The 144179-nt window shown below is 43.4% G+C and overlaps 2 protein-coding genes across 2 annotated transcripts; both read right to left on the reverse strand.

Annotated features, from left to right (window-relative positions):
* Positions 1 to 41466: 41466 nt before the first annotated feature.
* On the reverse strand, positions 41467 to 84420 carry si:ch211-113g11.6 (uncharacterized protein LOC559008 homolog). Its single transcript, XM_060920577.1, has 14 exons — positions 84339 to 84420; positions 79170 to 79309; positions 78876 to 78935; positions 78182 to 78277; positions 70400 to 70505; positions 70104 to 70211; positions 45586 to 45725; positions 44854 to 45029; positions 44554 to 44656; positions 44161 to 44359; positions 43875 to 43990; positions 43475 to 43647; positions 43308 to 43363; positions 41467 to 41813 (listed from the first exon to the last, which is right to left on the reverse strand). The coding sequence occupies exons 1-14, from the start codon at positions 84418 to 84420 to the stop codon at positions 41467 to 41469; spliced, it is 1902 nt and encodes a 633-aa protein (XP_060776560.1).
* Positions 84421 to 92186: 7766 nt separating this feature from the next.
* Positions 92187 to 94010, reverse strand: lingo4b (leucine rich repeat and Ig domain containing 4b). Its single transcript, XM_060920579.1, has one exon. It carries the CDS (start codon positions 94008 to 94010, stop codon positions 92187 to 92189), a length of 1824 nt encoding a protein of 607 aa, XP_060776562.1.
* Between the last annotated feature and the right edge of the window lie 50169 nt (positions 94011 to 144179).

Raw genomic sequence — 144179 nt, forward strand, 5'->3', positions numbered from 1 at the left:
TGTTTACAGACTGTTGTAAAGAGAAAAGGGGATGTCTCACAGTGGTAAACATGGCCTTGTCCCAACTTTTTTGAGATGTGTTGTTGTCATGAAATTTAAAATCACCTAATTTTTCTCTTTAAATGATACATTTTCTCAGTTTAAACATTTGATATGTCATCTATGTTCTATTCTGAATAAAATATGGAATTTTGAAACTTCCACATCATTGCATTCCGTTTTTCTTTACAATTTGTACTTTGTCCCAACTTTTTTGGAATCGGGGTTGTAATAGTCGGCAAGGTCACAAAGGATGCCAGGGTAACTTCTAAGCAACTGAAGGCCTTTCTCACATTGGCTAATGTTAATGTTCATGAGGAGTCCACCATCAGGAGGACACTGAACAACAATGGTCTGCATGGCAGGGTTGCAAGGAGAAAGCCACTGCTCTCCAAAAAGAACATTGCCGCTCATCTGCAGTTTGCTAAAGATCATGTGGACAAGCCAGAAGGCTATTGGAAAAATGTTTTGTGGACGGATGAGACCAAAATAGAACTTTTTGGTTTAAATGAGAAGCGTTATGTTTGGAGAAAGGAAAACACTGCATTCCAGCATAAGAACCTTATCCCATCTGTGACACATGGTGGTGGTAGTATCATAGTTTGGGCCTGTTTTGCTGCATCTGGGCCAGAACAGCTTGCCATCATTGATGGAACAATGAACTCTGAATTATACAAGCGATTTCTAAAAGAAAATGTCAGGACTTCTGTCCATGAACTGAATCTCAAGAGAAGGTGGGTCATGCAGCAAGACAGCAACTGTAAGCACACAACTTATTCTACCAAAGATTGGCTAAAGAAGAATAAAGTTAATGTTTTGGAATGTCATACATGTCAAGTTATACGGTTTCTCTGTATTTTGTACAGGAAAATGCAATTTTTTGTCTAATACGGCGTGCACTGATTTTCATACAGGAAAATTACGTTTTGTATCAGAGATTTTTTTCCGTTACTGCGAGAAAAATTTCTTAGCATCCACCATTTATTTTTTCAAACACGCATGCCCAATGAAATGGAACTATTTTCGATTTATGTGGTTTTATAGTTGCACGTGGTTTTTTCGGTCATTTAAGTATATCGGCTCGGACTGCCCAGACTTCTGTGATGGCTGCAGAAGTTATGTTCTGCCAATTTCTCATAGAGCACAACATCCCCCCGACTGTGGCAGACCATTTTTTGCAGCTAGCGAAAAAAAAAATGTTTCCCAATTCAAAGACTGCACAGGTAAGCATTTGTGGCTTTTTTTGTTTAGTTTTTTAAAGTTAAAAAAAAAGTTTTTACTTTTTGCATGTAGGAAAGCTTCCTCCATTATGATGATAATTTAGGGAGGCAATACTGGGAGTTGCCGTTTATACAATGGCAACTGTAGTTACCCAGCAATCCAGCCACTGGGGGTGCATAAACGTACTCTTGGTGCCGGTCCCAAGCCCGGATAAATTGGAGAGGGTTGCGTCAGGAAGGGCATCCGGCGTAAAACTGTGCCAAATCTAACATGCGGACTGAAAAGAGAAATATCATACTGGATCGGTCGGGGCCCGGGTTAACAACGACCGCCTCTGGTACTGTTGGTCAACAGGGTGCCGGTGGAAAGTGTGCTATTGTTGCACCAAAACAGAGAAGGAGAAAGAGAGGGGGGAGGCGTGTTAGGAGAGAGCATGAAAGATAGAAGGGAAGGAGCTTAGAATTGAGGGTAGGAACACTGAATGTGGGAACATTGACTGGCAGAGCGAGAGAGTTAGCAGGTATGATGGAAAGAAGGAAGTTGGACATTTTGTATGTGCAGGAGACGAGGTGGAAAAGAAGCAAGGCCAAGAACATTGGAGATGGATGCAAGTTGTTTTATTATGGAGTCAATGGAAAGAGAAATGGTGTTGGTATTGTTTTGAGGGGAGAGTTGGTCAACAGTGTGATTGATGTGAAGAGGGTGTCAGATAGAGTGATAGATATGAAGTTGGAGATTCAAGGAGTGGTAATCAATGTTGTGTGTGTGTGTATGCCCCACAGGTTGGATGTGAGAATGAAGAGAAAGAGTCTGTCTGGGAAAAGATGGATGAAGTGGTAGAAAGTATGCTGAGGGAGGAGCGCGTGCTGATAGGAGCAGATTTCAACGGACATGTTGGTGAGGGAAACAGAGGAGATGAGGACGTGATGGGCAGATATGGTGTAAGAAAGAGAAATGGGGAAGGGCAAATGGTGGTTGATTTTTCAAAGAGGGTGAATTTGGCAATAGTCAATACATACTTCGAGAAGAAAGAGCAACACAGGGTGATGTTTAAGAGTGGAGAAAGATCTACACAGGTGGACTACATACTCTGCAGAAGGGGTAACCTGAAGGAGATTGGAGACTGTAAAGTGATGGCAGGGGAGAGTGTAGCTAGACAGCATCAAGTGGTCATGTGCAGTATGAGCTTGAAAGTGAAAAAGAGAAAGCATGAAATAGTGGAGCCGAAGATTAAGTGGTGGAAACTAAAAGAGGTTGAACATCAGAAGGAGATTAGGGAAGAAATGAGATGAGCATTGAGTGGTCATGGAAGTCTGCCAGAAAATTGGGATACTACTCCTGTACAAGTAAGAGAGGCAGCAAGGAAGGTGCTAGGGTGGTCATTGGGAAGGAGGAAGGAAAACAAGGAGACATGGTGGTGGAACAAAGAAGTGCAGGAAATTATAAAAGAGAAGAGGCTAGCAAAGAAGAATTGGGATGATTAGAGAGATGAGGAAAGCAGGCGGTTATACAGAGAGACGAGACAGAAGGCAAAAAGAGTGGTAGCGAAGGTGAAAGGAGATGCATACCAGGAGTTGTACGAAAGACTGGAGACCAAAGAAGGAGAGAAAGACCTGTACAGACTAGCTAGGCAGAGAAACAGGGAAGTGAGGGATATACAGCAGGTAAGAGTGATGAAAGATGTAAATGGAAATGTGCTGACAAACAAAGAGAGTGTATTAAGAAGGTGGAAAGAGTACTTTGAGGATTTATTAAATGAGGAGAATCCAAGAGAGAAAAGGTCAGATTCATTGGAGACAGCAAATCAGGAAGCAGAGTTGGTTAGTAAGGATGAGGCGAGGGCAGCCATGAAAAGAATGAAGACTGGGAAAGCAGTCGGACCAGATGGTATCCCGATTGAAGCTTGGAAATGTTTGGATGAGACGGCTGTGGAGTTCCTAACGAGATTGTTTAATAAGATCCTAGAGAATGAGAAAATGCCAAATGAATGGAGAGTGTGCTAGTCCCAATATACAAGAATAAGGGAGATGTACAGAGCTGCAGTAATTACAGAGGAATAAAATTGATGAGCCACACCATGAAGCTATGGGAAAGGGTATTGGAGGCGAAATTGAGAAGAGAGGTAGCAATCTGTGAACAGCAGTATGGGTTCCTGCCAAGGAAGAGCATGTCGGATGCAATTTTTGCTTTAAGAATGTTAATGGAGAAGTACAGGGAGGGCCAGAGAAAGCTACATTGTGTGTTTGTAGACCTGGAGAAGGCATACGATAGAGTGCCGAGAGATGAGTTATGGTATTGTACGAGAAAGAGTGGAGTGAATGAGAAGTATATTAGAGTGGTGCAAGACATGTATGAGAACAGTGAAACAGCAGTGAGGTGTGCAGTTGGAACAACTGAATGGTTCAAGGCGAAGGTGGGACTCCATCAAGAATCTGCTTTGAGCCCATTTTTATTTGCCATAGTGATGGATAGCTTGATGGATGAAGTGAGGCAAGAGTCACCATGGAACATGATGTTTGTGGATGATATTGTGATATGTGGTGAAAGTAGAAAGGAGGTTGAGTTGGGCTTGGAGAGATGGAGGTATGCATTGGAATGAAGAGGAATGAAGGTGAGCAGTAGCAAAACAGAATACATTTGCATCAATGAGAATGAGGATGAGAGTGTAGTGAAGATGCAAGGAGTAGACGTAAAGAAAGTTGGTGAATTCAAGTACTTGGGGTCAACTGTGCAGGAAAATGGGGGCTGCGATAGTGAGGTGAGAAAGAGAGTGCAGGCAGGGTGGAGCAGTTGGAGAAGGATTTTGGGAGTCATTTGTGATAGGAAAGTCCCAGCAAAAGTGAACGGTAAGATGTATAAGACAGTAGTGAGACCAGCTGTGGTGTATGGATTGGAGACCGTACCCTTAATGAAAAGACAGGAGGCAAAGTTGGAGGTGGAGGAGTTGAGGATGTTAAGGTTTGCGATGGGAGTGACAAGGTTGGACAGGATAAGGAACGAGCACAGCAGAGGGACAGCACATGTGGAGAGCTTGGGAATTAAGCTAGGAGAGATGAGACTGAGATGGTATGGGCGCATCCTGAGAAGAGATGCAGAGCATGTTGGAAGGAGAATGTTGAGGATGGAGCTGCCAGGAAAATGAAAACGAGGAAGGCCAAAGAGGAGATACATGGATGTGGTGAGAGAGGACATGAAAGTGGCAGGTGTGGTAGAGAAGGATGCAGAAGACAGGGAGCAATGGAGACGAAAGATTTGTTGTGGTGACCCCTAATCGGGAGCAGCCAAAAGAAGAAGAACTGTAGTTACCCGGCAATTTCTGGTTTTGCTTCCCTAAACATTTTAATTGCTGATAGACATTATATGGGGTGGCACGGTGGTGTAGTGGTTAGCGCTGTCGCCTCACAGCAAGAAGGTCCGGGTTCGAGCCCCGTGGCCGGCGAGGGCCTTTCTGTGTGGAGTTTGCATGTTCTCCCCGTGTCCACGTGGGTTTCCTCCGGGTGCTCCGGTTTCCCCCACAGTCCAAAGACATGCAGGTTAGGTTAACTGGTGACTCTAAATTGACTGTTGGTGTGAATGTGAGTGTGAATGGTTGTCTGTGTCTATGTGTCAGCCCTGTGATGACCTGGCGACTTGTCCAGGGTGTACCCCGCCTCTCGCCCGTAGTCAGCTGGGATAGGCTCCAGCTTGCCTGCGACCCTGTAGAACAGGATAAAGCAGCTACAGATAATGAGATGAGATGAGACATTATATGTAGACACAGATGACCAACACCCGTTACTATCAGTCACCAGTAAACTGGAGGAATGGGCTAAAATTCCTCCAAGCCGGTGTGCAGGACTGATCAACGTTTAGCTGCAGTTATTGCTGCACAAGGGGGTCAGACCAGATACTGAAAGCAAAGGTTCACATACTTTTGCCACTCACAGATATGTAATATTGGATCATTTTCCTCAATAAATAAATGGCCAAGTATAATATTTTTATCTCATTTGTTTAACTGGGTTATCTTTGTCTACTTTTAGGATTTGTGTGAAAATCTGATGATGTTTTAGATCATATTTATGCAGAAATAAAAAAAAAATTTAAAGGGTTCACAAACTTTCAAGCACCACTGTACTTTTACATTATAGAGCATGTACTGTATAAAAAGTCTCCTGTTCATAACTTTTCATAATGATATTGAAGCTAAGTCTGAATGAATATGGAGCCAGTTTAGAGTAAATGCCAATATGACCAAATTCGTTGAGTGATTTCACCTATCATTAAGTCAGTTGTAGAAGCTTATGATTTAAATCCTTTTTCTTTTCCTTTTTTTTTGCTTCTAGGCTATAAAAAGCATCTCTCACTGACTATTATGCTCACAAGAATAATGCTGCCTTGCTACTGAGTCCTGTGTCCTTTCTTTACTACATTAGACATATAGTGCTTTTCCACTGAAGGGCATGGTCCATATCCCTGTGAATTTGTGTTTTCTATTACATAATGCTATTTGTGAAAGTAGGAAGAGTTCTATGGAGGTTACTGGGTGAGTAGTGATAGACACAAGTAGTAAAAAGAATGAAATAAAAAAAGATTATGTGAGGCACCTAGTATTCTAAGTTAACTTGTGTGTGGCAGAGTTGCATACCTCCCCTAACAGGCCGAACTATTTAGCACAAGACACAGTGATATTTTTTTTAGTAGCAGTGTGTCCACAAAATGCACATGTTCAATATTTTGTGAAGATACAAAGAAGCAAACTTTCATTCAGTGGGTCTGCACACCTAAAAATGCAGCCAAGTTTGTCAATATAGAGAAGTTTGAGTGCGAACATTATTCAACACAAGGAACATGTACACTCACTGACTACTTTATTATGAACACCTGTATACCTGCTCATTCATGCAATTATCTAATCACCCAATTGTATGGAAGCAGAGCAATGCATAAAATCATTCAAATCACAGGCCAGCAGCTTCAGGTAATGTATACAACAACCATTAGAATGGAGAGAACAAAATCTAATCGCAGTGATTTTGACTGTGGCATGATTGTTGGTGCCAGATGCTCAGGTGTGAGTATTTCTATAACTGCTGATCTCCTGAGATTTTTATGCACAGCAGTCTCTGGAGTTTACTCAGAATGGTGAAAGAAAGAAAGAAAGAAAGAAAGAAAGAAAGAAAGAAAGAAAGAAAGAAAACATTCACTGAAGTTCTGTGGATGGAAATACCTTGTTGACGAGAGAGCTCAATGGAGAATGGCCAGACTGGTTTGAGCTGACAGAAAGGCTACAGTAACTCAGATAACAACTCTGTGCAATTAGTGTGAGCTGAAAAGCATCACAGAATGCACAACACATTGAACTTTGAGGTGGATGGGCTACAACAGCAGAAGACCATGTTGAGTTCCACTTCTGTCAGCTAAGAACAGAAAGTTGAGGCTGCAGTGGGCACAGGCTCACCAAAACTGAACATTTGAAGACTGGAAAAAAGTAGCCTGGTCTGATGAATCTTGGTTTCTGCTGAGGCACACAGACATGAGTGCTCCATGTTGCAAAAGTTGTCTGAAACTGGTTTCATGACCATGACAGTGTTCTTCAGTGGCCTACTCAGTCATTGGATCTGAATCCAAAAGAACACCTTTGGGATGGGGTAGAACGGGAGATTCACAGAAAGAAAGTGCTTCTGAAAGATCTGCAGAAATTGCATGATGCAATCATGTCAACATGGACCAAAATCTCAAAGGAATGGTTCTAACACCTTGTGGAATCAATGCTACAAAGAATGGAGGCTGTTTTGAGACCAAAGGGAGTCACTACCCAGTATTAGTATAGTATTCAAAGTTCTCAGTGAATGTATGTATTCTTCTGTGGTTGAATCTCACAGGTACAAAGTATGGTGTACTGTTATATCTTATCCAGGGAGCAAACAATCTGAATCAGAATTTACTTGGATCTTGAGTAAGAAATGTAAAATATTATAGACTAAAAAATACGGTGGTGATTGCAAGTTTGTGAACCCTTTAGAATTTTCTATATTTCTACATAAATATGACCTAAGACATCATCAGATTTTCACACAGGTTCTAAAAGTAGATAAAGAGAACCCAGTTAAACAAATGAGACAAAAATATGATACTTGGTCATTTATTTATTGAAGAAAATGATCTAATATGACATACAGTGGCGCTTGAAAGTTTGTGAACCCTTTAGAATTGTCTATATTTCTACATAAATATGACCTAAAACATCATCAGATTTTCACACAAGTCCTAAAAGTAGATAAACAGAACCCAGTTAAACAAATGACACAAAAATATTATACTTGGTCATTTATTTATTGAGGAAAATGATCCAATATTACATATCTGTGAGTGCCAAAAGTATGTGAACCTCTAGGATTAGCAGTTAATTTGAAGGTGAAATTAGAGTCAGGTGTTTTCAATCAATGGGATGACAATCAGGTGTGAGTGGGCACCCTGTATTATTTAAAGAACAGGGCTCTATCAAAGTCTGATCTTCACAACACATATTTGTGGAAGTGTATCATGGCATAAACAAAGGAGATTTTTGAGGACCTCAGGAAAAGTGTTGTTGATGCTCATCAGGCTGGAAAAGGTTACAAAACCATCTCTAAAGAGTTTGGACTCCACCAATCCACAGTCAGACAGATTGTGTACAAATGGAGGAAAGTCAAGACCATTGTTACCCTCCCCAGGAGTGGTCAACCAACAAAGATCACTCCAAGAGCAAGGTGTATAATAGTCGGCTAGGTCACAAAGGACCCCAGGGTAACTTCTAAGCAACTGAAGGCCTCTCTCACATTGGCTAATGTTAATGTTCATGAGTCCACCATCAGGAGAACACTGAACAACAATGGTGTGCATGGCAGGGTTGCAAGAAGAAAGCCACTGCTCTCTAAAAAGAACATTGCTGCTCATCTGCAGTTTGCTAAAGATCATGTGGACAGCCAGAAGGCTATTGGAAAAATGTTTTGTGGACGGATGAGACCAAAATAGAACTTTTTGGTTTAAATGAGAAGCGTTATGTTTGGAGAAAGGAAAACACTGCATTCCAGCATAAGAATCTTATCCCATCTGTGAAACATGGTGGTGGTAGTATCATGGTTTGGGCCTGTTTTGCTGCATCTGGGCCAGGATGGCTTGCCATCATTGATGGAACAATGAATTCTGAATTATACCTGTGAATTCTAAAGGAAAATGTCAGGACTTCTGTCCATGAACTGACTCTCAAGAGAAGGTGAGTCATGCAGCAAGACAATGACCCTAAGTACACAAGTCGTTCTACCAAAGAATGGTTAAAGAAGAATAAAGTTAATGTTTTGGAATGGCCAAGTCAAAGTCCTGACATTAATCCAATCGAAATGTCGTGGAAGGACCTGAAGTGAGCAGGTCATGTGAGGAAACCCACCAACATCCCAGAGTTGAAGCTGTTCTACATGGAGGAATGGGCTAAAATTCCTCGAAGCTGGTGTGCAGGACTGATCAACAGTTACCGAAAACATTTAGTTGCAGTTATTGCTGCACAACCGGGTCACATCAGATACTGAACGCAAAGGTTCACATACTTTTGCCACTCACAAATATGTAATATTGGATCATTTCCCTCAATAAATAAATGACCAAGTATAATATTTTTATCTCATTTGTTTAACTGGGTTCTCTTTATCTACTTTTAGGACTTTTGTGAAAATCTGATGATGTTTTAGGTCATATTTATGCAGAAATATAGACAATTCTAAAGGGTTCACAAACTTTCAAACACCACTGTACATACAGAAGGCTCTCAAGCAGGGGTACATATGCCCATCCGCTTCACCAGCATCAGCAGGTCAGTATGTGAACCTTTGCTTTCAGTATCTGGTGTGATCCCCTTATGCAGCAATAACTGCAACTAAACATTTTCGGTAACTGTTGATCAGTCCTGCACACTGGTTTGGAGGAATTTTAGCCCATTCCTCCATAAAGAACAGTTTCAAGTCTGGGATGTTGGTGAGTTTCCTCACATGAACTGCTCACTTCAGGTCCTTCCACAACATTTCGATTGGATTAAGGTCAGGACTTTGAATTGGCCATTCCAAAACATTAACTTTCTTCTTCTTTAACCATTCTTTGGTAGAACGACTTGTGTGCTTAGGGTCGTTGTTTTGCTGCATGACCCACCTTCTCTTGAGAGTCAGTTCATGGACAGATGTCCTGACATTTTCCTTTAGAATTCACTGGTATAATTCAGAATTAATTGTTCCATCAATGATGGCAAGCCATCCTGGCCCAGATGCAGCAAAACAGGCCCAAACCATGATACTACCACCACCATGTTTCACAGATGGGATAAGATTCTTATGCTGGAATGCAGTGTTTTCCTTTCTCCAAACATAATGCTTCTCATTTAAACCAAAAAGTTCTATTTTGGTCTCATCCATCCACAAAACATTTTTCCAATAGCCTTCTGGCTTGTCCACATGATCTTTAGCAAACTGCAGATGAACAGCAATGTTCTTTTTGGAGAGCAGTAGCTTTCTCCTTGCAACCCTGCCATGCACACCATTGTTGTTCAGTGTTCTCCTGATGGTGGACTCATGAACATTAACATTAGCCAATGTGAGAGAGGCCTTCAGTTGCTTAGAATTTACCCTGGGGTCCTTTGTGACCTCGCCAACTATTACACTCCTTGCTCTTGGAGTGATCTTTGTTGGTTGACCACTCCTGGGGAGGGTAACAACGGTCTTGAATTTCCTCCATTTGTACACAGTCTGCCGCTACGTTTACATTAGACCATATCTGTCTCATTTTCTTCGCGGATGCACTGTCCGTTTACATTAAACCACCTGGAAACGCCGGGAAACGGGAATCTGCCAGCGTCCACATATTCAATCCAGATCGTGTCAGCTCCGGTGCTGTGTAAACATTCAGAATATGCGGATACGCTGTGCTGAGCTCTAGCTGGCGTCTCATTGGACAACGTCACTGTGACATCCAGCTTCCTGATTCGCTGGCGTTGGTCATGTGACGCGACTGCTGAAAAACAGCGCGGACTTCCGCCTTGTATCACCTTTCATTAAAGAGTATAAAAGTATGAAAATACTGCAAATACTGATGCAAATACTGCCCATTGTGTAGTTATGATTGTCTTTAGGCTTGCCATCCTTCCACTTGCAAGAGGTAAGTGATGTGCGCTGGGATCACACACACAGCGGCTCAGTCCCGAAAACACTGCTAGTGTGCCTCACTCGCGCGCTCTGTGAGCTGCGCAGGGCCGGAGTGCGCACCCTCCAGAGGGCATTCGCTGTTCAGGGCGGAGTGATTTGGAGCGCAGGATGCCTGCGGAGCCGAGCGTATCCGTGTATTGGTATTGTTGTGTGCACGCAAATCGTGTATTGGTGTTGCTGTGTGCACACTAATCATTTTCAGAACGTTAATCTGATGATCCGCTGATACGGTCTAATGTAAACATGGGCTTAGGGTCGTTGTTTTGCTGCATGACCCACCTTCTCTTGAGAGTCAGTTCATGGACAGATGTCCTGACATTTTCCTTTAGAATTCACTGGTATAATTCAGAATTAATTGTTCCATCAATGATGGCAAGCCATCCTGGCCCAGATGCAGCAAAACAGGCCCAAACCATGATACTACCACCACCATGTTTCACAGATGGGATAAGGTTCTTATGCTGGAATGCAGTGTTTTCCTTTCTCCGAACATAACGCTTCTCATTTAAACCAAAATGTTCTATTTTGGTCTCATCCATCCACAAAACATTTTTCCAATAGCCTCCTGGCTTGTCCACATGATCTTTAGCAAACTGCAGACGAACAGCAATGTTCTTTTTGGAGAGCAGTAGCTTTCTCTTTGCAACCCTGCCATGCACACCATTGTTGTTCAGTGTTCTCCTGATGGTGGACTCATGAACATTAACATTAGCCAATGTGAGAGAGGCCTTCAGTTGCTTAGAATTTACCCTGGGGTCCTTTGTGACCTTGTCGACTATTACACTCCTTGCTCTTGGAGTGATCTTTGTTGGTTGACCACTCCTGGGGAGGGTAACAATGGTCTTGAATTTCCTCCATTTGTACACAATCTGCCTGACTGTGGATTGGTGGAGTCCAAACTCTTTAGAGATGGTTTTGTAACCTTTTCCAGCCTGATGAGCATCAACAACGCTTTTTCTGAGGTCCTCAGAAATCTCCTTTGTTCGTGCCATGATACACTTCCACAAACATGTGTTGTGAAGATCAGACTTTGATAGAGCCTTTTTTTTTTTCAATAAAACAGGGTGCCCACTCACACCTGATTGTCATCCCATTGATTGAAAACACCTGACTCTAATTTCACCTTCAATTAACTGCTAATCCTAGAGGTTTCACATACTTTTGCCACTCACAGATATGCAATATTGGATCATTTTCCTCAATAAATAAATGACCTAGTATAATGTTTTTGTCTCATTTGTTTAACTGGCTTCTCTTTATCTACAGTACTTTTAGGACTTGTGTGAAAATCTGATGATGTTTTAGGTCATATTTATGCAGAAATGTAGAAAATTCTAAGGTGTTCATAAACTTTCAAGCACCACTGTATTACTCTGATTAATGAATAAAAAGGCAATGCATTGCTGGATAAAACTGTGCTACACCTAAAAATGCCTTTGAAAAGAGGAAGAAACTTTGGCAATCAGCCACGACTGGAAATTTTTGTGCCAGTAGAAAAGTGAATTTAGTTAGAGACATTAATCAAGATGAGTCAGTGACATTTGTGTTTGACCAGTCAATGCTCAGAACTATTTAAAGTATGGTTGACAAATTAATGGAAAAATTAGTTGCTCTTTAATGCTTTGGAGGGCATTTTTCATGTTTTGGTCCACTGTCTTCTTAAAGGGAAGGGCCACTGCAAATCAATCCAAAGCTGTTCTGACTGATCACATTTATCCTATGACAAAGCATTTTTACCCTGATGGGAGTGGTCTTGATGACGATATCCCCATCTACATGGCAGGAAAACAATGTAAATCATATCCTATGGCCTTCACAGTCATCTGATCTCAACCCAATTTAACACCTATGGGAGATTTTGGACCAGTGTGTGAGACAGTGCTCACAACCACCATCATCAAAACACCAATTGAGGGAATATCCTTCCCACAAATGTTGTTCATCCCTCCAGTGCTGTTCCAGAGACTTGTAGAATCAATGCCAAGGAACACTGAAGCTGTTCTGATGACTCATGGTATCCCCGCAACTTATTAAGACACTGTATTTTTTCTTTTTATCTTTAAATTGTCGTCTATCTGTATATATACTAACTTGGCTTGCATGGTATGTGGGCAAGAATAGTAAACAAATTCAACATGCATAATTAGATGTGGTACAGCTTGCTTGGCAGTGGAAAAATGACAACATGCAGGATCATAGTGAGTTTTCTCCACTGAGCAGTGCCGCACCATCCAGCGGAAAAGCACTAATAGCAAAGTTTCTCAAAATGCACTTCAATGTGGTATGTACTCAGCACAACAAACTTATTCACTGTCCATTAAGCTCAAGCTATCCACATCAGTGATATCCTCAGTGATCCTCAGAGCTTTTCTTTGAAAGATTTCAAGCCTTTCATAAAATCTGAAGTTTAATCTCTGATGCCTCATCTATCTTTTCCCCAGAATCTGCAGACTTATCATTCTCCTGGGCCAGCTCAATCACAGACACTGTTTTCATTATTGTGGAACGCCTGCGCAAGGAGGCTGAGAACTGCTGTGTGAGATTAGGTTTTCCCATGACACTCCTTAGCTGTGCCCAGAAGAAGGCTTGATGTTTGGGCTGTTCAGGCCACTGGGTTTTGTTGCTCAGCATCTTTTTTTATTTTACAGTACTTGCTGGGTAGAGAGTTTGGATCAGTGGGTTCCTTCACCACTAGGATGGCATCACTGAAGGATTTGCCCATGGCTCGCTGCTGGGCAAAGTAGAGATCATAGTTGTGCCACTCGCTGTTCACAAAGTGCAGTGACAGGACAAAGATTACCTTAACATAAACAGGAGGTTAGAATGTTTTGCAAAATGGTTAAAGTGCACTCATGCATGCCGACTTGGCAAGGATGAAGGTCTAACAACTTAGACAAACATGATATTGTGTGTCTATCTTACTTTGGATAACTTTCAACACAAGTAAGTAAATTTAGAATGCAAGATATACTAATTATTTGGACTTACTGTATTCCTTCCTCTGTGGACTTGAATTTCATTTTACATACAGTGTCTTGCAAAAGTATTCATCCCCCTTGGCGTTTGTTCTGTTCTGTTACATTACAAGATGGAATTAAAATGGATTTTTGGAGGATTAGCACTATTTGATTTACACAACATGCCTACCACTTTAAAGGTGCATTTTTTTTATTGTGACACAAACAATAATTAAGATGAAAAAACAGAAATCTGGAGCGTGCATAGGTATTCACCCCTTTTCGTATGAAACCAGTAAATAAGAACTGGTCCAACCAATTCACTTCATAAGTCACATAATTAGTTGATTAAGATCCACGTTTGTGCAAAGTCTCACATAATCTGTCACATGAACCCGTTCTGAAAGGATCCTGACTCTGCAACACTACTAAACAAGCAATAATGAAAACCAGGGAGCACTCCAAACATGTCAGAGACAAAGTTGTGGAGAAGTATGGATCAGGGTTGGGTTATAAAAAATATCCCAAACTTTGAATATCCCAGGGAGCACCATTAAATCCATTCTAGCAAAATGGAAGAATATGGCACCATTACAAACCTGACAAGAGAAGGCCGCCCACCAAAAGTCACAGACTGGGTAAGGAGGGCATTAATCAAAGATGCAACAAAGAAACCAAAGATAACACTGAAGGAGCTGCAAAGATCCACAGTGGAGATGGGAGTATCTGTCCATAGGACCACTTTAAGCCATATACTCCACAGAGTGGGGCTTTATGGAAGAGTGGCCAGAAAAAAAGCCATCGCTGAAGAAAACACATTTGGAGTTTGCCCAACAGCATGTGGCAGACTACCCAAACACATGGAAGAAGATTCTCTGGTCAAATGAGACTAAAATTGATCTTTTTGGCCATCATGGGAAATGCCATGTGTGGTGCAAACCCAACACCCTGAGAACACCATCCCTACAGTGAAGCATGGTGGTGGCAGCATCATGCTGTTGGGATATTTTTTATCTGCAAGGACAGAAGAGCTGGTCAGGATTGAAGGAAAGATGGATGGCACTAAATACAGGGCAGTCTGGAGGAAAACCTGTTTGAGTTGGCCAGAGGTTTGAGACTGGGATGAAGGTTCACGTTCCAGCAGGACAATGACCCTAAACATACTGCTAAAGCTACACTGGAGTGGTTTAAAGGGAAACATTTAAATGTCTTGGAATGGCTGAGTCAAAGCCCAGACCTCAATTCAATTGAGAATCTGTGGTATAACTTGAAGATTGCTGTACACCAATACAACCCATCTAACTTGAAGGAGTTGGAGCAGTTTTGTCTTAAGGAATGGGCAAAAATCCCAGCGGCTAGATGTGCTAAGCTAATAGAGATATACCCCAAGAGACTTGCAGCTGTAATAGCAGCAAAAGATGGACCTATGAAGTATTGACTAGTTTTGTGTGTGTGTGTGTGGGGGGGGGACCACCTATGCACACCCCGGATTTCTGTTTTTTTCCATCTTAATTATTGTTTGTGTCACAATAAAATAACAATTTTCACCTTTAAAATGGTAGGCATGCTGCGTAAATCAAATGGTGCTAACCCCCCAAATATCCATTTTAATTCCATCTTGTAATGTGACAACACAGGACAAACACAAAGGGGGATGAATACTTTTGCAAGACACTGTATACACACACACACACACATATATATATATATATATATATATATATATATATATATATATATATATATATACACAACCCCGATTCCAAAAAAGTTGGGACAAAGTACAAATTGTAAATAAAAAACGGAATGCAATAATTTACAAATCTCAAAAACTGGTATTGTATTCATAATAGAACATAGACAACATATCAAATGTCAAAAGTGAGACATTTTGAAATTTCATGCCAAATATTGGCTCATTTGAAATTTCATGACAGCAACACATCTGAAAAAAGTTGGGACAGGGGCAATAAGAGGCTGGAAAAGTTAAAGGTACAAAAAAGGAACAGCTGGAGGACCAAATTGCAACTCATTAGGTCAATTGGCAATAGGTCATTAACATGACTGGGTATAAAAAGAGCATCTTGGAGTGGCAGCGGCTCTCAGAAATAAAGATGTAAAGAGGATCACCAATCCCCCTAATTCTGCGCCGACAAATAATGGAGCAATATCAGAAAGAAGTTTGACAGTGTAAAATTGCAAAGAGTTTGAACATATCATCATCTACAGTGCATAATATCATCAAAAGATTCAGAGAATCTGGAAGAATCTTTGTGTGTAAGGGTCAAGGCCGGAAAACCATACTGGGTGCCTGTGATCTTCAGGCCCTTAGACGGCATTGCATCACATACAGGCATGCTTCTGTATTGGAAATCACAAAATGGGCTCAGGACTATTTCCAGAGAACATTATCTGTGAACACAATTCACCGTGACATCCGCCGTTGCCAGCTAAAACTCTATAGTTCAAAGAAGAAGCCGTATCTAAACATGATCCAGAAACGCAGACGTCTTCTCTGGGCCAAGGCTCATTTAAAATGGACTGTGGCAAAGTGGAAAACTGTTCTGTGGTCAGACGAATCAAAATTTGAAGTTCTTTATGGAAATCAGGGATGCCGTGTCATTCGGGCTAAAGAGGAGAAGGACGACCCATGTTGTTATCAGCGCTCAGTTCAGAAGCCTGCATCTCTGATGGTATAGGGTTGCATTAGTGCGTGTGGCATGGGCAGCTTACACATCTGGAAAGACACCATCAATGCTGAAAGGTATATCCAGGTTCTAGAGCAACATATGCTCCCATCCAGACAACGTCTCTTTCAGGGAAGACCTTACATTTTCCAACATGACAATGCCAAACCACATACTGCATCAATTACAGCATCATGGCTGCGTAGAAGAAGGGTCCGGGTACTGAACTGGCCAGCCTGCAGTCCAGATCTTTCACCCATAGAAAACATTTGGCACATCATAAAACGGAAGATACGACAAAAAATACCTAAGACAGTTGGGCAACTAGAATCCTACATTAGACAAGAATGGGTTAACATTCCTATCCCTAAACTTGAGCAACTTGTCTCCTCAGTCCCCAGACGTTTACAGACTGTTGTAAAGAGAAAAGGGGATGTCTCACAGTGGTAAACATGGCCTTGTCCCAACTTTTTTGAGATGTGTTGTCATGAAATTTAAAATCACCTAATTTTTCTCTAAAAATGAAACATTTTTTCAGTTTAAACATTTGATATGTCATCTATGTTCTGAATAAAATATGGAATTTTGAAACTTCCACATCATTGCATTCCATTTCTATTTACAATTTGTACTTCGTCCCAACTTTTTTGGAATCGGGGTTGTATATATATATATATATATATATATATATATATATATATATATATATATATATATATATATATATATATATGTGTGTGTGTGTGTGTGTAATAACACATTATGATAACACTGCTATCATTTATTAATCAAACAACACACTTTTCTCCAAGCATTAGCCTTTGAGAGATATATCTACAGTACCAGCCAAAAATTTGGACACCTTCTAATTCAGTGTTTTTTATTTTTATTAGCTAAAAAGACACTGGTTGTCTTAAAGTAATGATGGATGTCATTTCTCTTTATTTAGTTGAGCGGTTCTTGACATAATATGGATTGCTATAGTTGTGGAATAGCCTATTTACTCTGTTTTTATTATTTATTATTTACTGTTTGATCTCAAACACATTAAGAAGGCTGAAAATTCCACAAATTATCTTTTGACGAGGAACACCTGTTAATTGAAAAGCATTCCAGGTGACTGCCTCATGAAGCTGGTTAAGATAATGCCAACAGTGTGTAAAGCATCATCAAGGTAAATGGTGGCTACTTTGAAGCATTTAAAATATGAAACTTTTTAAAAAAACTTTGTTGTTTACCACATAATTCAATATATGTTCCATATGTTATTTCATAGTTTTGATGTCTTCAGTATTGCTCTACAATGTAGAAAATTGTCATGAATGAGTAGGGGTGTCCAAACTTATGACTGATACTGTATTTAATAAAGCAAAGGTGTGTAGGATGGAATGAACGGCCTTATTTCTAACACTGATTCTCTTTTATAACATTTTAGTGAATGCTATCTCTGAATGAACCTTTGAAAAAGAATATATTTGGTCAAAAGGAAAGTAGATTAAAAAAAAGGCAAGTACAAGCTTAGAGTATAATTTACTCTATTATCTGGTTACAAAATATTTTTCTGTCTAAATTAATACTAATTGTTTTTCTCTGACTCACACAGTCTAAGCATTTAAGCATGATAAAAAGACTTACCTGTGGGGAAAAAAAGGCATTGAGTGAATTAACAGAGCAGAAGAGAAGTTTAGGTCTGAGTTCTGTTAGGGTTTTGAACCTGGTTCGTTGGTGTGATGATCCAGCAAACCCCCACTAGGCCACCAGAGGAATGACTCAAATGCAGAGGCGTGAGGCGGAAGTAGAAAAAGTAACAAAAGGTTTATTTATACTATGTACACTATATACAATCCAGGGCAAAACAAAAAAACAAAAACAAAGAGTATAATTCAAAAAGAAAAAGGCAAAAATGCAAAAGCTCAGAAGATCCACAAAACACAGTACAAAGGAAACTGGAGATAAATATAACAGCACAAAGACTCCGTGACAAGAGGACTGAACTCAGGGGTATAAATACACAAACTAATTAAGGACACAGGTGAAGATAATTAGGACTAAACAGGCAATTAACAAAAACACAAAACACAGGAACAGTGGCGGCCTCTAGAGGCCAAAATAAACATGACACGAAAAGGAAATAACCGCGGCCTCTAGAGGCCAAAACAGTCCAAGTCCTAACAGGACCCCCCCCTCTAGGAGCGTCTCCTGACGTTCCCAGGGCGATCCGGATGGGCCGAATGGAAGTCCCGACACAGTTCTTTATCTAGGACATCCCGAGCAGGAACCCAGCAGCGCTCCTCAGGACCATAGCCCTCCCAGTCCACCAGATATTGCAACCCACCGCGGACCCGGCGGGAGTCAAGCAGGCGATGCACAGTGAACACAGTCTGCCCCTGGAAGATGCGGGGGGGTGGGGGGTTCCTAGGGGCAGGGGCACACATAGACGTCAGTACAGGCCACAACAGGGAAACATGGAAAGTGGGGTTGATCCTCAGAGTCCGGGGCAACTGGAGCCGGTAGGAGACAGGGTTCACCCTGCGCACCACCTTGAAGGGGCCAATGTAGCGAGGAGCAAGCTTGCTGTTCTCCACCCGCAGCGGAAGGTCCTTAGTGGACAGCCAAACCCGCTGCCCAGGGCGGAGAGTGTGTGCAGGTCTTCTGTGGCGGTTGGCCTGAGTCTGGTTGGTTCTGGAGGTCTGTATGAGGGTCTTCCTGACCTTGCTCCAGGTCTTGCGACACCGTCTCACATATTGGTTGACCGAGGGCACCCCCGCGTCCTCCTCCTGGTCCGGGAACAGAGGTGGCTGGAACCCGAATTGGCACTGGAATGGCGACAGCTTGGTGGCCGATGACTGCAGGGTGTTGTGGGCATACTCTGCCCATGGCAGCCAGGTGCTCCACGATGTCGGGTTATCCATAGCCAGGCCTCGCAGGGTGGTTTCCAGGTCCTGGTTGAGCCTCTCCGTCTGACCATTGGACTGTGGGTGAAACCCAGAGGAGAGGCTGGCAGTGGCTCCGATGACCTTGCAGAACCCGTGCCACACTCGGGAGGAGAACTGGGGCCCTCGGTCTGAGACGATGTCCTGTGGAAGACCAAAGACTCGGAAGACATGATTAAATATAAGTTTCGCTGTTTCAAGAGCAGAGGGGAGTTTGCACAGAGGTATGAAGCGGCAGGCCTTGGAGAATCTGTCAACAATGACCAAAATGACCATGTTACCTTGTGACTCAGGGAGACCCGTGATGAAGTCGACTGCCACGTGGGACCAGGGACGCCGGGGAATGGTCAGAGGATGCAGGAGACCCTGGGGACGCTGTCGTGGGTTCTTGGTTCTGGTGCAAACCTCACAGGACAGGACAAATGACCTTACTTCCTGCTCCATGTTAGGCCACCAGAAGTGTCTTTTCAGGAAGTCCAGGGTCCTCCGAGCTCCCGGGTGGGCGGTGAGAGGGGAAGAGTGACCCCACTGGAGAACCTTGGCCCGGGCTTGATGTGGGACGTACAAGAGGCCCGGTGGCCCCGTCCCAGGACCGGAGTCCTGGCGTTGGGCTCGTCGAACAGCCTCCTCAATACCCCAGCGGACAGGGGCCACAATCCGGGACACCGGGATAATAGGCCCGACTTCATTCTCCCTGTTAGTGGCAGAGAACAGCCTGGACAGTGCGTCAGGTTTGGTGTTCTTGGAGCCGGGACGGTACGAGAGGGTGAAGTCAAACCGACTGAAAAACAGGGCCCACCTAGCCTGTCGAGGGTTCAGTCTCTTGGCTTGCTGGAGGTACTCCAGGTTCTTGTGGTCAGTCCAAACCAGGAATGGATGTTGCGCTCCCTCCAGCCAGTGCCTCCACTCCTCAAGGGCCAGTTTGACTGCTAGCAGTTCTCGATCCCCCACATCGTACCGGGACTCTGCAGGACTCAGGCGGTGGGAGAAGTAAGCGCAGGGGTGCAGCTTTCCTTCCGAATGTTGAGAGAGTGCCGCGCTGACACCACTGTCCGAGGCGTCCACCTCCACGATGAATGGTTGGGAGGTGTCCGGGAGGACCAGAATGGGTGCCGTGCAGAAGCGGGCCTTGAGGTCTTTGAACGCCTTTTCTGCCTGAGGAGACCAGCCATAAGATCCACCTGTCCCTTTGGTGAGGTCTGACATGGGTGCTGCCACAGAACTGAAGTTCCTGATGAACTTGCGGTAGAAGTTAGCGAATCCTAAGAACCGCTGAACCTCCTTAACGGACTTGGGAGTAGGCCAGTCCCGGACGGCCAGGGTCTTGGCAGGGTCCATTTGGAGTTGGCCTGTCCGTACAATAAATCCCAGAAAGGAGACCTCGGGAACATGAAATTCGCATTTCTGGGCCTTGGCGAACAGATTGTTCTGCAGCAGCCTCTGGAGAACCTGGCGGACATGGTGGCGGTGCTCCTGCACGGTCTTGGAAAAGATAAGGATGTCATCGAGGTAGACAAAGATGTACAGGTTAATCATGTCCCTTAAGACGTTGTTGATTAGGGCCTGAAAAACAGCTGGTGCGTTGGTGAGTCCGAAGGGCATCACCTGGTATTCGTAGTGCCCAGACGGGGTGTTAAAGGCAGTCTTCCACTCATCTCCCTGTCGGATACGGATGAGGTGGTATGCGTTCCGTAGGTCCAACTTAGTGAAGACGGTGGCGCCTTGGAGCAGGTCGAAAGCAGTGGACATCAGCGGAAGGGGATATCGGTTGCGCACAGTGATCTTGTTCAGGCCCCTGTAGTCAATACATGGTCGAAGCCCCCCATCCTTCTTGCCGACAAAGAAGAAGCCGGCACCAGCAGGTGAGGTGGAGGGTCGAATGAACCCAGAGACCAGGGCGTCTTTGAGGTATTCCTCCATAGCCTTGCGTTCTGGCTGAGAGAGGGAAAACAGTCTGCCACGAGGAGGGGTAGTCCCAGGGAGCAAGTCGATGGCACAGTCGTAGGCCCGGTGCGGAGGAAGAACGGCGGCCCTGCTCTTGCTGAATACCTCCTTGAGATCCCAGTACTCTGTGGGAACTTGAGATAACTCGGTGAGATCAGGGGGCTCGGCAGGAGACACAGGAGAGCTAGAGAGCAGACAAGAGGCATGGCATGCAGGGCCCCATTCCACAACCTGGCTTGTTACCCAGTCTATGCGAGGGTTGTGGCGAGTAAGCCAAGGAAGGCCTAGAATAACTGGGAACTCAGGTGAAGGAATCAGGTGCAGGGATATTTCTTCCTTGTGACCTTGAGACTGGAGGAAGACTGGAGAAGTAACTTGAGTGACTCTTCCATCACCTAACGCTTGGCCATCGAGGGCAGACACAGACAGAGGGACTTCAAGAGGTGCAGTAGGTATATTGATGCTTTGGGCGAAGTGAATATCCATAAAGTTCCCAGCCGCCCCTGAGTCTATCAAAGCTTGACAAGAGTGGACAGACTCACCCCAGGAGATGGAGACCGGGATGTAGATTCCTTGGCCAGGGAGTCCGGGAGAGAGGGTAGGCCCCGTCACAACCCTCCCTCGGCTGGACGGGGCGGTCCTTTTCCCAAGAGTTCGGGACATGATGCTCGGAAGTGACCAGGCTTGCCACAGTAGATGCAGCACTTGTCCCTCCTTCTGCGCTCCCTCTCAGATGCGGAGAGGCGAGTACGACCCACTTGCATGGGTTCTGGACAGTCACTGAAGGAGGTAGACGGTCTCCAGGTAGAGGTAGGGAGGCTGGGGGGGCTCAAGGCTTGGTGGCGTTCTCTCATCCTGTTGTCCAGACGAATAGCATGTGAGATGAGGGTTTCGAGGTCACTTGGGCATCCAATAGAGGCCAGACCGTCCTTGATGGGGTCAGACAGACCATGGTGGAAGGCTGACACCAGGGCAGTCTCGTTCCATCCACTTACTGCTGCGAGTGTTCGGAACGAGATGGCGTAATCTGCGACGCTTCCTCCTTGCCGGATGGACATGAGCTTTCGGGCTGCATCAGTACTGATGTCTGCCTGATCGAAGACCCGAAGCATCTCTTCAGAAAACAGCTGGAAATCAAAGCACTCAGGTCCCTGTCTTTGCCAGATAGCAGTAGCCCAGGCTCGCGCCTTACCAGCTAATAAGGTGATCACAAAGGCAATCTTGCGGCGATCCGTAGTGTAGGTGGTAGGCTGAAGCTCAAAGGTGAGTTGACACTGGGTAAGGAACTCTCGGCACTCACTATGCTTGCCGTCATACCTCTGTGGTGCAGGAAGGCTGGGTTCGCGAGGTGAAGAAGGCAGCATGGCAGGAGGCACTGGAGCAGGAGCTGGATCAGGAGCAGGAACTGGATCAGGAGCAGGAGATGCAGGCAGAGATGTCAGCTGTGCCAGGGTTTTCCCAATTTGCTGAAGCAGTTCCTCGTGGCGAGCAAGGGCCTCACGTTGGCTGGTGAGCGTACGTCCATGAGCGTCCATGGTCGCTCCGAAGCGTGTCAAAGCTGCCATAATTCCCTGAAGGTTGGCCGGGTAGACAGTTGAAGCAGCCTCTGCTGAGTCGGTCATGACGGAGTCTTTCTGTTAGGGTTTTGCTGGGATTCGAACCTGGTTCGTTGGTGTGATGATCCAGCAAACCCCCACTAGGCCACCAGGGGGATGACTCAAATGCAGAGGCGTGAGGCGGAAGTAGAAAAAGTAACAAAAGGTTTATTTATACTATGTACACTATATACAATCCAGGGCAAAACAAAAAAACAAAAACAAAGAGTATAATTCAAAAAGAAAAAGGCAAAAATGCAAAAGCTCAGAAGATCCACAAAACACAGTACAAAGGAAACTGGAGATAAACATAACAGCACAAAGACTCCGTGACAAGAGGACTGAACTCAGGGGTATAAATACACAAACTAATTAAGGACACAGGTGAAGATAATTAGGACTAAACAGGCAATTAACAAAAACACAAAACACAGGAACAGTGGCGGCCTCTAGAGGCCAAAATAAACATGACACGAAAAGGAAATAACAGCGGCCTCTAGAGGCCAAAACAGTCCAAGTCCTAACAAGTTCAGAGTGTATAGGTTGCAAAATAAACTATCATTCAATTCATTAAAACAGATCTGTATATAATACACACTCAGATTACTTTAGCTACTCGTCATATTCACTTATAAACATCCATACCAATGTATCCTCCTCCTTTTTTAGTGTAACATGCAAGGCACTCAAGAGTAGTGTTTCACACATCACACATCACATTATCTCTAGCCGCTTTATCCTTCTACAGGGTCGCAGGCAAGCTGGAGCCTATCCCAGCTGACTACGGGCGAAAGGCGGGGTACACCCTGGACAAGTCGCCAGGTCATCACAGGGCTGACACATAGACACAGACAACCATTCACACTCACATTCACACCTACGGTCAATTTAGAGTCACCAGTTAACCTAACCTGCATGTCTTTGGACTGTGGGGGAAACCGGAGCACCCGGAGGAAACCCACGTGGACACGGGGAGAACATGCAAACTCCGCACAGAAAGGCCCTTGCCGGCCCCGGGGCTCAAACCCAGGACCTTCTTGCTGTGAGGCGACAGCGCTAACCACTACACCACCGTGCCGCGTAGTGTTTCACTATTTCATAAATTATCCAAACTCTGTGGAATGGCAAAATTCTACTGAGGTATACTGACATAAATGTGTAACAGTGACTCTCAGATAAACAACACACGGAAAGCCCCAGATATATGATGTTTATAAATGGTCCATGTAATGATGCAGAAAACATATACTATTCTCTTTCCTAATCATAATCATTGTTTGATTGTTCTAATCTTTCCTCATGCTATGAGATAAACTTTACTGTTGACCTGCATTCTGAATAAAAACTTTCTGAATCATGAACAAGACACTTACTTGTACTTGCTCCTGAATTAGTCAAAGGGATGATGGAGATTTTTGCATTATTTATCCTTTTGTGAAATATATTTGTTGAAGCATTCACCGAAAAGACTTGATAGACTCTGAGAGACTGTTTCAGCTGAGCAGCTCAAATCAGCATGAAAAGACACATTCCTAGCAGCCTCAGATTTCTCTGATTTTCGAGAATTATTGTGGAATGTCAGTGTGTTGAAGAATGTTACATCTGCGACAACGATTACTAGTCAAGAACTGTGGTCCTTTACAGCATGCGTGGCGCAGTGTTTGTGCCCAGGATGTAATCCCTCCTGTCATGTCTTCGTGCCAATGGCTGAGATGTGGATGTGGTCATCAAGGTGCTACTGGTACAGTAAATATATAATCATCAACTGCAAAACAGACCTGTCTTGAAAAAGATATTTATATTTGATGACAGCCACTCTCAAGAAGTAGTCTAGTGTATACACTAAAACATTTAGAGTCATTGAACATTAAACCTGTAAAGCAGACATGGGCAGCTAGCAACCACTTTATTATTATTATTATTATTATTATTATTATTATTATTATTCAGTGCAGTTACCAATGTCATATAATGCAAAACTGAATGACTTTTCAAATAACTATCAGTAATAGCAATTACTTATTAGTTCCAAGATATAAGCCTTATTATAATCTACTGTCAATGTGTGTTTAATATACACTCTTCACTTTATTTAGCAACAAACATACAGTAGCACATCATTTGGCCCAGTGTAATCATGGTGATATCTATGAATATCAGGTTCACTCAATGGTTTTCCTGGACTTTGGCCAATATGTGCAGCATTTTCTCCACAGGTGACCAAACACATACCCAGTCATTTTTAGATGATTCATATTTCTCCTACCTCAGTGAAATTTGATGCAAGCCATGTCAGCATGAAAGCTTCAATATTTTGTACACTTGCAACTCAGTGTGTGAGAAGAAATATCTTTGTCTAGATATACGGTATATTGTTTTGAATGAAACAATATACAAGCAGAGAGGACAACAGCATTATCTTTCTAGTCAGTTTAGACATGAGCTTTTTTCCACTTCACTTTGTATAATTTGTTCCTCCACTCTCTGAGTAGATACAGACTGTCTAGATTTAACATACATTAAACTTATATGAACCCTTTCTATTCAGTGTCTTCCTTTTTGGAGACCTATAACTAAACAAACAATTATTGCACAGTGGTTTCTTTACTGTAGGTGTATCCTTTAAATCTTGAATCTTTGAGTCAGTGAATACAGAAAGCTATTTTATAGAATGTCCCAGTATAGAAAATGTTCTTGGGAACTATACATTTGTCCCACTTTGCAACTTAAATGCATGCAGATCTATCCAAATTGTGTGGCATACCACACTCACAACCGCCGTAAGTGTTTTGGACACACACGGGTTGCAGGGTTTGGTAGTTTGCAGCCGTGCTGCAGGGTCGCGGTGAACCAGGGGGAAAGTTTGGGGGAGGAGTACGGGCAAAGTACTTGTCACGTACAGGTTGCACGCCTGACTTCCTCGAGGCATGGGAAAAATTGCGCCGTTAGCCCATGGAAAGCGTATGTCTGACACACGTGATCAGTGCGTGTTCAGTGAGTGTGGAGTGCATGTGACTTGCATTTTACCAGGTTCCTGCGCTAGGAGTATAGGCTGCACTTGTGAAGCATGTGTGGTGCATGTGATTAGCACGTGACAATCACTCATGACTTGCGTGTGACGCAAGCCAGGAGTGGGTATAAAACCAGCGTGTCTGCAGCATTCTGCATCTGTCTTTCGGCTGAAGAACAATATTGCTTTGTGCTGCTCCTCAGATTCTAGCATCTGCCAATGGAGCACTTGCATGTGACGTCACAGCCGATCCAGATTGTGACAGACGCCATCTTGTCGGTCAAACGCCATATTCCGCCTTCTACTTTTACTTCTACCTTTTCTTCTGGAAAACCCTACTATATACAATTCTACTACAATGGCTGCGGCTACAAGCTCTCCCTACCTGTGCACGTTTATGTTTTTTGTGTGTATTTTTGCGTGTTGTTCGTCTGTACCGGACTTCAATATCCACTACAACCGTATGGACTTACTGAACATTGGTTTCCAGCAGAAAATGACGGTTTGTAGCGATTTCCATCGCATGCACAACATTCCGGACGAGAAAAAAAAAAAACATTCCGGACGAGATAGTGAGACCAGCGGGGTCTCCGTGGATTGTCATTGGAAGCAAAGCGAAGGAGGCGGTGCCGGGAGCAAAAGCGAGGCTGCAGAGCCGGCCTGTTGACTAAACTCAGAAAACAGCCACTCAAATCTCCACTGCCAAGCCTCTACCTCTCCAACGCCAGGTAAACAAGACGGACGATTTGGAATTACCTTATTCTATTCTATAATCGGCTGGTCAGTGCTATACTCAATACTTAAGTGACTTACCCATCCAATGAGGATTCTTGTTTACAAGATGCCACATCTGAGTCACTGACAAATCCTGAATTTCTGTAAAGATAACTGTCCAGAGATTTATAAGCACGCAGTGCTTCACCACTGAACAGCGAGGGAAAGTTAACGAGGTAATTATACACGTCCGGGTATTCCGCTGGCAGTTCAAAATCCGGTCGTGAAAACTCCGTCCGGTAAGCCATAAGGGTCACAAATCTGTAGATCGTTTATTTTAGACATATATCTAGTTATCTGGGGCGGCACGGTGGTGTAGTGGTTAGCGCTGTCGCCTCACAGCAAGAAGGTCCTGGGTTCGAGCCCCGGGGCCGGCGAGGGCCTTTCTGTGCGGAGTTTGCATGTTCTCCCCGTATCCGCGTGGGTTTCCTCCGGGTGCTCTGGTTTCCCCCACAGTCCAAAGACATGCAGGTTAGGTTAACTGGTGACTCTAAATTGACCATAGGTGTGAATGTGAGTGTGAATGGTTGTCTGTGTCTATGTGTCAGCCCTGTGATGACCTGGCGACTTGTGCAGGGTGTACCCCGCCTTTCGCCCATAGTCAGCTGGGATAGGCTCCAGCTTGCCTGCGACCCTGTAGAAGGATAAAGCGGCTAGAGATAATGAGATGAGATCTAGTTATCTGTCCATTAGAAAAATGAGCCGTGTAGTCCGTCGGTTGAAATTGATCCATTCTGTACACGAGTGCAGCAGTATTCAGCGGTGTTTTTGACCGACAAGATGGTGGTTGTGTACTTTCCGGTCACGTGACTGCAAGATCTCTCTCAAGGTCCAACTTCCTCAGTCGTTGTGGCAGTATGGCGATAGCCATCTTCTTCCCTTCTACAATGCTACACATTACATGATCAGTTCCTTGGTTCCTCCCCAAAATATATATCCAGAGTCTTGCCCCTCGTGCCATGTGTGGGTCGCGTGCGCTGTGTGCATGCCACACATAGGGACAGAAAGTGAGATGTACTTCTGTTTTGGGGGCCACACAAATAGCAAGTGTGGAGTACTTGTGTAGTACTTCTGAGGCAAGTCACTTGTACAATGACCGTGCGTCACTTGTGCGTCTTACTGTCATTGCAAAGCCCCTACTAGCCATGCTGCTGACTTGGTTCAGGTGTACAAAAGGAGTCCGGGTCCTGTATGTAGTGTATGCATTCTTGATTTTTCGCAAGACCCGTAGAATTTGCATGTGCAGAACCAAAAGTCTCCATGGCCAGTCTGTGACCTTCTATAGTGCTGAACACACACGTGTCGCACAAGTCTCAAGCATGGTTTTGCCAAATTTTTTACTGTAGACCACCTGTAGTAACATGTATGGCGGGTTGTGAGTGAGCCTTTAATCCAAGACAGCAGCTGGATTTCTAGTCACTTCATCACTGTACAGCAAATGAAGCTTTGCAACATGTAGTACTTACCTCAGTGGACTTTAAATTGTAAGTTTTGTGTGGCAATATTTAACATCGTCAGTTGTTTATTATTATTATTATTATCTCATTTCTCATCTCATTATCTCTAGCCGCTTTATCCTGTTCTACAGGGTCGCAGGCAAGCTGGAGCCTATCCCAGCTGACAACGGGCGAAAGGCGGGGTACACCCTGGACAAGTTGCCAGGTCATCACAGGGCTGACACATAGACACAGACAACCATTCACACTCACATTCACACCTACGGTCAATTTAGAGTCACCAGTTAACCTAACCTGCATGTCTTTGGACTGTGGGGGAAACCGGAGCACCCGGAGGAAACCCACGCGGACACGGGGAGAACATGCAAACTCCACACAGAAAGGCCCTCGCTGGCCATGGGGCTCGAACCCGGACCTTCTTGCTGTGAGGCGACAGCGCTAACCACTACACCACCGTGCCGCCCCTTATTATTATTATTATTGCAACCTCAATTAGAGTACTTTTATTGCATATTGTTAAAGTTACACAATCACTGGAGGAGCAAAAAGTGTCATGGTGTATAATAAATGTTGTTGTTCCAAGAGATAAAATTATTTAAAACAACAATTTGCAAATGTATTGTTGTACAATATTTTCATCAAGAAAGATTAATGATAGCAGATAACTACTGATGAAATGGTGAGTAGGAATGTTGTGAACAGTGATGGGAATAACGGCGTTAGAAATAACGGCGTTACTAACGGCGTTACTTTTTTTTAGTAACGAGTAATCTAACTAATTACTTTTTACATCGTTATAACGCCGTTCCCGTTACTTACAATAAAATACTATGCGTTACTTTATTAAAGCTGTTCTCATCTGGCACGCTGCTCGTTCAGCCTTTCTTTACTCTGCTTTCGTGTGGGGCGGGGAGACACGAGACAACGGCACAGTAAGCCAATCAGAGTAGATTTGGACAACATACGTAGGTAGGCCACGCCTACTGCACTACTGCGCACGCTTTCAATCGGAAGAGCCAGCGATGGCGAGCGGTCAGCCCAGCACTGCGCTTTCACACTGGAAATACAGCCAGTACTTTTCATTACTTGAAATAAAAGGCAAGAGTGTTTACGTGCAATGCACACTATGTCGAGGAACAAAGCGTTTGTCCTCGTCAGTGGCCAGTAATTAGTAATATAATTTTAATAACTACAAAAATATATTACATTTGATAGATGTCTTATCTCACATTGTCCCACAAACATATTAATATAGTGTAGATAACGTTACTAATTGGTTCTGTTAAGTGTCCATTTCAGTCATTAAACACATTTAACATTCACTTTTATTATGATTACACTAATTGAAATTGATTTTTTTTGAGGGGGAACAAAATGTAACGGAATAATTACTTTCCCTGGTAATTAGTTACTTTTATGACAAAGTAACTCCGTTACTAACTCAGTTACTTTTTGGGAAAAGTAACTAGTAACTATAACTAATTACTTTTTGAAAGTAACGTGCCCAACACTGGTTGTGAATAATAGTAACAATTAGAATGTTACACTTTTACAAAATTAAGAAAAGCACCATTAAATGATGTTTTCTATTCCTGTATTGTCTGACATACAGTACCAATCAAAAGTTTGGACAAACCTACTCAGTCATAGGTTTTTCTGTATTTTGACTATTTTCTGCATTGTAGAACAATACTGAAGACATCAAAACTATGAAATAACATATGGAATTATGTGGCGAATAAAAAAAAGTGTTAAAAACATCCATCCGTTATCGGTAACCACTTATCCTGTGCAGCATCATGGGCAAGCTGGAGCCTATCCCTGCTGACTATGGGTGAGAGGCGTGGTACATCCTGGACAAGTCGCCAGGTCATCGCAGGGCTGACACACTCACATTCACACCTATGGTCGATTTAGAGCCACCAATTAGCCTAACCTGCATTTGTTTGGACTGTGGGGGAAACCCAAGCATCCGGAGGAAACCCACGCAGATATGAGGAGAACATGCAAACTCCACACTGAAAAGCCCTGGTTAGCCACTGGGCTTGAACCCAGAACTTTCTTGCTGTGAAACGACAGTGCCAACCACTACACCACCATGCCACTGTGTTAAAATAAAATTTGTTTAATATTTTAGATTCTTCAAAGCAGCCATCATTTACCTTGATGACAGCTTTGAGACCATCAAACAGTAAATAGTTAATAATAAAAATATAGTAAATATCCCTATTCCACAACTGTAGTAATCCATATTATGTCAAGAACCACTCAACTAAGTAAAGAGAAACAACAGTCCATTATTACGTTAAGACAAGAAGTGTCTTTTAATTAACAAAAATAAAGAAAAAACATTGAATTAGAAGGTGTGTCCAAACTTTTGACTGGTACTGTATGTTGAGTGAAAAAAATATAGGTCAACCACTTTCTTGGTTGATTAACAAAGAGTCCAAACAGTCCAAGTGCATGAGAAAATGCAACAAAATGAGGATTTTTTCCCCCTAGTAGTACATGTACTTGTAGTTTTCCCCCTATTTATGATTCTTGAAGTTTTGTGTACTGGAGTAATCTGACATTATTTAATTTGAAGTGTTGAATTACGTGCTATAAACAGACATTTATTAACTAAAATTGATATATTAAGTCACAATTAAGCCATGAGCAACAATTCCACATCCAAACAGTTTGTCAGAGACAGACAGACAGACAGACAGACAGACAGAAAGATGTATGCACGCATGAATGCATGCACAATTCAGCTGTTTATTTAAGAACACAGTGTAGCGCGTATCGAGTGTGGGTGGAGCACAAAGGACGGCAGGACAACGCTTGGAGGCAGATAAGGCGATTTATTTTCACAACTTTTCAGTCTAAGTAATCTCATTCATACACACACACACTCGTCTGGACCCGGGTTGCGCTCCCTCTCCTCTCTCTCTGCCTCCTTAAATAGGGAGCGGTTACTGGGAAAACACACACAAACACAGGTTAATTACAGTCAGGTGTAGCGATTCTGCCACTCACCTTCCCCGGCTCCACCCTCCTGTCACAGACTGGCGCTTGACCACGCCCCCGCTGCCACATACCCCCATCGCCCGACTCAGGCCGGGCGCCCGTCCGGCCCGCAGCCGACTCCCCCCCCCCCCCCCCTTGATGGGAGAGGAAGTCCGCCACGACCATCTGCGCCCCCGGCCTGTGGACCACCTTGAAGTTGAAGGGTTGGAGTGCCAGATACCAACGGGTGATCCGCACGTTGGCATCCTTCATGCGGTGGAGCCACTGGAGGGGCGCGTGGTCCGAACAGAGGGTGAAAGAGCGCCCCAGCAGGTAGTAACGGAGGGCAAGGACCGCCCACTTGATCGCCAGGCACTCCTTCTCAATTGTGCTGTAGCGCCCCTCACGCACTGACAGCTTCCGGCTGATGTATAGGACTGGGCGGTCCTCCCCCTCCACCTGCTGGGACAAAACGGCCCCCAGCCCTGTGTCCAACGCATCGGTCTGCAACAAAAAAGGGAGAGAGAAGTCAGGGGAGTGTAAAAGTGGCCCCCCACACAGTGCAGCCTTTACCTCAGAGAAAGCCCGCTGGCACTGCTCCGTCCACTGGACCGGATCTGGCACCCCCTTTTTAGTGAGGTCAGTCAGCGGGCTGGTGACGTCCGAATAATTAGGTATAAACCTACGATAGTAGCCAGCCAGCCCCAGGAACTGTCTCACCCCCTTTTTGGTCTTGGGCCTTGGGCAGGCCGCAATCGCTGCTGTCTTATTAATTTGGGGACGCACCTGCCCGTTGCCCAAGTGAAAGCCCAGATACTGTACTTCCACCTGCCCAATCGCACACTTCTTCGGGTTGGCAGTGAGTCCCGCCCGCCTCAGCGACCTAAGGATGGCCCTCAGGTGTTGTAGGTGCCGCTGCCAATCATTACTATAAATGATGATATCATCTAGGTAAGCAGCCGCATAGGTGGCGTGGGGCCGGAGGACCCGGTCCATCAGCCATTGAAACGTAGCGGGCGCCCCAAACAGCCCAGACGGAAGTGTGACGAACTGGTGTAAGCCGAACAGTGTGGAAAAGGCCGTTTTTTCCTGGGATAATGGAGTCAAGGGGATCTGCCAATATCCCTTCGTCAAATCCAGTGTCGAGTAAAAGCGAGCCGTGCCTAGTCGATCGAGCAGCTCATCAATACGAGGCATTGGGTACGCGTCGAATTTAGACACCGCGTTGACTTTTCTATAGTCCACACAGAACCGGACCGAGCCGTCGGCCTTGGGAACCAAGACCACTGGGCTGCTCCAGTCACTGTGGGACTCCTCGACGATGCCCATTTCGAGCATGGCCTGAAGTTCTTCCCGAACCACCTTTTTTTTGTGTTCGGGTAATCTATAAGGACGGCTCCGCACTACCACCCCCGGGGGCGTCTCTATGTGGTGTTCTATGAGGTTAGTGCGACCGGGCAGGGGCGAGAACACATCCGAAAACTCAGCCTGCAACTGGGCGACCTCCGTGAGTTGGGTCGGGGAGAGGTGGTCTCCATAGGGGACCGGAGAGGTACGTGATGCCAATGACCCTTTTTGGACCTCCGGCCCCAGCTCCGCCTTCTCCGGAACTACCGACACCAACGCCACAGGGACCTCCTCGTTCCAGAGTTTCAGCAGATTGAGGTGGTAGATCTGTAGTGCCCCCTCCCTGTCCGTTCGCCTAACCTCATAGTCGACGTCCCCGACTCGCCGTGTGACCTCAAAGGGTCCTTGCCACTTGGCGATTAATTTGGAGCTCGACATGGGCAACAGGACGAGTACCTTATCTCCCGGAGTGAACTCTCTAAGGCGCGTGCCCTTGTTGTACAGGCGGGCTTGCCGTTCCTGGGCCTGCCACAAATTCTCCTGAGTTAGGTGGGTGAACGTGTGGAGTTTTGCGCGCAGATCCATAACGTACTGAATTTCGTTTTTGCTCTGTGAAGGTCTCTCCTCCCAATTTTCCCGCAGTACATCTAAGATGCCGTGTGGCTTACGCCCATATAATAATTCAAACGGGGAGAACCCCGTGGAGGCTTGGGGGACCTCTCGCACTGCAAACAACAAGGGTTCGAGCCACTTATCCCAGTTACGTGCGTCCTCACTTACGAATTTTTTGATAATATTCTTGAGGGTGCGATTGAACCGTTCAACTAAACCGTCCGTCTGTGGGTGATAAACGCTGGTGCGGATCGGCTTAATACCCAGTAGCCCATACAGTTCGCTCAGTGTTCGTGACATAAACGAGGTGCCTTGGTCAGTCAGAATCTCTTTCGGGATTCCAACCCGGGAGATGACGTGGAAGAGGGCCTCTGCAATACTGCGTGCTGAGATATTGCGAAGAGGCACCGCTTCCGGGTATCGCGTTGCATAGTCCACCAGAACCAATATAAAGCGGTACCCTCGTGTTGACCGATCTAATGGCCCGACGAGATCCATCCCAATTCTTTCGAACGGGGTCTCAATTAATGGTAGGGGGCGCAAGGGCGCTTTTGGAATGGCCGCTGGATTTACTAACTGGCATTCGCGGCACGCCGTACACCACTTATGGACGTCGCCGCGAATCCCCGGCCAATAGAATCGGGCCATTATCCGGGCGAGTGTCTTATCCTGCCCGAGGTGTCCAGCCATGGGATTAAAGTGAGCCGCCTGAAATACCAATTCCCGGCGGCTCTTTGGAATTAACAATTGGGTGACTCGCTCTTTCGTCTGAGTGTCCTGCGTCACTCGGTATAACCTATCCTTCAAAATGGAAAAATAGGGGAAGGATGGGGTGGCGTTCGGCTGGAGCGTCTGACCATTGATTACTCTCACTTGGTCAAACGCGTGTCGCAGAGTCTTGTCTCACGATTGTTCCAGTGGGAAATCCGCGAGGGATTCCCCAATAGAAAGAGGAGGGGCCGGTGGCTCCTCACTCTGTCGCGGAGATGACGTAGACGGCTCTGCGACCACAGCTCCAGCCAAAGCGACACCGGGACCTTCCCCTGTTAACCGGCAGGACCCACTCTTTACTAGGCGTGCCATTAAACCCCGAAATCCCGGCCAATCAGTCCCCAAGATCAAAGAGTGGGTAAGGCGAGGATTAACCGCCACCTTCACTATCGATTTTTCCCCTCTGAAATGTATGTGGACCGACACCAACGGGTAGCTGTGAATATCCCCGTGCACACACAACACCTTCACCCCTTGTGCTCCCCCCAATGCCTCGTCTTGCACCAGGCTTTGGCGGATCGAGGTCTGATTGCAACCTGAATCCACCAACGCCTGATATGTAGCCCCTTGTACACTTACCGGTATGCGATACGCTCCGGCCCGATCGAGGGCAGCCTCTGGCATGTCGGGGATCCGCACCACCGCCCCCACTTCCATCGCTGCACACTGTTGCTGCAGGTGGCCCGGTTCCCCGCAGCGCCAGCAAACCGGCCCGGGCCTTCCCTCTGCAGCTGTGTTCTGGGGCTCACTCACCTGAGGGGGGGGAGAGACAGACACAGAAGGGAGAAACGGGAGGGCACCATGGGTGCAGCGGGCCGGCTGGGGTGGAGCCAGGCCCCGCCTCCGCAGTGGGGGAATGGGGCGAGGACGGGACACGGGAGGAGGGGGGGGAGAAAGAAAGAGAGAAGAGGAGAGAGAAGATGATGTCGTCCGCTGTCCTGCCGCCGGAACAGCCGCCAGATGATCCTCCGCCAGTCCCACGGCCTGATCCAGCGACGCCGGGCGGTGGCACTGGACCCACTCCGCGGTTCCAGCCGGTAAGCGGGCGATGAACTGTTCCAGCGCCACCTGGTCGATGATTCCCTCGGTGTCGCGATCTTCGGCCCTCAGCCACTGCCAGCAGGCGTCCCGGAGCTGCTGGCCGAACGCGAATGGGCTGCCGACTTCCTCCATCCGCAGCGCGCGGAAGCGCTGGTGCTGCTGCTCCGGCGTGCGCCCCACGCGCTGGAGGACAGCCCGGCAAAGGTCGGTGTAGGCCAGCCTGTGGTCGGCGGGGAGCTGTAGTGCGGCCAGCTGTGCCTCTCCCGTCAGGAGGGGGAGGAGGCGTGCCGCGCGCTGCTCCATCGGCCACCCCGAGGCTTCGGCGACCTGCTCGAACAATGTGATGAAAGCCTCGGGGTCGTCCTGCGGGCCCATCTTGGTCAAGGTGAGGGGAGACGGGCCCGCGGCCGGGGCGCTGGTGGACCCCGCCGACGCGAGGAGATGCCGGAACGCCTCGCGATCTTCCTGCTGGGCCAGCACCAGGGCTTCGAAGCGGCGCTCCTGCTCCTTTCGGAGCTTGACAAGTGCCTGGTGCTGGCTCTGCTGAGCCATGGCGAGGGCGTGGACCAAGTCTGCGAACGGGGAGGATTCCATGGGGCTGCTGTGTTGGTGCTCCACCTTAATCCCGGGTTTCGGCACCACTGTAGCGCGTATCGAGTGTGGGTGGAGCACAAAGGACGGCAGGACAACGCTTGGAGGCAGATAAGGCGATTTATTTTCACAACTTTTCAGTCTAAGTAATCTCATGCATACACACACACACTCGTCTGGACCCGGGTTGCGCTCCCTCTCCTCTCTCTCTGCCTCCTTAAATAGGGAGCGGTTACTGGGAAAACACACACAAACACAGGTTAATTACAGTCAGGTGTAGCGATTCTGCCACTCACCTTCCCCGGCTCCACCCTCCTGTCACAGACCGGCGCTTGACCACGCCCCCGCTGCCACACACAGTAAACACAGTAAACACAGTAAAAGAAATGGTGTTATGTGTAGCTTGACTGACTACTGTAACACTACTGTGAACCTTGAGTATAATTCAGGCTCTCATTTGTTACAGAAGACTTTTCCATCCGTTCTTGTATCCAGTCGTTTAAGGTTGCATGCTTAGCTTCAGACCTACATTAGTTTCTGTGTCAGGCCCTGGCTAACCACTATCTCTGTTTCTGTCTTTTTCCGATCCTGTCTCTGAATGTCTTCCCAACTGTGGACCTAAACTCCATCAGTGTTCTTCTTCTTTGGAATACACTGGGGGGAAAAATCTTAGACAATAAAATATCTTGAATATAGACAAAAGGTATCTGATATGAATATATTATTATAAATAAACCTAAAATCAGGCATACTCTTTACATTTTTCTCATTTCAAGATTTAAATTATTCTACTGGCAGATAATCTTGCTTATTTCAAGTGTTTATTTCAAGAAGAAAGCAAAATTTAAAGGAATGTCCAATAGACCCCTTCGCATGTTTGTAAACAAACCGACCGTTGCCAGGATGCGTGCGCAGCCTGGACTCAGAAACAATGGTGCTGCCCATAGACCGGCATTATGAGCTGTCAGATTATGCCAAACAATTGTCGTTACAAGATCGAGAATGCTACATAAATAAGTTAACTCTAACAAGTGGACACCGCCTACCGGATCCGTATTTAATTAAAGAGTGGACGGACGATGTTAGTAAGTTCCCTGGTATACAATGGCCAGATATATACTCGTACCTTATTGACAAGACTTCAGTGTACACCCACGAAAAACTTCGTGCCTACAAGTCTTTAGACACATATGATTATGTTATGTGCGGGCATGTACAACTTGATTAACAATGGGACATTCATATTAATTTTGTTTTAATCAAATTATGCCAGTGATGTGATGGCAATGTGGCTTTAGCTACAACAGTAAATACCAACACTAAACAGCAATTTGCAGGAGGTAATGGCATGAAAGGAATGATAGTGTAAAGAGTGCAGCTAAGAGAAATCAGAGCTGCGTAAAAAGCGAGAGGCAGAGAGCAGAAATGAAGCTGAACGGGGCGGGAGCTAGGTTAGAGCAGTCAACGTAAGTTGGCATTTAGAGTGAGGGCACACAATTTTACCTTTCCATCCTTGCTTTAAAATTGTGATTTTCGGCATACACAAATAATGATGGCACAAAATCTGGACTGCTTGAGTCAAGCGAGACCTCTCCTACAAACAAAATTGCATGCAAAGCTAAGTTAACATGCTAACAATATTCATTACATTGTGTAACTATGACCCAGCTAATCAGACAAACGTTACCAAAATATTTTGCTACATCAATAAACGAAGACTAGAAAGAATAAAAAAAGAAAGATTTAATAAATAGCCTGATCTTACCTGTGATGAAGTGGGCGCTGCAAACCCGCGCATTTTTGATGGTGCTTTCATCCCAGTCTACACGTTTGATGGCTTGTAGCCATAGACGTCGGCGATTTTTTTTGGAATGGGTGAGATCCTGCTGGAATTCTGAACATTTTAACCCCATCACTGCTACGATTCTGACACCCGACAACACAACAACTAGGCATTTCTGAGTCTTTTTTGGGTCCAGGCTGCGCGCGCAATTTCCGCTTACGTATGAATGACGTTTACTGCGAAGGGGTCTATAGAATAGGACCATTTAAAACTTTAAAGTAGTGAAAATGTTTGTTAATAAATATTTGTAATAATCTTATAATTTCTTAATGAGAAATATTGGATAAATATACCTTACTGGAGATTTTTTTTCACTTACTAAATGTTTGCTGTGTAAGACCATGACACCTGTTGTTCTAAATGGTGTCTGTGCTGCTCTTTTTTTTTTTTTTTTTTTTCATGAGTCACCAGCAACCTGTTAGAGAAGTCCTGGCACAGATAATTCCCACTTCCTGTTACAGCTGTACCTTATCTCACTGATCATTTTTCATACCTGTTGCATGTGATTCTCTCACTGACCTGTATATACCCATCTAGCATTTGTTTAGCATTTAGTGAAGTTGTGCATTCATATTTATAAAGTTGTGCATTCTGTTAGGCAGTCAGAGGGAAGCTATTTACATATTTAAATTTAAAGGCACACCCCCAAAATCAGTCTTTTTATCCTGTAGGGTTATCATACCATACTAAAACAGCATGAGAAAAAAAGAACCAAAGTGGGGTTTTTTTCACTTAAAAAAACATTGTAAAGTTTACAAAAGCATCTCAGGGTATAATGTAAAATAATTGAAAAGTATATGGCATGTGCCCTTTAAGGGGTCTCCTAGAGGGACAACTAACCAATGTTTTTAGAATTAACATTTCAGTAAAGATACCTGAAAAGCTAATCCATTTCAGTACCTCAATGGAAGCTACAACTGTGTTTTGGAAGAATGGTGTTTCATGTTTTCCTGCATCACAAACCTGTAGAATCTATACCATGACACATAGAAACTGTTCTGGTGGATGGTGGTGGACCAGCTCCTTATGAAAATACTTTATGATGGTTTTGCTTTTAATCTGTCATCTGTATTTACATATAAATAGAATCTCTAAAATGATTTAAAATGATCATATGACTCATCCCTATAATGACATGTTAAACCGAAATTCTAGAAAAGATATAAAATTCAAATGGACAAATTAAGAAAAAGCTTCTAAAGCAGGGGTCACCAAACTTTTTTCTCTGGGGGCCACATTGTCGTTCCTGACTGTGATGGGGGGCTGGGGTCGGGTCAGCTATATAACATAGAATTGTATGACCCAGACAAATATGACCACCAGCAGGCCTCATTGTGTAGTAGAGATTACTAGCCTGGCACAGCCATCCACACTACTATATCCCCACTACTATATCCCCACTACTATATCCCCACTACTATATCCACACTACTATATCCACACTACTATATCAACACTTGATTCCTGGCACATATTTGTTTATCTTTACTAGTGGTTTGCAAAAGTAGTAATCGAGTCTTCACACTTTGTTTTAATTTGAAATACCACAGATATTCCATTTATTTATTTTCTAATAAAAATAACATCAAAGCTGTCAAGGTAAGAAACATCTTCCTAGTTGAGGTGATTGACACTGGCAAAGGTGAGTGGAAAATTATAAATTGTAGGTAGGCCTGTTGATATTATGAATAATATTAATAATAATTGTGTGCAGCACTTATTAAAGGTCAAATAAATAGGCCTATAAAATAAATAAATTTAAAAAACAGTGAAATTATAATAATATGAGCAATAGATCAATAGATCACAGCAGTTGTGCTGTGTCCTGCACGTCATTGCTCTCATCCATGGCCAAAGCAAAAAACTCAAATTCTGACGCTTTCTCATTCAGCTGGTCATACACGTTGTCCCCCAGATCTTCGGTTCGCCTGGTCATAGTAGGTGCGGAGAGACTCACCGCGCTGAGCGCATCCTTCTTGTCGGGACACACCTCCTCGGCCACAGCAAGCATGCATACTTTAACAAAGTCCCCATCAGTAAACGGCTTTCCATGGGTAGCTAGTAGGTGAGCTACCTTATAGCTAGCTCGGACAGCAGCCTGGTTGATCTGGGTTTGGCGAAGGAATACATTCTGTTGTGCAGCCAGTCCGCATTTCATCCTCCGAATCCTGTCTTCTCTTGTTTGCCCTCGCAAACTAGCATACTCTTTGTGGCGGGTTTCGTAGTGACGATGCAGATTATATTCTTTGAAAACTGACACACTTTCTTTACATACAAGACAAACTGCACGGTCCTTACACTGAATGAAAAAATAATCAGTGGTCCACTGTTCTTTAAAAACTCTGCATTCGCTGTCAGCTTTTCGCTTACCGCTAGCCATTTTGCTGTCCTGAACACTGACAGTTCTCTGCGCGTGCACTGCCTGTCACTGCTTGATCGCGAGCATATGATGAAAATTCGGAAAATATGAAGAGTTAATTTTATAACTAAATATCAATTTTAATTGATAAAATCAACAAAATACAAGATGCAGACATGTTATTATTTGCCAAAAAGCAATTTAAAAAAAATAGGCCATGATCACTTTTGGGGATTGCCTCATAGGGCTGGTTCAAGTGGTGGGGGGCAGAGGGGCTGGGGGGCCGGTCAAAGGGGGGTGGCAGGCCGGAGTCGGCCCATGGGCCGTAGTTTGATGACCCCTGTTCTAAAGCTTCTAAATTGAAATAAAATCCTTCTATTTAACAGAGAAAACTTTTAAAGCATTTACTTTGTACGTTTACTATTTGAAGTTGGAATAAATGAAGTTGGCAATTTGTTCATGTTACTGTATATTTTCAGTTAATTTTTTTTAATTTGATAAGACATATTAAGTGTTTCATTGTGTGAAAATTTAAAGCAAACTTGTTTTCAGAATTGTTCTGTAAAGAAGTGCACTTAAAATCATTTTTAAAGTCACATTTATTAAAGTTTAGTTCAGATAAGGTCAGATTTGTGTCTCGGGACCTGTCACTGGTACTTGTATTATGTGAAAAATGAAGTTAGAGATGTGTTACATGTGCAAAAAAGCTTTAACATTATATAAACAACACTAACATCAACCATAAAAATGTAATTAAATGATACCAATCAGCACACATTACATATTTTTTATATTAGTATTAATGTTTTAGTACTGCTTGATTTCTGGGACAGAATGAGTTGAAATTAATGAGGTTAAAGACATTCATAACTTGCATATGGGGTCAGTTGTTTGGGGAGAGATTGTTCTGGGAATCAGACAATGAATGATGTTTTGTCTCCCTCTTCCTCTCTCCCCTGACTGTCTGTCTCTTGAGTGGTTATAATAATCACAGTCCCATATGAACAATAGTTAGATCAGACATTGAGACATTTACTTAAAACCAACAAACAAAAAAGGTACACTCTAAAGACATAAGTCACATCACTATAAAACTGTCAGATGTTCCCTCCATTTACATAGGCAGCAATGGTGGAGATCAGCAAATGCAGAGCATTAAATTTACATCAATGCACATAAGATTAATCACAAGCTTTTTTCCACAGTGACTACAAAATGTAATTCTAACTATTCAAGCATATTTGGCCATCATATCATATGTTTTGAAAATTGAATGCTTTTTGTTATTAAAAAATTATCACAGATGTTCACACAAGTATGAAATGCTATATGTCGCTGTATACATTAAAGAAGGTAAAGGTTTGAAATGATGCTGTTTTACACAGTGGCATCTTTGAATGATCCATCTTCTGCCTTGTAAAGTTTCTTTCCACTTGCCCAGCAAAAAGATGGCACACAAAATAAGCCAAGGCAGATCCTGTAGCTTCTGTTCAAATGGCAAATTGTGCTTAGGGAGATCCCCCAATACATGGTCTTAAGGCTTTATATATGTCATTTCTTCGATGTGTGCAAAATTACAATAAATAAATCAATAAATAAACAAATTCAAAAAAAGAATAGCTTAATTAACATTCAACAGAATATCTGTATTACAGTGATACTTCAGCTTCAGATATCCATAATTTAGAAGGATCAAGCATCTAGTGTATGTAGAATAGACAAGTCTGCTTGCTTGTTCCACAGGTTAGGTTCACAAAGCAATGAGACATAAACCCATTGTGTTATTTATTACAGGCATTTAGCAGACGCCTTTTTCCAGAGCGACGTACAACAATTATTTAGTGCATTAGGTTATTCTTTCAGTCTCAATCTTTGATATGTACAAAATTACTTTCTGATATTTTCCCAATTAAATCTTTCTGATGCTGAAATAAAATTGATTTACCTGAAGTAATTACATATTACCACCTATTTCCCTTGTCCTTCCACTAAATAGGCCTTGTACACACTCACTCTGTGAACCTAACCTTGGCATAAAAACACAATCCAGTCATCTCTGCTAAGAGCCCGAGGTAGTATGTTAGCAGGCTACTGGAAGCAGAATCCAATCATGGCCAGCAGTAGAGACAGAGCCAATGTGGAAGCCAGTGAAGTGGCAGGAGGCCCAGCATTAAACACCAGCCTGTAGGACACCACTTCCTGTTTCAGGCCGCTCTCCAAGGCCATGCAACGGAATACACCCTCCTTCAAGGGCAGATCAGGTTTTGAGCCAAGCACACAGGATGAACCAGACACGGTACAGGAGTAGCGCTTAATACAGTTGTCCTTCTCCCAGCTGTAGGTAGCATGGTAGGAGCGAATGGGACATGGCAACAGGACTGGACCATCTTTCTGCATCTGCACTACCTTGGGAATTGTACTGCGTATCTTTAGAGCTGATACATAATAAGAAAAGCATTTTTAAAAATGTTATTTAATACTTGTACTGCAATTAATAAATTATATTTTTGTAATGACATAAAAAGCATGATTTATTATTATTAGTTACTATTTCTGTTGCTGCTACGCCACTGAAACTGAAAGTCTGATCATGGGAAGGAATAATAATTACTTCCCCTAATTATTCAGGGATCCCAGACGTCCACTATTTAGCGGAATTCCGCTATTTTGCTAGCCAAAGTGGTGGTGTTTTTTTTTTTTTAAATCTCTTGTATATCCGTTAAAAATATGTTTGTTTAAGTAAAATGACCAGCAGAATACGTTCTGATTTGGTTTGCTTGTTTAGCGATGTTTTTGTCAGCTTTGTTTGTTTGGAAGACAACAGGTATCTCTCACTTAAATATTGAGCATGATTTTTCACAAAGTCATTTTTGAAAGGCCTATCAAAGTTTTCATTTATTAACATTTCTTTAAATTGTTATTTACACATTTTTTTTTACTTTTATTTTGATTAAGAGATAAAATACATAGGCACTTATTAGATATTTCAAGGTATTTTACATGGATCTTTCATTTTAAAAGAGAAAACTGTTGATAGGTATTTTATATGGCAAAATAAAGACCAAGACTAGTCAAATATTTACTTGTTAAGATCAATTTTTTACTTGCAGGAAATGCTCAGAATACACCATATAACACCTAAAATGGCTTGGTATCTGGGGCCCTACGGGCCCCAGACCTCCGGCTTATGCTGGGGGGCTGTGCCCCCCAGACCCCCCCCCCTTTTCCTCAGATTTCTTATTTACAATTTCACAGCCCTGAATATGTCATGGAAAAAAGATATCGTCCATAAAAGAGATAGCAGAACAGTGTCCGGGTTAGAAGTATATTCTTCAAAGCTACATTTTCATCTAATTTTTATAAATAACAATTTTTTTTGCCACTTATGTCATTGATTACAAAATATGCCATCAAATAGATACACATTATTGTTAAATTCTGTTGCTTTTCTATGTTAAATCTATGTAAAAAATGTGTTCTATAGCATCTTTAAATGTTAAAATCTCAACAGCTTCAGGGGGCTTGCAGCCCCCTTGACCCCTGCTGATAGTTTCTTACATTCCTCTATTTTTTTCAATTACTGCTGGGATCCCTGATTATTGCTGAATGTTTGTCATATTTAGTTAGAGTTTGTGTTGGATCCTCAGATAACCTCCAAGAGAAAGTATTCTAGTGATGACTCCAGTGAATTTACAAGGAGCATGGTTTTGTCAAGTAGGCAGCATATATTTTTGCACTGTAAGGAAAGTGCATGACATAAATAAAAATTGCTTTATCTACAACTCAAAGAAGTCCTTGCTTCACAAGTGAGCAATCATAATTACTTATCTGAGTTTGGCAGCAAAAACATAGGCAGGCAGTGTCAGGGTGCCTGTTTAAAATTATGGAAAATCATGGTTTGTCTTTTTTTTTCTTCTTCTATTGCTTACCTGCAGTGTCTCCACAAATAGAAGCATTTGATTGGTCAAGACTCTGTAGGAGTCCACTGTATGGAAAAAAAAAATCATTATTATAGTATTTTAACTGAACAAACAAAAATCCTGTTGTGTGAAACATGTTTGGTATTGTCTTAAACAAGGAGAAAACAAAACCATACCCAGTAGTGGCACTGTAGTTTGATGGAATTGCTAGGCACCTCTTTTTGGCCAAGTCCCACCCACAGTATGGGTCTCTGGAGAGAATGCATTCTCTGCAACTGTCTCCGTATCGACTGCAGTCAGCCAGTGGTAGGCGTTGGACTTCCATTGCTGTACCAATGTAAAGGTGACCCTAGAAGAAAATACAGAAAGAAAATACACCTTGCAAACCTGTTCAACACAGCTTTCACATAATGATTCATCATGTTGAAACTAATGGCCCTCTCTCTCAAATACTGTCTCACAACACTCCATTCTAACCTCTACCCTGCACTCCACTCTGCACTTATAATGTGTATTAAAATTACTTATTTTCTTGGGAGAAAAGTTGGTCTACAAAACAGAAGACGGAACACATACTCTCTGTGAGTCGATGGCCATGTTAATGATGGGCCCCTCATTGTGGAATAGAGAATACTGGGATATAATAAAAGCTTCTTCAATGGTGTGGAGCACTTTTAGAATTTTTCCTTGTTCTGTAAAACAGAGTGAAACATGCACATTATATTAATCATTCTTAATGAGTCTGGGGGAAAAAAACAGTTTCAATATGCCTAAAATTATTTTCTTAAAACAAATAGTTATTTTTCAGTGTGAAGACTTTGCAAATCCATACAAAGATTACAGTTTTTGCCTTTTCCCTCACCTGTTCCCAGGTAAATGACACTGTAATGCTCTTCATTGACTGCCAGCACAGTGTCTGCCACAATGTGTGTGAAGTGGTCTTCAGTGGGTAGATCCAGAGGAGCATCTCCTACTGGCAGTATCATGTCCTCGATCTCAGGATGATCACTGATCACGCTCAGCATTTTTGGGTTCTGAGTTGCTGTATGATTCTTAGAACACTGGTGGAAAGAGATCCAGTCATTATGATAAGATTCAAATGAGACAGTATAGAATGTAATTGGCATGCAAAAAGATATTGTTTATGAAGTGTCCACTCAGGCAAGATAAAACTGTGATGCAAATTCAAATACATGTGTATATGTTTAAGTACACTTATAAAGTGCTAGAGGATGTAAAAGTGAACATTGAGTACCATTCCATTGAAACTGAATGGGCTGTTGTAGCCTTTAAGCTTTGACTTAGCAAACGCCTGGTCAATGTCCTCAATTGAATATGCACAGACTACAGTTGTGTCCCTATTACAAAATCAGAGGAAGAAACATGCAGTTGATATGAGTGAAACATTTTTAACATTTGTTCCTAAAATGTATTAATTTTTGGAACGTGATTAATTTAGAAATTTTATAAATCTAGAAATTAATTGAGAAATTTGTGCAGAAAATGTTGAATTGTGTGTCATAAAATATATGTGCACAGTGCTGCTTCGACTCACCATGCATTGGAGAAAAGCCCATACATGACACCAGTACGATGTGGGGATGTCAGTACAAATGCTCGCCTGATGTTATTGTACTGTTGAGGGGTGCTGGCTGTCCCACACATCACACGAGCCTTCAGGAACGTAGTCCAAGAGTCAGGTAGCACTGTCTTTGTACCCCCCTCATCATTCTAAGACACACACACACACACACACACACACACACACACACACACACACACACACACACACACTTATTAAACATTAAACCATCAGTAGTTCTGTAAAGTCATTTCACCACTCTTCAGTGTTCACCCTAAAAAATAAAGGTGCTTCAGTGGTTCTTCAAATCTCTGGATGGTTCCATGGAGAGTCAAAACTCTGATGAACCATTACATTATGCGAAAGGTTCTTCACATTGGAAATGGTTCTTCAGAGCCTGGAATTCTTTTACCATTTGCTGGTCAATGCACATAGGCTATGTTTACACAAATCTGTCTTCACTGCTCAAACAAATGGTTTAAATGGTTCTTTAAAGAACTGTTGCATGAACAGTTCTTTGAAGCCCTGAAAAAGGTTCTTCTATGGCATCGCCCTGAAGAACCGGCACTGGGCCCATTATTTTTTAGAGTGTTTAATGGCTTCCCATTTAAAATAAGCAATATTTATCAGTATGATAAACATTTGCTGATTGGGACAATCTCACTATATCCAATAAACTGAAGCAAATACACTAGACTTGTCTACCGTGCAGATTCGTCCAATTCGGGCCCTGTATGGTTCTTCATCCAGATCAGCCGTCTTGTTGGTCTCACTAAAGAAAATGTAGATCTCCTCATTGTACTTCTGTGTTGCTGGAATGACTGCTGCTCCAGCAAACTGAGGGTCTGAGGAGGGGGTGGCAGCTTTCATTAAATTAAAACATTTCAATTTTCTCCACTCTTAGACATTCAACTTTCAAATACATCCATTTTGGACTTATCTACAATGTCCTGGATGTCTGGGAAATCTATTTCATTCATGTTCACATGTTAACTAATCCTCTCTTGGGAAGGATTGAAGCAAACATGGTCAGAGAAGGTCTTTTTCAGGATTGTGCTCACTTCAAAGGAGAGACATTTTGTGTCATTCTTTGTACAAGATACACTTTCTCCCTCTGAAGAAAACTGCCTCATTACATAGCTAAAATAATAATAAAATTATTATTATTATTATTATTATTATTATTATTATTATTATTCCTACTACTACTACTAATACTACTACTACTAATAATAATAATAATTTCAATGTTTAGCTCGTTTATATATAAAAACAAATATGTTCTTATAAAATTATGAATCAAGATTTGCATCATGTTTGTGCAGAAAAAAAAGACCATACATTTTAAAATGGAGTTTTGGACAGGTCATGTACTGTCACTGCAGATTACATGAATTATAATTACATACAATAAAAACTTGTGAAGAAGAATACCTTGGGTTTCAGAGCACAAAAAATGTTTTGAAACCCTGGACCACAAGAAAACTTAAATGTCTGAATATATTATACTGGTAGCCATTAACACTGCCATTTACTTACAGAGAGTATATGCGTCATGCCACAGGATTTTTGTACCGGATGCTCTGTTTACAGAATGCGTAGAAACAGCATTGAAAAGTGCATGATATTTTGCACCATTTTCACTGGTTGATCCAGTAACTATCAACAAATAATCACCTCAGTAGTGCCCCATTTGCCACTTTTAACATCATCCATGACTGTGTTGGACTGAGGCTGGTTCTAGAGGACAGGGACAGGGACTCGTTTTAAATGACTACCATGTAGTTACTGTCCAGAACCAGAAATGAGTTAACACTCAACAGCGTCCATTCATTATACATGTACTGACTGATTCTGAGTCCTGGTCTCCATGTTTTCAACACTGCATGTTCAGAGGTTAGAAAGAATAAAAACACATTTTATGATTGACTACTTTGTATCAACAACAGTTCTAGCTTTGTTGGTAACATTTTGTACACGTTAAAGTTGGTCCTATGTTAGAAAGAGACAGTGCCAAAACTGAATTTGGCATGGTGCCAACCAATTAATGAGGCATCTGGTCCAAAAATACCCTTTAGACCTAGCTGAAACATCATGTACATCATGGACATTTTGAAGCCTTTCTGCCTGGAAAATGGAGCTTTTGGGGTTGAGTGCACATGATTTCATGTCAGATTAATGGCCCTTTTCCACTACCCTTTTTCAGCTCACTTCAGCTCGCTTCAGCTCACTTCAGCCCGACATGGCTCGCGTTTCGACTACCAAAAAACAGCACGACTCAGCTCGCTTCAGCCCTGCTTAGCCCCTAAAACTCGCACCGTTTTGGAGTGGGGCTGAAGCGAGCCAAAGCGAGCCGAGTGAGGCTAGGGGTGTGAGCAGACACTCCCCTGTGCACTGATTGGTGAGGAGGAGTGTCCTCACATGCCCACACACGCCCCGCGAGCACGCTGGGATCTGTAAACACCGTAAACCCGGAAGAAGAAGAATTACGAATTACAAGAATTTCTGAAGCCTTATGCGCCTCGCCTCATCTATACGCTCTTGCCAGTATCTGTTGGCGTTGTCGGTGACAACAAGCCACAGAACCAAGACCAGCAACACTAACGACTCCATGTCCATGTTTATTGTTTACTATTCGGGTCATGAGACTACCGCTTAAAAGGTCACTGATGTCCAGTGTTGGGCACGTTACTTTCAAAAAGTAATTAGTTATAGTTACTAGTTACTTTTCCCAAAAAGTAACTGAGTTAGTAACGGAGTTACTTTGTCATAAAAGTAACTAATTACCAGGGAAAGTAATTATTCCGTTACATTTTGTTCCCCCTCAAAAAAAATCAATTTCAATTAGTGTAATCATAATAAAAGTGAATGTTAAATGTGTTTAATGACTGAAATGGACACTTAACAGAACCAATTAGTAACGTTATCTACACTATATTAATATGTTTGTGGGACAATGTGAGATAAGACATCTATCAAATGTAATATATTTTTGTAGTTATTAAAATTATATTACTAATTACTGGCCACTGACGAGGACAAACGCTTTGTTCCTCGACATAGTGTGCATTGCACGTAAACACTCTTGCCTTTTATTTCAAGTAATGAAAAGTACTGGCTGTATTTCCAGTGTGAAAGCGCAGTGCTGGGCTGACCGCTCGCCATCGCTGGCTCTTCCGATTGAAAGCGTGCGCAGTAGTGCAGTAGGCGTGGCCTACCTACGTATGTTGTCCAAATCTACTCTGATTGGCTTACTGTGCCGTTGTCTCGTGTCTCCCCGCCCCACACGAAAGCAGAGTAAAGAAAGGCTGAACGAGCAGCGTGCCAGATGAGAACAGCTTTAATAAAGTAACGCATAGTATTTTATTGTAAGTAACGGGAACGGCGTTATAACGATGTAAAAAGTAATTAGTTAGATTACTCGTTACTAAAAAAAAGTAACGCCGTTAGTAACGCCGTTATTTCTAACGCCGTTATTCCCATCACTGCTGATGTCACTGTTTGCGCTGCTTGACATCACGTGACGTCCACCCACTTTTGCTAACTCCACCCAAAGTGTCCATCCACTTCCAGCCAGCACGGTTCAGCGCGGTTGTAGTCGAAATGCAACTCCAACAGCCCCACTCAGCTCGACTCAGCACGGCACGGCTCAGCCCGACTCAGCCGCGTTTGTAGTGGAAAAGCGGCATTACAGTAACTTCCCTTGGTCCAATTTCACTTTGGTTTGCATTTCCTGCATATGGAGGCTTGATGTATAATTGCAGCAGGTATAACTCAAAATCCATAATCTGAGCATCTGATATATATATATATATATATATATATATATATATATATATATATATATATATATATATATATATAGTGATGGCTGCCTGGAAAACTGCCGCCAAAGCAACACATTGCTCTTTGCACAGCCACTCCCATGGTGCTGAAGAAACAGTGGTACTTCAGCACCACTGTTTTGGACAACCTGAGACAATGTGGCTATGGGGCAGAGCCAGCTGGTCATGCACGGTTGGAGTTGCATAATCAGCGCCTTAATTCACCCTCCTTGAGTAGCCAGAGGAGTATAGAAGGGGCTGTGGAAAGCACAGATTAGACAGAGTGCTCCAGCCAGAGAACTCATATGCTCTCTCTCTCTCTCTCTCTCTCTCTGGGCGTATGCTGGGAGCGAGTGGGCGGAGCGCTGACTGAGCGTGCGAGTGCTGGCCGCCGCGCCAGGAGTGTTTGGTGCTTTTCTCTCTCCTTCTCTTTTCTGTCTTTGTTTATTTTTTTATTTTTTGCGTGGTTGGTGTGTGTGTGTGTGTGTGCGCGCGCGCGCGTGTGTTGTTTTTGTGTTTTTTTTTTTTGACCTGGGCGTCGATCTCCCTTCATTGGGAGTATGACTGACCCAGGGATGGATCTTGGTTTTTTGACTCGGCGTCATGCTATTAAAATTGATTCTAAACTTAGCGTTGAGACCCTAAGCCTTGCTATAGGTGAACTCGTTGGACATGAAAATGTCCTGTCAGCTTCACGCATGAACAGCGTTGTTGTTTGTTTTCTTAGAACGATTGACATGGCGAATGCAATCGTTGAATGTGGCCTAGTGATAGATGGCCAATTCATTACTGCTCTCCCCTTGTCTATGCCGTCCAAAAAAGTCATGGTTTCCAATGTTCCTCCCTTCATTAGTGATGCTGTTCTATTGGACATTCTCTCCCGTTATGGGAAAATCGTATCACCAATAAGAAAAATTGCCATAGCTAGCAAATCACCCCTCTTAAAACATGTTGTCTCCTTCCGGCGTTCAGTGTATATGATCTGCAAAGAGCTGGAATTGAAACTAAATGTCAAAGTTGATAATTTCAATTATGAGATATATGTTACCACTGACACTACAATGAAATGTTTGGGATGTGGTCAGATGGGGCATTTCCGCAGAGATTGTCTTAAGACCCAGAAAGCAATTGATAATGTTCTTGTGACTACTGCTGAAGCTGGTGGTGAAACTGATAAGGCGGGTGCAATTGAGGTGGAAGGTGCGGTTGGGGTGGTGGATGATGCAGTTGGGGATAAACCTGGGGCTGCTCAGACCGAGGCTAATGGTGATGGAATGGACATTCAAGTTGCCACAAATGATGTACTTGATTTTGATGCGCAACCCTGTCCTAGTGTTGCTACCTCTGGAGTTGTGAATGGAGAGGGATCTGCTGACAATGTTTTGAACGATAAAGATGATCCAGAACAGGCTAGTAGTGTTGACCCTGCAGATACGCAAGTGTCACAGCCTAGCGTAGATCCGCCCTCCAGTGGGGAAACTGTCGCAGATGATGAGGAGAGTATAGCTACTGACGCTGATTTTAAAAAACCACCAAAAACTGTTAAAAGAAAGTCTACACGCAGTAATAGCAGTGCTAATAAAGCCAAGAAGCCAGTTACAGATCCACATAAGTCTGACATAGAAAGTGAGAATGAAGCTTCTGATTGTAGCATAACGTGCAGTTTGGCACTTAGTGGTTATCCTGGTCAGGTATATTCTGCTGATGATATAAAAAGCTTCCTGGCGAAAACCAAACGCGCCAAACATGTCCGCATTGACCATTATTTTCCAAATGTTGAATTATTTGTGGAACAGACCACAAAGTTTATTGCTCAGGGGTGTTTTGTAAACAATGAAGTCGCCCGTCTTAAAAGAATCTTGGGCAAACTGAAAACACTGCTTGTTGATAATGTCCCCTCTTAACTTTGTTTTCATGATGTTTATGTATTTTTTATTTTTTATTTTCTTATCAATGCCTCTTGTCCATGCTGCTTCATTAAATGTGAATGGTGCTAGACATGCTTTAAAGAGGCAGGAATTGTTCAGGTTAATTGAGCTAAAAAATATCGACGTCATGTTTGTACAGGAATCTCATTCTGACGCACGCAACTCTGTTGAGTGGGCCAAAGAGTTTGGTGGTCTTACCTTGTTAAGCCACAATACCAATGTTAGTGGTGGGGTGGGGATTCTATTTTCAAAACTATGTACCCCCATTTCTTATGATGTTGACGAAATTGTAAAGGGTAGACTTCTAAAAGTGAGAGCCAAATTTGAAGATGCTTTTTTTGTTTTTATCTGCGCTTACGCACCCACTGCCAGTATTGATAGAATGGTTTTTCTCAACATTTTGGATCGTGTTCTGAATGATTGTGACCCCAGTGATTTTTTACTTGTTGGTGGTGACTTTAATTGCACTACTCTTGATATTGACAGAAACCATGTTGAACCCCACATGACCTCACGAAAGAGAATGATTGAAATCATAGAAACTCATGATCTTGAAGACATTTGGCGCAATTTACATGGTAGCCAAAGGCAATATACATGGGCCCATTCCCGCAATGGTTATGTATCTCTAGCTAGACTTGATAGATTTTATGGTTTTAAACATCAGTTTAATTTTTTTAAGAAATGTACTATTGTGCCTGTTGGTTTTTCTGACCACAGCTTGGTTTCTTGTTTTTTTTCTTTCTGTGGTGTTAAACCTAAAAGCGCCTACTGGCACTTTAACACTGCTTTATTAGAAGATAATGGTTTTAGAGACACTTTTATTTATTTCTGGAAAGTTTTTAAAGAGGAAAAAGAATGTTATTCTTCTGTACAACAATGGTGGGACATAGGTAAAGTGCGTATTAGGCAACTGTGTCAGCAGTATACTCTTAATGTCACCAGAGATCTCACTTTTAACCTCAAATCTCTAGAAACAGATATTGTCCAACTCCAGAGTGCCATTGGTAATACAGATGAAGCCCGCATTGAGGAGCTGAAATTGAAGAAACTTCAATTGAAGGATCTGTTGGAAAAAAGGGCACAGGGTGCTTTGGTCCGGTCGCGATTTCGAGATGTGTCAGGTATGGATGCTCCTTCTAAGTTTTTCTTTAGTCTGGAACAGAAAAATGGTCAAAAAAGACTCATACAGGCCCTTCGTTCTGAGTCGGGATCTCTCTTAACTGAGACTACTGACATCAGGAGGCGGGCTACAGCCTTCTACACTGACTTGTATACAAGTGAGTTTGAAGAGCAACAATGTTTGAGCGATATGTTTCTTAATGACCTGCCAAACCTTAAGAAAGACTCTGCAGACATGCTGGACAAACCCTTGGCCTTGGAAGAACTCCAAGCTGCTGTTGGGGGCATGCAGAATGGCCGAACTCCTGGGATAGATGGTCTACCAGTTGAGTTTTATAAAGCCTTCTGGTCAGTTATTGGGCAGGACTTACTGGGCATGTTGAATGCCAGTATCACTGATGGCAAGCTCCCCCTCAGCTGTAGGAGAGCTGTTCTGACCCTGGTGCTGAAAAAAGGTGACCTTACTGACATTGGGCAATGGCGCCCCCTGTCCCTTTTGTGCATTGACTGTCGGATATTCTCAAAGGTATTGGCGACCAGATTGAAGAAGGTGATGGAGGAGGTAATCCATGTGGACCAAACATACTGTGTGCCTGGCAGATCCATCTTTGATAATATCTCCCTAGTTCGTGACACAATGGATGTTTGTACACTATCTAAGAAAAATATAGCATTTTTGCTTATTGACCAACTCAAAGCTTTTGACAGAGTTGAGCCCCGGTTCTTATGGAAAGTTTTGGAAGCTTTTGGTTTTAATCCTGGTTTTATTGTCATGCTCAAAGTGATGTACAGTGACATTGAGAGTCTACTGAAGATTAATGGTAGCTTGGGTGCACTTTTTAAGGTAGAAAGAGGCATCAGGCAAGGGTGCTCTCTTTCTGGGATGTTATATGCCTTGTGTTTTGAACCTCTCTTACATAGACTGAGGAGTGTTATGTCTGGTGTCCTGTTAAAAAGCAATTCTGTTGTATGTTTGTCAGCATATGCTGATGATCTACTTTTAATGATAGATAAACAAGAACACATTGACAGTTTTGTCTTGACTTTTAATAATTTTGAACGACTCTCCTCTGCTAAGGTGAACTGGGCCAAGTGTGAAGCTTTCTTGTTAGAGGACTGGATGAATACAGCACCAGTCCTTCCTCATGGTCTTACATGGAAGAGCGGAGGCTTCAAGTATCTGGGTGTTTATTTGGGTGATAATGTTTCTACACTGAGAAATTGGGAGGGAGTCTATGAAAAAATGAAAGGCCGTCTTATGAAATGGAAGTGGATTTTACCTCATCTGTCTTACAGGGGGCGTGTCCTTATCATTAACAACTTAGTCGCCTCCCTCCTGTGGCACAGGTTGGCCTGTGTTGACCCTCCTCCCAACCTGCTCCCCAGAATTCAAGCTCTCTTGGTGGACTTTTTCTGGGATCGACTGCACTGGATACCTCAAAGTGTTTTATTCTTGCCTACAGAGGAGGGTGGGCAAGGACTCGTTCATCTAGCCAGTAGGGCTGCTGCTTTTCGACTACAGTATGTTCAACGCCTTCTTGCTGGGCCAGCAGACCTGACATGGAGGGGAGTGGCATGTGAGATCCTGTCCACCATGGGAGATCTTTCTCTAGACAGGACATTGTTCTTAATGGATCCTATCAAACTGAATATGAATGGACTTCCACTGTTTTATCGGGGGCTTTTCAAAGTTTGGGCTTTGTTTACTGTGAAAATATCTGATGATGATTTGTCTTTGTTTTGGTTTTTAAATCACCCTGTCATTTATAATACAAGATTCAAGTTTATGGATGGTACTTCTAGTCTTGATGCACTGCTGTGCCAGAAGAAAATATTGACCTTATCTCAACTGCTAGAAGTATGTGGTCCTGATTTTGACAATGTTGTGGGGGTGGCTACTCATTTGGGATTGCGATCTCTACGGGTCATAGGTGGTATATTGCAGAGGTTGAAATATTCTCTCACCGCCGATGAGCGCAAACTATTAAGGGATTTTAGGAATGGTGTTGTGGCCCCTGATCCTAATGATGCCTTTCCTGCCCTGACCTTATCCCCTAAATATGGAGATGATTCTCCTGATTTTCTTTGCACTACACAAAGCGTTATGGCTCTTGATGAGGCCAGTGGCAAAGCTATGTACAGGCACTGTGTCAAAATACTGAATCGAAAATGGCTTTGTAACAGACCTGACACCCCTTGGCGTAATGTTAATGCTTTTAAAAATGCTTTTAAGCCTGAATGGAGAAATCTGTATAAGCCGCCATTAACTAAGAGAATGGGTGATTTACAGTGGAGAGTTCTTCATGGTATTGTTGCTACTAATTCTTTTATTTCCATTATGGACCCCAATGTCAGTGTTGGTTGTCCTTTCTGCTCTGAGAGAGAAACGGTTTTTCATGCCTTCTACCATTGTGGTAGATTGGATGTTTTATTTGATGTACTACGAACAGTTTTTAATTTTTTTAATGAACAGTTTTCTAAGGAAATGTTCATCTTCGGCTATAAATATTGTAAGATTGATGGTACAAAATTTGAATTGATCAACTTCATCCTAGGCAATGCTAAAATGTCTATATATACTAGTAGGAACAACAAAATTGAGCAAAATACAGACTATGATGTACTTGTAATTCTAAAAAGGCTGATTAAGTCTAGGATACAAATGGAATTTTTGTTTTATAACTCCACAAAGAATGTTGATGTCTTTACAAGTGTCTGGTGCTATGAAGATGTTGTCTGTTCTGTTATCTCTGAGAAATTAGTATTTGCACAATGGTTATTGTGAAAAACACAGTAATGTAATTGTACATATATGTGAAATGTTTTTAATAAAGTACCCTTAAAAATCAAATCTCTCTCTCTCTCTCTCTCTCTCTCTCCCTGTGCACAGGAAATTTCACTGACACAGAAGAAGAGAACTACAAGCTTGAGCTCCACAGACATCATGCCAGTGATCTGCATCACTGCCAGGCTGCCGCTAGGACACCACCCAGGAGCTGCTGCAGCAGTGAGTCAGAGTCGATCCTTTCCCTGGCTGCTTTCTGGACCCCTGCTAAGAGGCCCTGTGTCTGCTACATAAACTCACCCCCTCTGACAATGTGGAAGTCTATCTCTACACATTTGAGCAGATGGCGTGTAGAGAAGGTTGGCTTGAAGAGGAATGGGCCCAGACTCTGGCTCCTCTCCTCACTGGGGAGGCTAAACTGGCCTATTTCAGTCTCCCGCTGGTTGTGGCAGTTGATTACTTGCTCCTGAAATAGCAGATCCTGGGGTGCTGCAGGTTCTCCATCTGCCATGCTACAACAGAGTTCCACCGCTGGGTGTATCGAGCCCCTTGTAGCCAGGAGGACTCACTGCTAAGGACCAGTAAGCAAACAGACGACAGCCTGAACATCACTCAGCAATGCAGATCATGGAACGGGTTGCCATGGACCAGTTCCTCTGGGCACTACCCCTTGAAGAGTGCATGGCCATCGGGATGAAGGCGCCCAAGACACCCGCTGAACTAGTGGGAGCCTTTGAGGGTGCCTTGGCAACCCTGGACATAAAAAACAAGGAGCCACAAGAGGCCAAGGCAGGGAAACACTGAGCCCACCCCCACTGCTCCTTGGGCTAATGAGGGGGACCCACAGGCACCCACTCATGTGTGTTTAAGCAGGTGACATACAAGGGGAACTTTGGGCAGGAGCAGAAGAAGGATGAATTAGGGATAGATTTGGGATAAAATTAGCTCATATTTAAAGTCATTAAAATTCTGTACAGCTGCTTTGTGACAATGTCTATTGTTAAAAGCACTGTACAAATAAACTTGACTTGACATGAATGGCTGAAAAACTGCTGGAGGCAGGTGTGCTTTATTGGGGGCAAAAACCAGCAGCTGGGACAGCTGGTCCCCAGCTCCTACTTCCTGGTTCACCACGGCCTGCTCTATCACCTCACTGAATGGCAGGGCCAGAACATCAATCTGGTGGTGATCTGGTGGTTCCCTGCACAAAGATAGATGTGGTGATGCACCTGGCCCACTCCCACCCCTTGGGCAGCCACCTGGCCAGGTAGATCACCCTGGAGAAGCCCAGGGACCAGTTCATATGGCTAGGGATGAACACAGAAGTTAAGAACTTCTACCAGTGGTGGCCCCAGTGCCAGTGCACTGCCCCTGAAAACCTACTTCTGGTCTGCTCATGCTGCTCCTGATCATCAACATTCCCTTGAGAGACTGGGCATGGATCTAGTGGTTCCACTTCCCAAATCTGCCCAGGGCCACAAGCACATCCTGGTCATCATAGACTATGCCACCCATTACCCTGAGGCAGTTTCCCTGCAGAAGGCCACCTCAAAGAACATCACCCAGGAACTGGTTCTGCTGTTCTCTTGTGTGGGGCTCCCCAAGAATATCTATACTGCTAAAGGAAGGCTGTCTGTCTCTCTGTCTGTTCCCTTATGCAAATCAACATGGCGGGACGCACATACTCCATACTTTGCGCACGGATTAGTGACACCCCAGAGAGACCCAAGACAACATATTTGATTTTCCAAAACATGGGATTAGTGCTAATCCAACACACTATTCATTTCCCATAGGCTACATGCTCATGCTAACACACTATGCTAATCCAAGACACTATCATTTCCCATAGGCTACATGCTCACACTAACACACTGCATGCAGCCTCAGTGGGGAATCCCCTCCACGGCTCTCCTGAGAGTTTTGATTGTACAGGACCTCACAATCAGTGCTCTTCACCAGAGACTTCTGCTAGGGCTGAGTCTACATCACTGAGGAGACATGGGGAGTGATTTACATCATTTTGACAGAACACAGTGAAAACATATATACAGTGGTGCTTGAAAGTTTGTGAACCCTTTCGAATTTTCTATATTTATGCAGAAATATGATCTAAAACAACATCAGATTTCCACACAAGTCCTAAAAGTAGATAAAGAGAACCCAGTTAAACAAATGAGATAAAAATATTATACTTGGTCATTTATTTTTTGAGGAAAATGAGCCAATATTACATATTTGTGAGTGGCAAAAGTACGTGAACCTTTAGGATTAGCAGTTAATTTGAAGGTGAAATTAGAGTCAAGTGTTTTCAATCAGTGCGATGACAATCAGGTGTGAGTGGGCACCCTGTTTTATTTAAAGAACAGGGATCTATCAAAGTCTGATCTTCACAACACATGTTTGTGGAAGAATATCATGGCACGAACAAAGGAGATTTCTGAGGACCTCAGAAAAAGCGTTGCTGATGCTCATCAGGCTGGAAAAGGTTAGAAAACCATCTCTAAAGAGTTTGGACTCCACCAATCCACAGTCAGACAGATTGTGTACAAATGGAGGAAATTCAAGACCATTGTTACCCTCCCCAGGAGTGGTCGACCAACAAAAATCATGCCAAGAGCAAGGCATGGAATAGTCGGTGAGGTCACAAAGGACTCCAGGGTAACTTCTAAGCAACTGAAGGCCTCTCTCACTTTGGCTAATGTTAATGTTCATGAGTCCACCATCAGGAGAACACTGAACAACAATGGTGTGCATGGCAGGGTTGCAAGGAGAAAGCCACTGCTCTCCAAAAAGAACATTGCTGCTCATCTGCAGTTTGCTAAAGATCACGTGGACAAGCCAGAAGGCTAGTGGAAAAATATTTTGTGGACGGATGAGACCAGAATAGAACTTTTTGGTTTAACCCTTTGGTGACTGACCCCTTGAAAATGGTTCCTCCAGGAACGATGACATTTCAGTTGTCAAGACAACGGAAAAACTAAAATACAAGAGCATTTTGTTTTGTGCACAAGAGCATTGTGACATATCTTTCTGTTTTTGTATTTTAGTTTTTCCGTTGTCTTGACAACTGAAAAGTCATCGTTCCTGGAGGAACCATTTTCAAGGGGTCAGTCACCAAAGGGTTAAATGAGAAGCATTATGTTTGGAGAAAGGAAAACACTGCATTCCAGCATAAGAACCTTATCCCATCTGTGAAACATGGTGGTGGTAGTATCATGGTTTGGGCCTGTTTTGCTGCATCTGGGCCAGGATGGCTTGCCATCATTGATGGAACAATGAATTCTGAATTATACCAGCAAATTCTAAAGGAAAATGTCAGGATGTCTGTCCATGAACTGAATCTTAAGAGAAGGTGGGTCATGCAGCAAGACAACGATCCTAAGCACACAAGTCGTTCTACCAGAGAATGGTTAAATAAGAATAAAGTTAATGTTTTGGAATGGCCAAGTCAAAGTCCTGACCTTAATCCAATGGAAATGTTGTGGAAGGACCTGAAGCAAGCAGTTCATGTGAGGAAACCCAACAACATCCCAGAGTTGAAGCTGTCCTGTATGGAGGAATGGGCTAAAATTCCTCCAAGCCGGTGTGCAGGACTGATCAACAGTTACCGGAGACGTTTAGTTGCAGTTATTGCTGCACAAGGGGGTCACACCAGATACTGAAAGCAAAGGTTCACATACTTTTGCCACTCACAGATATGTAATATTGGCTCATTTTCCTCAATAAATAAACAACCAAGTATAATATTTTTGTTTCATTTGTTTAACTGGGTTCTCTTTATCTACTTTTAGGACTTGTGTGAAAATCTGATGAGGTTTTAGGTCATATTTATGTAGAAATATAGAAAATTCTAAAGGGTTCACAAACTTTCAAGCACCACTGTATATCACATGTGTCCACGCAACTCTCTACTGGACCTTCTAGACCTGTGTTATACAAAGGTATTTGACATTCAATTTCCTTTACTTAATGGTGCAATTCCTCAGCACTAGGCAGCCTTGACAGCCCCTGTGAAAAGCACCATCCATCCATCCATCCATTACCTGTAGCCGCTTATGCTGTACAGGGTCGCAGGTAAGCTGGAGCCTATCCCAAATGACTATGGGTGAGAGGTGGGGTATACCCTGGGCAAGTTGCCAGGTCATCGCAGGGCTTGTGAAGAGCACCATTCAGAGGAAATCAGGTTGACGGGCAAATCTTCTAGTGCTCACTGACCAAGGTACACCCTTTGTGTCAAAGCTAAGGGCAGATGTGTGTCAGCTGTTACAGGTCAGGCAAATTCACATGTTGGTGTACCACCCCCAAACTGATGGGCCCTGAAGCAAATGCTCTGATGAGTGGCAGACAAAGACAGACAGAACTGGGACCTCCTTCTCCCCTACATCCTGTTGGCTGTCCAGGAGACGCCCCAAGCCTCCACCAGCTTTACACCCTTTGAGCTGCTATTTGAGAGAAGGCCCTGGGGTCTGCTGGACATGGTCAAGGAGGCCTAGGAAGAGCAGCCCTTGCTGTTCAGGACAACAATCGAGTATGTGAGGGAAATGCAAGAGCGCATCAATAAGGTGGTCCCCATTATGCATGAACACATGCTCACAGCCCAGGCCAAATAGATCCGCCATTACAACCATTCAGCCCAGCCCCAGGAGTTCTGGCCTGGTGAGTGCATGCTGCTACTTATCTCCACTGCCAAATCCAAGTTCCTCACACAGTGGCAGGGTCCCTTCATGGTGGCTGAGCATGTTGAGCCAGTGAAATACTGCCTACAGCAGCCAAGTAAGCACAAAGACACCCAAGTATATCATATTAATCTGCTGAAGCACTGGGTTGAACCCCTTCCTCTGCTCTCAGCCCATGCCCTTCTGTCCTCAGGTCCTCCAGGGTGTGCACTGGTCCAGCTGGGAAAAGAGCTCTCCAGATGACAGCACCAAGAGCTGAGGGAGCTGCTGGACCAGTACACAAACTTGTTCACAGCAGAGCCAGGCCAGACCCACCTGATCCACCACTTGACCCATCTTGACCATCTTAGGGGGTAATTCACCAATGTCCCTATCATGTCCCAGAGGCCTGCCATTGTATGATCAAGGAGGAAGTGGCACAAATGCTGCAGACAGACATCATCAAGGAGTCCACCAGCCCCTGGTTAAGCCCCATCACGATGGTGCCCAAGCTGGATGGAAGTCTGAGACTATGCAATGACTTCTGGAATCTCAATGCCATCTCAGATTTTGACAGCTACCCCCTTCCCAGACCGGATGATCTGATCAACAGACTTGGGACCTGTTTCATATCCATCTTGGATCTTACTAAAGGCTATTGGCAACTGGCCCTGATGCTCCAGGCCTATCCCAAAACTGCCTTTACCACTGCATCAGGCCAGTACCAGGTCCTCCCTTTCAGCCTCTATGGGGTGCCAGTGACTCATGGATGTTGTGCTGTGTATGCACCAGGAGTTTCATGCCACTTACGTGGACAATGTCATCATCCACCTCTCCCCTTGGACCAATCACCTGCACCAACTAAAATCCATCCTGGGGGAGCAAAGGAAGGATGGGCTCACTGCCAATCCTTGGAAGTGCCACCTTGGGCTGACTGAAGCACAGTGCCTGGGATACTGCATCGGCTGGGAACTGATGATGTCACAAGAGAAGAAAGTGGAGACCATGCAGAAATACCCCCAGCCCACCACCAAGTGCCAGGTACATGCATTCTTGGGGTTGGCGAGGTGCATTCTTTGGGCTGTTGAACATTTTTGCCTAACATCTCCTCTCTAGCCTCTTCCCTCTCAGACCTCACCAAGAAGGGGGAATCAGAGAAAGTGAGGTGGTCCAACCAGGCACAGCAGGCATTCCAGGTCCTGAAGAAGGCCCTCACCACCACCCCATCCTCCAAAACTTGGACTTCCAACTACCATTCATGTTACAGATGAATGATTCAGAGATGGGCCTGGGTGCCATGCTCTAACAGGTCAAAGAGGGTGAAGAGCATTCTGTGCTGTACATCAGCCGCAAGCTGCTCCCAGCTGAGAAGAACTACACAGCTGTGGAGAGGAAGCCCTGGCCATCAAGTGGGCAGTAACCGAGTTTAAGTACTATTTGTCCAATCATCATTTCATGTTGGTCACTGACCATACCCCACTTCAATTGATGGTGGCCACCAACAATACTGATGTTCAAGTTACTCGCTAGTTCTTGTCTCTGCAGGACTTTTCTTTCCAGGTCAAGCATAGATACGGGATCCAGCATGGGAACGCTGATGGCCTTTTGAGGAGATACAGCCACTGGGTAGAGCCTGGAAGGACAGCAGGCTCAGAGCTAAGGGGGGATGTGACGGCAGCCTGGGAAAACTGCCACCAATGCAGTGCATCGCTCCTTGCACAGCTGCTCCTTTGATGCTGAAGAAACAGTTGTGCTTCAGCACCATTGTTTTGGACAGCCCGAGACAGCATGGCTATGGGGCAGAGCCAGCTGGTCATGCTCAGATGGAGCGACATAATCCATGCAGAATAATTTACCCTCCTCGAGCAACCAGAGGAGTATACAAAGGCACCGCAGAAAGCACAGGTTAGTCAGAGTGCTCCAGCCAGAGAACTCATCTGCTCTCTCTGTCTCTCCCTGTGCTCACAAAATTTCACAGACATAGAAGACGAGGACGATGAGCTCAAGCTCTGCAGATGTCATGCCAGCGATTCATGTCACCACCACTAGGACATGGCGCAGCCGGCCTCCACCAATCACCTCGCCCTAGGCCAGCTGGGCTCCCTGCTGTCTGCAGTAGCTGCACTCACCTCACCTCTCACTACTGTGACACTTCCCCTTTGCTTAATTTTCATTAAAATTCTGTGCGTTTTTGCACTGAAACTTGGGTTGTGTGTCTGTGCTCTCTCACCCTCGCAGTGCAAGTCCATATATATATATATATATATATATATATATATATATATATATATATAAAACATAACACACGCACACAATGGTTTTGGAAAGTATTCTGACCCCTTCAGTTTTTGCATATTTTATTGTGTTATATATTTAATTGGATATAATTAATAGATTAAATTTAGAACCCCAAGTCAGAAAAAAAGTTGGGACAGTAAAGCATTTACCATTTTGTAATGTTGCTATTCCTTCTCACAATACTTAAAAGCTGTTTAGAGACTGAAGACACCAAGTGATGAAACATTTCAGGTGTTATTTTGTCCCATTCTTCCTGCAAACAAGTGTGGAACAGTATGGGTCATTATTGTCATACTGTTCATTTCAAAATTTGCCACACATTCTCTACTGGGAACAGAGGAGACAGGCACCCTCTTCTTCCGTAGCCATGTTTTTGTAACGTGTGCAGAATGTGGTTTTGCATCATCTTGTTGAAATAACCCTGGAAAGATGTCATCTTGAAGGCAGTATGTGTTGCTCCAAAATCTGAAAAGTACTTTTCTGCATTGATGCTGCCATCCCAAAAGTCACAGACTCTGGCTTCTTTCGGACTTGTTGCTGGTAACAGTCTGGATGGTCCTTTTTGTCTTTGGTTTGGAGCACACAACATCCATTCTTCCAAAAAATACATGGAATACTGATTTGTCTGACCACAATACACATTTCCACTGTGTGATGGTCCATCCCAGATGCCTCTGAGCCCAGAGACATCAATTATGCTTCAATACAAAGTTAATATAAGGCTTTTGCATAGTAAAGTTTTAATCCTCTGGGGTCTGAGGGTATTTTCTGGCACTCTAATGATTTTGGCATGCTCTGATTTTGTTGTCAACTTCAACAAATCTAAGCAGCATTTTTCAAAGTCATATGGCTTTTTTGTATTCAGCACAAGTTCAGCTACAATAATATCCATGTCATATGTATGTCATGATTGTATTTTTTTTTAAATAACAGATAAATTAAGATCTTGTAAGAAGCAGTTTTAGAACTGTGTTGGAATGTGTGAAAAAAAAACATGACCTTACCCATTCTGTCTAACCGTTTTGGTCACTTGAGGTAATTCTGTTCAGTCTTAGGAATGTATCAAGAACAAAAACTTAAATCTGCTCTATCAGATTAACTCTTAATCCCATCAGGTCAAGTCACAATGGGTAAGTGTGGCAATTCGTAGGAGTGGGAGGAGCACAGAAAGACGGCAGGCCAGAATTAAGTTTAAAACTCTTTATTTTCAGCTTTTCAGCTTGAACACTCTCCCAGCCATACACGCACGCATGCACACACACTCGTCTTCTGGTTGGGGAGAGAGCTCCCCTCTGCTCTCGCTCTCTCCTTAAATAGGGCGCGGTCACTGGGGAAGACACACAAACACACATTAATAGACCTCAGGTGCAGTGATTCTGCCACTTACCTTCCCTGACTCCGTCCTCCGGTCACAGACCGACGCTTGACCATGCCCCCGCTGCCACATACCCCCACCGCCCGACTCAAGCCGGGCAGCCATCCAGCCTGCAGCCAACTCCCCCCCCCTTGACGGGAGAGGAAGTCCACCACGACCATCTGCGCCCCCGGCCTGTGGATCACCTTGAAATTAAAGGGTTGGAGTGCCAGATACCAACAGGTGATCTACGCGTTGGCATCCTTCATGCGGTGGAGCCACTGGAGGGGAGCGTGGTCCGAACAGATGGTGAAAGGGCGTCCCAGCAGGTAGTAGCAGAGGGTGAGGACCACCCACTTGATCGCGAGGCACTCTTTTTTGATGGTGCTGTAGCGCCCCTCACGTACCGACAGCTTCCTGCTGATGTACAGCACTGGACGGTCCTCCCCCTCCACCTCTTGGGACAAAACGGCCCCCAGCCCCCTGTCCGACGCATCTGTCTGTAACATAAAGGGGAGAGAAAAGTCAGGGGAGTGTAACAGTGGCCCCCCACACAGTGTAGCCTTCACCACAGAGAAAGTCTGCTGGCATTGCTCCGTCCACTGGACCGGATCTGGTGCCCCCTTTTTAGTGAGATCAGTCAGCGGGCTGATGACGTCAAAATAATTAGGTATAAACCTATAATAGTAGCCAGCCAGCCCCAGGAACTGTCTCACCCCCTTTTTGGTCTTGGGCCTCGGGCAGGCCGCAATTGCTGCTGTCTTGTTAATTTGGGGACGCACCTGCCCGTTGCCCAAGTGGAAGCCCAGATACCGTACTTCCACCCGCCCAATCGCACACTTCTTTGGGTTGGCTGTGAGACCCGCTCACCTCAGCGACCTAAGGACAGCCCTCAGGTGTTGCAGGTGCCGCAGCCAGTCATTACTGTAAATAATGATATTGTTGAGGTACGCGGCCGCATAGGTGGCGTGGGGGCGGAGGACCCTATCCATCAGCTGCTGAAACATAGTGGGTGCCCCAAACAGCCCAAAAGGAAGTGTGACAAACTGGTGTAAGCCAAATGGTGTGGAAAAGGCCTTTTTTTCTCAGGATAATGGAGTCAAGGGGATCTGCCAATATCCCTTTGTCAAATCCAGTGTTGAGTAAAAGCAAGCCGTGCCTAGTCGATCGAGCAACTCATCAATACGAGGCATTGGGTACGCGTCGAATTTAGACACCGCATTGACTTTTCTATAGTCTACACAGAACCGGACCGACCCGTCGGCCTTGGGTACCAAGACCACCGGGCTGCTCCAGTCACTGTGGGACTCCTCGACAATGCCCATTTCGAGCATGGCCTTGAGTTCTTCCCGAACCACTTTTTTCTTGTGTTTTTGGGTAACCTGTAAGGGTGGCTGTGCACTACCACCCCTGGGGGCGTCTCAATGTGGTGCTCTATGAGGTCGGTGCGGCCGGGCAGGGGCGAGAACACGTCTGAAAACTCGGTCTGCAACTTGGCAACCTCCATGAGTTGGGTTGGGCAGAGGTGGTCTCCACAGGGGACCGGAGAGGTACGCTCCCTTTTGAACCTCCGGCCCCAGCTCTGCCTTCTCTGGAACCACTGACACCAACACCACGGGGACCTCCTCATTCCAGAGTTTGAGCAGATTGAGGTGGTAAATCTGTAACGCCCCACCCCTGTCCGTTCGCCTCACCTCGTAGTCGACGTCCCCGACTCGCCGTGTGACCTCAAAGGGTCCTTGCCACTTTGCAATCAATTTGGAGCTCGATGTGGGCAACAGTACGAGTACCTTATCTCCCGGTGTGAACTCCCTAAGGCGCGTACCCCTGTTGTACAGGCGGGTTTGCCGTTCTTGGGCCTGCCGTACACCACCTATGGACATCGCCGCAAATCCCTGGCCAATAGAACTGGGCCATTATTCGGGCTAGTGTCTTATCCTGCCCTAAGTGTCCAGCCATGGGATTAAAGTGAGCCGCCTGGAATACCAATTCCCGGCGGCTCTTTGGAATCAAAAGCTGCATGACTTGCTCTTTAGTCTGAGTGTCCTGCGTCGCTCGGTATAATCTATCCTTCATAATAGAAAAATAGGGGAAAGACAGGGTGGCGTTTGGCTGGAGCGTTTGACCATCGATTACTCTCACTTGGTCAAATGCATGCTGCAGAGTCTTGTCTCGTGACTGCTCTAACAGAAAATTCACGAGGGATTCCCCGAGAGAGGGAGGAGGAGCCTGATGCTCCTCACTCTGACGTGGAGATGACGTAGACGGCTCTGTGACAGCTGCTCCCGCCAATGCGACACCAGGACCTCCCCCTGCTGAACTACGGCAGGACCCACTCTTCACTAAATGGCTCATTAACTCCCCAAATCCCGGCCAATCAGTCCCCAAAATTATCAAGTGGGTGAGGCGAGGATTAACCGCCGCCTTTACTCTAAATTTTTCCCCTCGGAAAAGAATGTGAACCGACACTAAAGGGTAGCTGTGAACATCCCCGTGCGCACACAACACCTTCACCCCCTGTGCTCCCCCCAATGCCTTGTCTTGCACCAGGCTTTGGCGAATTGAGGTCTGATTACAGCCAGAGTCCACCAACGCCTGATATGTATCCCCTTGGATACTCACCGGTTTGCAATACACTCCGGGCCGATCGAGGGCGGCTCCTGGCGCGTTGGGGATCCGAACCACTGCGCCCACTTCCATTGCCGAACACTGCTGTTGGAGGTGGCCCGGCTTCCCGCAGTGCCAGCAAACTGGCCCGGGCTTCCTCTCTGCACCGGCGCTCTGGGGCTCACTCACCTGAGGGGGGGAAGAGACAGACACAGAAGGGAAAAATGGGAGGGCACCGCGGGTGCAATGGGCCGGCTGGGGTGGGGCCGGCCCGGGTGGGGCCGGCCCCCCTCTCCGCGATGGAGTAACAGGGCGAGGACGAGACACAGGAGGAGAGGGGGAGAGAGAAAGAGAGGAGAGGGAAGAAGAGGATGTCCGCTGTCCTGCCGTCAGAACAGCCACCAAATGGTCCATTGCCAACTCGATGGCCTGATCCAGCAACGCCGGGCGGTGGCACTGGACCCACTCCGCAGTCCCTTCTGGTAGGCGGGCGATGAACTGCTCCAGTACCACCTGATCGATGATTCCCTCGGTGTCACGGTTGTCGGCCCTCAACCACCGCCAGCAGGTGTCCCGGAGCTGCTGGCCAAATGCGAACGGCCGGCCGACTTCCTCCAGGCGCAGAGCGCAGAAGCGCTGTTGCTGCCTTTCGGGGGTGTGCCCCACCCGCTGGAGGATGGCCCAGCGAAGGTCCGCGTAGACCAGCCGGTGGTCGGCGGGGAGCTGTAGCGCGGCCAGCTGCGCCTCGCCCATTAACAGGGGGAGAAGGCGTGCCGCATGCTGTTCCACCGGCCAGCCTGAGGCCTCTGCTGCCTGCTCGAAGAGCGTGAGGAAGGCCACGGGGTCATCATGCGGGCCCATCTTAGTTAGGGTGAGGGGAGAAGGGCCCGCAGCGGTGGAGGTGGTGGACCCCGCCGATGCGAGAAGGTGCCGGAACGCCTGTCGATCTTCCTGCTGCGCCAACACCAGGGCCTCGAATCGGTGCTCTTGCTCCTTTTGGAGGGCAACTAGCGCCTGGTGCTGGCTCTGCTGGGCCGTGGCGAGGGCGTGGACCAGGTCTGCGAAGGGGGAGGACTCCATGGGGCTGTTCTTTTCCTGTGCTCCGTTCCCAGGTTTCAGCACCACTGTGGCAGTTCGTAGGAGTGGGAGGAGCACAGGAAGACGGCAGGCCAGAATTAAGTTCAAAAAACTTTATTTTCAGCTTTTCAGCTTGAACACTCTCCCAGGCATACACGCACGCACACACACTAGTCTTCTGGTTGGGGAGAGAGCTCCCCTCTGCTCTCGGTCTCTCCTTAAATAGGGCGCGGTCACTGGGGAAGACACACAAACACACATTAATAGACCTCAGGTGCAGTGATTCTGCCACTTACCTTCCCTGACTCCGCCCTCTGGTCACAGACCGACGCTTGACCATGCCCCTGCTGCCACAGTAAGGTAATGTTTTTCACACATTCCAACAGTTCTAAAACTGCTTTTTACAACATCTTCATTTATCTGGTATTTGACTTTATTTTGGTATTTGACTCTATTCAGTGTGTCCTGAAATTAGCTCTTGTACTATTTTACTCAGTTCAGAGCCACAACCTGCTCTGTTACTCTGTTACACAATTATTCTGTAATTTTGCTCCCACTCCAACTCCAAATTTTACTCTCTAAACTCAAAATGTAGCAAAATTAACTCATTTTGAGGAAAATACTTTTAACTCTGGAAAAAAATGCTCAATTATTTTTCCTGTGTATGCACTACAGTGCACACATATCAACTGATCTGCTCATCAGAAATAGAAGAAATATTTACACTGACTCAAGTTGATCTTTGGCTGTCTCGAGTCAAAGTAATAAATAAATAAATAAAGGCACCGTTCATCATCAGTGTTGCAGTTCTCAAGATTGAACTGAATCGCTGTCCTGAACCATGAATTGAATCGCTGTCTTGAATCATGAACTGAACCATGAATTGAATCGCTGTCCTGAAATTGAATTGCTGTCCTGAATCATGAAATGAATCATGAATTGAATCATGAATTGAATCGCTATCCTGAATCACCCAAAGTGCATAAAATCCACGTGCCATCTCACAACAAGTTTTATCTCCAAATAGCTTAAACTATGTCTGACAGATTTTATCCTGTTTACAATGAGTGTTCCCTTCATCCTTTCAAGTTTAATCATATGGGGGGGGGGGGCATCTTTTAACTGTCATCTTTAGGTTTCTACACAGGTGTTATATGGGATTCAAGTCTGTGCTTTGGCTGGGCTCCTCAAGGACATTCAGCAAATTTTCCCAATGCCATGCCAGCATTGTCCTGGCTGTATGCTTTGTCTCATTGTTATGCTGAAAGGTACGCAAGGGGCTTCCATTTAAAGGACATAATGGAGTATATCTGAGATGTTTTGCCAGACTGCCATCTCTGGGTATGGTTCTGGTGGTTCCAAATTTCTCCATTACCATGAGCTCAATTACATGCCTTAATCAAAGGTCTTTATACTTATCAAACTGAGACTTACATAATTATCTGAGAGTTTTATGGATTTTAATTTTTTTATTTTTAGTAAATTTGCAAACATTTCCAAGTTTTATTTTTTGCTTTGTTATAATGGGTTGTGTGGAGACTGATGACAAAAAGTCAATTAAATCCATTTTAATTTAAATCTGTAACACAAAAAACATAAACTGAAGAGGTCTGTTTACTTTCTGAAGCTGGTATTCACAATATGCTGTATAGTACGCACCATAAAAGGCATTAACAAGTTTCTTCAGGTTCAAAAAGCACAGTGTACAATGAATGACCCCTTTTAATACATGCTTCAAATTGTTGACAATTAACTATGAATTCAGACAAACACCTAACACAAGGCCCTACAAGTGTATGAATGAACAGAATGTGCAGAATGTGCACATTTTATGGAAGGGGTACAATACTGTTCAAGATAAAGAAATTATGTTCACACTCAGTTTTCTTTTGTGGGATCTTTCACAATGTATTTGCTACATACAGCTGCATACTGCTGACCATGAATTGAATTTGTTCTATTTTTTCCGCCAGTGCTATTAGGAGCAAAGTTTCATTGAGGAGACTTATTTAATGCAAGGGTGAAGTTGCCTGTCAAAGTACAAAAATTTCAGCAGTTTAAAAATGTGAAGAATAATCATAATACATATCATAATTCAAAAAACCTTAACAACCATCTCATCTCATTATCTCTAGCCGCTTTATCCTGTTCTACAGGGTCGCAGGCAAGCTGGAGCCTATCCCAGCTGACTACGGGCGAAAGGCAGGGTACACCCTGGACAAGTCGCCAGGTCATCATCACAGGGCTGACACATAGCCCATGTTTACATTAGACCGTATCAGCGGATCATCAGATTAACGTTTTTAAAACGATTAGTGTGCACACAGCAACGCCAATACACGATTTGTGTGCACACAGCAACACCAATACACGGATACGCTCGGCTCCGCAGGCATCCTGCGCTCCAAATCACTCCGCCCTGAACAGCGAGTGCCCTCTGGAGGGTGCGCACTCCGGCCCTGCGCAGCTCACAGAGCGCGCGAGTGAAGCACACTAGCAGTGTTTTCGGGACTGAGCCGCTGTGTGTGTGATCCCAGCGCATATCACTTACCACTTGCAAGTGGAAGGATGGCAAGCCTAAAGACAATCATAAGTACACAATGGGCAGTATTTGCATCAGTATTTGCAGTATTTTCATACTTTTATACTCTTTAATAAAAGGTGATACAAGGCGGAAGTCCGCGCCATTTTTCAGCAGTCGCGTCACATGACCAACGCCAGCGAATCAGGAAGCTGGATGTCACAGTGACGTTGTCCAATGACGACGCCAGCTAGAGCTCAGCACAGCGTATCCGCGTATCTCAATGTTTACACAGCACCGGAGCTGACACGATCTGGATTGAATACGTGGACCCTGGCGGATTCCCGTTTCCTGGCGTTTCCAGGCAGTTTAATGTAAACGGACAGTGCATCCGCGAAGAAAACGAGACAGATACGGTCTAATGTAAACTTGGCCATAGACACAGACAACCATTCACACTCACACCTACGGTCAATTTAGAGTCACCAGTTAACCTAACCTGCATGTCTTTGGACTGTGGGGGAAACCGGAGCACCCGGAGGAAACCCACACGGACACGGGGAGAACATGCAAACTCCGCACAGAAAGGCCCTCGCCGGCCACGGGGCTCGAACCCGGACCTTCTTGCTGTGAGGCAACAGTGCTAACCACTACACCACCGTGCCGCCACCTTAACAACCACTACAAGTAAATTGGTTGATCGAAGATTCTAACTTCAAGTCCTTAACTTTAATTCCTACTTATTTATCCATTATGGCTAATTTCAGATGCTCTCATCTCAAGTGAAAGTCAAAAGTTTATATCTTGGCATGCTGTGTAGAATTATTTTCAGCAGTTTGTGTAACATGGTTTATCAACATAAATGTTGTAAATTGAATATAAATAGGCTGCAAACGTGAATGTAATAGGCTCATGAACTGCACTGGGACCAATTATAAATGCTAAAATATGGTCTTCAGATTGAGCAGTCACAAAGTTGTAGGAGACGTTTAACTGTTTGGATTCTTTAGCACATTTTAATACAGTTTGTAACACCTCAGCCCACTCACTCAACATCCATTTGTCCTCAGTCTTCAACAGCTTGTTGGAGCTGTATGTGCGACGTATAGAGCCAAGCTGTTTTCCCATAGCTGACAAAGCAGAATACAGGCTCCCATCTGAGAAAGAGAAAAAAACATAAAGAGCGAGAACTGTGCATCAGCAACTTTGATTATGTAATGCTCAATAGAGATAGTGGACCTCAACAATGTCTAATAAAATAATATTAGGATACAGATCTACAACTTCATTAATTTGTTTGTAACTTTCATTCATGACCAGTGAACACTCGCATCAGTTCCTTTACCTGCTGAGAGACTGACAGAGCGTTGAGAAGGGATGGTTGGAGAAATATCTGAGGCAGATATCCTTTGTCCATTATCAGCCATGTCAGTGAGCACAGTATCATTCATCTGATGCAAGAAATTTTTAAATTTTAAGATGAAATATAGCAATATCAAAGCAATTACTGTTTATTTTATACACATTCCCATTTGGACTTTGCCTCTTTCTAGAGGAAAACAAACAAAATTCTATCATATAATGTTCTTACACCACGTGCTCCACATTAGACTACAAGATGTTATCAACATTCTCGAGGTGTTACTGTCAATAAAAACCACAACTAAAGCGCCAAATGTAAGAACAGATACATGCAAGACTCATTAGACACTTTCAGTAAGGCAATATAAATTTCACCTTACTCTTTAGCCAGGGATGTATCGGATATTCTTGTAAACTGTCAACATTTGTAATATTCAATATTAATTGTTCAATACAACATCCAACTCAGAAAATAGGAGCTTTTGAAAAACAACAACATTATTATGGTGAATTCACTAAAACGTGTGTCAGTAATGCGATAGAGAGCACCATTTCCAGTCAGACTACAAACATGGCCAATCTGAACTACAACACCCAAGAACCACAGCACCATCTATCGGCTGTCTATTAATCACACCTGTCACTCATTTCCTGGTTAATCAGCCCACGCTATATAAACACCTCTCCCACATTCACTTGATGCGAAGTATCATTCAGTGTCTTACCTGTCATACCAAGCCTTGTTATTCTTCCTGCCTTATCATGTTCTTGACCCTTGTTATTGTCTTGTTCTCGTTACTCTTTAGTCTAGCCCTTATTACTCTGTCTGCTGATCGATCGACCCCTGCCTGTCCCTCGACTTCGATTTTGCCTAGCGTTTTGGATTTGTTTGCCAGGCTGCGTTCACCACTCTCCCCTGCACATACATCCGTAAGTGCCTGCATCCTGACAGGATACTTTGCCACATATGGGTGCAGCAAACTGTTTTGATCGCTCAAGGGCACCTCAGGAGAACATCAGCAGATGCTTGACGATCTCAACACCAAGATGGCTCAGCTCACTGCTATGATGCCGCAGGCCCTCCTAATGTGCCCCGAAGCTCCTCCGAGTCCCGCGCTCCCACTTCCATGCCCCGTGAAGTATGCCGGGGATGCGCTCAGCTGCAAGGGTTTCTGCTTCAGTGCTCCATGTACTTCTCCTCACTCCCACACATCTCAGATGAACACAAGATCACCGGATTTCTTTCGCTTTTAACCGGCAAAGTGCTACAATGGGCCAGCTCAGTGTGGAGGCATGGAGGCGAACACACCACCTTGTACAATAGCTTTTTGGAGTTATTCAAGCATGTGTTTGATCATGAACTGGAGGGAATTGAAGTCAGTGAGAGCCTACTCACCATCACCCAAGGTTCAAGGAGAGTCGTCGATTATGCCCTAGAGTTCCAGACTCTTGCAGCCACCAGCGGATGAAATGAGCCAGCATTAAAGGTGGTGTTTCGCCAAGGACTTCACCCCTCAGTATTGAGTGAACTAGCATGCCGGGATGAGCACGTCACTCTGGATGCTCTCCTTGATCTCGCCATTCAGCTAGACTATCTGCTGTCCAGCCACCCATCCCTCCAGGAGGAAGCCAAGTCTGCCATAAACTCTGATTCTGCCTCTCCCATGGAAGTTTCTCATGCTCACCTGAAATGCTCTGAATAAGATTGGAGAAAGGAGGGCTTGTGCTTCTATTGCGGGAGCTCCAGTCACCCTATCATCCAGTGTCCAGTCTGCCCGCCATGCACCAGCTCCAAGAAGACCAAGGCTGATTCAGTGAGTCCCATGAGATCACTAAGAGCTCGAGCTTTCAAGCTTCCAGTATAACTGAAATTGTCTTCCTTTACCCACATGGTGTCTGCGTTTATCGACTCAGGGACAGAGGGAAACTTCATTGCCAGCTCAGTCATCCTGAGGTTCAATCTTCCCACAGACTTGCTGCAGAGCCCACTCAGCATCCAGTCCATCGATGGAGGCCGCATAGGGGAGGGCCTCGTCACCTCCCGGCCCGCTCTCATGCATATTCAGGTGGAAGCTCTTCACTCTGAACAAATCTCACTCCTCGTCACAGCTACCAAGCATCATGACATCATCCTGGGCTATCCATGGCTACATCTTCATGACCCACTCATCTCTTGGCAGAACAAGGAGATTCTCCAGTAGTCCCTGACATGTTTACAGAACTGCCTCCGATGTCCTCAATTAAATCTTTCCTCCACCTCCATAGAGAGTCCTCACCCTGACTCCCTGGAAGGAATCCTCATGTGCTACCTGGACCTAGGGGAGGTCTTCAGCAAGGAAAAAGCATGCGGCCTACCCCCACATTGTCCATACGATTGTGCCATTGACCTCCTGCCTGGTACTTCTCCCCCACACAGCCACATTTACCCTCGGTTCCAGAATGAACAAGCTGCTATGGAAGAGTACAACGGTGCTTGAAAGTTTGTGAACCCTTTAGAATTTTCGATGTTTCTGCATAAATATGACCTAAAACATTATCAGATTTCCACACAAGTCCTAAAAGTAGATAAAGAGAACCCAGTTAAACAAATGAGACAAAATTATTATATTTGGCCATTCATTTATTGAGGAAAATGATCCAATATTACATATCTGTGAGTGGCAAAAGTACCGGTATGTGAACCTCTAGGATTAGCAGTTAATTTGAAGGTGAAATTAGAGTCAGGTTTTTTCAATCAATGGGATGACAATCAGGTGTGAGTGGGCACCCTGCTTTATTTAAAGAACAGGGATCTATCAAAGTCTGATTTTCACAACATGTTTGTGGAAGTGTATCATGGCATGAACAAAGGAGATTTCTGAGGACCTCAGAAAAAGCATTGTTGATGTTTATCAGGCTGAAAAAGGTTACAAAACCATCTCTAAAGAGTTTGGACTCCACCAATCCACAGTCAGCACACAAGTCATTCGACCAAAGAATGGTTAAAGAAAAATAAAGTTAATGTTTTGGAATGGCCAAGTCAAAGTCCTGACCTTAATCCAATCGAAATGTTGTGGAAGGACCTGAAGCAAGCAGTTCATGTGAGGAAGCCCACCAACATCCCAGAGTTGAAGCTGTTCTGTATGGAGGAATGGACTAAAATTCCTCCAATCTGGTGTGCAGGACTGATCAACAGTTACTGGAAACATTTAGTTGCAGTTATTGCTGCACAAGGGGGTCAGACCAGATACTGAAAGCAAAGGTTCACATACTTTTGCCACTCACAGATATGTAATATTGGATCATTTTCCTCAATAAATAAATGACCAAGTATAACATTTTTATTTCATTTGTTTAACTGGGTTCTCTTTATCTACTTGTAGGACTTGTGTGAAAATCTGATGATGTTTTAGGTCCTATTTATGCAGAAATATAGAAAATTCTAAAGTGTTCACAAACTTTCAAACACCACTGTACATAGAGAAGGCTCTCAAGCAGGGGTACATATGCCCATCCACTTCACCAGCATCAGCAGGATTCTTTTTTGTGGAGGAGAGGGCAGACTTCGTCTGTGTATAGATTTTTGAGGACTCAATCAGATATCCGTGAAATACCCATATCCACTTCCACTTGTGCTCACCACATTGGAACACCATGATCTGCAGCACCATGATCTTCTCCAAGCTTGACCTACGTAGTGCCTACAACCTGGTCCACATCCGTGAAGGCGACGAGTGGAAGACAACCTTCACCACCAGCGCTGGCCATTTTGAGTACCAGGTCATGCCTTATGGCCTTTCTTCGGTGCCAAGCAGGGGCGATTCTAGCATCTGATCTTTGGGGGTGCTTAGCCCCCAGAGCTGACAGAGGCACCTGGCTTGAACGACAGTGTTTCCACGTTTATTCCGCATTTACAGTAGACTAGACTTAACTAGACAAGAAGACTAGACTAGACAAGACTAGACTTATGCAATGTTTTAACAGAAGCTGACCCAATAAACTATGATATCTACACATTTACAGCCACTGACACAAATATTTATGTTATATTTTTAACTAAACAAGACCTACCACTGCATTTATAATGTTGGAGCTATTCATTTTGAACAGTGGTAATTGTTAATTAATGTGTTATTGTGTATTGTGTAATAATAGTGTGTATTATTATGATTTTACATTAGTTTACATTAGTTTATATTTTTTGTTGATAAGCATGATAAGAATGATAAGCAAACGTAAACACTATGTTACATTAAATAAAATTGACTAACACACGGTGGTCTAGCACCGTAGCACTTGTACAGCTCTGCATAAAAGTATCTCGATATGGATGATAAATGTCGTTTTTATCATTCTGTTCATAGACCAGGGAACATCAATATTGCATTATGCATATTATTGTGTTGTGTTTAACAATTGTAACTCCAGTCCGTACCTTCACATCTCGCTGTGCCAGTAATACTCAGGTGCTACTTCGAGTTCCTCATCGGCGTGGAATCCAGTTAAAAAAAACACCATGTCGTAGCAAGCACTCGCACGGACAGGCAACCCAATCAGAGGGGACGCAAGGAGGAGAGGGATTTTACTGCTCATAGAACGATCACGTAACAGGTGAATTCAAGAACACACACACGCCCGCGCACACATTCATTGCGCAGTGCGCAAGGGCACTTATTTCTGAAAATTACGTCCAAAAGCAGTGTTTTTGAGGGTGCTGAGCTAGGGGGTGCTGAGCTCGTTTTGGGGGGTGCTTGAGCACCCCCAAAAATAGGCTAAACACGCCCCTGGTGCCAAGTGTGTTCCAGTGCCTCATTAACGATGTGCTGTGAGACATGTTGGGGAGGTATGTCATAGCTTACATCTATGACATCCTGATCTACTCTCCTGATGAAGAGAGTCATGTTAACCATGTTGAATCAGTACTCAAGTGCCTGTCTAACAACCAGCTCTATGACAAGGCTGAAAAGTGTGAATTTCACATGTGTAACATCTCCTTCCTGGGGTACATCATTAGTGCTGAGGGGGTCAGCATGGACCCCTCCAAGGTAACTGCAGTCACCTCCTGGCCCGTACCCACCTCAGTGAAGGAGCTCTAACATTTCCTAAGCTTCACAAACTTTTATTGTCATTTCATTAGAGGGTTCAGCACCCTCATGGTGCCCCTGACCTTCCTCCTGAAGAAGGGACCTAAACACCTCCACTGGAACCTCACAGCCAAAGATGCCTTTGACAGGCTCAAAACGGCTTTCACCACAGCCCCTACTGTTCAGCAGCTGAACTCGATGCAACCTTTCATGGTTGAAGTGGATGCCTCCAAGATTGGTGTAGGAGGGGTTCTCTCCCAGTGCTTCGGCAAAATGTCTAAGCTCCTCCCGGTAGCGTTCTTCTCCAAAAAGCTCACTCCAGCAGAAAGAAACTATGATGTCAGGAACCGAGAGCTACTGGCTATCAAGCTTACCTTAGAGGAATGGAGGCACTGGTTGGAGAGGGCCACACACCCCTTTGTCATTTTCACTGATCATAAAAACCTTGAGTATCTCAAGAAGGCAATGAGACTGAACCCACACCAAGCCCAATGGGCACTGTTCTTCACCTGTTTGAACTTCACAATATCCTATCATCCTGGCACCCAAAACACCAAGGCTGATGCCCTGTCATGCATCTTCAGCCCATCTCTTCATGACCAGGAACCTCATCCCATCCTGACACCTGAATGTTTTGTTCAGGTGATCACCTGGGACCTCGACAAGGAGATAAGGGACTCACAACCACAGAATCCTCCAGTCAACTGCCCACCAGGCCACCTGTATGTCCCTAATCATCTCAGGAGCAGACTCATCACATGGGCACACACTTCTCCTGCCACTGGTCATCCCATCAGCCAGCGCACCCACCAACTCCTATGAAACAAGTTCTGGTAGGAGAACATGCTTACTGAGATCATTCATTTAATCTCTTCATGCACTGAGTACGCTCAAGCCAAGGTTTCTCAAACTCCTCCGGCTGGCAAACTATGCCCTCTTCTTGTGCCTTAGAGACCATGGTCCCCCCTGGCAATTGACTTCATCACTGACCTGCTGCTATCCCAAGGCAACTCCACAGTTTTGGTCATCATTGACCACTTCTCCAAGGCACTGAGACTCATCCCATTATCCGGCCTACCCACAACATTTCAGACCGCCAAATTATTGTTCCAGTATGTGTTCCGATACTTCGGCATCCCAGAAGACATAATTAGTAACCATGGCCCTCAATTCATCTCTCGTCTGTGGGCCAGCTTCATGGAGTGGCTAGGGGTCTCAGTGAGCTTCACTTCGGGATACCATCCCCAGTCAAATGGCCAGGTAGAGAGAGCCAACCAAGAAATAGGATGTTTCCTCAGAATCTTCTGTACGCAAAACCAAGGGGACTGGGCCCGAGTCATCCCATGGGCTGAATATGTGCAAAACTCTCTCAAGCACTCAGCCACAAAACTTACACCCTTCCAGTCTATGCTCGGCTATCAACCTCCCCTGTTTCCTTGGGATGACTCTCCAGCATGGGTACAGGCCGTGGAAGAGTGGTTCACCCTTAGCCAGTTGATTTGGGAGGAAGTTCACCAACTCATCACATCAGGTCATGCCAAGTACAAGGAATACACTGATAAGCACCAGAGCAACAACCCCAAGTACTCTCCTGGTGATCAGGTATGGGTGTCCACCAGGGACCTTAGGGAACCCAACACATACCAAAAATTACAAGCATGCTACATCGGACCATACAAGGTGCTCCAGTGCATCAAAGAGGTTTCTTATAGACTTGAGCTCCCACCTCACAGTCATCTGTCACCCACCTTCCATGTCTCCTGCCTCAAACCCTCCATCCAGGGTCCCCTGTCTGAGAACATACCCACCCCCAACCACCCATCTCCTGGCTCAGAAGGAGAACCCATCTACCAGGTAAATCGGATTCTATACTCTAGATGTAGAAGAGGTCAGCTAGAGTACCTGGTAGATTGGGAGGGCTATGGACCAGAGGAAGCTGGGTGGGAGCTAAGAATGTCCTAGACCCTCTCCTTAATCAAGAATTTCACAACCATCACCCTGACAAGCCCGCACCCAGAAGGAGGGGGCGTCCTAGGAAGAATGCTGCTCCTGGAGGGAGCTTCTTGGGGGTGGAGTGGGGTGAGGGATGGTTCTGTCAGTAACACGATAGATGCGCCACTTCCAGTCAGACTTCAAACATGGCCAATCTGAGCTACAACACCCAAAAACCATAGCACCCTCTATCACCTCTCTATTAATTATACCTGTCACTCATTTTCTGGTTAATCAGCCCATGTTATATGAACACCTCTCCCACACTCACTCGATGCAAAGTATTGTTCAGTGTGTTACCTGTCATACCAAGCCTTGCTATTCTGCCTGCCTCATTGTGTTCTCAATCGTCGTTATTGTCTCATTCTTGTTACTCTTTAGTCTAGCCCTTATTACTCTGTTGATCAATCGACCCCTGCCTGTCCCTCGACTTCGATTTCATCTAGTGTTTTGGATTTGTTTGCCAGTCTGCATTCCCTACTCTCCCCTGCACATACTGTACATCCGTAAGTGCCTGCATCCTGACAATGTGAATTTGGAAAAAGATTAACATTTTTTTCTTTAAAACTCAAAGAAAGTCAATCTTTGGTCATAGTGATGTGTTAATATGAATAACCAAATAAAATTATTCATTCTAGAACATTTGTATGTGCATAAATGCAGGTTTGACTGTGAATGATACAAGAATAATTGAATATTTAACCCCTTACCAATAGCCAACATTTTGGAGTCCCGGCATTTGTCCCACAAACCACAAAGGTGTCATTGACTTTCTCAATAACAGTGATGAAATTGTCACACTCAATCTTTGCAGGAGGAAAGAACACATTAGAAAAATTAGATTTTTTGAGTGCTTAAAGCCTGCACTGTACATGCTTGTACATTCCTCACATTATCACCCACAGTCACAATGGAAACTGCAAAACTAAATCTTAAAAACTTCTACAGTCAGATTTTTTTCAATTTAAATAGGATCTTTAAAAGCAAAATTATGTCTGTCACTGACCTTAAAACATAACCTCATTCAGTCGACTGTGAGTGATGTGTTTCTCATCACATATGACTATTTCTGTCGAATGAAAATGAGGCCACTGTACTCTGATCTCTATACTGACTCAACCTGTTGATGAGTCCAAATATATAAACTGGGGCCATTTAGTTTAGGATTTTATAACAGTTTTATAATAAGTATGGTTTTGATTGTCAAAATAAAGAATCACAAAAGACTTTCAAGCTTGGTGTGGTTATCAAACTTCTCAGAATGTCATTACCTTTTCTGAGAATTATAAAACCTGTAGATTCAAGATTCATGAACTCTATCCATGTAGCCTGTGTATGATATTAGGTGTTCACATGTTCACAAATGCAAAAATGTAAGCAGTTAGCTGTATGTGTCTCTCTTACCTTAGATACTGATCTGGCAAGGCAGCTTTGTCTGACATTTTCATCAGTCACTGCAGATATCTGTGTGAATCAATAAAATTAGACATAGAGCTAAAGGTAATAGTGGCTTTAGTTTTCTTTTCTTTCTGTCTTTTTAAATGAATCTAATTACTGACCACTATGTTGGTAGTACAACAGTAATCTTCATTAATCTACATTTCAACACCTAGTTTCTATACCCAGTGTTTATACATATTGTATGTTTAAGCAAATTCCGGATAGTGTTTGAGTTCAGTGTCAGTATTAGGCCCATACCTGTGTTTCTTGCACTCCTTTCTGGGTGAAGTTTAGCATATAAATTACTGCTTGCCCCCCCACATACAGAACATTACTCCCCTGCTGGTGGTACATTGTCATGTAGTTTTCTGGTTTTGTGAAGTGAAACCTTGCTGGCTCTGAAATGTAATTTAAAGAGGGTCAGGGCCACATATATAGAATTGGTATTGGATTGACATTACCAATACTAGCATACAATACTGTGCAATAGTCTTAGGCACATGGAAAGAAATGCTGTAAAGAAAAGATGCCTTCAAAAATGATGAAAATAAATATTTCTGCATTTAAAAATGCTATATAGTGTAGTAAACAGTAATAAACTAAACAAAGTCAAAAGAAAAAACTTTGCTTTAAAAAGCATCAGTAATCTCAGGGACAATTTGTACATGTTTATAATGAAATTGGCTGGTAAGTTTTACTTCGCACATTTGGAGAATGCTCTTCTGGAGATTTTGACAGTTGCACTAGCTTTTTTGGTCATTCAAAACCCAGCAGCCTTCATTATGTTTGTTTATTTGTTTTGCTACTTAATATGTTGCTTTCTTTATTGACACACAAACATTTTTCTGTAAAATTAAATTTTTGTTAGAAAGGTAATGTTTGGAAATATAAAATGTTTTGAAACTTAGTCATTAATGCAGAAATCAAGAAAGAAACATGTCTGTGAAGGTTCTAAGTCATCCAGGTCATTGTAAACCATAGGTGCTAAAGAAGGCAACTGGACTTGCTTGAAATTCTTGAAGACATTTCACCTCTCATCCGAAAGGCTTCTTCAGTTCTATCTGACTAGTGGGGAGTTCCAGTTATTTATCCTCTAGTGGACCAAAAACAAACCTAAGCAGAGTCGTTGAGGTCACATGAGTCATTGACACTCAGTCATCCTGTAGGTGTTAGGGTCCCTGGAGGCTGGGTGTGAACCATGTTAGAGGGTCGTTAGGGTGATCTGTGGGTCATTGGCTCTCTCTGCCATCATGTGAGTCAGGCTACGTTTACACTAGACCGTATCTGTCTCGTTTTCTTCGCGGACGCACTGTCCGTTTACATTAACCCCCCTGAAAAAGCGGGGAAACGGGAATCCGCCAGCGTCCACGTATTCAATCTAGATCGTATCAGCTCCGGTGCTGTGTAAACATTGAGAATACGCGAATACGCTGTGCTGAGCTCTAGCTGGCGTCTCATTGGACAACGTCACTGTGACATCCACCTTCCTGATTCGCTGGCGTTGGTCATGTGACGCGACTGCTGAAAAACGGCGCAGACTTCCGCCTTGTATCACCTTTCATTAAAGAGTATAAAAGTATGAAAATACTGCAAATACTGATGCAAATACTGCCCATTGTGTAGTTATGATTGTCTTTAGGCTTGCCATCCTTCCACTTGCAAGTAATAAGTGATCTGCGCTGGGATCTCACACACAGCGGCTCAGTCCCGAATCGTGGCTTGTTCACTTCACTCGCGCGCTCTGTGAGCTGCGCAGGGCCGGAGTGCGCACCCTCCAGAGGGCACTCGCTGTTCAGGGCGGAGTGATTTGGAGCGCAGGATGCCTGCGGAGCCGAGCGTATCCGCGTATTGGTGTTGCTGTGTGCACGGCTAACGGTTTTATGTAAACGCGAATCGTTTTAAGAACGTTAATCTGATGATCCGCTGATTCGACGTAATGTAAACGTAGCCTCACTGAAGTCAGCTGAGTCTTGATGTGAATGTGTATTCAGTTTTCTGGGAAGTGTGCCAAGGACTGCATTGTAGGTGGCTGATAAGTGGTGTCTCAGACCACCTCCTCTGTTCAGTGATGGTCATTCCAGGTTGATGAAGAAGGCTTATTTTACCCCTCTTTCAAACCACTGGTCTTCTCTGGCTAGAATGCATACATTGCAGTCCTGAAACAAGTGTCCTTTGTTATTGAGATGAAGATAGACTGCAGAGTCCTGGCCTGAGGAACGGGCTCTCCTGTATTGAGCCATGAGCTTGTGAAGCAGTTGTTTTGTTTCCCCAATGTACAGGTCTGTGCATTCCTCACTGCACTGAATTGCATACTCTACATTGTCTTGTTTGTGTCTGGGCATTCTGTCCATATTCTGACCACCACGTATTTCCAGTTCAATTAATGTTTCTACAGACAGAAGCATGGATGCGCCATGGGCTCACTGGTGTCCCCTATAGTGGCCAATCTATACATGGAGGAAATGGAAATCAAAGCCTTGACCACTTTTCAGGAGCTGCTCCCAGCCACTGGTTCAGGTATATGGATGACACCTGGGTAAAAATCAAAACCCATGAGGTGGAAGCCTTCATAGAGCACATCACTGCAGTGGATATCAACATCAAGTTCATTCAGGAGGACGTTAGTAGAAACCTAGCCTTTTTGGACTGCAGCATGCACATTGAACAAGACAGAGGCCTTAACATTGAGGTCTATCGGAAACCCACACACACAGACCAGTGCCTACTGTTTGACTCTCACCACCCACTGGAATACAAATTGGGGGTCATTAGGACCTTACATCACAGGACTCAGAATATTCCTACAATGGTAGATGGAAAAGAGAAGGAGCAAAAACACATCAAGGAAGCACTTCAGAAGTGCGGGTACCCCAACTGAGCTTTTATCAAGACCAGAAAAGAAACATAAAAAAGGGAAGAAAACAGCAACAAATGCAATAACATTGTCATTCCCTACATTTCTGGATGATCTGAGAAACTCAGGAGGATCTTCTACAAGCACAACATTCCTGTACATTTCAGACCCAGCAACACTCTGAGGCAGAAAATGGTCCACCCTAAGAACAAAATACCCAGGCACAAACAGGACAACGTAGTGTATGCAATTCAATGCAGTGAGGAGTGCACAGGCCTGTACACTGGGGAAATGAAACAACCACATAGCTCAATACAGGAGAGTTCGATACAGTTCAAGAAAGAAACATCTATAGCAAACTCAGTACTAAAAAAGGGTTCCTATGGCTTTTATATATTACTATACATTTAAAGCACATATGCATCAGGATATAAATTCAGATGCTTGTCTTAAATGTGAATACACTTTTCATTAAAGTAACTGTGCAAAACGTAGTCTAAGTAAATTGATTAAACAGAAATACATTAAGAAAAAGAGCACTTATTTTGCATTAGGCAGTATATTAAACATTAAACAGATGTAAGTAATGTTGACTCTTCATGTGCTGCGAGAATTACATTATATTACTGTAGCAATATTATATTCTCCAGAAGAATCTCGTAGGCGTATATACAGTATTTGGCAATACACCACTACTACAAATATCAACTGTCACACTCTCTGGTACAATGGTCCAAATGAATACATGGTAGAGGAAATTTTTATATCTACTGATATTCTGAAATAAGGCAATGCTTCTTAACCAAAAGTACTCATCAACAGGTGTTGCTTCTTCTCTATGGTTCGTATCAGAAGTAACAACTAGCGTGTTAATAAAGTCAGTAAAATAACGTCTTTAGCCAATTGTCGACTCCAGAATATTGTAGATATTTTCACAGTGGAAGTATAGCTGGTCATCGGATCGCCCCTCCTTTGTGAATACAGACGTGATCTGAATAGAGAAGGCCATACAGAGAGCAATAGCTGCTCTCCATGGTCCTGACAGTCACAAACAGCCCACATTTTAGGACACTTGTGTCAAAATAAATAAATAAATAAATGAAAGAAAGAAAGAAAGAAAGAAAGAAAGAAAGAAAGAAAGAAAGAAAGAAAATACATAAATAAAAACCCACGAACCGGTCATGTTAGTAAAGTGGATTTAAAGAGAGATCATGCAAATAGCGCAGAAAACTCCGTCTAAAATAATTATCCAGGCTAACATTTATATCCCGATCCTATCTCCTCTGGCTGTGGTTCTCATTACCGAGTTGGCTTTAAAAGGCACTGAGCGTGCAAAGAATATGTAATGTGTGTGTGTGTGTGTGTGTGTGTGTGTGTGTGTGTGTGCCTTTACGAGGTCGTAGGCTGTGTACTTCTATTTTGTCTCTGAAATGCCTCTCCGCTGCTGCAATGGCATAATCTGCATTAGCTTGTACCTGCAATGCAGCGCTGCAGCTCTCGTATACTGGCTACTCATAGCCTTTAACAGCAAACCGAATTAAAATGGTGTAATGTTGTACGCACAAATAGCCTATATGTGGAGCAGTCTGAACCTGAGCAGTAGCCAGCTGATATGATATGACAGTCAAGCCACGACCCTCTCTCAGTTGTGTTTTTGTCAGTAGGTTAGTACGTGTAGGTCTGGTCTGTCTTTCTCATTCCAACAACTAGGCTATTCGTAACCACCAACGCATGTCAAGATGTCGTTACCATGGATACGAACTCATAAATAATGTGAATCATCCCGTTCGTCTTTAAACATGTCATGAATACACATGCAGTACAATCCCCTGCATTAAAGGACACACGCCTGTTATTACTCTACACAAATGCCCACTGCAGGAGTGAATTCAGGATTTTGCCTATCATATATTTATTATTATTTTTTTAAATTAGACGCAGTGTGCGCAGCGTTCAGTGCTTTTTTGTGATTTACTTTTAAGAATAAAGTATATGCTCCAATAATACGCCATTAAAATACTAGTTTGACGAAAACATCATTAATACCACCTGTGCACGTGGCGAAATAGTCTAATGTTTGCACATGTAGGCGAAGTGTAAACTGTAACTAGGTGTTATTTAACACTGAGGATATGCAAAAGGTGTCCGAGCTCTTTCATCAACGAGCAAATCTCAACCTAACGGTTATCTTGAGTGTCCATGCAAGGCAAACATTATTACTTCATCTCAGAACTAGAGCCAGTAAATCAATACCATTTCCTATAGGTTACGCCAGCCGCACTAGGAGCGTGTATAGCATCAGCTTGGCACGCAATCGTTTATTTATTTATTTACTGATGAGCAAAATAGGCTACCTTTCCATTATACCTCAGATATCCCTTTTCCTATAGCAAAGTATAAATACGAGCCCTGTTCATTAGCAGGCTGCTTCACAGTCCAAAGGCAGTGATGGAGAAAACGGGGCGTTTCTGTCCGCCTGCAGCACGAGATGTTTCCAGAACTGAAACAGGTGATGTAGCCCATCATGTTTACCTTAAAACACGGCAAAGTGTGAAAGAAAAGCAGGGTCTTACCTTGCACAATAAATTTCAGTCGAGGGGATTTTTCAGCCAGAACTATTGAAAACAGGACTGCCCAGAGAATGGCTGGATGCATGATGCTGAAATGCACTAATAGCCTATAGAATGCTGTTAAACAGAAAGAAAAGTTTGTCCTGAAAACTACGGGGGGGGGAAAATCAATGGAAAAGCAGTGCTTTAGGCCGATGCGCGAAGGTCTGGCTGGGTTATGCTTTAGTACGCAGTACGAGCCTACTGATCTGAGTGCGCTTGTCTCTCAGCTCTCTGAGAGGAAGTCGAGCTGCACGTCACATTCCTAAACAGAAAGATGAGAGAGAGAGAGAGAGAGAGAGAGAGAGAGAGAGAGAGATGCGCTCATGGAACTGTGAGTTCTCATCAGTACCAATGTAAAAATGCAAGTTGTCTGTACACTCTCTAGTCACTTTCACTTCCCTTGCATATTTAATAGAGCATCTCTCTCTCTCTCTCTCTCTCTCTCTCTCTCTCTCTCTCTCTCTCTCTGGTGTACTCTCAGTGTATAAGCATTCTAAGTAAATAAATGAATAACATGAGTATTCTTTAAGAGTAACATGATAAAATGCAATCCCATAGTGGGATGATCCCATTATTTACTGAAAAAGAAAGAAAAAAAAACAAGGTAAGTCTTTCCATACAGGTTTCTTTATCTAACCTTAATATCACCAAAATTAACTTCAGCATATGAACAAGGTAAACCAACACATGTATGAACTGAAGTTTGTTTAAATGTTAATGAAATGTGCCTGCACTGATTAACATTCCTGCTTTGGTTTCAGTTTGGATTTTATTATTATTTTTTTTTTTCAGTTAACAACCACAAAGATGTTAATTAAAGTGCTGGTCCAGATTAGTCTTGTGAGCTCAGTACTCAGTGAGGTGAACACTGGTTTATGCAGGTATACTGCAGCATGCTTTTTATGTTCACTGCAACACCCACTGCCTTAACTTTGGTTAAGTGGACACTATCAGAATAGCTGACAGTTTTAAATCATTGCTTCAAATGCTGTATACATTTATGAGTAGTTTGTATACAAATCACAAGTGGATAGAAACTCAGGAAGGCAATGTATAGAAAGGACAGCCTTGTGAGCTATAAAGAAAAGAGAGACACAAGGCTGGTCTGTGGGAATTCTGTCTGTTAGAAGATTAAAAGTTTTCTCTGTTCTGAAGGAGACAGTAGTAGAACCAAATTGTGACTGAGATGCCAGCTTTAAAAGTCATGTCTGACTTTTTAATTAAATACTGTTTCTTTCTAACTTGCAGCAGTCATTATCACTTGACTTGATCATCACTTGCAACTGGATCATAATTTGCAACCGCTTCTTTTTCAGTCCTTACCTGATGCATAGGAACTGTCATTTTTAAAGGTTGTGGTAAGACATGGAGGAAATTGCACTGGAATGTAGTTTAACTTTTGAGATACTTATCATTAAGCCAACTATAGACTGCAGGTGTCCATTATCACTTCTTCAATGGTGACCAAGATCACAAAGAAGGCCTTGGTAGATATGTACCATCTAGTCCTGGACAGTATATCTAAAAGCCAAACTGTAGTGTTATGAGAGGTATCCAAGCAATAAACCCAAACAGCAGCGGTTTTTGCATGAGGATTGCCTTTCTGTATTTATTGAGATATTTTAAGCAATTGTTGATGAGTTGACACATGAGCTGTATCAAACTAGCATGGCTTTTGAAAGGTAAGAAAATGTGGGACACAAGAAATCATCATCATTTAATTAGTGACATTTCTAGAGCCATTTAAGGAAAACTCCAATGAGTGTTCAGACAATGCAAAGTACCTGTCATCTGTTCGTAGTTTTTCATGTGATTGAAGCTCCAGATCTTGTATACTTTTCTACTTGTATATTTGCTGCTTGTAGTTCCTGGCTATGAACTAAAGTTTCCCGATATAATGTGAAGTTTAAATTGATTATGATGATACTTGAAAATGTTCCTGTTTGTTATTTTCCAACTTATTTGTCTGACTAAAGTTGTTGCTGTAATGCTGATGTTGTGGATATAGACATTGTTTCCTGTGGAATTGTACTTCACCTTTGTATCTGGATGGGTCTTAATAATTTACATGTAAATTGGGAATATATCCAATTTGTGTAATATTTTTGAAAACAGAGCGTGTAAGTTCAGTTTTCTTTTCAGGCTCATTGGGGTTGAGATTATATTCCAATCCAGTATGTGATAAAGAATCACTGGTGAAAGAAAGGAGCCGTGTTAAGTTGCAAGCACTGGTATTATTTAAATTGAATTGACTTTAAATGAATAATCAAGCACTTTATTTAATGCATTAGTAATATTCTCCCCATCACGAAGACAAATTCCGAGTGAGCGATAGTTATAGAGAAATAAGACATCATTTCCAAATCAATTTGTGCAGCGACCTAATGTTTGGAAACACGAATTCAAATGATTAAGCCAGCTGAGGCCGATTCCTCAGCTATGCATTTGGCGCCACCCAGTGGATACACTGTTAATTACACTGACCTTGTAAAGCCTTGGCCCAAATCTTCCTATCAATGAATGAAAGTGCAGATAACGCCACAGGAAAAAAAAAAAAAGTGCACATGCATTGTTATTTATAAGTATACATCTATCATTTGGATTGTAATAAAATATATTCATGCAATGCATTAGGTCTGGACACTGAGATTCAATATTTAATTTAAAACTCACTAAACTCTTTTAATCTCTTTTGCAGGTTTGACTTTTATACAGGGAAAATATAATTTTGTATTTAATAAATTACTGTACTTCATGATACAGCTATAGTCTAGAAATGTCAACAGCCAGACCTATATAACAGATTAAGTCTTCCAGAGGTAATCCTGAAGGGTTTAAACAGCTGGTCATACACACAGTGTTGTTCTGGGTTATTTGTGGCAACTGCATGAGCAAATTCTTTCATGGCAGGATCTGCATTAAATGTAGTCATCACTGCAGAAAAATACACAACACTAGCCTTCTGTCTTCATTCTCTGGAGGAGTAAATCTGCCAAAATAAGTAAATGAATTAAAAAAAAAATACACGAATCACACAACAAAGAGTTTAAAAAATAAAATGATTACATATACTAAATAGAAAAAATAATTAAACATTATTTATTAACATTATTAAAACATAAAAAATGTATGTTTTACTTAAATTTGGTTTTAGGTATTGATTTCTGCTGTATTTAATTCATCTTCAATATATCAATTTGTATATTTGCTTAAAAAAATCATGTCTATAAGTGTTTAAAATTATTCATTTATTCATTCTGAATTTTGCATTTAACCACTGTCACACCCCTGGATTTGATTGTTGTGCCTGAATGTAAAATTACATAATTACAGAGAGAAATAAAGAACAAAAACATAAATAAAGCATAGTTGTATATATTTGTCATTAAAAAAAATTATATTTATTCACTTATTTATTGAATCAAATATTCAAATTAGCTACCAGAACAGCATCAATGCACTCATTCTACAGGTCTCTGGAACTGTACTGGAGAGATGAACACCATTCTTTCAAAAGATATTCCTTGCTTGGTGTTTTGATGATGGTGATGGAGAGTGCTAACACATTAGTCCAAATTCTCTCAATCTTACAGTGGATAAAAAGTCTACACACTCCTTGCAGGTTTTTGTAATGTAAAAAAGAGGAAGAAGAAAAAAAGAAACCAAACCATGTGCCTCAGGTCTTTTTCTACCTTTGATGTAGCAACCAACAAAATTCAGGTGAAAAACAAATATAAATGTTTTATGGGAAAAAAGAAAGAGTAAAAAACCTACAATCAGTCAGATCCAAGGTATACAGTTAGGTCCATAAATATTTGGACAGAGACAACAATTTTCTAATTTTGGTTCTGTACATAACCACAATGAATTTTGAACAAAACAATTCAGATGCAGTTGAAGTTCAGACTTTCAGCTTTAATTCAGTGGGTTGAACAAAATGATTGCATAAAAATGTGAAGAACGAAAGCATTTTTTAAACACAATCCCTTCATTTCAGGGGCTCAAAAGTAATTGGACAAATTAAATAATTGTAAATAAAATGTTAATTTCTAATACTTGGTTGAAAACCCTTTGTTGGCAATGACTACCTGAAGTCTTGAACTCATGGACATCACCAGACGCTGTGTTTACTCCTTTTTAATGCTCTGCCAGGCCTTTACTGCAGCGGTTTTCAGTTGCTGTTTGTTTGTGGGCCTTTCTGTCTGAAGTTTAGTCTTTAACAAGTGAAATGCATGCTCAACTGGGTTGAGATCAGGTGACTGACTTGGCCATTCAAGAATATTCCACTTCTTTGCTTTTATAAACTCCTGGGTTGCTTTGGCTTTATGTTTTGGGTCATTGTCATTGTATTATGAAATGCCGACCAATCAGTTTGGCTGCATTTGGCTGGATTTGAGCACGTAGTATGTCTCTGAATACCTCAGAATTCATCTGGCTGCTTCTGTGTCACATCATCAATAAACACTAGTGACCCAGTGCCACTGGCAGCCATGCATGCCCAAGCCATCACACTGCCTCTGCCGTGTTTTACAGATGATGTGGTATGCTTTGGATCATGAGCTGTACCATGCCTTCACCATACTTTTTTCTTTCCATCATTCTGGTAGAGGTTGAGCTTGGTTTCATCTGTCCAAAGAATGTTCTTCCAGAACTGTGTTGGCTTTTTTAGATGTTTTTTAGCAAAGTCCAATCTAGCCTTTTTATTCTTGAGGCTTATGAGTGACTTGCACCATGCAGTGAACCCTCTGTATTTACTTTCATACAGTCTTCTCCTTATGGTAGTTTTGGATATTGATAGGCCTACCTCCTGGAGAGTGTTGTTCATTTGGTTGGCTGTTGTGAAGGGGTTTCTCTTCACCATGGAAATTATTCTGTGATCATCCACCACTGTTGTCTTCTGTGGGCGTCCAAGTCTTTTTGCATTGATGAGTTCACCAGTGCTTTCTTTCTTTCTCAGGATGTACCAAACTGTAGATTTTGCCACTCCTAATATTGTAGCAATTTCTCAGATGGTTTTTTTCTGTTTTCGCAGCTTAAGGATGGCTTGTTTCACCTGCATGGAGAGCTCCTTTGACCGCATGTTTTCTTCACAGCAAAATCTTCTAAATGCAAGCACCACACCTCAAATCAACTCCAGGCCTTTTATCTGCTTAATTGAGAATGACATAATGAAGGAATTGCCCACACCTGCCCATGAAATAGCCTTTGAGTCAATTGTCCAATTACTTTTGGTCCCTTTAAAAACAGGGTGGCACATGTTAAGGAGCTGAAACTCCTAAATCCTTCATCCCATTTTAATGTGGGGATACCCTCAAATGAAAGCTGAAAGTCTGGACTTTATGTCCATGTCCATTATATAACTATAACTTGAATATGTTTCAGTAAACAGGTAAAAAAGCAAAATTTGTGTCAGTGTCCAAATATATATGAACCTAACTGTAAATGCTATCAAACATCTGTGGAATAACTTGAGGAGGACTGTGCGCAGGACATCCCCTTGCAATGTGATAAATCTGGAGCATTTTTGCAACTAAGAGTGCAATAAAATTGCCAAATCAAGATGTGCAAGTTGGTAGACTCTTATCCCAAAAGACAGAGTGCTGTATTACAAGCAAAAGATGCTTTAAAAAAGTATAAGTTGTTTCTATTTGTTTTTCACTTGAAATTTGTTGATTGTGAAATCTTAGTTTATTTATTTTATTCTTTTACATTTGTGTGTGTGTGTGTGTGTGTGTGTGTTTCTTTTCCTTCAGTTGAGTACATCTGGTCCTCCACATCATTCTATCCTCAAAACTGGCACTCTACCATCCATATCTACATGTATTTTGGTACTGTTTTTTTTTTTCATTTACAGAAGCATAACTTTTTTTTTTAACATAAAGTCATACCAGATTTCTTTTACATGACAGTACTGTTGTCCTCTTAGGATTAGAACTAAAATGTGTAAGAAATTATTTGCAATATATTTTTCTTTATATTTATATTTAGGTACAGGACTATAGTTAGGGAACTACAATGCAATCCTTTAAACTAAACTAAAATAATAATAATAATAATAATAATAATAATAGGCAGCACAGTGGTGTAGTGGTTAGCACTGTCGCCTCACAGCAAGAAGGTCCGGGTTCGAGCCCCGTGGCCTGCGAGGGTCTTTCTGTGTGGAGTTTGCATGTTCTCCCCGTGTCCGCGTGGGTTTCCTCCGGGTGCTCAGGTTTCCCCCACAGTCCAAAGACATGCAGGTTAGGTTAACTGGTGACTCTAAATTGACCGTAGGTGTGAATGTGAGTGTGAATGGTTGTCTGTGTCTATGTGTCAGCCCTGTGATGACCTGGCGACTTGTCCAGGGTGTACCCCGCCTTTCGCCCGTAGTCAGCTGGGATAGGCTCCAGCTTGCCTGCGACCCTGTAGAACAGGATAAAGCGGCTAGAGATAATGAGATGAGATGAGATAATAATAATAATAATAATAAATCCAAATTTAATATTAAAAAAGGATAAAGTTGTCAACAAAACAGTTCATGCAAAACAATGGACAGCCCAATATACAGATCTGCATAGTCTTTGAATAAATTTAATGAAAAAAATCTATATTTTGCAAATCAGCTGAATGTGTAACAGAAGTGTAACAAGTATGTACAGTACCAGTCAAAAGTTTGGACATCCCTACTTGTTCCTAGGTTTTTTCTATATTTTGACTGTTTTCTACATTGTAGAACAATACTGAAGACATCAAAACTATAACATATGGAACACATATGGAATTATGTGGTAAACAAAAAAAGGGTTAAAAAAAAATATATGTTTCATATTTTAGGTTCTTCAAAGTAGCCACCGTTTACTTTGATGACGCTTTGCACACAATTGACATTATCTTAACCAGCTTCATGAGGTAGTCACCTGGAATGCTTTTCAATTAACAAGTACCTTGTTAAAAGATAATTAGTGCAATTTCTTGCCTTCTTAATGCATTTGAGATCAAACAGTAAATAGTAAATAATAAACGTCCAGTAATTAGCCCTATTCCACAACTGTAGTAATCCATATTATGTCAAAAATGGTCAGCTAAGTAAAGAGAATGACATCCACCATTACTTTAAGACATGAAGTGACTTTTAATTACTACAAATAAAGAAAAACAATGGAATTAGAAAGTGTGTCCAAACTTTTGTATGGTACTGCACATTATATACATATTATGTCATCTGATCACATCATACTCTTTTTATTATGATATTTATACACTGGCAAAACACATCTAAATTTTTTTAATTAAAAAAAAAATTACCGAGGTCAAACATACATGATTTTACAGAATTCATAACTTTTAGTACTTTTTCAGCTCAGGAAAATATACCATAATTGACATTTTAATTGAAGTTTTATTATATTTTGATCTAGTTTAATTTAATCCAAAAACCATAATGCAAATATGAATAATTAACTAATTTGTATACTACAACTTATACACTACACTTTTAAAATACACATTACCTGATCAAAATACACATATTATATCTGGTGATGCTTGTTTTGGTATAAATGTCTCAAATTAATTCTTATCATTTTTAAATAGTAACACAACTTTTACTTTCTATATTTTTTCAACAAAAACAAGCATGTTTCAGCAATAGGTCTATTGACCCCATAGAATGTAAGCTAATGGCAATATTGAATTAAAGGCAGTTGTACACTATAAGCTTATGCAATGTTACCAAACTATCCCCCAACATTTCAGTACAGTTGACAGAATCCACAATTCTGGCTATTTTATCATACATTAGCTTCCTGCAAACCCTGTCTTTAGATGAGTTCATATAAGCTTCATTGTAAACCTCCCTGTGTCTGCACCATCTCCACCTCCTCCCACAGATGTACGTGGCACAAAGTCAATGGTGGCTGTGTGCTTAATCTGGCCCTGACTTTGGCTCCAGAGGAACATGAACACAAAACAGATTATTACAGAGCTGAGAAAGGAAAGGAACCCCATAGTAGTAGCAATGACAAGGGTTTTGGCATCAAAGGGGTAAGGGCTTGACACTTGTGCTGAAGAGTTGGTGGAAGGAGGCAATGAGGTTTCAACCCAACTCTCATCAAAGAAATTGGGAGTTGTATAATTTCGAGGGGAGTTCCTCACATGAAGTCTGGCAGAGATACTATCATTCCCTGCAACATTAGCTGCAATACATTGGTAAGTTCCAGTGTCCTGCACTTGTGCATAACGCACTTCCAGAGTTCCATTTGTATGCACTCGTATTCTCCCCATAGAGCTGAATGGAGTCTGCTGGGGTGATAACCAAGTTATAGAAGGTGGGGGATACCCATCTACTTTGCATTCAAACTGCACATTTGTTCCCTCATCAATTTTTGCTTCTTGCAGCTTACGTTCCAGGATATATGCTTGTGTGCAGATGAACACTTTCGGGAGCTCTGCCTCTGAAAAGTCACGAAACTCTTGCTTGCGACCACGTTCGGGTGTAGAACATGTAGGCTGCCGACCATCAAAGTTAAACCTCAAACGGTGTCGGACCACCCACAGTAACCGACAGTCACAAGTTAGGGGGTTCCTGTCTAGCCGCAGGGTCTGTAAGTTCCCAATTGTGTGGAAGGCACTCTCTTCCAGGGTTGTAAGTCGGTTTGAGGATACATTGAGCAGTTGAAAGTGAACAAGACACCTAAAGGCACCTGGCTCAATGCGGAGCAGTTTTCCACCTACCAAGTGAAATTCCTGAAGTCTGAGCAATTCCCCTAGCATATTTCCCTCTATAGATGTAATTGGGTTGTAGGACAGATCTAAATAGATCAGATGTGTTAAATAGCGCAATGAGGCATATGGTATGGCACTCAGATTGCAGTTACTAATAACCAAGGTAGTGAGGTTTAGACTCATAAGGCTGTTACTGTTTAAAGTCTCTAGTGAGGGCCACTGAAGTATCTGCAGTGTATGCAGCTGGTGCAGCCGACGAAAGGCATTGTTGGGCAATACATTAATGTTGAGTCTCCGTAGGTAAAGTTTGGTCAGGCTTTGGAGCTGTGAAAATGCTTCAGTAGGGATAAAGGTAAGGTTACTGCGGTCCACATTCAGCTCCTGTAAGCTCTGTAGACCAACAAAGGCCCTCTGTGAGATAAACACCAGGTCATTTTCCCCTGCATTCATTTCCCGTAGGTTTACCATCTCCTGAAATGTGTAGTCTAGAAACACAAGTATCTCATTCTTGCTAATGTCCAGGTTGATAAGGTTTGGCAAACCAGAGAAGACACCAACTGGTATGATCTTAAGCCGGTTGTTTTTTATTTTTAAAATTCGTAGGTTTTTCAGACCCTGAAATGCTTCCACTTCAATCATAGATATAATGTTCTCACTAAGGTCCAGCTCCTCTAGTTGGGTTAATCCATAGAACTGTCGCCGACTCAATGTCTTCAAGCGGTTGCCAGAAAGGTTCAGCCGCCTGGCACTGATGTGCAATGCTTCTGGAACAGCTGTTAAGTGTTTTGAAGAACAGTTGACCTCTAGTGTGTCCTGCCTACAAATACACTTTTGAGGACATGGCCAGAGGAAATTGGACACTGATAAGTGCAAACAGCAGAGTAGCAGGAGTGCCAAGACCCACGTCTGATGACAGAACTCCACAAACATCTTATTTCCTGCCTGCTGGAACAACAGAAACAGTCTCAGTTAGGAGTGATTTGAAGAGCAGATCAGCATCAGATGAATAACATTATAATAATACTGCTTAATACTGTTATGGGTGCAATGTAATATACTATGAAAGTACAATCACCATATGAAAATACAAGCCAATAAATTTACTTTTTCCCTCCTCAGTTTGATTTATTTGGTGTTTAACCATGTTACCAATAGAATGAAAGTGATACATACTAACATACTACAAAAAAAGTCACAAGCTAGCTTGAAACCTAACTGCAAGTGAAGTATGGTGGGAGTTAGTGAAGGTTGTGTATTATTATTTCTTCTTCTTCTTCTATTATTATTATTATTATTATTTATTAACCTTTCTGGCAATTATTATTATTATTATTATCATTATTATTATTATTGCTGTTGTTGTGGTTGTTTGTGGTTGTTGTTGAAGATGTCATTGCTGTGGCTATGCGTCCATTTTTAATGTGTACCTTATAAACTTGGAAAGATGCTGGATAAAGATTCCAGAGCAAGTGATTTTTAAAGACTCAAAAATATTTTCAATGAAGTCTATTTGGTATCAAGCAACTTTAACATATTTATGGCATGTAGTTTTTCCCTAAATATTCTAGTTGTAGTCTTACTCTAATGTGCTATTATTTAAAAGCTTCTTCATATGCATTAGTTGTACACTACCAGCGAATACAGTAGAGCCCTTTTAAATTAATAAACAGTAATATACAGCCAATATTATTCAAAGCTATTATAATTGCAGATCTAGACAATTGTGAAGAACCAAGTCCAAATTTAGATTTTGTAATCTGATAGTTAAGCTCTTTGTTATATAAAATAAGCCTGATAACCATATTGTTCAAGATAATATGTTGTCTGCTAGAGTCAATATTAACATTAATTCCGCCTCAGTTTGCACTGTATTAAAGAATATCTTCCAACTCAAAAACTAAACTCACTGAATACTTATTAAATTAACATAATTAATATTACATTATTTGTTTGTAATTACATGAATTGCATGAACAATTTGAGTAAAATTAAATTTGGTGCATGCCAAAAAGATATATGAAAATATATAAATCTCTTTAAAAAAATCACTCAGTTACAACACAAAAACCAATTCAAACCTGTGCAGCTTAAAGTCACTTGTTCCCCAGGACAGTCACTTTTTCTTTTTAATATCACTAAGTAGCAGGCACATGACTGTAGACAATAATTCAATATGTTTTCAAGCTTAGCATTCCCACAAGGCTAGAATAGGAATGGGCTGTCCTATTCTAATAGTATTCAACCTATCTGTGGAGTGGAGAACCCAGCTTAAAAAAATGAAAGTGTTAATCCCTCTGTTAGATTTAGACAGGTGCACAAACTTGGGTAATGCTTAAGGAATAATTCACTTTTTCACTTTCTCTATTTCTACCTTTTCACTCAGTCACTCAAAATCCACAATAGCTAAGGAAATGTTATGGTTTGTATGTGCCTGATGGTTTAAGGCAGGTACAGTTTATCAGACATCCCACATCCCCATGTAAGTAGTATACATAACAACAAACCTCACCCACTTAAATATATCATTTTTTAATCTAATGTAATCAACAATCTTCTTCTTCTTCTTGCAGCTGCTCCTGTTAGGGATCACCACAACAGATATTTGATTTGGCATAGGTTTTTACACCAGATGCCCTTCCTGATATAACCTCCCCAGTCTATCCAGTCTTGAGACCAGCACTAAGTATGCACTGGTTTGTGCAACCCCAGTGGCTAATCTGCATGTCTTTGAACTGTGGGGGAAACCAGAGCACTCGGAGGAAAACCACACAGACACGGACAGAACATGCAAACTCCACACAGAAAGACCCCCATTGGCCACGAGGTTTGAACCCAGAACCTTCTTGATGTGAGGCAACGGTGCTAACCACTGCACCACCCCAAATGTAATCAACAATGACAAACAACTAAAAACCATGTTATTGCCAACCTGATGCCATTTCCTCTTTGCATATGTGTGGTTAGTGTTCTCCAATTTCATCAAAAGATGAAATTCATCAAGCTTGGACAGCTTCATTAGGTTGCAGCTAAAGTGCTAGGACAAGGTCAGATATGACCTTCTCCTAACATTCAGCAGAGAAATCATAGTAACATTAAGATAGATTGAATAGCAGTCCTTGTAAATGTACCTTTGCCTGAAAAGGTCAAAAGCACTGTTTCAAATCAAGACAATTTATTTGTATAGCACTTTTAACAACAGACATTGTTGCAAAACACCTTTACAGAAAAATAAAGACTTTAAACATATGAACTTATTTTATCCCTAATAAATGTATTTATCCCTAATGAGCAAGCCTGGGGTAATGGTAGCAAGGAAAATCTCCCTCAGACAACACAAGGAAAAAACCTTGAGAGGAACCAGACTCCAAAGGGAACTCATCCTCATCTGGGTGATAACAGATAGTGTGATTGTAAATAACTTGCTTCTATAACTGTGTCCTATATAGTCACAAAGTACGATTGTGCAACCAGGAAACTCATTATAGTTTTAGCATGAAGTCTATTTTGTTGAAGTTATCAACTATTTACAGATGGAGACTTGAGTGCAAAACTGTTCATGACAACTGCACTCCTAAAGTTATCATGGCATTTTTTAGTCCTAAGCCATAGCAAAACTGTAAGTGTCCAGAGCCATCTTCTAAGGCCAAGTTTACATTAGACTGTATCTGTCTCGTTTTCTTCGCGGATGCACTGTCCGTTTACATTAAAACGCCTGGAAACGCCGGGAAACGGGAATCCGCCAGGGTCCACGTATTCAATCCAGATCGTGTCTGGTCCGGTGCTGTGTAAACATTGAGAATAGGCGGATACGCGGATACGCTGTGCTGAGCTCTAGCTGGCGTCGTCATTGGACAACGTCACTGTGACATCCACCTTCCTGATTTGCTGGCGTTGGTCATGTGACGCGACTGCTGAAAAACGGTGCGGACTTCCGCCTTGTATCACCTTTCATTAAAGAGTATAAAAGTATGAAAATACTGCAAATACTGATGCAAATACTGCCCATTGTGTAGTTATGGTTGTCTTTAGGCTTGCCATCCTTCCACTTGCAAGTGGTAAGTGACGCGCATACCCGACATGCACTGAGATCACACACACAGCGGCTCAGTCCCAAATCACTGCTCGTGCGCTCCACTCGCGCGCTCTGTGAGCTGCACAGTGCCGGAGTGCGCACCCTCCAGAGGGCACTCGCTGTTCAGGGCGGAGTGATTTGGAGCGCAGGATGCCTGCGGAGCCGAGCGTATCCATGTATTGGCTTTGCTGTGTGCATGCGAATCGTGTATTGGCGTTGCTGTGTGCACGCTAATCGTTTTAAAAACGTTAATCTGATGATCTGCTGATACGGTCTAATGTAAACCCCACCTATGTGTGTCTTTTGACTGTCCATATGGGGCCGTCCCCCACAGGAGCAATGTGATGAGACTCCAGCCAGAAGTAGGGCATCAGGATGGATCAGGCAGATCTGAAGAGCAGGAGAGGCCAGCATCACTGGTGTCTCAGCACTGACATGGAACTCGACAGAGAGAGAGACAGACAGAGGGAGAGACAGAGAGAGGGAGTCTGGCAGTCTGGCACTGACTAAAATATATACTTCAAAAATGTATGGACTTTTTAACTTTCTTTAAAGTTTCATCAGAGCCAGTGAAGCATTAGACAGAGAAGTGCATGAAAGGTCACTGGCCTCTGTCTCTAGCCTGACATTTGACCTCAATGTGCAGACCAGGAATGGGTAAAGCTGACTCGATTGCTCTCTTTTACACACTGTGATACTTCCTACCTTGACTGAGTGAGAACTAACCCCAGCTGCTCACTAATTCCCAATTAGAATGCCACAGACAAAACAACAATAGTTGAGACAGAGCTGTTTATTGACAGCAACTGGTGCTAGTTCCACATGCTGCAGAACTCAGCAGGACTGCATTCATGAGTATTAACCCTTTCACCACAGCTAACTTCATATACAGGGGTTTCCCAACTACAGTGAGTCCGGAATAGCAATCTGCAGTGGTGAAAGGGTTAAAGCCTACTACAGCAAATAACACATGCAGGACTGAATGATAGAAGATGACAGAATGCCCCTTGAGCAATTTCCCTCTGCAAATTTCCCCTTGAGCAAGAGTACAGATTGATATTTTGTTTCTTTTACTTTATTCATCTGATTATTTAAAGTGTAACTTCACCCCCCCCCCCCCCACCCCCCCAGCTCTGAGCCTAATTCCACCCATGACAGAAAAATGCTAACAAGTGGGCAAGGGCCTGAGGAAGGGGACAAGATGGGGAGGGGGACCTGTGGATGTTTTAAAATGAACACAGTTTCACAGACTCTCACTCAAGGGTGGAGGCTGGGGGAGGTAGGCCATCCACCTCTGATTTCAGTGCATTAACATTCTTTATTTTTTTCTTTTTTTTAAATAAAAAATTATTTATTGTTATTTCTCTTTAAGTATGTGATTTAGGTTATTTGTTTGATTAATATGTCAAAAATTACTATATGCAAATGTCTATAAAGATATGGCCTTCTCGCATATCTTTAGCCCATTCTATCTTGAGCCTCAGAAATTGCATGTTTTTATACAGGTTATCACAACCAAGCCCAGAAACAGCCTGTTGGAACAAAGTGGGAAACAATAATGTAATTACTTATATGGTAATTAAGGTTGAAAGGTCATGTACAGGTATGATTTATAGTCTCTTCTTAGCCATCGTGGAAAGAGAAGTGTTTATTTTTTGCTATTCCAGGGTTTAATATCTTATAAATCTGATTTCTATTAATGTTCCCTTGATAATTAATTTCTAACATTTTCTCTGCTGCAGTATTTTGTTTTTCACAAATAAACACTAGCAAAGAATACTTCATGCCTGATTGTACTTCGTTATTTTTGTAATGAATACTCAAACATTCTTAGAAGGAAAAACATACACAAATATCTCATCTCATCTCATCTCAGTATCTGTAGCCGCTTTATCCTGTTCTACAGGGTCGCAGGCAAGCTGGAGCCTATCCCAGCTGACTACGGGTGAAAGGCGGGGTACACCCTGGACAAGTCACCAGGTCATCACAGGGCTGACACATAGACACAGACAACCATTCACACTCACACCTACGGTCAATTTAGAGTCGCCAGTTAACCTAACCTGCATGTCTTTGGACTGTGGGGGAAACCGGAGCACCCGGAGGAAACCCACGCGGACACGGGGAGAACATGCAAACTCCACACAGAAAGGCCCTCGCCGGCCCCGGGGCTCGAATCCGGACCTTCTTGCTGTGAGGCGACAGCGCTAACCACTACACCACCATGCCGCCCATACACAAATATGAGACATAAAACAGATAAGAAAGGCCTATCAATTTCCTCAGTTTGTACTGCAAATTTGGGCATAATAAAGGATTTCAGATTTGTTCTTAGTATATGCAGAACAGACTGATTTTTATGCTTAAAACTAAAGGGGAGCATCAGAGATATGAAGACAAAATGAGGCTTGTGTGCAGAGGCTTCAGGCTCATAACAGACATGATTAGATTATTCATTGCTTGATATATCAATATCAAGCCCAAGGCTGTCGCACATGTAGAGGTGGGGTATGAAAGCACGTAGCTTTCCATATTGGTTTGTCAGGAAGACTTGAATTTTTTTTTTTAGCAAAACACAATGGACAAAATGTCCTGATTTGTTGCCTTTGTGTTTAAGGACACAGAGCAACCTTTTTTTTTTTAGGTTAACCTGACTTAAAGCACTGTGATCGCTGTTCTTGGCTACATTTTTAAAGAGCTAAAGGAAGCTTAATCCAAAGTCTAACAGAACAATTTCTTAAATTGAAGATTATTGAAGATCAGCCTTGTGCTGTACTCTGTGGGTGACTAAAAAAAGGATTGTATAGAGAAACAGTACATACAATGATGGCATACCTCTGTGATGGACCATTGTTTAATGACAAGATATAGTCTTATCATTTATTGTTTGATCGGCAGCACTAGTATATAAACAAATCACTCGTACTGGGAGTATGGATGATTTATGCAATACAATTGAATATATATGCATTATTATAATAAGTTAATTACATGTGTTCACTGCACTTTAAGGTTTAGCGTTTTATTAAAGCAATGTGGACTGCTACTAAATGCAATGGATTAGACACCATACAGTATAACCAGTTCACAAACAAATATTTGCATAATCCCTTACAGAGAGCAGACAGCTGGCTTTTGTTTGGCACACAGGCTGACTGGAGCATGCTGACTTAGAACTGATATCATTTGCAAGGTCCTGGTTTCAGACTAGATTCCAGGCATAGGAACTGGCTGTTGTTCAGGGAGGAGTATGATTCATATCTGTTTCATGTATATATCAGTCTGAGATTCCGAGTAAGCTTAGAATGAGATCATATATTGAGATAGGGGACTGTTTCCACAGGTTCAGCCCCTGGCTAGCTAACCACATGAGGGTTAGACTATTTCTTGATAGCTTGGTGTTTGAGCAGTCCCTCTGCTTCTCAGCATCAAGATTACAAACGAGAATAAACATGAGGAAGAGACACTTGACCCAAGCTGATTGCTGATAATAACAAACTTTAGAACACTGAAAGCTTTTGAAGTCAAAACTGAATTTGTGGTTATCTTGATCCTATGGGAGCTAAGTGCTCATGGGATTACAACAGACATATTTATATTAAGTGATTACTTAGCTCATATATCAAGGAAACCCCTTGTAAATGTGTGATGTGTAGAGTAAGTTGTAAAACATCAGCTACAAAATGCAGCCTTTCAGCAAATTCTCATTCACATATAATTGGCACTCTTAAATAACAACCTAATTCATTTGAAGCAACTGGTAGGCAATATTGACAGAGCGACTGAGCAAAACAAACCCAGTGATCAGATAAGTGATTGCTGGAGTCCATCAGTGCAACCATTCCAGGAATTACAGGAGTCAGAAATAAATCAAGCAATGGTGGGACTGTGACTACATATTCAAAGTTAGCTGATTAAAATGCTCATTTGGATTTTCCCCAAGTCTCCTCACGTTTGCCTTCACAGAGAAATTCCTATCACTGCACACTACTGTGTAAACAATCTACTGTTTGATCTCCCATTACATGAAAGTGTCAATAAATGGAGGCAGCTGAGGCTCCAGACAGTATACATGATAACTGTATTTGATACAGCCTCCAGGGGCAGGACATATCAGGAAGAAGAAGAGAAGAAGAAACCTTTATTTGTCACATGCACAATCAAGCACAGTGAAATTCATCCTCTGCATTTAACCCATCTGAAGCAGTGAACACGCGCATGCACACACACACACACACTCAGAGCAGTGGGCAGCCATGCTACAGTGCCCAGGGAGCAGTTGGGGGTCAGGTGCCTTGCTCAAGGACACTTCAGCCCAAGGCTGCCTCATGTTAATCTACTCATGTCTTTGAACTGTGGTGGAAACCGGAGCACCCAGAGGAAACCCACGCAGACACAGGCAGAACATGCAAACTCCAAACAGAAAGGCCTCCATCAGCTGCTGGGCTCGAACCCAGGACCTTCTTGCTGTGAGGCAACAGTGCTAACCGCTACACTACTGTGCCGCCCATCAGCATGAAGCATGTAGTTATATCAAACAACTATCAGAAAGGAACAATAATGTATCATGTGGGCATTATTTTACCCAGAGATTCCAGAGGGCAATATTTTAGTTTAGAAGAACAACTTTATTTATCACACATACACTTAAGCACAGTAAAATTCCTCTCTGCATTTAACCCATCTGAAGCAGTGAACACACACATGCACACACATAAGCAATGAGCGCACACATACAGTGTCTTGCAAAAGTATTCATCCCCCATTGTGTTTGTTCTGTTTTGTCGCATTACAAACTGGAATTAAAATAGATTTTTTGCACCATTTGATTTACACAACATGCCTGCAACTTTAAAGGTGCAAATTGTTATTTTATTATCACACAAATAATAATTAAGATGAAAAAAAACCCCAGAAATCTGGAGTGCGCATAGGTACCCCCCCCCCCCCAAAAAAAAAAAACAATACTTTGTAGGGCCACCTTTTACTGTAATTACAGTTGCAAGTCTCTTGAGGTATGTCTCTATTAGCTTAGCACATCTAGCCACTGGGATTTTTGCCCATTCCTCAAGGCAAAACTGCTCCAACTCCTTCAAGTTACCGGTAGATGGGTTGTGTTGGTGTACAGCAATCTTCAAGTTATGCCACAGATTCTCAATTGGATTGAGGTCTGGGCTTTGACTAGGTCATTCTAAAACATTTAAATGTTTCCCTTTAAACGACTCCAGTGTAGCTTTAGCAGTATGTTTAGGGTCATTATCCTGCTGGAACGTGAACCTTCATCCCAGTCTCAAACCTCTGGTTGACTCAAACAGGTTTTCGTCCAGGATTGCCCTGTTTTTAGTGCCATCCACCTTTCCTTCAGTCCTGACCAGCTTTCCTGTCCCTGCAGATGAAAAATATCCCCACAGCATGATGCTGCCACCACCATGCTTCACTGTAGGAATGGTGTTCTCAGGGTGTTGGGTTTGCGCCACACATGGCATTTCCCATGACAGCCAAAAAGATCTATTTTAGTCTCATTTGAACAGAGAATCTTCTTCCATGTGTTTGGGTAGTCTGCCTCATGCTGTTGGGCAAACTCCAAACGTGTTTTCTTAAGCAGTGACTTTTTCTGGCCACTCTTCCATAAAGCCCTACTCTGTGGAGTGTATGGCTTAAAGTGGTCCTCTGGACAGATATTCCCATCTCTGCTGTGGATCTTTGCAGCTCCTTCAGTATTATCTTTGGTGTCTTTATTGCATCTCTGATTAATGCCCTCCTTGCCCAGTCTGTGAGTTTTGGTGGGCGGCCTTCTCTTGTCAGGTTTGTAGTGGTGCCATCTTTTATCCATTTTGCTATAATGGATTTAATGGTGCTCCCTGGGACATTCAAAGTTTGGGATATTTTTTTATAACCCAACTCTGATCCATATTCCTTCACAACTTTGCCTCTTACATGTTTGGAGTGTTCCTTGGTTTTCATGTTGCTTGCTTAGTAGTGTTGCAGAGTCAGGGTCCTTCCAGAACAGGTTGAATTATACAGACATCATGTGACAGATCATGTGACACTTTGATTGCACACAGGTGGATCTTAATCAACTAACTATGTGACTTATGAAGTGAATTGGTTGGACCAGCTCTTACTTAGGGGTTTCATACGAAAGGCTGTGAATACCTCTGCACACGCCAGATTTCTGTTTTTTCATCTTAGTTATTGTTTGTGTCACAGTAAAACAACAATTTGCACCATTAAAGTGGTAGGCATGTTGTGCAAATCAAATGGTGCAAACCCTCCAAAAATCCATTTTAATTCCATCTTGTAATGCAACAAAACAGAACAAACACCAAGGCGGATGAATAATTTTGCAAGACACTGTACCCAGAGCAGTGGGCAGCCATGCTACAGTACCTGGGGAGCAGTTGGGGGTTAGGCACCTTGTTCAAGGGCACTTCAGTCCAAGGCAGCCCCATGTTAACCTAACCTATATGTCTTTGGACTGTGGAAGAAATCGGAGCACCCGGAGGAAACCCACGCAGACACAAGGAGAACATGCAAACTCCACACAAAAAGGTCCCTGTCAGACACTGGGCTCAAACCCAGAACCTTCTTGCTGTGACGTGACAGTGCAAACCACTGTACCACCTTGCCATCCTGAAAGCCTGAAAAATGAAGTCTGTATGGAACAAAAGTAAATCAGACCACTTCTATAACAGGCATATATACCTCAGTGAAGGAAAAATGTAATGTGTAATAAAATCTCTGACTCATTTTTGGCATGTGCATCAATGCAATATACTGTAATTGAATATATAGATTGTAGTTGTGCCATTTCTCAAATTTAAATATAGTAAATGCTACAAAACTTGTTCTTAAAAACCCAATTCAAGAGGCTTATCTGACAAGGCTTTCAGATGAGATTTGTGTATCTGGGAACTTATCAAGGCTTGTAATGACCCCAAAAAAGGTAAAATTAGTCTTTGCACAGTACTATGAATCTCAGACAATGTAGTTTTCTTAATCTTTTATCCTCTTCCTGTAATAAAATCATGTATCACTGAAGGTTAAAATCTATGTGATGTCTATGTGAAGTGAAACTGAAGTAAAGGTAACAGAATCTGTGACGTGTGGCACACTAAAGCCAGGTTTACACAAAAATCACACATTGTAAAATAATTCTTTGGTCTTGAGCTGAGATCTGCAGTCATAGAATGTATAATGTGATGTGGTCACCAGTTGCTGATTTAGTGCCATTGTGACTCAAGATGGTTTCAACAAAGTTTTGGCAGTGTCCGATTTTTTTTTTTTATTAAAATACCAGAGTGTGTCTGCTACTACACCACTTGTCTCAAAGCCACCACTGGAAGAATAGGGCTGTCTAAAACTCAAGGGACAGTGAATGTATACAGTGGTGGTAATGGTAGAGCATGTAGAAAACATGCTAATGGCCAGAAAAATGATACTCATTACCTCAGGTTCACACTGAAGAATGTTTATGTGATCCTGTTTTCTGTATGAGCCAATATTACACTAATTGACTATGTAAGCAGAAGGCAGTAATTTGGTTTAATAGCAGGTCTATTGTTAGATGATGTTCATAGTGTCATCTGACATGGAGAACAAATGGGATTGTACAGTCTGTTATAGAATTCTGCCAAGATTTTAATTGCATTCATCTTGTACAATGTGACAAGTAACAATCTGAAAAGACTGCTGTAATGGCACAGCCTAAAATCAGCTGAAGGCAGTGACATACTCAAAAGTTGTCAAAGCCATCACAGTGCAACTTGAAAGAACATTTATTTCTTGAGGAAACCAAAAATCTAATGTGACTAGGCTGACACAAACATCTGAACAGTGACTCGCCATATTATTAAAAACATGTTAAAACTGTGTTGTCCTGTGTCTTCCTTGAACACAAGGCAAAGTTGTGAATAACAACAGGGTAAGAGCAGTGGGTGTGGTATATGTGTTGGTGGTGAGAGCGGAGATATTTGATGGAGGGTGCCTTTTTTTCCTCTGTGAGCTCCTCAGGACCAAAATATGTGTGTAAAAGCCTGGGGATTAATATCAATTTGACTGCCTTCATTCGGCAGGTGAGCCAAAAACTGAATCAGGAAACCTGAGCTCATCAGAATGTGGCAGGAATATGAACAGAGTTAGATTTACTTCCCTGCACCAGTAATTTGGTTTGGTTGGAAATGAGATTGACTCTTAGAGGTTTTTGTTTTAACTGGGACTCTTGCATTTTACCTCTTTCTAATTATCAGGGTAGACTCCTGATTGTAGTATAGTTTGAGGAGTAATAGAGACAAAAACCTTGCTCTTCACCATATTCCCTACAAACCATCTGTAGTATGGCAGTGATGGAATAAACTCCCCCATCTCTATGAACAGCTGAGTCACTACCTGTCTTCAAATAAAGACTAAATAACTACCTCTTTACCAAACACTTAAAAGAGCTTCTTATAGAGCTTTCTAGGAAAAAAAAAATAGCAAAACTCTTCAAATGCAACGATAGTTTAAAGTTGAGCAATTAAGTTACGGATTTCTTTGCACAACCCTGGGAAGAGGATATTATAACTGATATCAATAGCAACAAAAATTAATTTGAGTGTGACTTTGACCCGGGGGCAGCACGGTGGTGTAGTGGGTAGCGCTGTCGCCTCACAGCAAGAAGGTCCGGGTTCGAGCCCCGTGGCCGGCGAGGGCCTTTCTGTGTGGAGTTTGCATGTTCTCCCCGTGTCCGCGTGGGTTTCCTCCAGGTGCTCCGGTTTCCCCCCACAGTCCAAAGACATGCAGGTTAGGTTAACTGGTGACTCTAAATTGACCGTAGGTGTGAATGTGAGTGTGAATGGTTGTCTGTGTCTATGTGTCAGCCCTGCAATGACCTGGCGACTTGTCCAGGGTGTACCCCGCCTCTCGCCCGTAGTCAGCTGGGATAGGCTCCAGCTTGCCTGCGACCCTGTAGAAGGATAAAGCGGCTAGAGATAATGAGATGAGATGAGACTTTGACCTAAAAAAGACCGATTTCCAGTTTATCATGGAAAGTGTCACTTGTGGTGAATATGCCACTGATGCCAGTGGGAGAAAAGCTTCAAACTGTAGCTAAGTCACATCTTTATCTTGTGGGCAATTACTATGATCATTCTGTAGTGTATTGTGGAAGTTGGTTTTGCGAGGGGCATCATGAACACAATGGGAATCACTATAAATTTCATGAGTATATGTTTCAAAGTCTTACAGAAGCCCAACATTACATCAGTACGTTTATATGCCATCAGTGCATAGCACTGACGGCACATAAAAACGTAAGCAACTGTTAACCAGGATGAGAAGTTTCAGTCACATTCAATTCCAAGACTTTAACAAAGAACTGACATAATTAATGTGTACAGACACAGATAGGCCTATCTTTTTCATGCCCTTTTATTTTTAAATTGGCAAGCATGGGTTGTGATGCTGAGTGCATACAGTGGCTGCACATGACAGATGATTAAATTTAAGAAATAGGCCTAATATCTTTTGTTGAATTAGTTTCCTGCAGCTCAATGAACTCCTCTTTTTTCCATCTGCACATGCAAGATCAAGCCTGATGGAACATCGTGCTATCACCTTTTTGTACCCCAAAAAACTGATCCAGGTGGTCTTCCAGTCACATTTCCCTCACCTGGACCTCCGCTAGCTGGACAACAGCATCTCTACAAACACATCTGAGCCTTTGTTCCTGAGCCCTACAAGGATATAATATGGCCTAAACCAGATGTGCTGCCTCCAGATGGGTCAGAGGATGAAGAGAGATACAGGTGCAGGTAGATAAAGGACAAGAAGGACAAAGTCAAGGTAATGGATATCGGCGAAGACATGGGCGAGGCTGCAGAAGTGGGCATGGTCATGGGTATGGCTGCAGCCATGACAGAAGGGTTAAAGCAGGGTGGTCTTTTGTTGTTATTCATAAACTATAGACAACATTTTCAAGGAACTTTAGAGTTTTGGAACTTTTAAACTGTAGACTAAGGAGGGGATACATGGAGGATACAAAGGGGGAAATCCTGTAAAAAAAAAAAATCTGCATTTTATAAATATGTTAAAAGACAGGTTCCTGAAAAGGTACAGTGAAAAATCTGGGTGTGTACATCTCATCTCATTCTCATCTCATTATCTCTAGCCGCTTTATCCTTCTACAGGGTCGCAGGCAAGCTGGAGCCTATCCCAGCTGACTACGGGCGAAAGGCGGGGTACACCCTGGACAAGTCGCCAGGTCATCACAGGGCTGACACATAGACACAGACAACCATTCACACTCACATTCACACCTACGGTCAATTTAGAGTCACCAGTTAACCTAACCTGCATGTCTTTGGACTGTGGGGGAAACCGGAGCACCCGGAGGAAACCCACGCGGACACGGGGAGAACATGCAAACTCCACACAGAAAGGCCCTCACCGGCCCCGGGGCTCGAACCCAGGACCTTCTTGCTGTGAGGCGATAGCGCTAACCACTACACCACCGTGCCGCCCCGGTGTGTACATCTGTGAAACCATAATCAATATGTGCCTCAAATTTCATTTATATACAATAGTGTGCAAAAGTCTTAGGCACATGTAAAAAATAAAAATAAAAATGCTGTAGACCAAAAATAGCTTAACAGTAATGAAATTAAATGTTTCAACATTAAAAAAAAATACTATAAACAGCAGCAAGCCGTAATAAATGAAACAAAGTCAATGTTTGGTGTGAGATGACCCTTTGCTTTTAAAAAAAAATTAGTAGTTTCCAGTAAATTGAGTGCAGTTTTATAAGGAAATGAGCTGTAGGTTTTACTGAGCATTTTACAGAACCAGCCACAATTCTTCTGGACACTTTGATTGTCACACTTGCTTCTTAATTTTGCAGCAAAACCCAGTAGCCTTCATTCTGTTTTCTTCTTCTTTTTTTTTTTTTTAAAGTGGTCTCTTATGTAATATGCTGCTCAGATACAATTATTTTTTCTGTAACACTTATTTTTCTGCTGGAAAACGAACATTTGGACTCTAAAATATTTTTGTACTGACATGATAATTTAGAAGTCATAAAATAGAAATCTATAACACACACACCCTGTTTTTATTTGTGACCCTCCGTGACAAAACTGAGTTATTGTGTTTTCATGAAAGGCCATTTTATATATATATATATATATATATATATATATATATATATATATATAATCTCATTATCTCTAGCCGCTTTATCCTGTTCTACAGGGTCTCAGGCAAGCTGGAGCCTATCCCAGCTGACTACGGGCGAAAGGCGGGGTACACCCTGGACAAGTCGCCAGGTCATCACAGGGCTGACACATAGATACAGACAACCATTCACACTCACACCTACGGTCAATTTAGAGTCACCAGTTAACCTAACCTGCATGTCTTTGGACTGTGGGGGAAACCGGAGCACCCGGAGGAAACCCACGCGGACACGGGGAGAACATGCAAACTCCACACAGAAAGGCCCTCGCCGGCCACGGGGCTCGAACCCAGACCTTCTTGCTGTGAGGCGACAGTGCTAACCACTACACCACCGTGCCGCCATATATATATATATATATATATATATATATATATATATATAAAATAATGGCCTTTCATGAAAACACAGTAACTCAGTTTTGTCACGGAGGGTCACAAATATGTCTCTCACGTTAGTCTTACTTCCCTTCAAATCTCTTCTCCATTTGTGCTGCTTATCAAATTCAGCATGACCTATTACAGCAGGCTTCCCTCAATTCAAACAGTGACAGCTTGAATGAAAACAGTGCTGCAAGTAAACAACAAGAGCATATTCATAACAAACAGCAAAAGAGGAAGTAATATGACCCTCCATAAGAATATGGAAACTTTACACTTTAAGTAAAACAGGAAGTCTGTGGTCATCCCTCACATTCAGCTGAGCATCATCATTACCAAACACCCGAGTTACAGGAAATTTAACGTGAGATCTTACCAATGACGCAATGAAAAGCTATCGTAATTTTCCCATTCGTTCTCTGCATTTCTTTCCTCAGAAAGCCTTCTTCATGCCTCGTGTCCTCTAGCTCGGTAATGAGCGATCCTATCTGGAGACAGGAGTCTCGACTAATTCGTTCTGTCTACAATGCCTTGTCCCCTGGGTCTATAAAGATAATTGCAACCATAATTTAGGTCGACTCTCCTCAGCCCTCCTGCAACTTCAACACACTTTGCCATCACGCAAATGGAGAGAGAGATGAGATTAATTTGGGGCAAATAGCTATAAAAACCTTTACGATGACTTTCATAGAAGCAGTGAAAAATTGAGCTGGCATTATTGGCTCGAGACAGATAAAAGCATCCTCTGTGCGTAAGCTCTCGGGTTTAAAGAGTGTGCTCGTGACTGTCCTGACAGGATTTTGTGTTATAACACACACACACACACACACACACACACACACACACACACACACACACACACACTCTCTCTCTCTCTCTCTCTCTCTCTCTCTCACTGTATCTATGATGACAAGCCTCTGGAGGCATTATTTCTAATGCCCAGATCAGACTATATGGTATTTTTGTCTTTCATGATGGTCACCATTTCAGATTAGGGAATTATAGTGCCATAAATTCTTGCTATGCCTTGGTCAGGAAACTGGCAACACTACAAGTCTGACCCCGACCAATAATATTCCTTGTGTGTCATTGTGGATGAGGGTCAAGAAATTGTCAAACCTAGCTATCAAAGAACACCTTATAAGAGTTGTCAGACCAGGCAAGAAAATATACAAATATATATACACGTACAGTGGTGCTTGAAAGTTTGTGAACCCTTTAGAATTTTCTATATTTCTGCATAAATATGATCTAAAACATCATCAGATTTTCACACAAGTCCTAAAAGTAGATAAAGAGAACCCAGTTAAACAAATGAGACAAAAATATTATACTTGGTCATTTATTTATTGAGGAAAATGATCCAGTATTACATATCTGTGAGTGGCAAAAGTATGTGAACCTTTGCTTTCAGTATCTGGTGTGACCCCCTTGTGCAGCAATAACTGCAACTAAACGTTTCCGGTAACTGTTGATCAGTCCTACACACCAGCTTGGAGGAATTTTAGCCCATTCCTCCATACAGAACAGCTTCAACTCTGGGATGTTGGTGGGTTTCCTCACATGAACTGCTCGCTTCAGGTCCTTCCACAACATTTCAATTGGATTAAGGTCAGGACTTTGACTTGGCCATTCCAAAACATTAACTTTATTCTTCTTTAACCATTCTTTGGTAGAATGACTTGTGTGCTTAGGGTCGTTGTCTTCCTGCATGACCCACCTTCTCTTGAGATTCAGTTCATGGACAGACGTCCTGACATTTTCCTTTAGAATTTGCTGGTATAATTCAGAATTCATTGTTCCATCAATGACGGCAAACCGTCCTGGCCCAGATGCAGCAAAACAGGCCCAAACCATGATACTACCACCACCATGTTTCACAGATGGGATAAGGTTCTTATGCTGGAATGCAGTGTTTGTTAAGGGTGGTGGAGGTGTGGTGAGATAGGATCCAAAAGCAGAACACAGACAGTTACCCAATAAATAAGGTGATTTAATCCAGGGAAAAAGGGCATGGCAAAAAGGTAAACAAACAGGACAAGAAACAAATGGCAAAAATAGTCCAGTGAAAAAGAGACAAAAAAACTTGACAAAAACACAAGACAAGCAAGGGCAAAAATGCTAGTGCAAAAAAAACATGAACAAGAAAAAAACCTTAGTGCAAAAAAAACATGAACCAGAAAAATAGCTAGAGCACAAACCCATACGATGCAAAAAGGCACAGAAATGGCTAGAGTAGCAAACGAGACGTTCTGGCGAAGCCAGAGTCTGAGAACGGCGTATTTATAAGCAGCGGTGAAAACCAGGACATGAATACGGGTGAGATGGAATTCCTGTCCCAGATCCAGATCGGCGCTGGCGTGAGAGATCTGTAATTTCTGGAGTGGATGTCCGGGGCAGAGCATGACAGTGTTTTCCTTTCTCCAAACATAACGCTTCTCATTTAAACCAAAAAGTTCTATTTTTGTCTCATCCGTCCACAAAACATTTTTCCAATAGCCTTCTGGCTTGTCCACGTGATATTTAGCAAACTGCAGACGAGCAGCAATGTTCTTTTTGGAGAGCAGTGGCTTTCTCCTTGCAACCCTGCCATGTACACCATTGTTGTTCAGTGTTCTCCTGATGGTGGACTCATGAATATTAACATTAGCCAATGTGAGAGAGGCCTTCAGTTGCTTAGAAGTTACCCTGGGTCCGTTGTGACCTCGCTGACTATTATACACCTTGCTCTTGGAGTGATCTTTGTTGGTCGACCACTCCTGGGGAGGGTAACAATGGTCTTGAATTTCCTCCATTTGTACACAATCTGTCTGACTGTGGATTGGTGGAGTCCAAACTCTTTAGAGATGGTTTTGTAACCTTTTCCAGCATGATGAGCATCAACAACGCTTTTTCTGAGGTCCTCAGAAATCTCCTTTGTTCATGCCATGATACACTTCCACAAACATGTGCTGTGAAGATCAGACTTTGGTAGATCCCTGTTCTTTAAATAAAACAGGGTGCCCACTCACACCTGATTGTCATCCAATTGATTGAAAACACCTGACTCTCATTTCACCTTCAAATTAACCGTTAATCCTAGAGGTTCACATACTTTTGCCACTCACAGATATGTAATATTGGATCATTTTCCTCAATAAATAAATCTCATCTCTCTCTAGCCACTTTATCCTGTTCTACAGGGTCGCAGGCAAGCCGGAGCCCACCCCAGCTGACCACGGGCGAAAGGCAGGGTACACCCTGGACAAGTCGCCAGGTCATCACAGGGCTGACACATAGACACAGACAACCATTCACACTCACATTCACACCTACGGTCAATTTAGAGTCACCAGTTAACCTAACCTGCATGTCTTTGGACTGTGGGGGAAACCGGAGCACTCGGAGGAAACCCACGCGGACACGGGGAGAACATGCAAACTCCACACAGAAAGGCCCTCGCCGGCCACAGGGCTCGAACCCGGACCTTCTTGCTGTGAGGTGACAGCGCTACCCACTACACCACCGTGCCGCCCTCAATAAATAAATGACCAAGTATAATATTTTTCTCTCATTTCTTTAACTGGGTTCTCTTTATCTACTTTTAGGTCTTGTGTGAAAACCTGATGATGTTTTACATCATATTTATGCAGAAATATAGAAAATTCTAAGGGGTTCACAAACTTTCAAGCACCACTGTGTATATTGTCCTGAGAACCAACCCATAGACTTGTGTCATCTGTAGTTGACATTTGTTTTACGTGCACATCCTTTTACTCTTTCAAGCTATTCACTTGAATCCTGGTGTCTTGTAAAGAGTACATCCTGGGCTTTCCAATGATATATCATGTGACTAGGAGGGTTGCTGGGAAATTCCTAGTAAGAAAATCACAACAAAAGAGAAACTGAGAGACACATTTTTGTTTTGGTTCCCAGGAGGATATACAGTGTTCAGCGTAAATGAGTACACCTCCTTTGAAAAGTGACATTTTAAACAATATCTCAGTGAACACAAACAATTTCCAAAATGTTGACAAGACAAAGTTTAATATAACATCTGTTTAACTTATAATGTGAAAGTAAGGTTAATAATATAACTTAGATTAGACGTTTTATCAGTTTTACTCAAATTAGGGTGGTGCAAAAATGAGTACACCCCACAACAAAAAGTACTACATCTAGTACTTTGTATGGCCTCCATGATTTTTAATGACAGCACCAAGTCTTCTAGGCATGGAATGAACAAGTTGGCGACATTTTGCAACATCAATCTTTTTCCATTCTTCAACAATGGCCTCTTTTAGTGACTGGATGCTGGATGGAGAGTGATGCTCAACTTGTCTCTTCAGAATTCCCCGTAGGTGTTCAATTGGGTTTAGATCAGGAGACATACTTGGCCACTGAATCGCTTTCACCCTGTTCTTCTTCAGAAATCCAACAGTGGCCTTAGATGTGTGTTTAGGATCATTGTCATGTCGGAAAAGTGCACGACGACCAAGGGCATGGAGTGATGGTAGCATCTTCTCTTTCAGTATAGAGCAATACATCTGTGAATTCATGATGCCATCAATGAAATGCAGCTCCCTGACACCAGCAGCACTCATGCAGCCCCACATAAGGACAGTGCCACCACCATGTTTCACTGTAGGCACCATGCATTTTTCTTTGTATTCCTCACCTTTGCGACGCCATACAGTTTTGAAGCCATCAGTTCCAAAAACATTTATTTTGGTCTCATCACTCCAGAGTATAGAGCCCCAGTAGTCTTCATCTTTGTCAGCATGGGCCCTGGCAAACTCTAGGGGGGCTTTTTTGTGCCTGGGCTTTAGGAGAGGCTTCTTTCGTGGACGGCATCCATGCATGCCATTCTTCTGCAGCGTATGCCATATTGTGTCATGGGAAATAGTCACCCAAGTTTGGCTTTCTATTTCTTTAGATAACTGCAGTGAACTTGCATGCCGATTTTCTTCAACCCTTCTCATCAGAAGACGCTCCTGTCAAGGTGTTAACTTCCATGGACGACCTGGACGTCTCTGTGAGATGGTTGCAGTTCCATCTTTCTTAAATTTTTGTACCACTTTTGCTACAGTATTCTGACTGATAAGTAAAGCTTTGCTGATCTTCTTGTAGCCTTCACCTTTGTAGTGTAAAGAAATTATTTTCTTTGGGGAATTCTGAAGAGACAAGTTGAGCATCACTCTCCATCCAGCATCCAGTCACTAAAAGAGGCCATTGTTGAAGAATGGAAAAAGACTGATGTTGCAAAATGTCACCAACTTGTTCATTCCATACCTAGAAGACTTGGTGCTGTCATTAAAAATCATGGAGGCCATGCAAAGTACTAGATGTAGTAGTTTTTGTTGTGGGGTGTACTCATTTTTGCACCACCCTAATTTGAGTAAAACTGAAAAAAAAAAAAGTCTAATCTAAGTTATATTATTAACCTTACTTTCACATTATAAGTTAAACAGATGTTATATTAAACTTTGTCTTATATATATATATATATATATATATATATATATATATATATATATATATATATATATATATATGAGACATGCTAGACTTTAATCGGGGTGTTGTGGGGCATCCCACATCACTGTTCTTCTATTATATTACACAACAAGATCCATTCGTCATTCCTGATATTCATATTCTGGCTTGATGTTGACAACAAAAAAATTTGGCCAAAATCTGGCTGAATTAATGTATTCTGATCCCAGTATAAGCCCAATTTTAAGTAAATTTGAAGGTGGGTGGCAAAAGGAAACAATTAAGGCTTGTGCAAATAAAGCAATACCCCAGTGTCCTCTGCAGCAGTGGTTAGTGCGTCAATAAGTTTAATTAACCAGCTGGAATTATAGTGTAAAATATAAAATGGTTGTTGCCATTGGAAAACATATCAGTAACAACAACAACAAAAACCCTTACTCTCAAGTACTCTCATTCTGTTGTCAGTACATTTTCCCAGTGCATCTTCTTAAATGAACAGCCAAATGGACAGTTATTTTGTTTTTCAGGCATACAAAAGTCTACCCAACAGCTGTCTTACAAAAAATTGGGCACATGGAACATTTGATGGGAGGATAACATTTCCTTAGGATCCTGCAATGAACCATATGGCTATATCTCACATATCCATGTAGCCTACATGCCAGCTGCTTCAGAGAATGAAAATATTAAATCAATCTATAGAGAAAAATAGAAAAGTTATAGAAAGGTTTTCTACAAAATCTCATTATCATTCACAGCCCTTTCTATATAACCCAGTTTCATTTTCATCCAAATAGGTTTCATCCAAATAGTCCCAAATTTAGGCTAATAATAATTGTATTAAGCCATAATGCATGGCTACCCTGGATTCACATCCCATTTTAGTGGGAGGACTACATGAGTTTAAGTTTAGATATGTACAGCATACTGTCATTATTTCTTGATGCTATATTGCATAGGTTTTTGTTGTTGTTGTTGTTGTTAAACATGAAAAAATGCTCCTCCTGTCAGTCCCATGCACTCGTTTAAATACCTGTGGTGACCGAGCTTTTGAGGTTGTCACCCCCAAATTGTGGAATGCCCTGCCTACCCGTCTCAGGTTTGCTGTCTCTGTGGACTGTATTAAAAGGCAGTTGAAAACTCATTTGTTTAAACAAACATTTGGGTAAATTCCTGACTAATCTCTCATTGTTCCTTATGCACTTTTGTTGTTGTGTATTATTTATTTTATTGTGATTGTATTCATGTATTATCTCTATTTTATTTGCCCTTGTAAAGCATTTTGCGACTTTTGTCTGTGAAACTTACTTACTTAGGCCCTTCGCCCCTTATGGAGCACAGGCCATCAACAAATCTCCACCATCTGACTCTGTTCTGGGCAGTCTTCCCCACTTTTGTGTGGGGGCCCTTTCTCTCCCAGGATGGGTTGATTTGGGGTTTTTGTCAATGCTTCAGTAACACTGGCTTTTTCTAAAACCCATTTTACCTCTGGGAGGAGGGTGGTCCACATTTCGTCTGGCCTCTACCTTTCAACCTGTCCAGCATGGGTGACCCTACCAGGAGCTCACGCTCCCCTTGGCATAGCTCTCTGAGTCATTGAGGCATGTAAGCCCTCACACCACTACAATGTGTGGACCTTATGAGGGTTTTGTCTGTGAAAAGCGCTCATCTCATCTCATCTCATTATTTGTAGCCGCTTTATCCTGTCCTACAGGGTTGCAGGCAAGCTGGAGCCTATCCCAGCTGACTACGGGCGAAAGGCGGGGTACACCCTGGACAAGTCGCCAGGTCATCACAGGGCTGACACATAGACACAGACAACCATTCACACTCACATTCACACCTATGGTCAATTTAGAGTCACCAGTTAACCTAACCTGGATGTCTTTGGACTGTGGGGGAAACCGGAGCACCCGGAGGAAACCCACGCGGACACGGGGAGAACATGCAAACTCCGCACAGAAAGGCCCTCGCCAGCCATGGGGCTCGAACCCAGGACCTTCTTGCTGTGAGGCGACAGCGCTAACCACTACACCACCGTGCCGCCTGTGAAAAGCGCTATATAAATACATTTTACTTTACTTACTTAATTTTACTTTAAAAGAAACAAGACTTGCAGTTGGGTCCAGGATTTCCAGTTGGGTTCTGAGCTCAGGTTATTGTCTGTATGGAGTTTCATATGACCTCCCCATGTGATCATGGGTTTCCTCCAAGTTCTCCAGTTCCCTCCAACTGGTTGTTATTAGTTTGTTGATGTCACGCTCCTGGGCTCACCTAACACTCTGGACTCCACTTCCCACAATCCCACTCACACACCTGACACTACCACATGCACCCAATCCACCAATCCGGAGCCACTTCCTAGGAGTGACTCCCCCAAGTTCTAATTGTTATCACCTGTACCTTTTTATTTATGTCTGTATTTATACCCCTTTGTTTGTTTAGTTCTTTGCACAGTATTGCCTCCACATTTTCTGTGAGCCTACTGAGCATTTGTATCTGATTGCATTTCCGTGTATGACCCTTTTTGCCTTCAGGTTTCTTCCTGTTTTGCCTAGCCCTTCTGTTTGTTTGCTCTTTTCTCTCGCTTCCTGGTTTCTTGATCTCCGCCTGTTTCTCAACTCCAATTTTGCCTAGCCCTTGTGTTCCTGATTTCCAGTTCTTGGACTCTCGCCCGTTTCATGACCATGATTTGTCTAGCCCTCATTACTCAGATGGATTTCCCGGTATTGACCTGGCCTGGTTATTGTACATTGCCTTCTCTCACTGTGTCTATTAAAACCTTGAGTTTGTTCTTAATCCGCGAGCATCTGGTCTGTCATTGCTGCGTTACAGTTGATGTAAATGATAACTTTTCTATGCTAGTTTTTTTTTAGCTTTTCTTTGGCTAATCAGATGCCACCACTCTTTCTGGAGCAGTTGGGGGTTAGGTGCCTTGCTCATTGGCACTTCAGTCAGTCCTGCTGGTCCAGGGAATCGAACCAGCAACCTTTTGGTCACAAAGCTGTCACGACCCGGAGGCCACAGGAACAGATTGGAACCAATAAGCAACTACTAGAAATTAACTGAGGCGTACCTGATGAGTAGGCTCGTGAGGAGAACAGGCAGGAAGCAGGCACAGCAGCACAGTCTGAAAATCTCAGTGAAATCCCGGGAAGACAAAGCAAGGGCAGAGTAACAGATGATAATAATCCCAGGAGAAAACAGAGCGAGAAAAACAGAGTCCTGAGTCAAAGTCCCAGTCACAAATCCCAAAAATCTGCAAGCAAAAATCTTAGTCCAAAAAACATAATCCAAGTTGTGAAACAGAACATGAAAGTGAACATAAACTTAACAAAACTTATGGCGAGTAGTTATCCGAGTTGTGTAATAATCCTCGGTGTGTTTATATAGAGTGGCTAATAGTAAATGTGTAGCAGGTGTGCTAATGCAGTGCAGAGAGAACAGGGAAAACATGGAGTGAAGTGCAAAGGCACAGGTCACTGACCTAAAAATTTGTAGTGGTGGCGATATAAAACAAAATCTAATTATTTGGCAAATTGCTGTTGTATAAGAGGAAGTAAGCACTTCATGATATTCTGTTTTAAGAAAATAATCAATGCAATTATTTTTATTTCTCTTGTGCTTCTTAAAAACTATTTTTTCTTAAATGACATTGATATCCTTTTGTGTTTCAATGTCAACTATTCCTTCATTTGTTTTCCATTTGCTTTTCTCAACAGGGATTGAGATGGTGGAGGCTTCAAAGGTCCAAGCAGATTTTATCTCCAGCCACAGATTTCCAGCTCCTCCTCTGGGATCCCCAGACATTTCCAAGAAAATAGTTGTGAGATATAATGTATGCAGCGGTTCTTAGGTTGCCTCGTGATCTCCATCCAGTGCCTGATACATCCCTACCAGGAAATGAGCAGTCAGGTCCAAACCACAGAGGATTTACTCCAAGGCTCTCCCAGATTGTTGAGCTTCTCACTCTATGATACATAGTAAGTCCAGCAACCCTGTAGAGGAAGTTCATTTCTGTTGCCTGTACTGGCGACCTTATTCCTTCAGTCACACACAGCTCATGACCACAGGTAAGGACAAGGGTGTAGATTGACAGAGCTTCATCTACAAACCAAGCTTCAGCTTCACTACCTGGTACAGAAGCTGTAACTCTATCTGTTTGTCAATCTTGCTCTTTATAGATGTCAATTACAAATACTTATAATGGTATCACAGAATAGAAAAATGGTCAAAGCATTATTCATTGAATCATCTTTGGTAAATGCTTCATTCTAGTCAGAGTTATAGTAGATCTGGACGCAGCAACCCTGGAGTACCATACAGACACACATGCACACCTTGGGACAATTTTGAGATAATTCACCAACTATACCGCAAGCTGGCCTAGTGGTTAGTGTGTCAGCCTCTAAACCAGATCATACCAAAGACCATTATCAAAATGGTACCTACTGCCATCTGGTGAGGCATGCTGCAATACAGATGTGAGTCAGGAGTCAAACTCTCACAGTTACCAGAGGACCAGCCCCCCACTGTAACCACAGCTATGCAATAGGTGAGAGGTTGAGGGCTACTGAAATGGAGATTGGTGCTGCCCAATGCGCCTCAAGGACCTGGTTTGTACTGGGACAGGAGACTGCCTGGGAAGATCAGGTCCTGGCATGGGAAGGAACGTTGAATCCACCGACTAGCACATTTTGTTTTGGGATTGAATGGAAACCAGGACATGCAGAACTGCACACAGACAGTAACCCAGGCTCTGGATCGAGCCAGAAACTTTGGAGCTATGAGATGGCAATGCTACATGTTGTACCGGTACCACTGTGCCATCAATATATTAAGTAGAAGGGCACTCATGGCCCTTTGTCCCAGGCAGTAGACAGGAGCTGGCCTGTGATGTCGATCTGCCATCCTCTTGTGTATGTGATTGGTGCATAAAAGGTGACATTTGGCATGTGCTCAAACTCTGTGACAGCATTGGATAAAGGCTTGAGCCAAAGGAACAGATGCCTTCTCCTCCTCCTGTTCAAGGAAAAAAGGGGGCTGGTAACTGAGGCAACACTAAAAGGGAGTCAGTCTGGTGGACAATGAGGGAAGGCTGTTGTGGGCGTATTCAATCCAAGGAAGTGCCTGGCTCCAGGAGGAAGAAACACCGGACATTAGGCATCATACAGCGACCCCTAGCTTCTGATTGGTATGCTCTGTCTGCCCATTAATCTGGGGGTGGTAACTTGAAGAGAGGCTGGGAGTGTCCCCAGTAAGCTTGTAGAACTCCTTCCAGAAGTGAGCGGAGAACTGAAGACCTCTGTCAGATACAATGTCCATAGGCAGACTGTGAATCCAGAACACATGGTTGATAAACAGTTCTGCCATCTCTTTAGCTGAAGACAACTTGGGGAGGGGAACAAAGTGAGCAGCCTGAGAGAAGCGATTGATGATCGTCATGATGCAAGTATTATCCTTGGAGCTGGGGAGGCCAGTGACGAAATCCACCACAATGTGGTACTAAGGATGGTGAGGTACAGGTAAGGGTCTCAATAGTCCAGCAGCAGGTTGGTTGCTAGTCTTGTTTCTGGAGCAGATGTCACAGGCCACCACAAAGGTCCTAACGTCTCACTGCATGGTCAGCCACCAGAAGCGTTGCCTGAGGATGCCAAGGGTCCGGGCTGCCCCAGGGTGACAGGCTAGGTGGGAGCTGTGTCCCCACTGAAGCATCTGGGAGAAAATGCAAGGAGGCACATACAAACAGTTGGGTGGACCACTACCTGGTCCTGGATCACTGGGCAGGGCATTTTGGACAGCAGTTTCTATGTCAAGCTGGGTGGTGGCCATAAGACAATGGGCAGGGAGGATGGGCTTGGCGGTATCTTGCTGAGAGTTCAGAGAACACTGCCTGAAAAGAGCATCTGGCTTGATGCTCTTAGGTTCTGGTCTAAAGGACAGCACAAAGTTGAAACAGGAGAAAAACAATGACCACCTGGCTTGACACATGTTGAGACATTTAGCAGGTCTGAGGTACTCAAGGTTCTTATGATCAGTCCATATGGTGAATGGAATCTCAGTTCCCTCCAACCAATGCCTCCACTCTTCCAGGGCCAGCTTGATAGCTAGTAGTTCTTGATCACCAAATGCCATAGTTGCATTTTGCTGGAGTCATGCGATGAGAGAAAAATGCACACCTTGTTATCCCTGGCTGACCTCTGGGGCAGGACAGCCCCAACACCCATGTCCGAAGTGTCCACTTCAAGGATGAACTGAATGGCAGGGTCATGGACGATGAAAACTGGCGCTGTGGTGAATCTCCTCTTAAGAGAAGAGAAGGTGCTCTCAGCATGGTCAGTCCACGAGAAGGGGTGCTTGGAAAATGTGAGTTCAGTCAGAGGGCAGCAATGGTGCTATAGTTCCTGATAAACCTCTAATAAAAGTTAGCAAACCCCCAAAAGCGCTGCAGTTCCTTACGGGAAGAGGGAACAGGCCACTCAGAGATTGCCTTGACCTTGTCAGGGTCCATTTGGACCACCCCCAGGGGAAATCACAAAGCCCAAGAAGGACATGGTGCACTTGTGAAACTCCCACTTCTCCACTTTGACAAAGAGTTGGTTCTCAAGGAGTCATTGCAAGACCTGTCTGATATGGAACCAATGGACCTCTAATCTGAGGGAGAAGATGAGGATATCATCAAGATAAACAAAAGCGAACTGATTAATGAAATCTTGTAAGACATCACTGATCAGGGCTTGACAAACTGCAGGGGTGTTAGTGAAACTAAACAGAAGAACTAGGTATTCGTAGTGGCCCATAGGAGTGTTAAATGTCATCTTCCACTTGTCTCCTTCTCTTATTCGCACCAGGTAGTAGGTGTTGCAAAGGTCCAACTTGGTAAAAAATTGAGCCCCCTGAAATAACTTGAAGGCAGTGGACATGAGTGGTAGGGATAGCGGTTCTTGACAGTGATAGCATTAAGTCCCTGATAGTCAATGCAGGGCCTGTGGGATTTGTCTTTCTTCTCCACAAAAAAGAACCTTGCTCCAGCTGGAGAGGATGATGGATGAATAATGCCAGCCACTAGAGACTCTGGGATGTATTTGTCCATGGCCTCCCGCTCCAGGGGGGAAGGAGAATAGATATGACCCCTGGGAGGTGTGGTTCCAGGTTACAGCTCTATGGCACAATCATAGGGCCAATGTGGAGGAAGAGAGGTATCACAAGCCTTACTGAACACCAAACAAAGGTCTCAATATTCGGGGGGCATGTTAGAAAGATCTACTGTCTCATAAGGACTGGTGACAAGAGGGGCCAGAAGAGTCTGAGCAGAAGATAGGCAGGAGGCCAGGCAGCGAGTACTTCAAGAGAGAATGGTCCCATCATTCCAGTTAATGTGGGGGTTGTGTAGGCAAACCAGGAAAGGCCAAGGACAGTAAACTCAAGGGAGTTGTTCATGGCGTAGAACAAAATTGATTCGACGTGATTACCTGAAATCTTCAAAGTAACTGGGTCAGAGACATGGGAAATGGGACTGAGATCAGCCCCGTTCAGAGCTCTGGTCACAAGGGGGCAACCTAACTGATGCAAGGGAATGCCCAATTCTTCCACCCAGGAAGTCTTGATAAAGCTCTGCTCCACACCAGAATCAATGAGGGCTTGAACAGACTGGACCTTGTTTTGGAATGAAATCCCACTGGCCAGCATTGACCTAGTAGCAGGGGAAGTCTGTGTAAAGACATCCACCCATATCCCCACATCTACTGGTGGGTGGCCCCTTTTACTGGGCAACAGGAGACTGTCCACAGTAAAAACAGGAAGTAGTTGTGGGGTCTCCTCTCCTCTGGGGTTACCCAGGTCCTGCCTAATTGCATGGGCTCTGACTCACTGGGGATGGCACCCTCCGATGGAGAGGCAATGGTCCTGGGTTCAACCCTTTGGCTCCACCTCTGATCCCTTCACTGATTGTGCAACAGAAGGTGAGCATCCACCCTATCTGCCAGGTCTACCAAGCCATCCAGGCTGTCAGAAAGGTCATGAAGCAATCTCATCCAAGATGGCATGATTTAGCCCATGAAAGAAGGCATCATACAAGCCGCTCGCATTCCAGTCAACTGCTGCAACAAGAATCTGGAATTCAATGGTGTAATCATGAACTGAACAAGCATCTTGCTTCAGCCCCATCAGCTGTCTCACTGCCTTCCTGCCCTTGGGGGAATGGTCAAAAACTTTCTGCATCTCCTCAGTGAACTCCCTGAAACTTGAATAGCAGGGCACCCTGGCATCCCAAACAGCTGTTCCCAACTCCTGTTCCTTTCCTGTTAAGAGCATGATGACATAAGCTATATGGGAGCTCTCAGATGGGAAAGCAGACACCTGAAGTTCCATGGCTAAGGACCACTGTGAGAAGAAAGAACCATCATATGGCTGTGGAGTGGGGGTGGGAGGTTGGGTAAGGCCAGAATGGCCAGTTGACTGGTTGGAGCTGGTGCTGGTTGGCCCATGATTGAAGCCTGAAGGCTCTCCATCTGTAAGGAGAGCCTTTGTAGGGTATCGGTGAGGGAGGACATGCTCTGGCAAACAGCTATGATCTCTTGCTGATCCAAAATCTCAGATCCGAGAATCAAGCCCTATTTTGCCAGTGCAGATTTGAGAGCATCATAGTCTGCTGGGTCCATGGTGTAGCGGATACATTCTGTCATGACCCAGAGGCCACAGGAACAGATTGGACCCAATAAGCAACTACTGGAAATGAACTGAGGTGTACCTGATGAGTAGGCTCGTGAGGAGAACAGGCAAAAAGCTGTGAAGAGAGCCTTTATTGGGTATTGGTGAGGGAGGACATGCTCTGGCGAACAGCTATGATCTCTTGCTGAGCCAAGATCTCAGATCCGAGAATCAAGCCCTGCTTAGCCAATGCAGATTTGAGAGCATCATAGTCTGTTGGGTCCATGGTGTAGTGGATAAATTCTGTCACGACCCAGAGGCCACAGGAACAGATTGGACCCAATAAGCAACTACTGGAAATGAACTGAGGTGTACCTGATGAGTAGGCTCATGAGGAGAACAGGCAAAAAGCTGTGAAGAGAGCCTTTATTGGGTATCGGTGAGGGAGGACATGCTCTGGCGAACAGCTATGATCTCTTGCTGAGCCAAGATCTCAGATCCGAGAATCAAGCCCTGCTTAGCCAATGCAGATTTGAGAGCATCGTAGTCTGTTGGGTCCATGGTGTAGTGGATAAATTCTGTCATGACCCAAAGGCCACAGGAACAGATTGGACCCAATAAGCAACTAATAGAAATGAACTGAGGCGTACCTGATGAGTAGGCTCATGAGGAGAATAGGCAGGAAGCAGGTGCAGCAGCACAGTCCCGAAAATCTCTCAGCAAAATTTCAGGAAGACAGAGTAGGGGTAGAGTAACAGATGATAATAGTCCCAGGAGAAAATGGAGCCAGAAAAACAGAGTTCTGAGTAAAAGTCACAGTCAAAAATCGGCAGGCAAAAATCTTAGTCCAAAAAAACCCAATCCAAGTCAGAAAACAGAACGTGAACTTGAAAAAAAAAATTGCGACCCACTAGATGGTGCTTAGTGGGCCACAGCCCAGTAGTTGAGAAACACTGAGCTAGAGAAATAATAGGATGTACGTCTCAATTTGTTTTTCCAAACCCAGTTACATTGGGTGAGAGTGAGTGTTTGGAGCATTCTGCTCATCTGATCTGTGTCTCTTTATCTTCTCGTATTAGTTTTAGCTAACATACTAACTCTATCTGTCTTATGCCAAACTTTATTGACAGGGAGAAGAACAAAATACAAAGATTACATTAAAATATACAGCAGTATTGACTGAAATGTTATAGCCACAGCAAGAGCTAACCAGTTGACACAAGCCAGAAGTTTTTTCTTTCATCTGGTCCTCAGTAACTGTGACAGTCATATTCATGTGCACTAGAGTTATATTAATCTCGTAATTTTTCTGTAATAGTGAGCAATTGTGAAGTCCCAAACTGTTTACTACTATAATAAATTGCATGCCTAAGTAGTAATCATACCAATGGTGAAACTAAACAGTATGTCACAGCAGCATTGGTGTTATTACTACTTAAGCATACTACTTAATGTGCAGTATGTGGTTTATACATTAGTCTGTTTATTTATTTATTTATTTATTTATTTTATTGTTTGTTTTCTGTGGATTCAGTGGTTTTTTGATATTATAGGCTTGTTATATCCTCAAGTGATCCATCTGGTAAGCTATTCTCCCTCAGTATGGAAGAAATATATTGGTCTTCCCTTAATGTTAATGTAATGCATCAAACTGAAAACAAGAAAGGGAGACAGTCATACTCTATAGACTGCTTTCATTAGGAAAGGCAATATAGTGCAACAGCTTGGCCATATGTAGGATGTAAGTGCCAAATTATATTTAAAGATGCAGAGAGAGAGAGAGAGAGAGATTTACTGTGGAAGTACCAGGTTCGGAGTACAGTGGCACCCTTGGTATTGCCTCCAGGAGACTAATTATATCTGCCCTCTGAAGAGAAATGAGGAGAGGGTTGATTCTCAGTCCATTACTATAGTAATACACTCACATTTGTTCCCATTAATTGTTGACTTCTTTAAACTCAAAAGAATTTCTTTACCAAAACAAAAGCCTGTTCCAGTTCAGACAGACCCTTATGACTGACATTTGGCATGTGGCCCCCTACAGGCTTGGTATTTAGAGAACTTTTTTTTCTTTTTTTTTTTAATTAATATGATTACTCTGGATTCATTGTGGATTTGTCTCATCACCCTAAACCACTTTAAATGAACCATCTTAAAGTAAATGGACCAAGCTTTAAAATTATTGGTAGAAAGGAAATTTGACGAGGGCAACTCTGTTTAGCAATTTATCACATTTGAACATCAGGATGATTATAACACTACGCTCAGGATGATTATAACACTAATAACAGAGATAGGTTTATGTAACTTAATAAAAGACATAGAACAGAAAACCTGCAATGACTGCACCACTAAAAAGTCAAGTCAAGTTTATTTGTATAGCACTTTTAACAATAAACATTGTCGCAAAGCAGCTTTACAGAATTTGAACGACTTAAAACATGAGCTAATTTTGTCCCTAAGGCATATTATAGTGATGCAATGCATTGTACAGTATACTTTTCAGATAACACATTGTATTAATAGCATTTAGGGATAATTAGAAACATTTTAAGAAATATGTTTTATGTATAATTATATGAATTATAAAGAACAACACTGAGGAGTTGCTGAATGGGAAATTAAAATTACTATCAGTGGTATTAACTGGGCTGTAGTACCCTGAATAGTATTGTTTAAACTACTTCTTCCATTCACATGCTTTTCTCGCTTCTCCACCGACCCAGACATGGACTTGTAAGACTCATGCTCTATAGATCCAGTGAAGCACAATCTGTAAGACAAACCCCAGAGTTGGCCTAAATCCGATTAATCCTATGATCACATGCCAGATGGTATCATGTGAAAATTGTAAATGTGCAGAGGATGTAAATGTGCCTTGGTTGTAAGGGTGATGGACATTGTGTTGTCTGCACTGATTTACAGTACATCTAATCCTCAGCAGGGTGACATCTGCACTTCAGTGGAAGCAACACCACCTCTGTCAGTATGGAGCTGTTATTTGTCAATGATCTAATGCACTTAAGGCTCACAGATGTTTTAGTTTAAGATACATCTTATCTGTTATTTGGAATGTTTTTGGCACCTGTTTACATGAACAGGTAATGTTATACCTTTTATATTAGACTGGCATTGCTGTAAGGAAGATATTTCAAATTTAACAAATCAATATTTCGACCCAGATCTTTGGTTAAACCTTTTTTAAGGTATATAACATATTTTGACATAACATACTTTGACACTTCAAATTTAAGAAAAAAAAGAAATATATTTCAATTATATGATGTAGAAATGTTCATAACCTTCCTAAGATTCCTTTAATGGACAAGGATAAGAAATGCATTTTCCAAATCCAGTGGGAAAAACAATCAGTGTGTCTACAGATGTCTAAACCCTTGCTTGCTAAGAGTGATTTGAAGTTGTGGGTAGCTATGTATTATAGCAAAACAGAAATACAGTATGTGTAATCACTTAAGTTAGGAATCAGGTAATAGCTCTCAAAACATTTGTGATACACTTGTTTCATCATATCATCAAAGCAGAGAAAAGTTCCTACACATAACACACACAGATGATCTCATCTCATTATCTCTAGCCGCTTTATCCTGTTCTACAGGGTTGCAGGCAAGCTGGAGCCTATCCCAGCTGACTACGGGCAAAAGGCGGGGTACACCCTGGACAAGTCGCCAGGTCATTACAGGGCTGACACATAAACACAGACAACCATTCACACCTACGGTCAATTCAGAGTCACCAGTTAACCTAACCTGCATGTCTTTGGACTGTGGGGGAAACCAGAGCACCCAGAGGAAACCTACACGGACAACATGCAAACTCCGCACAGAAAGGCCCTCGCCGGCCACGGGTCTCGAACCCGGACCTTCTTGCTGTGAGGCGACAGCGCTAACCACTACACCACTGTGCCACCCACAAAGATGATAGCAGACAAAATTTAAAATGGTTGAATGACCTAAAAAAAAAAAAGGGTAACAGCCAACAAAGCAGAACTAGCTGAATTAATCAGTGATTGTTCAGCAATGATGTAAGTGATTACACATAAACTCTATTTGATAATTATTTTTATTAAAGTGTCACAAAAATGGGGGGGGCACACAGAGGTGTAGTGGTTAGCACTGTCACCTCACAGCAAGAAGATTCTGGGTTCAAGCTTCATGGCCGACTGGGGCTTTTCTGTGTGGAGTTTGCATGTTCTCCATGTGCCAACATGGGTTTGCATCAGGGGCTCAATTGCCCACAGGTGTGAATGTAAGTGTGACTGGTTGTTTGTCTCTGTGTTAGCCCTGCGATAGATTGGTGACCTGTGCAGGGTATACCCTCCCTCTCACCTGAAGTCAGTTGGAATTGGCAACTTCCCCCACAACTCTGATAGATAAGTGGGACAGAAAATGGATGGTTTTTCCATTAATAAATTTAGGTACAAATTTGGAGGTAAACAAGGTGTTTACTTGTGATAGCCTGAAATTATCTCAGGATCAGATTTAAACAGGTTAGAATAATTCCACATATTCCAGATAAGGTAATAAAAAGGCAATATGAGTCATTAAGGACTCAGAAAAATCATTTATAATGCAAATATAATCCATCCGTCCATCCATTATCTGTAATTGCTTATCCTGTACAGGGTCATGGGCAAGCTGGAGTCTATCCCAGCTGACTATAGGTGAGAGGTGGGGTACACCCTAGACAAGTCACCAGATCATCACAGGGCTGACACATAGAGACAAACAACCATTCACCCTCACGGTCAATTTAGAGCCACCAATTACCCTAACCTGCATGTCTTTGGACTGTGGGGGAAACCGGAACACCAGGAGGAAACCCATGCAGACACGGGAAGAACATGCAGACTCCACACAGAAAGGCCCCTGTCAGCCACTGGGCTCAAACTCAGAATGTTCTTGCTGTGAGGCAATAGTGCTAACCACTACACCACCATGTCGCCTGCAAATATAATGACCTCCAGTAATCTGCAAATGTTTGCCCTTTATATATAAATATTATTATTAAACATGGAATGAATAGGCTATCAGTAAAGGCCAGTATCCTCTCAATCGGTGCAAATATGAGCCGTATCCTTGCAAAAATCATAATCTGTAGACTAAAGGAAGCTTACGGAGAGCACATCAGTGAAACTCAATATGGCTTCCGCCGTAACCGGTCTACAACAGATGCAATATTCATCCTAAAGACGGTGATTGAAAAGTATGGGAAAAGTATGGGGATCCTATTGTTGCGACCTACATTGATCTGAGTGCTGTGTATGACCACGTGCCACATGACTTGTTGTTTAAAGTGCTAAGAGTGCGAACGGGTGCAGAGCGGCTTATAACTATACTCCAGGCACTGTATTTGAACACCACCGCATCAGTAAGTGGGATGAAGAGCAAGTTTAAGATCAGCTCAGGGTGCCAGCAGGGAGGCCAGGAATCCCCGTGCCTGTTTAACTACTATTTCAACTTCGTGTTGAAGGTCACAACTAGTGAAATTGACAAGATCTACCCAGCTGGGTGGGGCGTTGACTTCGAGTACAACATATCATACCTCTGCACTAATAGGATTCAACGGAGACAAGGCTATACACGAGGGACGGAAGCCATCAAATGGATCGCATATGCAGATGATGTAGTTGTCTTTTCTAAGTCGAGAAACGAGGCCGAGAAAGTGCTTACCATACTAAATGAGACATGCCACCGCTTTGGCCTGACGATATCGATGAAGAAAACAAAAACTCAAGTGTTTAATGATCCAATCCTTGCATGAGAACAAACGCTGTTGAGTCTGAATGGTCAACCCATCGAGAATGTGAGAGTATTTACTTACCTGGGCCAGACTGTAAGCAATACAGAGGATGTGTGTTTTACTGAGCACAGAATAGCTAGCGCAACAGCAAAATTCAATGAGATGAGAGACATGTTGACAGACTGCAGGGTGGCAATGGCTACTAGAAGAAAAATCCTAGAAGCATGTGTTCATTCAAGACTCGTATATGGTACCCAAGCATGGCTACCGAGTGAACAACAAATTGCCAAACTTGAGATGTGCTGGTCACAATGTCTGCGAAGTATGGTGAAGGGAGGTTGGCGCAGGAAGGATGACACAGATGATGAGTTCCATTTTATTTACTCTAATAACGATATTAGGAAAATAACGAAAACAAAACCAATCAAGGACACTATCATTATCCAGCACCTCCAATGGACTGCCCACGTATGTAGGGGCAAGAACCAGAGACTCACGAAAAAGATACTGTTTACCCTGCCCACAAGATGATATTATAAAAATCTTGGTGTTTTCATTGATAGCGAGCTAAATTTTGACAGTCACATGAAAGCAATCACTAAAACGGCATTTTATCACCTAAAAAACATTTCCAAACTAAGAGGACTTATGTCAAAAAATGATCTGGAAAAACTTATGCATGCCTTCATCTCTAGTAGGGTTGATTACTGCAATGGCCTTTTCACAGGCCTGCCAAAAAAGACCATCAAACGACTTCAGCTGGTTCAAAATGCAGCGGCTAGGGTTCTCACACGAACAAAAAGAACAGAGCACATTACTCCAATTCTAAGGTCCCTTCATTGGCTTCCAGTAAGCTACAGAATTGACTTTAAAGCATTGCTGCTGGTGTACAAATCTTTAAATGGTACAGGGCCCAATTACCTCTCTGATATGTTGCAGCAGCCTAACCCAATCAGATCTACCAGATCGCAGCAGAAAAATTTACTGGTAAAACCTGTTGTTAAAACAAAGTGTGGTGAAGCAGCTTTTAGCTACTGTGCAGTACAGCTATGGAACCAACTGCCAGAGGACATCAAAAATGCTCCTGCTGTTGGCAGCTTCAAATCTAGATTAAAGACCAAGCTGTTTTCAGATGCTTTCTGCTAAATTATTAATATTGTCATCTCTACATGTTTTAAACTCTTAACTTTTACAGTCTCTGCATGTTTTAAATTTTACTTAACTTTTATTCTATTTTATTCTGCTGTTTTTTTTCTTTTACTGAACTTTTACTTCATTTTATTATTTTATTTTTTACTATTGTTTAATTCTTATTATTTTTCTTCCCCATTTATTTTATGTAATTTTATTTTCTATTGTTTACTGTTTTGCTTTTACTTCTGTAAAGCACATTGAACTGCCACTGTGTATTAAATGTGCTATATAAATAAACTTGCCTTGCCTTGCCTTGCCTATAGGGATCCTTGGCAAAAAGTAGCGAACCTGTTATGAGTGACTATTGACCAAGCGAAGAGGGCAACTCAGTCGAAAAGAGAGTTCAGCAGGCTACTCCAAATGGCCTGCCTCCATGGTGACTAAAGTCACTACAGGAGAACTAACTGTACTGTAGTATAAAGATATAAATAGTTTCCTTCCACAGTCATATTCATAATTTGTAATAGTATTTATTGCATAATAAATTCAAGTGAAATTAATAAATACTTATTGTTTTGAGATAATCTGTTCCACTCTTTTATAGTGGAAAATGAATTGGAATCCCTTGATGTTTTGGAGAAAATGCTGTATCTTTTTTGGTTGAAAACATGTTTAAGTTCATGAAACTATAGATTTCAGAATTATCTGCAGTATCATGAAAATGTAACACTATGAAGTGTTTTCCCAGGTCACTACACAAATCAATAAATATAAATCAGAAAAAAATGGCTTGAGTATGGTGTTTTTATGCATAAACAAATATGTTTGAAAAGTGAAATTCATCTCATCTCATTATCTCTAGCCGCTTTATCCTTCTACAGGGTCGCAGGCAAGCTGGAGCCTATCCCAGCTGACTACGGGCGAGAGGCGGGGTACACCCTGGACAAGTCGCCAGGTCATCACAGGGCTGACACATAGACACAGACAACCATTCACACTCACATTCACACCTACGGTCAATTTAGAGTCACCAGTTAACCTAACCTGCATGTCTTTGGACTGTGGGGGAAACCGGAGCACCTGGAGGAAACCCACGCGGACACGGGGAGAACATGCAAACTCCACACAGAAAGGCCCTCGCCGGCCACGGGGCTCGAACCCGGACCTTCTTGCTGTGAGGCGACAGCGCTAACCACTATACCACCGTGCCGCCCAAAAGTGAAATTGATAAGCAAAAAAGTATTCAGACACCACAAATGATCAATAGTAGTACTTTCATCATAAGGAGTAATAAGCTTTTTTCTTTCCTCTTGGCAAACTGTTTTCAATTCAACAAGGATCCCACCATGAATTTTCAATGGGATTCAATTCAATAGATTGAGTAGACCATGCAAGGCTTGCTTGAGCTCTTCTAGCTGTATTTTGGGGATTATTGTTGGAACCTTCTCTTCAGTTTCTTGGCCAATGAGATTAAATTATCTTCTAATACATCTTGGTACATAACTCCGTTCATGCTTCCTTCAGTGAATTGTAATGCCCCAGTACTTTTTGCAGAGAAGCAGCCCTATAACATGATGCTCCCAACCACACATACTTCATTGTGGGCATGGCGTTATTGGGATCATATGTGTAACCCTTTTTCTCCAAACATGACAAGCTGAATTATCACTAAGGAGTACCTTTATTATTATTATTATTATTATTATATTTTTAACCGGAGTATATTGTTCCAAAAGAGTTCCGGTTTGTCTAAATGCTTTCAGACATGCATGTCTATGCTTCTTTTTCAGTTTTGTGTGGAGTGCAGGAACATAGATGACTGGTGCAATGTATTGTTTATTGTTTTCTGTATACTTCTTGTTCCTGCTGTTTACAGGTCATTCTGCAACACTTTTTGAGTGACTTTTGGCTTTTGTGTTGTGAAATCTTGCACCTGTATCTTTCCATCTGCATATTATTAAAGACAGAACATTTTATAATTTATATCTAGAACTTGATTTATTTTAATCATCCTTGAAATCTCTACCCACTATCGGCAACTAGATTCCTGAGATGCAGGGTCACTTGCTCCCACTGACTGCAAATTTTAGAAACACAGAAAATCTTTCAAATACCTGTCAGATCAGCCCCACCAGGGTATTTATAATTCCAAAGATTATAAATACATAGCAGATGGTAAGGTTTTACTTTTAGGATTGGGTGTTGTTTAGATTATATATAATCTAAACAACACCCAATCCTAAAAGTAAAACCTTGGAAATGTATACCCACCTATAGGCGGGTAGGGGTATTACATTTCCATTTTCCTTAAATGATCAGGCTGTAATTTAATGTATGTTATAACTTTGTTTGTCAAATTTATAATGCAGTTTCACACACACACACACACACACACACAGACACACACAGACACACACACACACACACACACACACAGGTTTTGGCACAATGTTTTTATAATGCTCCCTGTTATACTGCTCCAGATCACACCCAGATAAATCAGCAACTAAGGTTTGAACTTGTGTGTAATTATTGTCTCCTTCATATCTTTTTATCATCAAAGACAGAATATTTGGGAAAGACCTTACAGTTTGTGACTAAATGGTGTGCTGCTCCAGTGAGCCAAAATATCATACAGCCTACCCACAAGCTTTTACCAGGTTTGGGCCCCAATATGTCTTCATAAAAGAGGCTGCACTGCAGATGGAATCCATTGGGCGGATACTCCACTCCATCGTAGCATACCGGTACATCCAGCCCTTGCCACTGGGGGAACCACACTGATCCCAGCTTAGGCACCATGACACTAGCATGTGATTGTGCTGCATGCCTGTTCCTTCTGGCTACATCCAAAGTATTGGCAAAGTATTCTGTCAGTGAGGGGGTTGCAGATGGATGTAATTACAGGAAGGTTTAATGAAATACAAGCAAACACAATACAATAGCATCAAACAATAGCAGAGTAAAGAAACAGGCATGGGTCATTCAAGGCTTAAACAGGATGTCAGAGGAAATACAAATCAGAATTGAGATAAACAAAACAAGGTCAAAGAGCCAGAGTACCAGAAACAGAGTACAGGGCACAGCAATGTGAGACGCAGGGTACTTGATGTGTATACTTTGCAAAGTCTTAGTGTGCTTGGAGTCTTTATAAGCGTGCACCGCGGGCGATTGCTCTAAGACAACGAGGGAGGCTCAGCCTCCTCTAAAAATGACGAACATCGTGTAGGATGAATTGTGCTAGGCTTATGTTATAGCCTACCTTATAACATTGCTATTTCAGATCCAGAATCATAGAAATATATGTGCTCAACCCAACTACAGTGCGAAATCATTCCGTTATAACTTTCCCCAGTTCGCCTAATGTGTGGGTGAGTTTTTCCCCCTTGTGACAGCACGATGCAGCCCAGCCTCAGTGGACTTCAATGGCATTTGGGAGCTATGCGCTTTTCAATATCAAAATGCAAGACGGTTATTGGACAAATACTGCGAAAATGCCCGCCCCACAGACTCCCAGCCTCAGTGGACTTCAATGGCATTTGGGAGCTATGCGCTTGTCAATCTCAAAATGCAAGACGGTTATTGGACAAATACTGCAAAAATGCCCGCCCCACGGACTCCCAGCCTCACAGTGTGAGGGACATGGCAGTTTCCGCGAGGAGGCTGGTGATTGGTGAAAGCGGCCAGATATTTTCTTTGATTGACAGCTCGTTTCAACTATAGACAGGCAGTGGTGAATTTCAGTTCAGTCCCATGTGGATTCGCAAGTGCTGTGGTGTACTGTAAAGCCTCGGTCACAACCGGCCGTACGTGCTCCTACGGCCGGTCTACGTGCAAAAAACGCAAGAAATGTACGGAGGGCGCGCGTGTGACGTGCTGATTTTCGAGCCGTAGACTGGCCGCAGACCGGCCGCAGAGGTTCTTTGTCATGTCAAACAAACTCTACGGGCGCTTACGTTTTTTTCAGGTTGCAAGACAAACTTACGGCCAACGTGCGTCTTTCTCCATGAACAAAAAAAAAAACGCAGCAATTTGGGAAACGCCAAAAATCGCACGGCCAAAAAATCGTATGTCCGGTTGTGACCTAGGCTTAAGAGATCAGCTTACATTTTGATTTCATTCATTACATACAGTTTCTACCAGCTTTTTTAGTTTGTATATATTTTCATTGTAAATAAAGTGTAAATATAGTGTTGTCAAATTTGCTATCTTAGTTCCAGAAATTTCGTTTATTTGAGTGACTGAACTTGAACTTGAGGGGGCTAGTCAGCTAGCAAGAAAGCTGCGCACGGATGCCAAGCATTGCTGATTTAATTTTGGCGAAGCCATTTGCCAGTCTTCCTTTCGAGGAAAAAATTACAATTAAAGAGCAGGGTAGACCAATGCCTCAAATTGACTTGGTGAAAAAGGTAGGGAATAATACTCGTTCCTTTCAGCTCTCCTGGTACGAGAAAGTGAATTGGCTAACAGCAAGTGACCCACATCAACAACAGTAAATAGGCTACTTTAGTAATATGTCATGGATGGACCAAAAATATAGAATCTATTTAAAAAATGTTTATGCTGAGTATATTATATTGGAATATATATTTCTCTGGATATGAATTAAACACAGCTACAATTTGGAAAACATTTTTAAACAAACACAGCCGAGAACATTTCACACTACAGACCTGGATTAAAAGTGAAGGGTTATCAAAATTGTCAATAAAACATTTCTCAGTCAAAATAAGTAAAATATAGGGAAAGTGTCATTGAATGAAATGTGTGGCACCCAGCTCTATGTTTGGCTCCCCAAGGTCAGTGCTTGTGCCTATTCCAGAACACTCTGCTGTTACTGCTGAGGTTCCTGACAAAGAGCTGCTTTCAATAATGATCAATTTTTAAACAACATGCCACAATTTTAAAATATAAAATGTTAAAATATACCCCCCCAACACCACCATCATGTATATTGGACAGTAGGCTAATGGGCCAAAAGAACCTGTTATTTCACAGTTTGTGACCCTGCCAACAATCAGCCAGATCAGAGGCAAGAGTATGGGCAAAATTGATGTGTTTTTTCTTTTTTCTTTTAAAATCTGGAAATATCGTAACCGACCAGCCTCCCGTTTGAAAGACTACCAGCCGCCACTGGCGTGCACTATGATTGCACTCTGATCAGGGCCAGGTATGTATATTGTTTTTGTGGTGTGTGCAGTGTGCTCCGTGTGTGTGGACAAGAGTAACAGCTTGCAGCGCACCAAGCTTGAGGGCACGCTGATGTGACATCCAGTCATAAGAGCTGTTATTACCATTAGTTTGGAAAATTAATGAAACTAACCTATTTTCAGGTAGTCGAAGTAGTTGACCAGGGATGTTTGGGAGACAGATTAAGTGCAGAAGATGTTTACAGATAAAAGTGCAAACAGATAAACAATCCAGAATGGCACGTAAAATTGAAAATGGTACACCAGGCAATAGGTTGAGCGAGAAACAGACTATCATAGACTAGGCCAAGATGGGACTAAGATGGCGCCTGTATGTTTGGCTGGCCGTCTTCCTCTGTTGAGTGTGTTGTTGTTTTTCTTGAGTTTGTTGTTTGTTATACGGAGTGTGTCATCACTGCAGGTGTATGATCACCTGACACTTCTTAATATTCGTGAGTCTTTGGAAAAACTGCCGATCTGTGGCTCTGATGGACATTCAAAGACGCCTCCGCCTTTTCTGGCATTTATACCGCTACATCTACGGCGTCTTTTCTGCTGGCTACCTCGCAGCAGTCGCCGCAGAAGACGTGGAAAGCGAGGAGGAGTTCTCGTTAAATTTAAATCTTATCTAGCTTCTTCTCATTACGATCCCCGTTGTTTATTAGCTGGATTTTCCATGGGCTATAGGGGCTATGATCTGCGGAGTTCCATGGAGTACAGGTATCGGTGGCTCCGACCGGTTCTCCATGACACCGGGGTGTTGTTCCCATGTTGTCGGCTAGTGCGGACCTGTCAGCGGGGCTGTGTGCCGGGGAATCTTCGCTCGCTCACCCGCTCCTCTCATCAGTCTGGCCGTTGCTTAGCTCATATTGTGCTGATTAACACCAGATCCCTCACAAATAAGACATTTATTCTGAATGACTTTTTTACAACACATGATCTGGATTTCCTTCTGCTGACAGAGACCTGGTTGAAACCAGGTGAGAACAGCGCCTTCTCGGAGCTCCTCCCTCCCGGCTGTTCTTTTTTCAGCACCCCCGAGCTGCTGGTCGTGGCGGCGGTCTGGCTTCTGTATTTAAGGAGAGTTTTAGATGCCGAATGTTAACTGCTAATAATTATTCCAGCTTTGAACTGCAGTTGTTTGTGATCAACCTTGTCTGCCCCGTGTTGTGTGCCACAGTCTATCGTCCTCCCAAATTCAATAAGGACTTTATTCAAGAGTTCTCTGAGTTTTTGTCTGATTTTATTGCAAAGTTTGATAAATTATTGATTTGTGGAGACTTTAATATTCATGTTTGTTGTGTAGTAAATCAACTGGCTAATGAGTTTAAAAGCCTTTTGGATTCCTTTGGTCTCATCCAGTCTGTTAATGCACCAACACATGAGTATGGGCACACACTCGATCTTGTTATTTCTTACGGGCTTTCAGTTTCCCTCAGAGAAATAGTGGACACTGCCATTTCGGATCACTTCCCCATTGTTTTCGATTTTGCTGCTCCCCCACCTGCCAATAAGCCTGTTTCCTTAGCTCACAGACGCCGTATTTTTACTTCATCAATGGCTGGAGAGTTTGCTGTTGCCTTTAGGGACTCTCAGCTGCATGCTGACAGTGGGCTGGTTTCTTCCCTTTGCCCAGAGAGTCTACATTCCACTTTCCATTCTACCTGTTCTGCAATTCTGGATTCTGTTGCCCCTTTTCGGCAAAAAAGCATTAAGACCAAGACGGATCCCTGGTTGAATGACCAGACCCGTCTGCTTAGGCAACAATGTAGACAGGCTGAACAGCGGTGGAAAAAGGACAAACTGCATGTATCCCTGGGCTGGTTAAGGGACAGTTTAGCTGCTTACCAGAGATCTCTGAAGGAGGCCAAGTCCAAATATCTGTCTTCCATTACACTGTGTGCACAATTATTAGGCAAGTGAGTACTCTGACCCTACCATTATTTCTATGCATGTTTTCCAACCGCAAGCTAGATACACTTGAATGCTAATTGGATTTAAGCATTCTCAGGTGGTATTTATTTGTGTAATGAGGGAGGGTGTGACCTAAAGTCATTAATACCCTATATTAAGGTGTGCATAATTATTAGGCAGCTTCTTTATCTCAGGCAAAATGGGCCAAAAAAGAGATTTAACAGACACTGAAAAGACAAAAATTGTAAAATGCCTATCAGAGGGATGCAGCACTCTTGAAATAGCTAAGCTATAGAAATGTGAGCATAGATCAATCAAACGTTTTGTTGCAAATAGTCAACAGGGTCTCAAAAAATGTGTGGAGAAGAAAAGACACAAATTAACTGCAAAAGACTTGAGAAGGATTAAACATGAAGCTACCAGAAACCCATTATCCTCCAGTGCCCAGTGCACAATATTCTAGAACTGCAACCGACCTGGAGTGTCCAGAAGGACAAGGTGTTCGGTGCTCAGAGACATGGCCAAGGTAAGGAAGGTTGAAACATGACCACCACTAAACAAGACTCACAAATTGAAATGTCAAGATTGGGCCAAGAAATATCTGAAGACAGATTTTCCAAAGGTTTTATGGACGGATGAAATGAGAGTGACTCTGGATAGACCAGATGGATGGGCCCATAGCTGGATAACTAATGGACACAGGGCACTTTGACTCAGACACCAGCAAGGTGGTGGAGGGGTAATGGCATGGGCTGCTATTATTAAGGATGAGCTAGTTTGACCATTTCAGGTTGAAGATGGACTTAACATCAACTCCCAAACCTACTGCCAGTTTCTAAAAGATACATTCTTCAAGCAGTGGTATGGGAAGAAGTCTGCATCATTCAAGAAGGCCATGATTGTTATGCAGAACAATGCACCATCACATGCACCCAAGTACTCCACTGCTTGGCGAGCCCACAAAGGCCTTAAAGATGACAAAGTAATGACATGGCCCCCTTCCTCACCTGACTTAAACCCTATTGAGTACTTGTGGCCCCTTCTTAAGCATGAGATTTACAGCGAGGGAAGACAATACACCACTCTGAATAGCATTTGGGAGGCCATGGTTGCTCCTGCACAAAAAGTTGATCGTCAACAAATCAAAAAACTAACAGACTGGATGGAAGGCTCATGGCAGTTATTGAAAAGAAGGGTGGCTATATTGGTCACTGAATATTTTTGAAATGCTAGAAGTGTTTATTTGTTAATTCTGAGTTGTTTATTTGTTACACTGAAAATCAAAATAAACAAGTGAGATGGGAAACTTTAAGCTTTTCATTTAGTTGCATAATAATTCTGCACACTAAATGTTGCCTAATAATTCTGCACACTTGTATATTCCCCTGAGAAGGCCTAAACTCCCCTTTCCTTTGTTAATCATTCTGGTTTTAGGTTTATTAACAATTTGGATTGACTGAGAGCACTGTATTTGTTCAACGATAAAATTAATCATCAGGAATACAACTTGCCTAATAATTGTGCACACAGTGTATAGCCAATAGCTCTCATCATCCTATATTGTTATTTAATACTATTGACTCTGTTATTAATCCACGCCCCACTGTTCTGTCTGATGCCTCCACCACAACCTGTGAAGAGTTTGTCTGTTTCTTTACTGACAAAGTGACATCAGTCAGACAGAATATCAGTAACATTGATACATTCCTTGATGATGTGGATGCTCCTCCTACACAGTCTGCTGTTTTCAACCGGTTTGAGACTATTTCTCTGTCGTTTTTTACGAAAGTGGTTAGTGGCATGAAACCCACTGTGGCAGCGGGGGCGTGGTCAAGCGCCGGTCTGTGACAGGAGGGCGGAGTCAGGGAAGGCAAGTGGCAGAATCACTACACCTGAGGGCAATTAACCTGTGTTTGTGTGTCTTCCCAGTGACTGCGCCCTACTTAAGGAGGGAGAGCGAGAGCAGAGGGAGCTCTTCCCCGAACCAGACGCCGATTGTGTGTGTGTCTGTGAATTCAAAATAAGTGTTCACTGAAAAGTGTAGCAATAAAATGCTGTACCAACCTGAACTCTGTCCTGCCATCGTCTGTGCTCCACCCTTATACGAGAACCACTACAGTGGTACCGGAACCCAGGATCTGGAGCGCAGAAGCCGAACAGCCCCATGGAGTCTTCCCCGTTCGCCGACCTGGTCCACGCCCTCTCCACGGCCCAGCAAAGCCAGCACCAGGTGCTAGTCACTCTCCGTAAGGAGCAGGAACAGCGGTTCGAGGCCCTGGTGTTGGCCCAGCAAGAGGATCGACAGGCGTTCCGGCACCTCCTCGCGTCGGCGGGGTATACCAATGCTCCCACCGCGGGCCCGTCCCCCCTCACCCTAACAAAGATGGGCCTGCAGGACGACCCCGTGGCATTCATCACGCTCTTTGAGCAAGTCACGGAGACCTCGGGGTGGCCGATGGATCAGCGTGTGGCGCGCCTCCTCCCCCTGCTAACGGGAGAGGCGCAGTTGGCCGCGCTGCAGCTCCCCGCCGACCGCCGGCTGGCCAACGCGGACCTTCGCCAGGCCGTCCTCCAGCATGTGGGGCGCACCCCCGAACACCAGCGTCAGCGCTTCCGCGCTTTGCGCTTGGAGGAAGTCGGCCAGCCATTCGCGTTTGGCCAGCAACTCCGGGACACCTGCTGGCGGTGGTTGAGGGCCGACAACCGTGACGCCGAGGGGATCGCCGACCAGGTGGTACTGGAACAGTTCATCGCACGCTTGCCAGCAGGAACCGCGGAGTGGGTCCAGTGCCACCGCCCGGCGTCGCTGGATCAGGCCATCGAGCTGGCGTAGGACCATTTGGCGGCTGTCCCGGAAGCAGGACAGCAGACAGCCTCTTCTCTTCTCTCCTCTTCTCTCCCCCTCTCCTCCTGTGTCCCGTCCTCGCCCCATTCCCCCACCGCGGAGGCGGGGGCCGGCGCCACCCCAGCCGGCCCGCCGCACCCGCGGTGCCCTACCGTTTCTCCCTTCTGTGTCTGTCTCTCCCCCCCTCAGGTGAGTGAGCCCCAGAACACCGGTGCGGAGAGGAAGCCCGGGCCGGTTTGCTGGCGCTGCGGGGAGCCGGGCCACCTCCAACAGCAGTGCACAGCAATGGAGCTGGGCGCGGTGGTTCGGATCCCCGATGCGCCAGGAGCCGCCCTCGATCAGGCCGGAGCATATCGCATACCGGTGAGTATTCAAGGGGATACATATCAGGCGTTGGTGGATTCTGGTTGTAATCAAACCTCAATTCACCAAAGCCTGGTGCAAAACGAGGCATTGGGGGGAGCACAGGGGGTGAAGGTGTTGTGTGTGCACGGGGATGTTCACAGCTACCCTTTGGTGTCGGTCCAAATTTTTTTCCGAGGGGAAAAATTTATAGTAAAGGCGGCGGTTAATCCTCGCCTCACCCACTCGATAATTTTGGGGACTGATTGGCCGGGATTCGGGGAGTTGATGAGCCATTTAGTGAAGAGTGGGTCCTGCCATACTTCAGCAGGGGGAGGTCCTGGTGTCGCCTTGGCGGGAGCAGCTGTCACAGAGCCGTCTACGTCATCTCTGCGTCAGAGTGAGGAGCCACAGGCTCCTCCTGTCTCTCTCGGGGAATCCCTTGCAGATTTCCCGTTAGAACAGTCGTGAGATGAGACTCTGCGGCATGCGTTTGACCAAGTGAGAGTAATCGATGGTCAAATGCTCCCGCCGAACGCCACCCCGTCCTTCCCCTATTTTGTTATTATGAAGGATAGATTATACCGAGTGACGCAGGACACTCAGACGAAAGAGCAAATCACGCAGCTTTTAATTCCAAAGAGCCGCCGGGAATTGGTATTCCAGGCGGCTCACTTTAATCCCATGACTGGACACTTAGGGCAGGATAAGACACTAGCCCGAATAATGGCCCGATTCTATTGGCCGGGGATTCGCGGCGATGTTTGTAGGTGGTGTACAGCGTGCTGCGAATGCCAGTTAGTAAATCCAGCGGCCATTCCAAAAGCGCCTTTGCGCCCTCTACCATTAATCGAGACCCCGTTTGAAAAAATTGGGATGGATCTCGTCGGGCCATTAGATCGTTCAGCACGAGGGTACCGCTTTATATTAGTTCTGGTGGACTATGCAACGCGATACCCGGAAGCAGTGCCTCTGTGCAATATCTCAGCACGCAGTATTGCGGAGGCGCTCTTCCGTGTTATCTCCCGAGTTGGAATCCCGAAAGAGATTCTGACTGATCAAGGCACCACGTTTATGTCACGGACACTGCGCGAACTGTATGGGTTATTGGGGATTAAGCCAATCTGCACCAGCGTGTATCACCCACAAACGGACGGTTCAGTTGAACGGTTCAATCGCACCCTCAAGAATATAATTAAAAAATTTGTAAGTGAGGACGCACGTAATTGGGATAAGTGGCTCGAACCCTTGTTGTTTTCAGTGCGAGAGGTCCCCCCAAGCCTCCATGGGGTTCTCCCCATTCGAATTATTATATGGGCGTAAGCCGTGCGGCATTCTAGATGTGCTGCGGGAAAACTGGGAGGAGGGACCTTCACAAAGTAAAAACGAAATTCAATATGTTATGGACCTGCGCGCAAAACTCCACACACTCACCCACCTAACCCAGGAGACTTTGCGGCAGGCCCAAGAATGGCAAACCCGCCTGTACAACAAGGGTACACGCCTTAGGGAGTTCGCACCGGGAGATAAAGTACTCGTACTGTTGCCCACATCGAGCTCCAAATTGATTGCCAAGTGGCAAGGACCCTTTGAGGTCACACGGCGAGTCGGGGACATCGACTACGAGGTGAGGTGAATGGACAGGGGTGGGGCGCTACAGATTTACCACCTCAATCTGCTTAAACTCTGGAATGAGGAGGTCCCCGTGGCGTTGGTGTTGGTGGTTCCGGAGAAGGCGGAGCTGGGGCCGGAGGTTCAAAAAGGGGCATTAGCATCACGTACCTCTCCGGTCCCCTGTGGAGACCACCTCTCCCCGACCCAACTCGTGGAGGTTGCCCAGTTGCAGACCGAGTTTTCGGACGTGTTCTCGCCCCTGCCCGGTCGCACCGACCTCATAGAGCACCACATTGAGATGCCCCCAGGGGTGGTAGTGTGTAGCCGCCCTTACAGGCTACCCGAACACAAAAAAAAAGGTGGTTCGGGAAGAACTCGAGGCCATGCTCGAAATGGGAATCATCGAGGAGTCCCCCAGTGACTGGAGCAGCCCGGTGGTCTTGGTACCCAAGGCCGACGGGTCGGTCCGGTTCTGTGTGGACTATAGAAAAGTCAACGCGGTGTCTAAATTTGACGTGTACCCAGTACCTCGTATTGATGAGTTGCTCGATCAACTAGGCAAGGCTCACTTTTATTCGACACTGGATTTAACAAAGGGTTACTGGCAGATCCTCTTGACTCCACTATCCCGAGAAAAAAACGGCCTTTTCCACACCGTTCGGATTACACCAATTCATCACACTTCCTTTTGGGCTGTTTGGGGCGCCCCCTACGTTTCAGCAGCTGAAGGACAGGGTCCTCCACCCCCACGCCACTTATGCGGCAGCCTACTTCGATGACATTATCGTCTATAGTAATGACTGGCCGAGGCACCTCGAACATCTGAGGGCTGTCCTTAGGTCGCTGAGGTGAGCGGGTCTCACAGCCAACCCAAAGAAGTGTGCGATTGGGCGGATGGAAGTATGGTATCTGGGCTTCCACTTGGGCAACGGGCAGGTGCGTCCCCAAATTAACAAGACAGCAGCAATTGCGGCCTGCCCGAGGCCCAAGACCAAAAAGGGTGTGAGACAGTTCCTGGGGCTGGCTGGCTATTATCATAGGTTTATACCTAATTATTCGGACGTCACCAGCCCGCTGACTGATCTGACTAAAAAGGGGGCACCAGATCCGGTCCAGTGGACGGAGCAATGCCAGCGGGCTTTCTCTGATGTAAAGGCTGCACTGTGTGGGGGGCCACTTTTACACTCCCCTGACTTCTCTCTCCCCTTTATGTTGCAGATGGATGCGTCGGACAGAGGGCTGGGGGCTGTTTTGTCCCAGGAGGTGGAGGGGGAGGACCGCCCCGTCTTGTACATCAGCAGGAAGCTGTCGGTGCGTGAGGGGCGCTACAGCACCATTGAAAAAGAGTGCCTGGCGATCAAGTGGGCGGTCCTTGCCCTCCGTTACTACCTGCTGGGACGCCCTTTCACCCTCTGTTCAGACCATGCGCCCCTCCAGTGGCTCCACCGCATGAAGGATGCCAACACGCGGATCACCCGTTGGTATCTGGCACTCCAACCCTTTAATTTCAAGGTGGTCCACAGGCCGGGGGCGCAGATGGCCATGGCGGACTTCCTCTCCCGTCAAGGGGGGGGGGGGGGGGGAGAGTCGGCTGCAGGCCAGATGGCCGCCCGGCCTGAGTCGGGCGGTGGGGGTATGTGGCAGCGGGGGCGTGGTCAAGCGCCGGTCTGTGACAGGAGGGCAGAGTCAGGGAAGGTAAGTGGCAGAATCACTACATCTGAGGGCAATTAACCTGTGTTTGTGTATCTTCCCAGTGACCGCGCCCTACTTAAGGAGGGAGAGCGAGAGCAGAGGGAGCTCTTCCCCAAACCAGACGCCGATTGTGTGTGTGTCTGTGAATTCGAAATAAGTGTTCACTGAAAAGTGTAGCAATAAAACGCTGTACCAACCTGAACTCTGTCCTGCCGTCGTCTGTGCTCCACCCTTATACGAGAACCGCTACACCCACTAACTGTCCCTTAGATGTCATTCCAGCCAAGTTTTTGAAGGAGGTTTTTAATTCTGTTGGGTCAAGTTTGCTTGTTTTTATAAATACTTGTCTTAATTCTGGGTCGGTCCCAGCTGCCTTTAAACATGCTGTAGTTAGGCCCCTCCTTAAAAAACACATCTTGACCCTTCTGTTCTCTCTAATTTTAGGCCTGTCTCCCATTTGCCTTTTCTTTCTAAGGTTTTAGAAAAAGTTGTTTTTATTCAATTACAGTCATTTTTAGAGAGAAATTCTGTTCTTGATAAATTCCAGTCTGGTTTCAGATCCCGACATAGCACTGAGTCAGCACTGTTAAAGGTGCACAATGATATCGCTCTGTCTGTGGATGCCAGGAATCCTGCCATGCTGGTGTTGCTTGACCTTACAGCGGCCTTTGATACAGTTGACCATGTAGTCCTTGTATCTCGCCTAGAGCAGTATGTTGGCATTCGTGGCACTGCTCTCCAATGGTTTAGGTCATACTTGGCAAATAGGAGCTTCGCTGTGATGATTGGCGACCTCTGTTCTTCATATGCATCCCTCTCTTGTG

Source organism: Neoarius graeffei, chromosome 5, assembly GCF_027579695.1.
Source record: "Neoarius graeffei isolate fNeoGra1 chromosome 5, fNeoGra1.pri, whole genome shotgun sequence".
NCBI lineage: Eukaryota > Metazoa > Chordata > Actinopteri > Siluriformes > Ariidae > Neoarius > Neoarius graeffei.

What these genes read in the sequence shown, in the direction of transcription:
- si:ch211-113g11.6 (XM_060920577.1), bottom strand. Translation starts at nt 84,420, where the DNA reads ATGCATCCAGCCATTCTCTGGGCAGTCCTGTTTTCAATAGTTCTGGCT. An exon ending in CTCTGTCAGTCTCTCAGCAG is followed by an intron (nt 70,212 to 70,399) that starts GTAAAGGAACTG and finishes TCTCTTTCTCAG; the next exon opens with ATGGGAGCCTGTATTCTGCT. An exon ending in CATTCAGTTTCAATGGAATG is followed by an intron (nt 44,360 to 44,553) that starts GTACTCAATGTT and finishes TCTTTCCACCAG; the next exon opens with TGTTCTAAGAATCATACAGC.
- lingo4b (XM_060920579.1), bottom strand. Translation starts at nt 94,010, where the DNA reads ATGTTTGTGGAGTTCTGTCATCAGACGTGGGTCTTGGCACTCCTGCTA.